The 121,896-nt window shown below is 43.7% G+C and overlaps 1 protein-coding gene across 3 annotated transcripts; it reads right to left on the reverse strand.

Moving 5' to 3' along the window:
• Nucleotides 1–26,374: 26,374 nt before the first annotated feature.
• Nucleotides 26,375–121,488, reverse strand: CDHR5 (cadherin related family member 5). Of its 3 annotated transcripts, none has more exons than XM_033928631.1 (15): nt 121,271–121,488; nt 120,999–121,174; nt 114,173–114,229; nt 105,353–105,445; nt 95,608–95,697; nt 88,857–88,967; nt 81,289–81,462; nt 74,105–74,195; nt 67,198–67,295; nt 63,248–63,454; nt 58,734–58,850; nt 52,515–52,587; nt 42,439–42,897; nt 29,483–29,619; nt 26,375–27,518 (listed from the first exon to the last, which is right to left on the reverse strand). In XM_033928631.1, exons 1-15 carry the CDS (start codon nt 121,377–121,379, stop codon nt 27,030–27,032), a joined length of 2,481 nt encoding a protein of 826 aa, XP_033784522.1. In that variant the 5' UTR covers nt 121,380–121,488; the 3' UTR covers nt 26,375–27,029. The 3 variants fall into 3 exon arrangements, with proteins under 3 accessions (XP_033784522.1, XP_033784521.1, XP_033784520.1); XM_033928630.1 differs by having other exon boundaries at nt 42,316–42,897; XM_033928629.1 differs by having other exon boundaries at nt 42,073–42,897.
• Nucleotides 121,489–121,896: the final 408 nt, after the last annotated feature.

Raw genomic sequence — 121,896 nt, forward strand, 5'->3', positions numbered from 1 at the left:
CACAGTAAAAGAATTGATTTTTTCAACAATTTCCTCATCTAAGAGTAAGGTGTTATTCAGTCGCCAAGAGGGGGATTCTTTACGTGGGGCAGATATGGATATATATAAAGAGATGGCAGCGTGATCTGTGAGAGAGATTGGATGTATAATAGTATTGGTAAGATCTTGAATAAGAGAAGAGGACAAGAGAAAGAAATCAATTCTTGTGTACGTGTTATGTGGAGGTGAAAAATGTGTGTATTCTCTGCCTTTCGGGTGAAGCAAGCGCCAAGGATCTACAAGGGAGAAGGCATCATTTAAAGCATGAAGAGCTGTGAAAGACCTGGATTTGGAGGGTTTGCAAGAAGATGATCTATCAATATATAAGTCTTGAATTTGATTAAAATCCCCTCCTAATATCATAGAACAAGAATCAAATTCAACCAACGCCAGCTGCAGCTCTTTGAAGAAATCTGGGTGATCTTGGACCGGGGCGTATATATTAAGAAAAACAAAATTTACTGAGTGCACCGCAGCATACACCAGACACCATCTTCCTTCCGTGTCTGTTTTAAAAGAGTGAACTACAGGAGAAAGTTTATCATTGAGAAATATTGACACACCATTTTTCTTTCGGCGAGTTGCAGAGGAGTATAAATGAGTGGAGAATCCCTTTAATTGGAATTTCGAGGCATCAGCGGGCGGGAGGTGGGTTTCTTGCAAATAAACTACATCAGAATGTTTGTTGGACACATAGTTAGCTATCTTTTTCCTTTTAATGGGATGGTTCAAACCATTCACATTAAAGGAAAGAACATGTAAATTAGCCATAGTCTATGATATGCAGTAATAAAACATAATATATATCCCCACTGTCTAGAGAAAATAACTGATGTAACCGTAAGGCCAGGCAGACACTCCTGTCTGAGAAGAGAAATAAAGAAAACATGAGAATAAGAGAAATGGAATCAGTAATGTCAGCATAATGTATGGTTAGAAAGGAAATGGACCACACTATCATGTACATTTTAAAACAATTTAAGGGTGCTCTTGTGAGCACGGAGAAATTACACATATGGAACAACTAGCAAAATCCACACCACTCAATAACAGAAAACATGAGATTAGTGTGCTTAACCTAGTAGAGCATACAACATAATATTGTGATAAGCAGACTATGCCTGCTAGGAGTGTCCCTAGCACAGATTCCAGTGCAAATCCAGACACTGTCCATAATCTGCCTTATTCCCCATTTTCTGCCTCTCAGTCTGAATTTTCTTCTAGGGCCTGTAGAGGGAGTAAGAGAGCGGCAGTGCTAGGTTCCCATCCCCTTCTGGATCACAAGGTGAATCACCGGAAATCCTTTCCACCTGAGGGTTGGGGGCGGGGCTGCAAGCTGTTCTCCCTGAAGACTAGGCTCCTAGAGAATCAGAAGAGAGAGGAACAGCAGAAGGAAAGGTCACAAGGCTCAGGGCTGAGAGCTCCTGATAGCAGTCAAGCTCCAGAGGACATGGAGTTTGCAGAGGCTGGAGGAAAATCACCTTCCAGTCTGAGTGAGGAACCATTGGCCGTGGAGTTAGAAACAAGCCCTGAAGCCAGTGTTGGGCTGACTCCTGATAATGCTCCTATGGAGGTTTGCCTCACAAAAGCAAGTATTATTTGAATATTGCTGAAGTTTATTGCAAGTTTGTTTTGGACTAACTTTTCTCAGACTGAATTAATCTAACTCATGTTAAAGAGTGGATTTGTACTAGGCTGAATTAAGCAAGGATTTTTTTTTTTTGGAAGTTTTGTTTTTCCATTTTTGAAAACTTAATTGTGCTTTTCCTTTTTGAGTTAAGCATACTTGATGTGCTAAGACAGTGGGGTTAGCCCCGTGTTACGTGGTGGGTTAGTGGGCCTAATTTCTGGCAATTCAAGACCACACGGTGCACACTGTCTTTCCAGCCTTGAGTCGCTGAAGAAGCCAGTATTTTTACACTGTCTTGTAACTTTGTTTTGGTGGAAAAGTTTTTTTTTTCTTTCCTTTTGGTAATGAACTCCACCTGGACTATGATTTAAATGAGAGTTTTGTTTAAGTTTGGACTCTTTTTGGTTTCTCAACCAGAGACTGTTTATTGAACATTGTGTTTAACTTGTATGGGAAGCCCGTTGACTTGGCCATTGTAATTCTGACAAGCAAGTTACTGTGTTTTTTTTTTTGTTTTGAACAATTAAATGCAACTCTTTATTCAACATTGAACTTATTGTTTGGATGGTGTCCCTTTCACTGAACGTTGAAATAACTTATCCTTGTGAGACACGCAGCGACTCACAAGAGTTTGATTGTGGCCAGTATTCCCAGGCCCTCTGCCTGGAGCGTGCCGGCTACAATATGTATTTAATTGCATAGCCTCATAAGAGAAACAGACAAAGCAAACAATACTTTTTTGACAGCATATCAGTATGCCTGAGCCGGCATAGGCGGTTGAGGGTGGAAGGTTGTGGTCGGAGTTGCTAGGCTGCAGCGGATGTGTGAGTTGCGAGTGTGGGGCCTGCAGCGGCGCGAGGTGGAGACGGAGAGCAGGCTGTGGTGACGTTGTAGGCGCGCATGCGCACTCGTATTTTCCCGACGGACCAGGGAACACGTTTTTTTTAGTGCGCATGCGCGGCCTATCATTTTATTATATTAGATAATGTTGAGTTTTTATGATCATAGGCAACTTAAGCAAAATAAGTAAATAATTCAACAAAATGGATTTAAATTATAGTAACATAGTAACATAGTAGATGACGGCAGATAAAGACCCGAATGGTCCATCCAGTCTGCCCAACCTGATTCAATTAAAATTTTTTAATTTTTTCTTCTTAGCTATTTCTGAGCAAGAATCCAAAGCTTTACCCGGTACTGTGCTTGGGTTCCAACTGCCAAAATCTCTGTTAAGACTTACTCCAGCCCATCTACACCCTCCCAGCCACTGAAGCCCTCCCCAGCCCATCCTTCACCAAACGGCCATATACAGACACAGACCGTGCAAGTCTGCCCAGTACTGGCCTTAGTTCAGTATTTAATCTTATTTTCTGATTACAAGGAATCAATGAATACTTACATAACTTTGTAAGGCAGGTGACTTTCTTTTCCTAGAAATGATAAGAGGCAATTAATATTGCTGTCTCTCCTCTGTATTGCTTGCCATAAGCTAACACCATAAGTTAACTTTACCTCAAAATTTGTAGTTAAACTTTGGAGAAAACATGATCTGTTCCTTCCCTTTATCTTCAGTGCACAGAAAGAGCTATTCAAGGCCTGTCCAACAGGTGAATAATGTCCCTACAGTGGGCTGAACAACCCATTTTGTGCATTCCCTTCTTCCTCCTCCTGTCTGATGCCTACTCTGAGATCAGTGAAAAGGATCTAAGTCTCAAAAGTCCTCTTTCTCAAGGTTCATCTGCCCTCATGGTCTACTCAACTATCCAATGAAATGCAGCATTAGGGGCAGGAGAGACCACCCCTCCCCAACTGTCTCTTCCCTGCTTGTTCCATTGAAGAAAATGCATAGATGGAGTTTATATTCTTCTTTGCCCTGTGCACATCAGCAGTAATTTATATTTTATAATGCAATTTGATATTTCAAAAATTTCTCTTCCTGATATTAAGATCAGAAATGCTGCCACCTACTCAGAGCATGTTTCTTTTTGTGAATAATTAACTTAATATGTTAAAATATGGTACTTGTTACATATGTACCCTGAACCTTGGAAACTAGACATTGCATTGTATCTATCACTAATACCATAATGTATATTCAAACCATGAGGTTCTTTATTTTCAAGGTGAAAATCCATTTCTGCTCGTGGAATCAAAATGGCCAATCAGGGACTTCCTTAGGCTTCTCCCTGAGGAAGTTCCTGATTGGCTCAGGTGTCTCAGGCCCCTCCCAAGGCCCATATTGCACCCCTCATTCTCCCAACTTAAAGGGAGGGGGAGGGGAGTGGGCATCCTTCCTGCTGTTTATTTTTTTGGGGGGGGGGAGGAGAGGGGCCGATGGCAGGAGGGAGTGGGCATCCCTCCGGCCATATTTGTAAGTGCGGGTGTTTGGTGGGTGGGGTGTGGTGTTTGGCCAGCTGCGCAGGTGGGGGCCGATGGCAGGAGGGGACCAGACATCCCTCCTGCCATAAGTTCGGTGGGCAGGCGACAGAAGCCCTGACAGCAGTGACAGGAGGCTGCTCTGTCACTGCACTGATTCAATTACTCATTTGAGTCAGGGAGTTTGCATGCAAATGATTTGAACCTCCAAGCAAATGATTTGCATGCAAAAAAGATAGTGAATCAATCGCTATTTCAAAATCGGCCAGAGAATCGGCCAACAATGAATGAATTGCTATCTTTAGTGAATCTGGGTCTAAGTGGCAAAGGTTGAAGTGTCTGTGATTAACTGACACAGGATTAACTGTTTGAATCCAAAAACCTGGTTTGTTCATCCTTCAACAGGGCATAAATTTTGGCTCAAACACAGTCCATTTGCTTGACAGACTATATAGTTTGTCATCATTTTCCCGTGTTGGAAATGAATGTTGGTCAAACTTCATATCAATTATGAATAAGGACTGGTAAACAAAAGAGCTGTATGAACCGCAGAAGAATTGTGGCTCACTATGATGAATGACAGCATACTTTTGACTCTTTGACCATATCCCTGCTCTCAAATTCAGTGTTGACCAGAAGAGAATTCTGATCCTTTGTGATCTGGAATGGATTTTTTTGCCTTGATACTAAAGAACCCCATGGTTTGAATGCCAGATTAGAATGGCAATATTTTTATTAACTCTTGTCATATGGTTCATTCCCTTTTATAACAAAAATTTGGGGGGTGAGCAGGGCAAGAAATAAAGCACTAAAGGTGTAGCTCAAAGCTCAAAGTGTGAGTGCATGAACATGGCTAGATGAGACAAGGTCAAAATGCTGAGGTAAGCTAAATTACATATCAGGACAATGGCCGCACAATGGATAAAAACAAATGTGGATGGTAAAATTATGTCATAAACCTGAACCTACTGGGATAAAGCAATAAAAATATAATATTGATTATTGTAGTTTTCTTATTTTTTTTTTTCTTAGACTATGTAAATTACTTAGTTGGTTTTTAGACTGTAAGCCACCCAGATGGCTATGACTCTTGGTGCGGGATAGAAAATTTTAGTAAAACTTGGATAATAATTAATTTTTTTTAAAAAATTACTAAAAATACAAAATAAAACATCTAAAATGTATTATGAACCATTTGAATGTTAAATCCAGAGTATGGAACCAAAATTAAATAAACAATATTAAAAGAATGGCAATAGTTTCAAGTTTATTAAAAGTTTGATATAAACGCAGTGTCAAATATTTTCAATGCATATAACAGTAAAAAAAAAAAAATATAGAAGGAAGTGACGTCATCGCCACGGATGGGAGCTTGAATTGAGAGCTCCTGTTCGGGCCGGCGAAATAACTATCATATCGGTGTGAAAACGGCGCAAATTTTTGTTCCCGGGGGCTGGTGAGGTGTGTGAAGTCGCAGCGATCACTATGGCAACGCGAAAAAAGTTGCCCGGCGACAAACCCGGCCAGCGCACGATGGAACAAGCGCTGAGCCGGGCTACACGTGGCAGCATGGGCCCTGAGATGTGCAGCGGGGAGGCGGCGAAATTGAGCGGGGCCCTGGCGGCTGTGGCTGACATGGTGGCGGACCCGGTACCAGAGAGCTCACCGATGGACCCGCTTACTAAAGCGGATATGCAGCGATGGATCGCAGAGGTAAAATCTGAAATCTCTGCGGTGGCGGTGCAGGTTCGGGAGGCGGTGCAGGAGTTGCGCACTGACCTGGTGGAGGTGGGCACGAGGGTCGAGGTGGTGGAGATGCGCATGGATAGCTGTGAGGACAGTGTAACCGGAATGCAGAGATCACTGGAGACGGTGTCTGCGGATTACCAACTTCTTCAGGATAAGGTCGAGGACCTGGAGAACCGCACCCGGCGTAACAATTTGAGGGTGCGGGGCCTGCCAGACCTGCCTGAATTTACGGATGTTCGTGCTACTACAATCAAGCTGCTCAGGTGGCTCCTGCAAGACGACACATTGGAGCCGGGACTGGAGCGGGCTCATCGTGCGCTGGGACCCCGGACACTGGATCAACCGAAAGATATAGTGTTGTGTCTTCAGAGCTTTGTCCTCAAAGAGCGGATTTTCCGCAGAGCCCGGGAGATGGGCACGGTCACCTGGGAGGGTCACCGGCTGGAGTTCTATCAGGATTTAGCTGCTGGCACGCTCCAGAAACGGCGGGCGTTCAGGGAAGTGACCAAGGCTTTGCAGCGCAGCAATTTGCGCTATCGTTGGACTTACCCTTTTGGAGTTGTTATTACTATCAATGGAGTTCACACCAGAGTTACCACAGTTCGAGAGGCTCGTGGGTTGCTACAACAAGCGGGTATTGAGATCCCTGAGGAGGCTGCTCCGGCGGGAGGTGTGGTGCCTGGCCAGGGTGGGCGTCCTTCTACCTCCCGCTGGCAACGAGTGGAAAATGGATCCCGGAGCGGGAGGGGTGGCCGAGGGGGTGGACCCCCTCTTCGGGCCACCGCTTCGTCCTCAAGTGCTCCCCCCTGAGAGTTGACTGAATGTACTTGCTTTTTCCTGTTCCCACTGCCAGTTTCATGTCTCGGCGGGGGGTCTTTAAACTCCCCTCCGGGGGAATGGACAGTTGAGTCTTACACCTTGGGAGAGTGTTGTATGGGGGTTATACACTACCTGGTTTGAGATGAGAGGGGAGGGGGAAGTTGAAGGTTTTAGGTTTGTGTTATATGGGGGGTAGTGCAGTGTGGGGGAGGGGAGAGTGTAAATGGTGACATGGGAGCTTGAGGAATTGGGGGGTTGGGTGTGGGGGATTCTTGTACACACCGTTTTTTGATAGTTGATGTTTGAGTGTGGGATGTGTGTAAGGGGCCATGGAGATGGTTCACTTCTTTGTATGTGGGTGGGAGATCTGAGGACTCTCACTGTGGGGGAGGGATGGGGGGGAGAGGGGGGAAGGGGGGACATATCTGTTGGGGTTGGGTTTGCATTGTCATTATTTTATTTGGAATATGGGGGCGTTTAAACTGGTCTGTTATAATATTAGGGGTCTCAATTCTCCCAACAAGAGAAGGGCCTTTTATAGGGAATTGCTCCGTTTGAGGGCTGATGTCTGCTTTGTCCAGGAAACACATTTATTGCAGTCCCATGAATCCTTGGCTGGAGATCACAGGTTCCCGCAGGCCTTCTGGGCTTCCCGGGTGGGCACTTCTAAGAGGGGTGGGGTGGGAATTCTTATTCGTAAGGGGATCCGGTGTGAGGTACGTAGGGTGGTGCGAGATCCTCAGGGCAGATACATAATGTTGGAGGCTCTGATTGAGGGGGTCTTATACTCCCTGGTAAATATCTATGCCCCTAATGAGGGTCAGGGGACCTTCTTTCGTGAGTTGGTCCCTCGGATTCTCAAGTTCAAGGGGGGAGCCCTGGTTTTTGGTGGGCATTTCAATCTTACAGTGACCCCTCATTTGGATAACTCAGGGAGGGCGGATCATTATGGGAGAAGGGATCGTAAACTGTTGCGGGAGGCATTGGCCAATCTGAATGTAGTGGACTGCTGGAGGTGGCTACATCCTTCGGTTAAGGACTATACTTACTTTTCGGGAATACACTCCTCATATTCTAGAATTGATTATGTTTTTGTGGAGCGGGGACTACTCCGGAGGGTGGAGTCCGCGGGGATTGAGTCACTTACGTGGTCGGACCATGCCCCGGTGTGGTTGCGATTCCAGGGGGTGGGTGGAGGCTCGGGACGGAAATTTTGGCGTTTTAATGATAGTCTCTTAGATGACCCAGAGGTGGGAACACAGATCGAAGGGTGGATACAAAAATATCTTGATGTAAATGTGGAGTGTGGAGCTTCATTGGAAGTGGTTTGGGAGGGGTTAAAGGCTACCCTTAGGGGCAGATTAATAGCCCTGGCATCAGCCCGACAGCGCAAGCGGAGGGAGGATGCAGCGGGCCTGTTGACTGTGATTGGTAGGTTGGAGAGTTTGCATAAGCGTTCTCCTTGGAATGTGGAATTGCGGGAGCGCTTGTTTCAGGCCCGTAGGGATCTCCAGGCTTTAGACTTGGACAGATTACACCATAACTTACAGCTCCTCCAACAGAGATATTTTGAGTTCTCTAATAAAGCTAGTCGACTGGTTGCACATCGTCTTAGGGTGCGACAGACGCGCAACCAGATCTTTTCACTCCGGGCGGCTTCTGGGGAAGTGTTACAGACTGAAGATGCTATCCGTGCCCGTTTTGTGGAATATTATTCCCAACTTTATACCCCGGAAGATCCAGGGCCCTCACGGGACCAGGATGCTTATTTAACTTCAGCAGAGTTGCCCCAGATTACACAGGCGGCTGGGGCGCGGTTGGACCGCCCTCTTACATTGCTTGAGGCTCGTAGCGCGCTGCGCTCTATGAAGCTTGGTAAATCGCCTGGGTTGGACGGTTTTACTGTTCGGTACTACAAACGTTTTCAAGATCTGCTACTACCTCCTTTATTGCGTTTTCTTAACTCTTTACAAGGGAATAGTACCCTCCCTTACTTCATGCGCTTGGCGGGAGTGACAGTGTTAGCTAAGGAGGGGAAGGATCCCCTCCAATGTGCTTCCTACAGGCCGATATCCTTGCTGGGGGTTGATACTAAGATCTTCACGCAAATTTTGGCGGACCGATTGATGAGTTGGATCCCTCGGCTGATCCATCCAGATCAGTCGGGCTTTGTGGCAGGCAGACAGGTAGGTGATAATATTCGTAGGGTCTATAACTTATATGATAGGGCTAGGGGGGGGGCGAGAAACGGTGTTTTTATCTATCGATGCTGAGAAGGCATTCGATAGGGTAGCTTGGCCCTTTTTATTTCAGGTTCTAGAGTCGGTGGGGTTGGGCCCACGAATGCGGGACTGGATTCGGGTCCTGTATAGTGGACCTTTGAGCTGCATCAAGGTGAATGGTGGTTATTCGGAGACTTTCTCTCTGGCAAGGGGCACACGTCAGGGGTGCCCGCTTTCCCCGCTCCTTTTTGCTTTGACGGTAGAACCCCTGGCGCAGCGAGTGCGGATGAATCAAGATATTAAGGGGGTTACGGTGCCGGGAGGGGATTTTAAGCTGGCCTTGTTTGCGGATGATATTCTGTTCACGGTAGAAGAACCCGCGACCTCCTTGCCAGCTATATTGCGGGAGTTGGATATTTATGGTGGGGTGTCGAGCTTTCGGGTCAATGTTGGTAAATCTGAGCTCCTCAACATCAACCTGCCTGCGGACCGGGAGTCCTATCTCCGAGACCGATATCCGTTTCGGTGGGTTCAGCGTTCATTGCGATATCTCGGTGTTTATTTTGGACCGCCGGGAGTGGATTTATATGACCTTAACTTTCCCCCGCTCTTTCGTCGTATTCGCCAGGATTTGCTTAATTGGAAAGATCTGTATTTTTCTTGGTTGGGCCGGGTGGCCATCGTGAAGATGATGATTTTGCCTCGTTTGTTGTTCTTATTCCAAGTATTGCCTCTCTGGGTGGGTAGAAAAACGCTAGAGGGGGTTCAAAGGCATATCTTTAATTTTATTTGGGCTGGTAGGCGGCCAAGGGTGAGTAGGAAGGTTCTATGTATGGGGAGAGGGGATGGGGGGCTGGGGGTCCCAGATGTGGTGAAATATTATCAGGCCGCTCAGCTTCGCGCCCTTTTAGAATGGCAGACTTAGACGCCGAAACCATGGGTGGAAATTGAGCAAAATTTAAGTGAGGGGGTGCCTTTGTTACATAGGCCGTGGGTGCCTGGTAGGGCGCGACTGGTAGGGGGGGTATCCTCAGTAGTGACTTCCTTGAGGGTATGGAATCAGACCCGAGCTTGTTTACTGGGAAGTAGGCGACATTCATGGTATACTCCGTTGAGATTCAACCCTGACTTTCCACCGGGAAGGGATGGGGGAGTGTTTGCAGACTGGGAGTCACGGGGTTTGGTGTGTGTGGGACAGTTGTGGGACCCGGTCCGGGGAGGTGTTAGACCCTTTGCTGAACTCAGGGGTAAGTTTGGGTTTGGAATAAGGGATCTGTTCCCCTACCTACAGGTTTTACATTATATTAGGACCTCGGGTCTTCTGGGAGACTTGAGGGGTGGTAAGATGCCCTTTGAGCTGCTATTGGGTCCAGTGCTTCGGAGGGGAGCTCTATCTGCAATATATAGGTGCCTTAACGGTAGGGGGGCTACCCTTCCCTACATGAGGGCCTGGGAAGATGATTGTGGTTCGGCTATTTCCTGGGATACTTGGGGTGACATATGGTCGGAGATCTCCTCGGCGGGGATTGCTGCTTTGCTGATCGAGAATGGCTACAAGGTCCTCTTTCGGTGGTACTATACCCCTCAGGTTGTGGCTCGTTGGCGGGGAGGTGCGAGTGTTCTATGTTGGAGGGGCTGTGGGGAAGTGGGTACCTATTTCCATATGTGGTGGCAGTGTGAGCAAGTGTGTGGATTCTGGACTGAGGTCTTTGATCGGGTGTCCCGGATCTTAGATGTCCAGATACCGGCCGATTGGCGACATGCCTTGTTGTTTTGGCATCAATTGGAACTGGCTGGGGGTGACTCTTTGTTTTGTAGGTTGGCATTCACTGCTGCTCGATTGGCCATTGCCTCTTTGTGGAATCAGGCGCTCTCTCCCACGTGGGCCCTGGTGGAGCAACGTTTGCTTAATTGGCAGAACCTTTATTACTTAACGGCCTTGCGGCATGGTAAATTACATGGCTATGCTCATGTGTGGCGCCATTTTCGGGCTTCTGTGGGGGTCTGTGGTAGGGGTGGTCAGGGGCTTTGAGTTGGCCTTGGGGTTGGAATAGATGGGTGATGATTGGGGGGATCCCATAACCATATTCCTTTTCAATTTTTGGTATCTGTTTGGAATTGACTATCTCTCAACCATATTGTGAGCTGTGGGTATTGTGTTTTGTCCCTGGGGGGGATATTGGCTGTGTTTTGGTGGGCATTCTAGATTGTTCTTATTAGTTTGTAGGACTTGCACATGTCTATGCTGTTGATTTTACTTCTGTGTGTTATTTTGGAGGGTGGTATTCAGCTCTATGTATTTTTGTTCTTGCATCTCATGTGCAATTGTTCTGTACTGTTTGGAGTGTTTTTCAATAAAAGCTTGTCAATTAAAAAAAAAAAAAATATATATATATATATTTTTTTTTTTTGGGGGGGGACAAAGTAAAACAATTTATACAAGTAAACATACAATCTATGTATACAATTAATTAGCGAAACATAAGGGAAGAGGGGTGAACTACAATTTTTTAAAGAAAGTAGAAGAACATTTAAGGAAAAAACATCATCAGGAGGGTAATTGAAAATGTTTTACAAATAAGGCTAGGCCTAAAAGTGAAATGGAAAAGTTATGACCTATATAGATCTTGTTAAATTTAAGTATTTGAGCCCAAGATTGTTGATAAAAGAATTAACCTGTCTGTGACTCAAATGCATCTTTAAATAGGTAGCTTTTTAACCCTTTCAGGACCAAGGGACATATTTGTCCCATAACTTTAAAATCCTATAAATTTTGATTGGGATAGTCTACAGTTCTAAATTTGATATGTACGGATTCCATATGATACTGCCTTTATGTAAACAAACTGGTTCCGACATTCATTCATTAGCGTCGTTGCCAGATTGACGAGAAGATTCACTTGCCACACTGTCCATAAGCCAGAAGTTTGATTTTAAAAAAAAAAAATAATGATATTTCACAAAAAAAATCAATTTTTTGGCATCTGCAAGCCCTTTTTACCATAAAAATGTCGTCAAAACCACAAAAATTGGCCTACGATCCTTATGGTCCTGAAAGGATTAATGTGCTTTTAAATTTTTCTAGAGAGGTTTTACCATGCAGATAAATTGGTAACTTGTAGCTCTTCTGGTGCCTATTATTTTTAAAGAAGGGAAACTTAGCAAATGCTGTTTTGTTGATCTTAAAGATCTGGTTGAGGAGTATGGTATCAAATAACGATTTAGAAATATTGGAAGACCCTGTGCCTGTGAAGGACAGAACAAAAACACCTGTTCCTAGCATCAGACAAAGGAAAATAAAACCCCTAAATGAAATAACATTACCAACACTTCAGCCCAGAACTAAAAACAGCAAGAGGAATTCTAACAGTGAGCAACTTAATACACATTTGCATTCTCCTAGAATTGGGTTAGGGGGTGAGGAGCAAAAAGCTACGGAAACCAGTACAGCTGTGGATACTGTTCCTAGTGGGAACAGTTATCAGGTGACTCACAACAATCGTGGGGGACCCAGTTTGAGGCAACACTGGGAACATTCTATTCACCACATTAGCAGGGAACAGGGCATACCTGTCCCTTCTCTAGCACTTTGACTTTTTACTTGTCTCTTAATAACATTTGTTGTCTAACAAATTGTCTTAAAATTGTTTTAAAATTTGTTTGTTTTCCTATATTTTGTTTTAATATTGTTCATCGCTTAGAATGTTTTTAATAGGCGATTTATCAAATAAATTTGAACTTGAACTTGAACTCCTTCCACCCCACTTCCATCTAGCATCTGCTTTCCTCTCTCCCTCCATCCATATATCTGCCCCTTCACTGCTGCTGCTTTCCAGCAACAATGACAGTAAACTGAAATCCAGCCATTGTGGGACCTTCCTGCCCTATCCACTGCTAATGGCTCTGCTTTGAAACAAGGAAGTTACATCAGAGATGGTGGACCAGCAGATGCAGATAGGAGCAGAAATGTCCTATGATAGCTGGATTTCAGTTTGCTGCTGCTGGTTTGGGAAGGTAGCAGTGGCAGCTGAATAGGGTGGGAGGTCCTAGAGTGTCGACTGCGCAATGGGGCTGTGTGGTTGCGTGGCCTCCACTGTTGTAAATAAGAAAATGTAACTAATTACTGTATTTAAGAAAAATTTTTGATTACATTTATTAATTTATATTCCGCCATATCTTTCAGTTCTAGGCAGAGTACACAATACAAGAAGCTGAACAACATCAGGAATTACAAAATTAGAAAATATCAAAAAACATACTTCATCTTTAAGCCTTTGACAGTATTCCACACAGGCTTCTAATAAACAAACTGAGTGCCCTTGGTATGGGCAGGCACTGGTTGAGTGGAAGGCGACAAGAGGGTAGTGGTCAATGGAGATTGCTCTGAGGAAAGCAGGTTACCAGTGGTGTGCCTCAAGATTTTTGTAAGCAATATTGCTGAAGAGCTTTCGGGTAAGATTTGCCTCTTTGTGGATGATACCAAGATAATTTAAAGAAATAAAACAAAGGAAATAAGGTAATGCTTTTTTTATTGGATTAACTCAGTTCCTTTTATGATGAGCTTTTGAAGGTAACCCTTCTTCAGATCAGAAATAAGCAAATGTTGACAAATATAAGAAAAATATGAAAGCATTTTAGGGATAGGAAGAGGGAGGGGTGGGTGGGTGGGCAGGAGTCAGAGGTGGCAGAGCAGTTTTAAATGTCTTTGTAGTGGGAAAGGAAATCAAGATCTTAAGTCCTGTTTGATAGGTTTCAAAATATTTTATCAATTTGATTTCAAAGATTTTACAGATGATACCGTAATCTGCAATAGAGTAAACACCTCTGATGGTGTGAATAACATGAGGAAGGACCTAGAGAAGCTTGAATGGTCTGAAATTTGACAGCTAAGATTTAATGCAAAAACCTGAGGGAATGGTACAGTTTAAATCTTTCCAAAAATACTAGGACTAAAGGGTCATGCGATTAAGTTACTACTTAATAGATTTACAGCAAACCAGAGAAAATATCTCTTTACCCATTGTGTAATTAAAATCTGGAATTCATTGCTGGAGAATGTGGTGAAATTAGTTAGCTTAGCAGGGTTTAAAAAAGGTTTGGATAATTTCCTAAAAGAGAAGTGCATTGGACATTATTGAGATGGCTTAGGGAGGATAAGCAGCAAAATTGTTTTACTGCTTGGGATCTATCTAGGTGGTTGGGGCCTGGGTTGGCCACTGTTGGAAACAGGATACTGAGCTTTATGGACTGTCCCAATATGGCAATTCTTATGTTCTTGTGTTATGTGCACGACTTGGGTGTGACATATGTGATGATCTTAAGGTGGCCAAACAGATTAAAAAGGCAACAATGAAAGCTAGAAGGATGATAGGATGCATAGGGAGAGGTATGGCCAGTAGGAAAAAGTAGGTATTGATGCCCCTGTATAAGACTGGCGAGATCTCATTTAGAATATTGTGTACAATTCTGGAGACTTCATCTTCAAAAAGATATAAACAGGATGGAGTTGATTCAGAGGAAGGCTACAAAAATGGTCAGTGATATTTGTAATAAAGTGTTTGGTGACAGGTCTTCCTCAGGAGCTGTTTCTTTAGTATAGCCCTGTTTGGCTGAAACACCATCGCACTAATTAGGCATAGTTTCTGACTAAATTTTGCACACCTGTAACTATTGAACTTCTCCACTGTTCTTGTTTCATTTAAATGCCAGCGTCAACAATTTAATTAATACAGTGTTATGGTGGTGGAATTTTGGTCTCAAACTTTTTAAAACAGAAAGGTTGTCTCAATACAGATTCTTTATTTGATTCAAATACAAAAGAAACTAGCAGTATACTCTGAATCCTTTCTTCCTCAGTTGATCTCTCCAAGAAAACAGACTCGTAATTCCGTTTTTTGACACATATGGGTAGTTTAATGAGTTCAACCAAGAATCTCTTAAACAATTCCTTTGGACAGATTGCAGACATCTGAGGAAAATTAAAGAAGCTTAAAAGCAAATGCATCCCTCTGTTCTCTGTCCAAATAAAGAAAAATTCCTACCTGGTATAAAAATCAGGGATCCTCAGAACAAAAGCTTTAAACACTAAATACTAGATGTATGAGAATTCAGCAAGCTTCAAAACTGTCAATCATAACTTTGAGATTTTCTTGTATGGACAATAACCTTAAAGGATGGTGAATGCCTGCAATGTGGAATGATAGAATTCAAAAAGCAGATTTCATAAATAACTGGAAAATGGAATGTAATGAATTAGGATCTCCAGAACTCTGCCTTCTGTGTTGACATTCTGGAGCCTGTGCTCCTAAGTTTGAATCCACTTTACACTATGAGGCAATGGAAGCGGGACTTTCTCCAAACTGTATGAAAGTTCAAAGGGTATTGTAACCAGAATCCTGTACAATATTTTCTTTCTGACCAGAGGCTATGGATTGCGTTCCACCCACAGCCAGCTAAGCTCAGAACAGCTATAAGAGATCAGGGGAGGTGGTGGTAACTAACTGAAAGGAGGCAAAAAGTGAACAACTTAGAGCCGAGGAAACACTGTGCTGAAGTGCATTTGATCGGCCTCTCAGGTGCTTCCCTCACCTCCTAGTCATGGAGTATTCTTTAGATATTTTGCCAACTATATTCATACTTGTGCATTGGGGAATGAGAGCAAGTCCCAGTATCCATTATTCATATCTCCACCTAGGGAATATCCACCTCCGTGACTTGGAGGGATGGAAGGATGACATTTTATTGTCCAGAGCACTAATGGCGATGAAAGAGGCATCCAGTCTAGGGATTTTTAATTCTATATTCTACTTTTAGTCTTTGGTATTTGATGGATTTCTACTTCAGTTTGGAGGTCACCAAAAAAGGTGTTTTATTTGATGCTTACTTGTCTTTTTGTGACTTTGAGCTTAGCCTCTTCCTATCTTCTAGGAACCTTTATTTCACTCTAGGTGCACTAGGTTTATGGTTTTCTACTTCTCATCACCCCTGTAGATCTCTTTTGTGTAGGACCTCCAGAGCTACTCCTACCCCCTGGTGAGATGCTGGCTACACAAGTTTTGAGCACTTTAATACAAAGTAGCAATGAATTGACTTTTGCATTTCCTAAGGAGGGGAGAAACAGAGAGAGTAACCTGCAAGGAGCATCAGTTTCAGCTATAAAGATATATAGAGAGGTAGTTACCACCACATAAAAAAGCATTGAAGGATAACCTGCACAAAGCTTAAACATAAGCATGGGTTTAACTTGTATGGAGTGGTAGTTACATCCATAAAGGTATTTTTTTTTTTTTGGGGGGGGGGGAGAGAATTTAACCTGCAGGAGCCACTTTATTGGGCAAACTGAATTGACCATTTTGGTCTTTATCTGACATTATCTTCTACATTACTAAGTCATTGTGAACCATACCAGGTCTGTTCTTCAAAGAGGAATAGCTGTAGAACATCAGGTGCCTCAACCTACCTGAACAGACTCAGGTGTAGCCAAGGCTCTGTCAGTCCCTTCCATCTCAATATGAGCAAAGCTACTAACTTCAAGACCAATACACTGAGTCTCTATGGAAACGCCACATCTCCTGCAAGCTGTCCTGTGACAGTGACACCATTGTGACATCATCATTCTGTTCTTGCTGTGGTTTAAAGTGGACAGCTTCTAAATCCATTTACTAGTGACACTTAATCCCACAGTCTGACTTTTACCAGGGTAATGCTTTGTCATGAATGGGCAGGAATGATATAATAACTTTATGTGGCCAATTTTCAAATAGCAAGATAGAGCGGGAACCAGAGGACAAGTCACAGAAAGAAAATCATAAAGGGCCAGATTCTATAAACGGCCATTGATCACGCATCAGTCATACATTTCCAGCGCCTACCTTTCATGAGAATCTCTTACGGAAGTGCCTAATGATGCCTAATGCCACTTCTGATGTTAACCACACCAACAGTGGTGATAGACATCATAAGGCGCCTCTGTTGGTGGAATAATGGCCTTTTTGGAAGCACCCTTAGCACCTATGTTTTTTTACATTGCATTTTAATTGAGTTTTAATCAACACAGCCAATTAGTGTGCTGATTATAACAAGATAGGTAGCACTAGGGCACCATTTACAGAACATGGGCCAAAGGGCCTTCAAGTCCAGGCAATCAAACTTAATTTATTAACACTCGAAATGGGCCATGTTTAGGCAAATCCTTCTGTGTCAGTGGTCAATTACTGGATGCCCAACTACACAAACAGCTAATCAAATGCAAGTACTGAAATGGAGCCAACAGTAATCCTGAAGCCAAACCGCTATTTCATCATGTCAATTGGAAGCACACATGTGCTAAAGTTTGGCACAATGAAATAGTGGTTTGGCTTCAGGATTACTGTTGGCTCTTTTGAGTACTTGTGGTGGAGCCCGACTTCGATTAGCTGTTTCTGTGTATTTGATTGTGTATCCAGTAATTGACCGCTGATGCAGGTGGATTTGCCGAAACATGGCTTGTTTTGGGTCCTAATAAATTAAGGTCGATTGTCCGGACTTGAAGGCGCTGTTGTTGGTGTCCGCTGTTTGCATGTCAATTACGCAATGGTGCCATTTCTAGAATTGCCGCTTCGTGAAAGGGTTTTAAAGGCCTACATTTCCAGCACCTATCATTCACGAGAATTGCGGCTATGGGGGCACTTTGCAACACCTAACGCCACTTCTGGGGTTAGCTAGGCTTACAGTGGTATTAGGCAACATAAAGTGCTTCTGTAGATGAGAGAACAGCAGCCACATTGGAGGTGCCCATAGGTGCATCCATTTGTTTAAAAATCAGTTGTTAATTGGTTTAAAGACATGATCAATTATCACCAATTAACTAAGTTACAATTATCACCAATTAACTAAGTTACTTGAATCAGGGCCTTTGTACTTTTCTTTTTTCTTAATTTTCAAATAGCCCACATAGTTTAGAAAGGATATAGATATTTTCATTGCACGGAACATACACAGGTAGGGCTAGACTCAGTTGGGGCACTGGTCTTTGACCTAGGGGCCGCCGCAGGAGTGGACTGCTGGGCACGATGGACCTGACCCAGCAGCGGCAATTCTTATGTTCTTATGATGGATTTCAGCTTTGGTGGAGGTGAGACCAGTATGAGGCCCAGATGCACTAAAATCAGCAATCGACTAACAATCATTGACTGGTTTAGTGACAATTGGATTTGGTGACCCAATGCACAGAACAGCTCACTGCGTGCTTATGTACACAATCTCTCATTCTCCGATCTGGCCATGCAATAAGATCATTAATATTGAAATGCCACGTAAACTAGTAGAGCGATTGATGCTCTAATATGGGTTCCCGATGCACAAAAAAAAAGTGATCGCTTTTAGCGATCCAAAAAAACATGACTGATCAAAACCAATAACTTACCCATAGTTCAACCTTGAAATTAATATAGTTATAACATGCCATACCTTTCTTTTTAAATGGGCACAGATGCTATGTGTGTTACACATGCACAATGTCTGCTTCATTAATTAAAAATTAAAAAAGCGGGAGCTGAGCTGCTGCACTCCCCAAATTATGAGCCACCGTACCTCCCCAACGACAACTGCAGGTCTCTGAACCTGCCAATGATGATAGTCACCCCTGTTACAGTGACATACCCAGAGAGACAGGAAGGATGCCCACTCCCTCTTGCCACTGGATGCCCCCATGCCAGGACCCTCCTGAGCTGTTCTCTCCCCAAGTTAGCAGAGGAACAACCTGGCTATGGTGGTGGGAAAGAGGCTGGTGCACATGGTCAAGATCAAAAGGTGCAGGTACTCCCAATCACCAGAGAGGATTTCCAGAGGTGGTTAGGAGACCTCACAGAGTAGCTAGTGTTAATGAAGGCTGAAATTGTGATTATGACAACAAGACTAAAGGAGAAGGTGGGACTTGCATTGGAGAGTGGAGGAGGTAGAGAATAAAATGGAGGAACATGGAGAAAATTTAGGAGCAGTGCAAGCTGCACTGGAGGCAATAGGTTATTGAATGTAAAAATTGAAGGAGAAAGGAATGGGGACTTGTATACCGCCTTTTTGTGGCTTTGGCATTTAAAGCTGACATTCAAAGTTGTGGGCACTGAAAGATTGAGTGACTTGCCCAGGAACACGAGCATCGCCTTCAAACGGGTAATGGACTCAAGTAGCAGGCGCATTCAAACCTGCTTTCCCAGGATCCAATATGCATGGAGAACCTGGATCACTTTGCTCTTATGGCATGGCTATGAACCATGAAGCGTTAGTGTGTACAGGTTACTCAGATGTAGTCCTTGTCACTCTTCTCAAGTCTAAGAAGTCAACCACAGTTTCTGCCTATGCTAAGGCATGGAGAACCTTCCAGCATTGCTGTATTCAAGAGCATGTGGAGCCATTTTCAGCTCTGGTTTCAGTGGTATTAGCCTTTCTCCGGGCGGCCCTTTTGCTTCAGGTGCAGGTCACCAGGTGCTCTTGTTTCAGGGCCCTGGACCGTAGACCAACCCTAGTTGGTCCAGACATTGCCAGATTTCTAAGGGGTGTTGTCCGCGTTAGACCACCAATCAAGTTACCATTTCCTTCTTGGGATCTTAACATGGTTCTCAGAGGCCTCTCCGAAGCACCATTTGAGCCTCTGGTTGAAGCATCCCTCTTGGACTTGATGCCCCAAGCAGTGTTTCTGGTTACAGTGACCTCAGTATGTCAAGTTTCAGAACTCCAGGCTCTTTCTGATAGTGAGCCTTTCCTCAGAATTTTGGAGACGAGTTTCCTTGCACACGGTTCTTTCTTTTCTGCCGAAGGTAGTTTCAGCACTTCATGTAAATCATTTGCCTGTGTCTACAGCTCCAGGTTCTAGGTAGCAGGACTGCATTTTGATGATGCTGGACATTGGAAGAGTGCTTCTTCACTATCTAGAGGTCATCAATAAGTTTAGACTCTGATCATCTGTTTGTGCTTATTCATTTTTCCCAGCGTGGCATGCCTGCTTCCAGGGCCATGGTTCCCAGATGGATCTGTTGGGCCATTTCCTCGGCCTAGATTGTCTGTGGGGAACAGTCCCCAGTTTTCTGTCAAGGCACTAAAGGACTAAAACAAGGCTTTGTAGTTTTTACCCTCACCTATTGTTTTTTCCTTTTTTGTGCTCTTTTCTCCAAAGATTGTAGTTCTTGCCCTCTTTTTCCCATTTGTTTGAAGTAAGTTTATATGTCATGTCATGTATTCTACTAATATACACTGGTATTGTTTAGTATCTCTAATCTTTAATTTGTTTTTTTGATATTTTTTATTGTACACCGCCTAGAAGTTTGATTAAGCGGTATATTTTAAATAAACTTGAAACTTGACCAAAAGTGTAGCTTCATCCTAGGCCAAGGCTCAAACAGTCTCTCCAGAGATCTGTAGAGCAGCAGCTTGGTTCATGCTGTGCACCTTTGCCAAGGTTTGCAGGGTGGACGTTGCGGCACGTGAGGACTCTGCCTTTGGTTCCTCCATGCTGCAGGCCAGCACAGTCAGCCTGCCCTGGATTTCTAGGACTGTTTTTGTATGTCCAGCTTGTCTAGAATGACACACCTATTGCACTGGAAAAAGAGATTGTCCTCACCTTGATAATATCTTTTCTAGTAGATAGGTGTGTCATTCTAGACTCCTGTCCTGTCCTTCCTGCACCTGCCTATTCGTTCATTATGTTAGTGCTTCTCCAGGTTGTGTCTTGGATGCCAATCAGCCTGTTGGGCCTTGAAAAATACTCTATAATATGTTTAGCGTCTCAAGGGGTAGTACCTGAGCTCCTTTGATGCTTCTATTGGCTATTGCTAGCTCATTCCATGTTACAGTGTTTTATGCTAAAATAAAACAGTTGTATTTTATTGTTGGGGTGTCCCCTCTTTGTCCTTACTTCACATATCCGATTGGTGCTCTAGCATTACTGGGTACTAACTGCAGGTGGCAGTAGAGCTCACAATGAAGTAGGAGGGACAGAAAAAAATCTGGAGTAGATTCCCTCAGTAATGGCTCGTGGTCATGGGAAGATAACCCGCTTGCCTAGTTTGGCACACTTATCTACTGGAAAAGATATTATCAACATAAGGACATAATCTCTTTATACTTGTGTTGTAAGCTATTAAATGCAATAAAAAGTAATGAGAGATGAGAAGAAAAATAAAAAAGGATACTTTGAGAGGGAAATAAGATGAAAGAGAAAAAAAAAAGAAAAAGTAGAAAACCTAAGAAGTGAAATGATGAAAGACAATAAAACCAAATTATTGAACTTCTACAATAAGTGTTAGAAAACTAACTTTATTTTCTTTAGGGAAAATATGTGAAACTTCATTTTAAATAAATGATTACGTTTCTGTGCACATTCTGCTTTTTACTTGGTTATTTTAGAAACCCTATTCACAATTTGGATTTGTAAAAACTGGCATTTATCTACGACATTTGATTTATCACTCTTCTAGGTTCAGCTGAAATATAGATAACAAAGGTAAAAGTACGGTACATAAAAAGGCTTATGGATGTGACCAGCACCTTTCTGAGGTACAACTAAAGCAGTTTACATATATTATGTGCAGATTCTCATATCCAATAACCCCAACAGATCAGTAAGATACAAAGAAGCTTAAGTCATTTTTCCTACCTTTGTTGTCTGGTGATTTTATTTTTCTACTCATCTATTCCCAGTCTCTTGTTTGTGCTCTTAACTCTCTTTTCAAGGCCTTCCTGCTCATTTGCTGGTTTTCTCTCCTTCACTTTCTGCCATACATCCATCTTTATAGAACAAAACACCCCACTCTTAAATACTGGGCTAGTCTCCCCAAAATAGTGTCACCAGTTTCACTTAAAGACTTTTTAAATGTTACATGTGCTCCAAAGCTCTTCAGCAAGGCGCCACAGCAGTGATACGATGTCGCTGGAAAAGTGCTGGGATTTCAATCATCAAGCCCAACCGAAGTAAAGAAACAATGGTCCAACTGTCTGCAGTGAAAAACAATCCAGAGCAAACAAAACAAAATACTGCAGACTTTGTACACGATGCAGGCAGACTTTATTTATGACGAATAAAACATTTAAAAACCTTTTACCAGGCAAGGGACCCAACACGGTCCGTGTTTCGTATAATCTTCATCAGGGGTCCAATAAGTGACGTGCTGAGGAAATCTGAAACGCTGGTGACACGTGTCACCAGCGTTTCAGATTTCCTCAGCACGTCACTTATTGGACCCCTGATGAAGATTATACGAAACACGGACCGTGTTGGGTCCCTTGCCTGGTAAAAGGTTTTTAAATGTTTTATTCGTCATAAATAAAGTCTGCCTGCATCGTGTACAAAGTCTGCAGTATTTTGTTTTGTTTGCTCGGGATTTCAATCATAACACATTAAATGGAGCAAAAAACTTGCTTCCGCTGGTGTGGCAAAACATATAACTCTACAAAAATTTTGAAAGTAGACCACTTATCTGACAAGGTCAGTCCATGGCTCCAACAGAATCTGTGTTTTGCGGTACTTAGACAAAAGCGCACGAGACAAAAACGCGCCAACAATGCCACCAGACAATCGCGCACAGGATGTCAGCGCGCTGGATTTAAGGTGAGTAAGCACCAAATCCTACCTGGGGTGGGGGGGAAGAATCGCATGAGGAGGGTAATAGATGCTGGATCGCGGGAATGGGGAGGAAAGGGAGACACCCGAAGAGTGTAAGAGCATTGCTGCCTGGAATGAGAACGGGGTGGGGGAGGGGGGGGAGGAAGAGAACTCCAGAAGATCTCTGCAAGCCACTATTGGCTCGCAGGTCTTGCGTTGAAGACCACTGCCTTAATCCCACCAGTGACCAGCAGCTCAATTAGAGTACCTTTTTGTATTCTAGATGTGTAAAGTGTCCTTTTCAGACTTGTTTTTTTACTGTTTACTTATTGCTGTTGGCATCCTGATATTGGGTCCTCCCTAGTTTCACACAAAACCTGGCACCTGCAGTGTTGGACAAGTGGAGGAGTGGCCTAATGGTTAGAGCAGCTGTCTCAGCACCTTGAGGTTCTGAATAGAGAGCTACATGGGAATGAGGACGACAGGCATCACACAGGTTTGAGTCGCAGGAATCCTGTGGAGACGCCCCCTTGGGTCGCTGGGATCCTGCGGGGTTGGAAGCAACTCAAGCCTAGAGGCTTATCTTCTTTTTTTCCAGCCTGCAGCACGCCACACATATCTGACCCAGAAGTCTTCCTCTGACATTGGAGGAAAGGCTTCGCGTCGGTCACATGCAGCATGCAGGGCCGAATGTCGATTCTGCTAAGCTCTGTGACTTGGCGGACCTGCACAGCTTTTCTCTCAACGTAGCAGTTGAAAGTTCCGGCAGCAGGTAAAAAAGGCAGGGAATAAACCCCAACCCTCCCCCCACCCCCCATAGAAATGCATCGATCAGAATAGCATGTGATGCGGTGGGAGGTTCTCTATGAAAGAAAACACATGAAAAGCCCTCTGCCGTGCAGGTTTTTAATGTCACTTCCTTCGTGGAGTCAGCTGCTACTACTACTAGAAAAGGGGGCATAGACATTGAGAGAGCCTTCAAATGAATATTTTCCGATTTCACAAGACTTGTACAAGGCAAACCCGGCTAATTGCCCAGGGCCACCTATCTTTCAATTCTGTTGCATTGAGTGGGTGGAGTTTTATGCTCGAGGAGAGGGCAAAGTGCTAGTACAGAGAAGGAGTGCTCCACCTCCTCAAATCTACCTTTCTGCTCTCTCCTTCAGTATGAAATTCTAACCACTCAATGCTTCTCCATTTGGGGTTGAGTAGAATTTCTATACATCAAGAACCAAATAAATAAGTTACTGATATCTGTGCTGTGCATTGATTGCACAGTTTTAGAATATGGTCTGACCCAGAAAAAGTTTTTGAAGTTTCATCTTTGGTGGTCTCAAGTTTCGCTGCACATGACTGATGCGAAGTCTTCCCTCAGACATCAGCTCTGACGTCGGGGGAAGGCTTCCGGATCAGCTACATGTGCCTTGCTGCAGGCAGGAAAAGAAGACGAGCCTCTCGGCTCGAGCTGCCTCCAACCCCTGCTGTTATCAGGACTCGAATGTGAGAGGCCAACAAGGGACACAGAAGGGAGGGGATGAAGGGGGAGTGCATTTTTGGACACAGAAGTCATGAACTTGGGAGGAAGAGAGAGAAAGAGATGCTGAGGTGGGGGAGGGAATAGAAAGGGAGAATTGGGAATGGATGTGTCAGTGAGAGGGAAAGAAATGATCGTGTACACGGGGAATGGAAGAAAGAGGAAAGTTTAGGGTCATAGGGAATGAGTGAGGTACAGATTATAGGGAAGAGAAAGTTGAAAGGGATAGATGTTTGGAAAGGGAACGGTGGGACAGATTGAAAGGGATGCAAGAGGGAGGAATATTGGACATAGTGGTGAAGGGAATGGAGGGAGAGATGTGGCATGGTGCTGGAGAGGGGTGAAAGAACAGAAGGAGAAATGTTGGGCATGGGGCTGGTGGGCAGGGGCGAAAGATGATAAAGGGATAAATGCTGGACCATGGTAGGAGTAACCAATGGACAGCAACAAAAGAATTTGCAGAAGACGGGAAAGTGGAAAAAAGAAACTGGGACCAACTTGATGGAAAAATAAGTCTCCAGACAACAAAGGTAAAAAATAGTATTGACTAAAATATGTTAGCTTTGGGAAATGTATATTGCAGATGTCTTTGTATTGTGTTCAAAAGAAAAAGAAATGCATTTCTGGTTTTATTTCTACAGTGTTGAAGTACTTGCTGACCCTTGCTGTGACTGGTGGGGATCCCCAAGCACCGCCAGCAGAGGACCTCCTCTAGAGACGGCCAGAACTCCCCTCCACCAAGCACAGCAGTCGCTGGCAACATCCATGAGCCACTGAGGTGCCAGCATGTGTGACTCAGGGACGCTACTGCTGCCTGCCAAGCTTGGCAAAAGGGACCCCCAGCCAACTACAAAGGAAGTCCTCGGCTGACAGCTTGGGGGTTCTCATCAGCTGAGTATTTATATTTTATATTTACATTAGAGGCTCTGGTAGAAACCCGTTTACAAAGTATGTATTCTTCCCAATTAATATTTCCAAATTAATAAAGTGTGTTTGCTTATTTGTAAATGGGTCTCTACCAGAGCCTTTAATTCAGTAGCATAATTAAATGAAATAACTACTTCTGAAGTTTATAGGGATGGATTTGATTCCAGCGGGGATGAGTGGGAAAGGGTTTGATTTCTGTCCCTGTGCAACTCTCTAGTTGTGAGTTCAATTCCCACTGCTGCTTCTTGTGACTCTGGGTAAGTCACCTAACAATTTGTTGCCCCACGTAAACTGCTTTGTGTAAACCTCACAGAAAAAGCAGTATATCAAATCCCATACCCCTTTGATGTCCTTTTTCTGCTTTTGCAAAATCAGGATTTGCAGGATATTCATTTGAGCATTTTGAGACATCCATTTGCTTCAAAAATATGCACCACATGTTATTTGAGGGGCCACTGAAAAGTTCTCAGCCCTACCAAGAAAAGAATGATGTGGAGTCATGAAATTTACAAGTAATTCCACACTTTTCTTGACACTTTCTACAGTGAAAAACAACATACACGTGTGCTGATACTCACTATTGTACAAGTGATATACGTGTACAGGTCAGTTTTAAAACTATGATCTAGAGACAGAGCTAAACAGGCTTTACAACTGTGTGTTTGTTAAATAAAACAAAGCAGCTTAAAATTTGACTTTCATTGAATGTTTGTATAAAATGCATTTGATTTAATAAATGAGTAAATCTAAATGTTTAATTTGTCTCTATTTGATGGCACTCTCAAAGCAAATATTAAAGCAAAATTGGTTAAAAAGAGAAAGTATACCATTTAGAGCAATGGTCTCAAACTCAAGCCCTTTGCAGGGCCACATTTAGGATTTGTAGGCACTTGAAGGGCCTAAGAAATGACAATTTTGCATGAGGTAAAATCTTTCCTTTTGGCTAAGTCTTAATAATAATATTGTCATTCATAGCTAAAGAGACATATGATCAAGAAACAGGCCTTTTACTTTTGTGATTAGGATAAACATACCGAGGGCCTCAAAATAGTACCTGGCGGGCCGCAGGTTTGAGATCACTGATTTAGAGTGTAAGGCCCAAGGATCTTCTCTTGGGTTTCACAAGAGTTTGTGATGATGAAGCTGAAAAGAAACACTTAACAGAAATAGCTAATGTATCTGTGATTGGCTTCTGTCTCTAACTGCTTGCCCAGATCGCTCTATAGCGATCCCAGCGCATGTGCTGGACCTCTGGGCCCAGCAGAGATTTTTTTAAAAACTTTTTTGGAGCCCGTGGTTTTAACCCGCTTAAGCCTGCAGGTTAAAACCACGGGCTTGCACTGCGGGGAATGGTGGGAGAGTTGGGCAGCGCGAGAGTTGGGGCTGCAGGAGATCAGGGCTGACAAGACAGAGAGCAGGGTGGCAGAAGGCAGGGCAGTCGGAAAAGGCTTGAGTGACTGGTCCTCTGCAGTCGCTTGTTTGTGATCCGCCAGCCCAGTCGGTGTTGCAGGGTTTTGGTTAGTGAATTGCGTCCCTGCCTACTTTGCATGCCGTTGCCTTCATTTGCATGTGCAGATCGAAGGATAGTCGGCAGAGAGGTAAGTGAATCAGGCCGGAGGGAAATCTGGTGGCAAAGGGGTCACAATCCAATCTGTGCATGATTGGTTTGCTTTGTGAATCTAGCCCTTAAGCCCTTATCTAAATAAAAGAGAACTCATTTTTTGTTTTTGGTTGCATACATTGGCTACAGCCTAATGATTAGGGTACAGAATCACTGCAGTTGTCCATTGTATAACTCAGCTCTCCATCTCTCCTGTGCTCAGACTTCAAAATCTAAGCAGGGACATTGCAACTCCAAGTTATCTCAAACAATGTTGTATACACTGATGGCGCTATTTAAAATTCTCATCATTGTTATTATTATTGAGATTTATATGTTTTGATTTAGCTCATGCCTTTTTATTGGGAGCTCAAGACAAAGTTATCTTCAAGTACAGCAAGTACAAAACGCCAACTATCAAGGTGTTTATCTTTGATATCACTGTATTCTGTTAGGGTCCCCATTTGAAGTGTTTCAGGCTTATTTCATACACTGACAGACACAAATCTCTGAGTACTGGCAGAACATTGTCATAGCAGATTTGAAAATTGACAGCTTGGCTACATCAAAGTATTCTCATTCCTATCGGTGTCAGTGTCGGTAACAGTCTGTGTGCTGAAGTTCACTAGGAGCTCATGATCTTCCCAGGCTGTATCATAACTATCATCCTGCTCATCTTCTTCCTCTGCCTCCTCAACCCTTACCCCTTCATCATCTTCCCCATCCTCTTCCTCTCTGGTCTCAGGCTTAATGTCTTCTTGAAACCATACTGCCTTGTAGCCCTCATCTGTCCTCCTTTCCTTGGTAAGGATGGATTTCATGTTCTTCTCACTATCTGTGTCTAGCTCCTCCTGGGACTCCTGGTAGGACAGTGTGGCCTCAGAACTTCCCTTCTCTTCCAGCTCTGGTTGGGAGGACACATTTAGCACTTCTTCCTTTGTACTAAACTCCACGTCCTCAAATGCCAAGTTCAGACCTGCAACACCATTGTGATCAGATTCTTCATCATCAGTGTCAAAGTTCCCTTTTTCGTTTGTATTCCAGCTCCTCTGAAAAAACAAACACAAAACCAAAAATAAACCCTCGCAGAATAACAGTCAACCAGTGCATAACTCTGCAAAGAAATATGCTGGGCAGTTTGCTTTCTATTACTGCTTTATTAATATTAATAGCAATTCTTTTAATTAATTCAAGATTGCATGCCATTTTTGGATTTTGTATCTTTTCTGCTACTAATCCCCACAGCAATTCCTTGTAACGTTGCTTCATACGAAGCATTTTCTCCAGAGTGTTAGTATTTTGCTCTACAACAATATAGCTTTGGTTTGAATTTCTGGTAGAGTAGGGTTCTGGTGTATAGAATGGTGGTATACGCAGGTTTCTAATGGAAAAGAATGCCATGGCCTCAAAATGAACATAAGATTAGCTTTACTGGGTCAGACCAATGGTCCATCAAGCCCAGTAGCCCATTCTCATGGTGGCCAATCAAGGTCCCTAGTACCTGGCCAAAACCCAAGGAGTAGCAATATTTCATGCTACCAATGTTGAGGGCCTCAGTTTCAGAATTGAAACCTCTTCCAGCTTGCAAACAGCAAGGGAGCAAGAAGTCACCCAAAGCTGCTTATAAAAAGGATGTTTTGGAAGTCATTTTTTCCCCATGGATATAAAAATACTATATATATTCTAATATAAACAGATTTTGGGGCCAAAAAAATTAGTAAAAAATGAGGGTCTTGGTTTATATTCGAGCCACCACCTGACCATTGGCCTGATTGTTTTCCTTCACTCAACCCCAGACCCTGCTTCCATGATAAACACCAGGGCGGCTGTCCACCATACACTAAGGGAACTCACAGCAGCTATTTCCTATTGTCGATCTGCATGGGGCAGGAGCATAGGAAGATCGCTGCTGCCCCGAAAGCCCGCTAGACCAGCAGGTAAGGCCAGGATGCCGGGGGAAGGCAGGAGGGAGGCGGGGGTGGGTCAGAGCCGGACCAGAAGATATTCGCGGTATTTCACCATTCGCGGTCCGGCTCTGCCCCTATCCCCCACGAATCCGGAGGGAGAAATGTAATATGGTTCTCGTATCCCACCAAATCCCAACAAATGAAGGTTTAAAGTACTTAACAAAAGAAAAAAAAATAAAAGAATGTATTACGTAAGATTTCCTAAATAGAAAATCTTTTAGATTCTTGCAGAAAGTAACAGAAGATAATAATGAGTGTAGATCAAGAGGAAGGGATAACCAAAATAGCTTAAAGAATTACACAGGGTTTTGGGGTTAAAAAAAAACTTATTCCTGAAAAAGAAGGGAAAAAATCCATAAGAGAATCTCTGGTCCTGGATCCTCTTCAATTAGAAAGAAATGACAGTAGACCTAATAGCTATTCATGAGTAGATCTTTCAAACATCTTGTATATTATGCATGCTAATTTTAGGAAAATATATAAAATCTGCATTTGCACTACTGTCGTTTTCTGTTATCAATGTAATAATGTACACATGAGGGGCCACTGAAAAGTTCAGCCCAATTAACAAAGTTGGGGCAGCCTCCATCGAGGGCTATACATCCAGCGAGTTTCCACTTTTTTTTCATTCTGTAATTTTCCAATGGAATGAAAATTGCTGAACTAAGTGTACTATATAGCCCTTGATGGAGAGACTGCCCCAGTTTTGTTGGCTGGATTGAGAACTTTTCAGCAGCCCCTCATAACCAGATCCAAATTAATATGTTAACATAGAAATGAATTCTTCTTACTCATTCTTTTTATTTATTTAAAAACTGTTTTCCCCAGCTATTCCTAGGAGGCTTACATAGTAAAATATACATATATAAAGTTACAACCCCCCCCCAACAAATTATTAACCACATAGTTTACAGAATAACACTCTAAATGAATAAGCTTTTTTGCTAAAATTAAAAAATAAAAAAAAAGCCTATCATTTTCCAATCAGAAGTTGCTTTAATACAATTAACAAGGGCCGGCAGTTGGGACAGAGGCTATTTTCTTACATTGTCTGTGCCTGTTGCCTTGGGCTTTCCGTAGAGTTTGAAGGTCAGGAAAGCTACGATGATGACGCAAATGAAAAGTAGAACTGCCAGCGATGACCCCAATGCTGCCATATCCATTGCGGTGTACTCAAATTGCACTGCAAGGGAACACACACACAAAACCATCAGAGAACATTCAAGAGACCACTTTTGCTTCGGAAATAGTGATGATATTCAAGTTTTTCCTGGATGTGGAGCAAGTACTAGAAGAGAAAGCAGGAAGCTCATTCATAAAAGCATAAAGCTCCAAACAGTGCACAGGGGAAGATAAATGGATATGCAGGGCCAAAGATTCAATCCTCTTCCCTCACTGTCCCCACATTTTCATCCCCATTCCCTCTTCATCTCACAGTGAAGCACATTTTTCATCCCCATCCCTGCAGTCTTAATTTTCGTTCCTACATCTCCCCCTCAAAGCAGAAAGATGAGAGAAGTTGAGAAGCTTTTAAACTAGGAAGAAGGGGAAAGCCAACAGTCGACCGAGAGAGTCGATGGTTCGGGAACCGGTATACCCGGAGGATACCGTACAGGAAGATAGAGGGGAAGATTCACCGGATCGCAGGCAAAACAGATCGAAAGGGACACAAGAGGAAAGGACATGCAAAAAGGGAATAGACTGCAAACTCAAGTGTGGTAGGGAAGAAAATTAAAAAGAGGATGAACACTGTAAAAACGCTAGAGCAAGCTTGGTCCCTTTTTAAGGATATGGTCACCGAGGCACAAAATCTATATATACCGCGTATCAACAAGGGATCAAAGAAGAAAAAGAACAAAGAACTGGCATGGCTCACTGTAGAGGTAAAGGAAGCGATCAGAGATAAAAAAAAAAAACTTTGTTTAAGGAATGGAAAAGGTTAAAAACTGATGAAAACTGGAATAAGCCCAAAACAACATCAATGCAGGTGCCATAAGACGGTAAAAGGGGAGAGTGTAGCGCAGTGGTTAAAGCTACAGCCTCAGTACCCTGAGGTTGTGGGTTCAAACCTACACTGCTCCTTCTGATCCTGGGTAAGTCACTTAATCCTCCCATTGCCCCAGGTACGTTAGATAGATTGTGAGCCTGCCAGGACAGAGAGGGAAAACTGCTTGACTACTTGAATAAATGCATGTAAAACCGTTCTGAACTCCCCTGGGAGAACAGTATAGAAAATTTGAATGAATAAATAAATAAAAGAGGCCAAAAGAGACAATGAGGAAAAAATAGCTAAGGAGGCGAAAAACTTCAAGCCGTTATTTTAATATATTAAGAGGAAACGACCCAAGAAAGAAGTGGTGGGACCGTTGGATGGCCAAGGAATAAAGGGAGCGCTTCAACATCTTTATAAACGATCTGGAAATAGGTACGACGAGTGAGATGATTAAATTTGCAGACGATACGAAGTTATTCAGAGTAGTGAAGACACAGGGGGATTGCGAAGATCTGCAACATGACATAATCAGGCTCGAGGAATGGGCATCAACAGAGGATGTCCGGGGCGGTCCTTGGAGAGACCTCCCAGGAAAGAGACTTGGGAGTTCTGATCGACAAGTCGATGAAGCTGTCCACGCTATGTGTGCTGGCGGCGAAAAAGGCAAACAGAATGCTAAGAATGATAAAGAAGGGGATCACAAAGAGATCGGAGAAGGTTATCATGCCGCTGTACCAGGCCATGGTGCGCCCTCACCTGGAGTACTGCATCCAGCACTGGTCACCGTACATGAAGAAGAACACGATACTACTCGAAAGAGTCCAGAGAAGAGCGACTAAGATGGTTAAGGGGCTGGAAGAATTGCCATACAGCGAAAACTGGGCCTTTTCTCCCTCAAATAGAGATTGAGAGAGGGGACATGGTCAAAACATTCAAGATACTGAAGGGAATAGATTTAATAGATAAGGAGAGGTTGGTCACCCTCTCCAAGATAGGGCAAATGAGAGGGCACTTTCTATAATTAAAAAGGGATAGATTCCGTACAAACATAAGGCAGTTCTTCTTCACCCATAGAATGGTAGAAAACTGGAACGCTCTTCCGGAGTCTGTTATAGGGGAAAACACCCTCCAGGGATTCAAGACAAAGTTAGACAAGTTCTTGCAGAACCAGAACGTACGCAGGTAGGGCTGGTCTCGGTTAGGGCACTGGTCTTTGACCAGAGGACCGCCGTGTGAGCGGACTGCTGGGCATGATGGACCATTGGTCTAACCCAGCAGCGGCAATTCTTATGTTCTTATGATTTTATGTAATTTTATTGGCTAAGGAATTGCAAATAAACATTTTAAGCCTATAGTGTGTGTGTGTGTGGGGGGAAGCGGTTCTAATTTTTATTCATAGAACATCAATAAAAGTACAACTTGTGAGGCATGCTGGGTTCTTAATTGTGCACAGAAAGCCAAACATCAGCTCTCATACTAGTGATATTTTAGTCCAGACAATAATTTTAGTTCTAATTATTTATGCACAAAACATATCACCAACAGCCTCAGAATATCACACACAAATAACTTGGTGCTTTTTATCCATTGTAAAAGCAAACCAATAGCACATGGCTTGGTGCTTTTCTCAGTGTGAAGGCAAACCAAACAACACAAACAATGTCTATTTCCGTGCAACAAAACAAAGCTAGCAAAAATTCAATCAAGTACAGCTCTCAGACTATCACATGTAAATAACTAAGGCCCCTTTTTATCAAGCTGTGTTAGGATTTTTTATCGCTGGCTGCTGTGGTAAGAGCTCTGTCGGAGCTTTTACTGCCATGGCTGGTGATGGAAAAAACTCTAATGCAGCTTGATTAAAGGGGGCCTTTCTCTCAGTCATTTCAGGTCTATGACAATTCATAAGAAGACAGTTCAAAGGAAAGAGAATTCAATAAAGCATTTGTGAGTATTTTCACCCTGTTGTCAAATATCATGAACTGCTTTTAAAACGAATGAACTTGTGGTGTCCGGTGGTGTGATGAAATTCAGCATATTAATACCGGACAAGACTGAAACACAGTAAAAAAAATAAAGTGTGTTAACTAAAGAAAAAAGAAAAACATTAAAAGACATTTTTTAATCATCCTAGCAAATCATAAGTAGCAGAACCACTAAATTAAACTACACAAAGCAAACATTGTGCTTTACTGAATAGTCTTTACCATAGATTGTCCTCAGGTTTTGTACTAAAAAAAGGAAGTACTCCTCTGAATGGCCAAGCACTAAATAACTCACTCTGAGTTATACTGGCAATTGTATAAAGCTCCTATTCAGTTAACCCTTCTGTAATCTTAGCGTTATCAGCCAGACTCTGTAGTTCTTGAACAACTTTATTTAATAACATGAAGTAAAGAATAAACGCTTACAATTGATGATTTCAAGGTAGTTTAACCTTTACAGAATCTTCTCACTCTATCAGCATATTTTATTCAAAGGGAAGCTGGGGATGTATCCACACACCTTTTGGAAAATAACACTATGCTGCAGACTTAGGGCTAGATTCACTAAGCAAACCGATCATGTATTGATCGGTTTACGATCACTTTGCGACCAGATTTTCCTCCTGCAGTAGTCACTAACTTGTATAGCGATTTGATTACAAACTGCGCATGCAAATGAGGGGAACTGCATCTAAAGTAGGCAGGGACACGATTCACTAAACAAATTTTGCGATTCGACTGGGCTTTCCGCTCATCCTGAAAAGCAACTGTTGGGGACCAGTCGAAAACGTCTTTCCAACTCTCCAGCTCTGCTCTGCCCCATGTTTCCTGCCTGCTTGCCCCGATCTTGCAGCTCTGTCCCAAAAATGAAACCTGCGGCACCTGTCCCTGCTCTCTGCCCCGATCTTCCAGCCCTGCTTTCTGCCCCAAGCTCCTACTCTCTGCCGCCTTCCCTGTAGTGCGAGCCCGCAGATTTAAAGCGGGGCTGCATGCTGCAGTGCAGCCCTGCTTTAAACCCGTAGGCTCACACTGCAGGGAAGGCGACAGAGAGCAGGAGAGTCGGGCGTCAAGAGCAGGGCTTGGAAGGGGAGAGCAGGAGGGCGCATGCAGAAAAGTTTTTTAAAAACCCACAACGATCTCGGCTGAAAGAATAGACAAATGTCTTCCTACTTGGGGCCTTGATACCAATAACACTTCTTAACCTTCATTCTTACCAGAATACCTAGTCTTGGTCACACATTCAGAACACAGATAAACCCTAGGGGGCTCATAATAATTTTTAAAAAAACGTTCAAAAAGTGGCCTAAATCGGTACTTGGATGATCAAAAAGCCAGATCGTCCAAGTACCAATAATCAAAGTTGGTTTTAGATGTATCTAAAACCAGCTTAGGCCTTTACCCTGCCTCTAAATGTCTAAAGCGAAAAGAGGTGTTTTTAGAGGAGGGAAAAGGGCGAGAGGTTGCCCGACCAAGACTTAGGGAAAGCTCGGAAGACCCGTTTCGAAATTTCGAATATACGCCAGCAGTGTCTATGATGAGCTATCAAGACTCAAGGTGAACAAAGCTATGGGACCAGACAAACTACACCCTAGGGTGCTCAGGGAGTTGAGTGATGTCCTGGCGGAACCGTTATCCGCGCTCTTCAATCTTTCCCTAAGTACAGGAAGAGTCCCGTTGGATTGGAAGACGACTAACGTCATTCCACTCCACAAAAAGGGATGCAGGACGGAGGCTGCGAATTATAGACCGGTGAGTCTCACATCGATAGCGAGTAAACTTATGGAAACACTAATCAAACGCCAATTGGATACGATCCTGAACGAGGAGAATTTGCGAGATCCCCATCAACATGGTTTTACGAAGGGAAGGTCCTGCCAATCAAATCTGATCAGCTTCTTTGACTAGGTAACAAGAAAGCTGGATATAGGGAAGTCCCTGGATGTCGTGTACTTGGACTTCAGCAAAGCATTTGATAGCGTCCCACACCGTAGGTTATTGAGCAAGATGGGTTCGATGGGACTGGGTGAAACATTAACCGCATGGGTTAGGGACTGGCTTAGAGGTAGACTTCAGAGGGTGGTGGTAAAGGTACCCTCTCCGATACGACGGAGGTAATCAGCGGAGTGCCGCAGGGCTTGGTCTTGGGCCCAATCCTATTTAAAATTACATTATTCGCCGATGATGCCAAACTCATCTCACGTATGAAGAAAGGTTAAAAAAACTGCGGATGTACTCACTGGAGGAGCGAAGAGAGAGGGGGGACATGATTGAGACCTTTAAATATATCACGGGGCGTATAGAGGTGAAAGATGATATCTTCAGTCTTACAGGGCCCTCGGTAACTCGCTGAAAATCAGGGGAGGGAAATTTCAAGGTGATGCTAGGAAGTACTTCTTCACCGAACGGGTGGTCGATCATTGGAACGAGCTGCCTCAGCAGGTGATTGAGGCCAACAGCGTGTCAGATTTTAAGAAGAAATGGGATATTCATGTGGGATCTATAGGGGAGTAAGAATCAGGGAGTGGGTCATTGGTATGGGCAGACTCGATGGGCTATGACCCTTTTCTGCCATCAATTTCTATGTTTCTATGTTTCTATGATCGCTGGAATAATCTTCCACAACAGGTAATTGAGACCAGCAGCGTGCTAGATTTTAAGAAAAGATGGGATTGGCATGTGGAATCTCTTCATGGAGGTAGTTAGGGGGTGGGTCATTAGTGGGCAGACTAGGCCCTTTTCTGCTGTCATTTTCTATGTTTCTTTGTAAAAACTTTAACAGTTTGCCCATTCAGAACTTATACCAAGTCAAAACAGGTATAACTTCCGAATAATGGCCGCTGAGCTGATCGCAGCTGCTACGATCAACTCGGCAGCCCCCGCAACCTGCCCCCCCCACCGCACCTATCGCGGCAGGAAAGATGGCTCAACTCCCCTGTCACAATCACGATCCCCCCGAACTGCCATGAACTGCGGCAGGAGAGATGCCCAATCTCTCCTGCCACGATCCACCCCTGAACCCCTCCTATGGAGGTGACCCCCCTACCCCCTTCAAATACGGGCAGGAGGGATCCCAGGCCCTCCTGCCCATGGCGACCACCCCCGCGACCACTCCCGGATCTCCGATTGCCCCCCAAACCCCCGATCGCCCCCTGAACCCCCTGTGACCCCCCGACATCCCCCCGAACTTACATTAAGTTGTACGGACGGGTCCCAAGCCCATTTGCCCAGCAAGCCTGCCATCCTCTGAATGGCAGGCCTAGGGCCTGATTGGGCCAGGCACCTGGGCCAACTGAAATTGACTCAGTTGCCTTAGGCCAGTGGTCTCAAACTCAAACCCTTTGCAGGGCCACATTTTGGATTTGTAGGTATTTGGAGAGCCTCAGAAAAAAAGAGTTAATGTCTTATTTAAAAAATGACAATTTTGCATGAGGTAAAACTCTTTATAGTTTATAAATCTTTCCTTTTGGCTATGTCTTAATAATAATATTGTCATTTAAAGCTAAAGAGACATATGATCAAGAAACTGTTTAATTTTACTTTTGTGATTAAGATAAACATACTGAGGGCCTCAAAATAGTACCTGGCGGGCCGCATGTTTGAGACCACTGCCTTAGGCCCTTCCTGTGGGCGGGGCCTTAGGCACATTTGCTGGGGTGTCACAGGGGTTCAGGGGGCGATCGGGGGTTAGGGAGGGGCATCATGGGCAGGAGGGCTTGGGATCCCTTCTGCCCGTATTTGAGGGGACGGTGGGGGGTCACCTCTGCAGGAGTTGGGCTCCCTCCTGCCAGTATTGTATGGAGGGGTGGGGGGGGGGGGTTCGCCTCAACCAGTTAGAGCACAGACAAGCTGTAACATAGTATTCTAAGCCTGTTTGCAGTCCAGCCAAAACATTGGAATCTAAAAGGCTGTATGTCCCGGTAAGGCAGAGAACCAGCAGGAAGCTGACATTAGAGGGAGCTTTCTCCCTTCCCCCTCTCCAGGTTGGGGTGGTGTGACTTGGAGTGAGAGGCACAGTGGAGGAAGGGCAAAGAGAGCTGCAGGGAGAGCCTTAGAGAAAGCAGTGCTTGTCTCCCCAGCTGAACTCTGACGAGGAGAGCAGTGGCGTACCTAGGGGGGGGCGGGGGGGGCGGGCCGCCCCAGGTACCAGCCCTAAGGGGGTGTTCCCGGCCTTGCCGTTCAGTCCCCCGCCACCCCCGAAGGACCGCTCGCCCCACTGACCTTCCTGCACCACCTGTGAAGCAGCCCGCAGCAGGATCGCGAAGTCAGCGTCAGCATCCCTGCGCTGCTTCCTGCGCCGCGATCCCGCCCCTCCTCTGACGTCAGAGGAGGGGCGGGACCGTGGCGCAGGAAGCAGCGCAGGGATCGCTGACGCTGACTTCGCGATCCTGCTGCGGCTGCTTCATAGGTGGTGCGGGGAGGCCAGGGGGGCGAGCGGTCCTTCGGGGTGGGTCGGGGCATCAGGCCTTCAGGGTGGGGCGGGCGGGCAGGCAAGCAGGCTTTCAAGGGGGAGGGGGTGACAGGCAGGCAGGCAGGCCTTCAAGGGGGGACAGGCCTTCGGGGGGGGTGCAGACCTTCAAGGGGTGCAGGCCTTCAAGGGGGGCAGGCAGGCCTTCAGGGGGGTGCAGGCCTTCGGGGGGGGGGGGTGTAGGCCTTTGGGGGGGTGCAGACCTTCAAGGGGGTGCAGGCCTTCAAGGGGGGGAACAGGCCTTCAAGGGGGGAAAGGCAGGCAGGCCTTCAAGGGGGGGACAGGCCTACAAGGGGGGGGACAGGCCTACAAGGGGGGGGGACAGGCCTACAAGGGGGGGGACAGGCCTTCAAGGGGGGGACAGGCCTTCGGGGGGGTGCAGACCTTCAAGGGAGTGCAGGCCTTCGGGGGGGGGTGCAGTCCTTCAAGGGGGTGCAGGCCTTCAAGGGGGCGAAAGGCAGGCAGGCAGGCCTTCAAGGGGGGGACAGGCCTACAAGGGGGGGAGAAGCTACAAGGGGGTGGTACAAGCCTTCAAGTGGGGGACAGGCCTTCGGGGGGGGGGGTGCAGACCTTCAAGGGAGTGCAGGCCTTCGAGGGGGGTGGTGCAGGCCTTCAAGGGGGTGCAGGCCTTCAAGGGGGGACAGGCCTTCAAGGGGGGAAAGGCAGGCAGGCAGGCCTTCAAGGGGGGACAGGCCTACAAGGGGGGGGAGAAGCTACAAGGGGGTGGGACAGGCCTTCAAGTGGGGGACAGGCCTTCGGGGGGGTGCAGGCCTTTGGGGGGTGCAGACCTTCAAGGGGGGGACAGGCAGGCAGGCCTTCAAGGGGGGGGGACAGGCCTACAAGGGGGTGGGACAGGCCTTCAAGGGGGGTGCAGGCCTTCAAGGGGGTCAGGCAGACCTTTAAGGGGGGACAGGCCTTTGGGGGGGACCCTGGTTTAGAAGTACACGGAGGGAAGGGGGTGTTCAAAGAGACGTGCATATGCCAAACTTTGGGGGGGATGAAGAAATAATGGGTCTGAAAATAGAGGAGAGGGAGAGAAATGATGGACCATGAGATTTAGGGAGGGAAGGAACTGAAAGGGAGAGAAATTGGACACAAGGGATGGTGTGGAGGAGGGATAGAGATACTGGATAGGAGGGTAATTGGGAAAAGAAAGGAAGAGATGGTGGACTCTGGGGTGGTGGGGAAGGAGGGAGAGATGCCGGATGAAAGGGTAGTTAAGAAAAGGTGGATCTGTGGAGGGAGATGAAAAAAAGGAAAGATACCAGACTTCCTGGGGAGGGAAGGGAAATGGAAAGGGAGGACAGAGTTGGCAGATGGATGGTTAGCACGCAGAAAGAAGAAAGAAGGAGACCCTGGCAAGCAAGTTATCAGAAGAAAACCAGAGCCTTGGACCAACAAGATTTGAAATATAACCAGACAACAAAAGGTAGAAAAATTAATTTTATTTTCTGTTTTGTGATTATAACATGTCAGATTTGAAATGTGTATCCTGCCAGAGCTGGTGTTGGACTGCAAACGTGAGCTAGGATTTAACAGAAAGAGGAAAAGTCCTTTTTGTTTCTTTATTTTATTTACACCACAGCGCCAGTGTGGTTAGGAGAAGCCAAAGGGGGTGAAAAAGTATAAAACCCACCAGGAGTTTTGAAAAAAATCACCCAACTGGGCAGGAAAATCGAATTGAAAAACCAATTCAATAGGGCTGAATCGAATCAAAATTTTTTTTTCCTGTATCTGGCAGCATTAGTTTGCGCTACTGTCTTAGACTTTAGGACCTGGGATTGGGGAGAGATGGCATCCTCAGTACTTTATAATGCAAGTGAAACGAGGATTTGGTCAGACTTTTGAAGGGTCTGCAGAAAAAAAATATTGTATAGGCCGGGGACATGAGACAGCAGGAAATGGGAACTTTTCTTCCTTCTATTTTTGTGAATGGAAAGGCTGAGGATGTCAGAGAGGTCAGTTAAAATATGTGCTTTATAAGAAAATATAATAATGTGTTTTATAAAGTTTATAGCATAGCTGGCCTACCCAGTGAGGTGTTCCTAGTGGTGATGGTGGCAGCGTGTCAATGTGTTGAGAGGAAGAGGTGGTCTGGGAAATTCTGCTGAGCAAACTCCGGGCCCATTTCCACCCCCCAGTTAGTCCACTCCACTCAACTGATTCACACACTGAGTGGGTCTTTGGGTGTTGTTTTGGGATCTCTTCCAGTGGTTTATCTCCTTCTGGTCCAAGGAAGGAAACTTTGTTATCCTTAGCATTGACCTACAGAATATGTTTGTAACAGTGCTGCTTGTGTGGCATTAGGCTATGTAGTGATCGAAAGAAAAAAACAGACCTTTGCACATTTTTGCACTATATGGTGGGTGTATGAGGAGATTCACATTTCCTGCACAGCTAAGTCCATGTGAAGTTACCTTGTGCTGTATTTGACATCTAGCAAGGTCTCTGTTTGAAAGGAAAGATCTAAACTTAAAAATGAAGTGGCCAGAAGTTATGGTAAAAGCAGATAGTGTAGCTGGTTTTAAGAAAGATTTGGACAAATTCCTGGAGGAAAAGTCCATAATCTGTTATTAAGACATGGGGGAAGTGTCTGCTTGCCCTGGATCGGTAGCATGGAATGTTGCTACTCTTTGGGTTTTGACCAGGTATTAGTGTCCTGGATTGGCTACCATGAGAATGGGCTACTGGGCATGATGGACCATTGGTCTGACCCAGTTAGGCTATTCTTATGTTATGTTCTCATCTGTAGGGGCCTTTGTTTTCACTTCTTATTTTAATGTATTTTTTTTCTGGGAACTTATCAGTGTTTTTTATAATGGGAACAAAAATGGAAGAGAATTAATGTGTGTGGAATGGGGGGTAACTAATTTCTTCAGCTAAATAATTCTATCCACTTCAAACAGACATAGGAGAACTTGTGCACCATTCACACACCCTCCAACCAAAAACGTCAAAAGAAAAAAACTGTTCGACAACCTCCTAGCCATTCGAGCTGCAACACTCGACCCCCAACTCTACAACCAATTGATATCAACCACAGACTGCAAAACCTTCAAAAAGAAATAAAAACCCTTCTATTCAAAAAACACATAAAACCGAACTAACACAATCAGAACTGTCCCAAGCATCACCTGCAACTACTCCATATGTACTTCTGATGTCATGACAATTTAGACATAATTTATGTTATGTTATGTTTGGAATAATGGTTACATATATGAGGTTCAATAAAAGAAAATTTTCACTGCCTGTTTCTATTCTGACCATTTATTCCATTTCATGGTTATTGCAAAAAAAAAAAAAAAAAATTTTTTAAATGGGGGGGGGGGGGGGGTGTCAAAAAATGATGGGCCCCGGGTGCCACATACCCTAGGTACGCCACTGGAGGAGAGAGACTTCAAAGGTGCCTTCCACTACAGCAGAGAGGAAGTTAGAAAGCTTTGAAGCAATGGATATTTGTGAGCTGTTTGTTCCAGAAGTGAGAGTGGAAGCCATGGACACAAGCTAAGGAAAGTTGTGAGTTTTTCTGTTTTTTGATTCTTACCTTTTGCCAGGAAGTTTTTGGCTCTGCTTTGTTTTTGTATCCTGGTTTGTTTGACTTCCAAAGCTGGACTCTGAAGAGTTAAATTGCATGTACTTAAGTCTTGAACTCATTAGCATTTCAAAATAAGTTTGCTCTGCTAAGATCAGCTTTTCATCCCAGCAGGAGGTTTCTCAGCCAGTGATAAGCAAATGCAGGCTGAACTAGGAAAAGTAATGAATGACCTGTGGATTCCGTTTGAATGTGCTTCCTACTGTATGCATTCCTTGTGATTGGATTCAGAGTTTTAATGAACTAACTTGCCTACAAGGGAGATTCTGTCTAGAAGGTTCTGGAGAAGAGTCCTTTTGTCTTGTGAAAACTTTATTTTTCTACAGCAGGTATTTGTTTGCTCTTTTGTAATATGAGAGTAATGCCATTGCTGTGCTGGTGAAGAGAACTGGAAAAGTCCAGATAATGTTTTATAGTTTTGCTTTTGAACTAGAACCAGACTGTATAGTTGGTGAAGCCAGTGTGGCCAGGTTGGCTCAGAGCTTTATTTTTTCTGTTTGAGAATGTATTGAATTTGCGGGAAGGGAGCGATGGGGTGTACAGCGGATGCAATTGGTCAGGCAAGCCGCCGCTTAGATGTGACGGTTCTGAAAAGTGTGGAGGCACATGCCCCCTTCCCTCCCCCGGTCATCTTTGAACTGGAATTTGCGGGAAGGGAGAGATGGGGTACACACTCACGAGAACTGATGGCAGCAGCACGGGACCGAGGAGGGGTATTCGCTCCATAAGACGCACCCTTATTTCCACTCACTTTTTTGGGGAAAAAGTGCATCTTATGGAGCGAAAAATACGATAGGTGCCGAAAACCTGGCTGTGTTGAGTCAGTTGTTTGTTTTTTGCAATAAAGTCCCAATTGACACATCTCTTCCAACTCTTCTCATTGGTAAAGTTTCATTACAACCAGAGCCTTATAAGTGGCAGATTCTTAAACAAACAAACCCTCCCCCATAAATTTAATTCTGAACATGTAACTAAAAACAGCAGAAAATGAAACCAAGTTGTTCAAATGTCATGAATGAGTCACATTTGTAGATTATGGCAGCAATTAAACTTTTGATTTTATCCTAAAATTAAGTATTAGGGAAAGGGGATGGCATCTGATATCACCAAAGCGCTACTTGTATATTATAGACAGGTACTTATTTTGTACCTGAAGCAGTAGAGGGTTAAGTGACTTGCCCAGGGTAACCCAGGTCCGCCTAGTTCCGCCTGTCACGCCCCGTTCTGTCCCCCAGCCCCGCCCCCAGACAGCAGCCGTGCATGCACAGATGTCACCTTGTTGCATGTCCCTTCTCGACATGATTTTGATGGGAAACTTTTCAAAACCCGAACAAAGTGCCAGGTTCTGAAAAGCCGTACGGACCCCCGGACATGGTCATGAAAAGGAGAACATATCCAGGGAAAACCGGATGTTTGGTAACCCTACTCAAGAAGCTGCAGTGGGAACTGAACCCAGGTTCTCAGGCCACTGCACTAACCATTAAGTTACTCCTAGTGGTTAAATATTTAACTTTATAGTGTCCAAAGAAGATAATCGCCTGCTCTGATGGACACATGAGACATATAAAGGAGTCCTGATTTTATATCTTGTTTAAGTTTACCTGGCTGTGGATTGGTAGGAAATAGGCCTTCAGGGTTGGTTGTGTGCCACAGAGTAGGCCCTCCAGACCCAGCACTCCCTGAAGTCTTCCCTGTAAAGCCTGCTGTAATCAGAGAGTTGGTGATCCCAGAGCCTAATGGTCCAGTAGTGGCAGAAGTGGTTCCTAAAGGTTTTGCTGTACTGATGGAAGATTGAGGAGGAAGAGGAACACGGGTTGTAGTGCCCAAAGAACCTGAGGAAATACCTGTAGCAGGCTTTCCTGTGTCGATGGTGGTTTGTTTAGTTCCTGAGCCTTTAGTTGTACTGATGAAAGATACAGGAGGAGGAGGAACATGAGTTGTAGTGACCAAAGAGCCTGAAGGAATACCTGTAGCAGGCTTTCCTGTGTTGATGGTTGATGGTGGTTTCGTTCCTGAGAGTTTTGTTGTACTTATTGAAGATACAGGAGGAGGAGGAACACGACTGGTAGTGGTCAAGGAACTAGATGAAATACCTGTAGCAGGCTTTCCTGTGTTGGTGGTTGTCTGTTTCGTTCCTGAGAGTTTTGTTGTACTTATTGAAGATACAGGAGGGGGAGGAACACGACTGGTAGTGGTCAAGGAACCAGATGAAATACCTGTAGCAGGCTTTCCTGTGTTAGTGGAAGTCCATGTAGTTCTTTGAGGTTTTAGTGTTGACCCAGTTGAATTGTTATTAGTTTCAGAAGTTTTGGTAGTCGTATCAGAGGGGTTTCTGGTAGTCTTGCTTAATGTACCTGGTAGCAAAGTTGAAGATATTGAATCAGGGGCTTGCTTAGTGGTGGCAATAGTAGTTGATGCATCAGGACCTGGACAGGACATAAAATTATACACGTTTAGTTAGAATTTGCTCTATATATGTTAATATGCACATTAAAGACTTTCTTGGCCTATTTACCTTTTACTTTGGTCAAAATAAAATTATCTATTTAACCCCCTAGTGAAGGCTGGTGTGCTTGAATGCTCTGCACTTCTCCTGATACTCATAGGAACTCTATGAGCATCAGAGGCAGCACAAAGCATTCGGCATGCCAGCCGGTGCCAAAAACCACTTTTGCGGTTTTGTAAAAGGGGGAGGGGAGGGAAGTCAGCCAGATGCGGGTAAGTGGATGTTGAGCCACAGAAAGTATGTGGGTACTCGCAAAATGTGCCTAGTGACAACTGCAGATCCAAAATGTTGAGAGTGGCTGATTTACTTATCAAAGGTCTAAAACTGAGTTAAGAATAAAAGCATTCTGATTCCAACAATGGCCAGTCACAAGAACCTGGCAAAATCCCAAGAGTAAAACAGACTTTATGCTACTTATCCCAGAAATATGTAGCGGATTTCTCCAAGACAATCTTAATAATGGCTTATGGCCTTTTCTAGTAGAAATTTGTCCAAATCTTTTTTAAACCGTGCTTAGCTAACTGCTTTTATCACATTCTCTGGCAAAAGAATTTCAAAGTTTAATCATATGTTGCGAGAAGAAATAGTTCCTCCAATTTGTTGTAAATTTACCACTGAGAACTCCTTTTATCAAGCTGCGCTAGCGGGGTTAACACGCGCCACTTTTCATCATGCGCTAACCCCCGCGCTGACCTAAAAACTACCGTCTGCTCAAGAAGAGGCGGTAGCAGCTAGCGCGGACGGCGGTTTAACGCACGCTATTACGCGTGTTAAACCGCTAGCGCAGTGGAGTTCTCTAGCCAGTCAGATTTTCTTTTTTTTATTTATTTATAAATTTCAACTGACATCAAGCATACTAACTTGTACAGCAAGAAATCTAACCTAGATCATATTCAAAAAGAAAATACAATTGGCTATAAGCCATCAAATATAAGGCAATTAACATGAAGGTTCAATTAACTCAAGTCCACATAGATCCAAGATTTACAATTGGCGAGAAATTAAGAAAATACAATAGAAACAAGAGCTTGAAGCTGAGAGCAAAATGTAATACATACTTTCTTTCTAACGAGCTTAAGATTTTAAGATTTGAGGCTCCCAGGCTCCAGTCTATCCCCGGAAAGTTGAAGTCTCCCATGATCGTTACGTTACTTGTTCTACATTCATGGTTGATTTCCTTTATCATTTCTGTGTCTGCTTCTTCCGTCTGTGCTGGGGGGTCAATAGTAGAGGCCAATTTTAACATCTCTTTCATTCTGTCTAGGAATCTTTATCCATAGGGACTCCAGTTTCTCTTTTCCTTCCATCTTCCCTTCCATTCTACTCCTTCTTGTACATACAGGCCAATACCTCCCCCTTTTTTCCTTTCTATCCTTTCTGTATAGTTTGTACTCCTGCAGTACTGTGTCCCATTCATTTTCCTCGTTCCACCGTGTTTCTGTTATTCCAATGACATCTAGTTCCTCTCGTCTTGCTAGTGCTTCCAGTTCCCCCATTTTGTTTTTCAAACTCCTGGCATTTGTGTACATACATTTGAGCTCCCTTTGTACTACCTTCTTGGACTTTTTTAGTTTTCACAACCCTTTTTGTATCTATTTGCACTCTTTCTCTGTCACCTTCGATTACAACATGCTGTTCCCCTTTTTCTGAGCAGTTGTTTGTAATTCCTTCTTTTGGATCTCCCGATGCCCGGGCCATTGACTGGTTGTCGACTTTCGGCTCTCCCCTGTTCCTTAGTTTAAAGCCTTCTCAATGGTCTTCTTCATGTTTTCAGCCAAGACTCTTGCTCCTTGCTTGGTGAGGTGAAGGCCGTCTTTTCTGTAGTATTTGCTTCTTCCCCAGAATGCCGTCCAGTTGCGCACGAAGTCGAAGCCCTCCTCTTCGCACCATTGTCTCATCCAGGCATTGATTCCATATTGAAGACTTCAGGTTTACGTAGGGGCAAAAATTCAGTTCTGATTTCCCATGATAAAGCAATAGTACTTGCATTTGATCCAGAAACATCAGGAACACTTTTGTCTGGTCCTTTTCTCCTCACGACTGCAAAGCTGACACTGCACACTCCTCCTGCTTCCTCTCAGCTCTGGTTCCCTTGCCGGGCAAGCAAGAGGGCATCCCGGACCTTACTCGGCGTTGGCCACTCCTCTCCTACTCCTGCTCCTTCCGCTCCCGACACCTCAGGATGAACTGGAGGACTCCATTCTTCCGGAGACAAGCTGACACCCTCAAAGGAGAGCACACGTGCTTCAGCTTGCACGTTCAATCCAGCCGAGGCATTATCTTCCGGCTGCTGCGCTCTTGTGCCTTGCTGCACAAACTCATCCATCGGGCCAGTCCAAGGTAACTGCTCTCCTGGTAAACCCGGGCGTTTAGATTTCCTTTTCACCATGGCAAGGTAGAAATATTTCAAAGGACCGCCATGACGTCCCGGTGCAGCTTTGAACCGCCATCCTGTCAAGCTCCGTCCCCGAGATGAGTTGCCAGTCAGGTTTTCAAGATATCCAAAGTGATTATTTAAGAGAGAGTTTGTCTTACTTTTACTGTGAATGTAATCTTGTAATTAGTTCTGGGCTTCTTTGGGAGGATGGGCTAAATAAATGAATAAATAAGATTTGCAATGAATATTTATGAAGGCAGTGCATGCAAATATCTCCCAAGAATATTGATTATGGAATAGAAATCTTCCAATCCCAGAAGACCAAGATGGCGGATTGAAGGTCTGGCTGAGAACTTCGATTCAGAAAGCTTGCTAACATTTTTTACTTCTACATAAAAATTACCTTTATTGATGCCGAAGTGGAGAGGGTGTAGTGCCACTGGAGCCTCGTGGTGTCCAGACCCAGTTGCTTTCAGCAGTATCGACCGGCTTCTGCGCCGAATGCAGGACATCGCTGGAGCGTCGGATCGCCTGCTGGAGATGCACTGGGGCGAGGCGGAAGCGATCTCCTTGGGCCCGGAAACCACCTTGAGCCCCGACACTGGAGTGCCTCCCTCTCTTCCCCAGGGCGCAAGTTCCCAGCGGGTTGAGGAACCATCGGGAGTGGATGTGGGACTGTTCCCGGAGGCCGATGGCAACGTACAAGGGGACCATGGGGTGGGACTCTCTGCATTTGCAGAGTTTCCCTTTAGAACCTGGGGACTTACCAGCGCCACATTTGATTTGTGAGCAGGAGACCAGCAGCCACAAAGGAACCTTAGCTGGTGAGGAAATTGTTTCTTCTAAAAAAATTCTTCTTTACATTGGAAAAACCCCAAGAGGTAACTCTTGAGGCTATTTGGAACCTTGTGGCGAATCTGGCTAAATCTATTAATCCTCAGCTCTCTCAGTTGGAGCATAAAGTTAATGCCCAAGAAAAGGAAATTAAGAATATTAAAGTTGACTTACAAGATTTTAAAAATTCAACTTTGAATTCTTCCCAAGAAGTGAAAGCTTCTAAACAAATTACAGAAACACTTGTGAGAGAGAATATTAATTTAAGGAGAAAACTGGAGTCTTTAGAAAATTTATCTCGTAATAATAATCTTAGATTAATTAATTTTCCCAGAGTAGCGGCAGTAACTCCTAGAGATATGTTGAAACGCTATATGAAAGAGATACTAGAACTTTCTGAGGAATTGCTTCCGCCAATTACCCAAGTGTATTATTTACCAATGAAAAGGGAAGAAAAATTAAAAGAAGAAGATGTTCAACGAGAACTTAATGTTTCTACAATTTTGGAACTTTCAGAACTTGCAAAGCCGGCAACACTTCTTCTTTGACACCAGACAACAATTGGCTATTAACACTTTTCTCAAAGAACAAACAGAAAGAATTTTTAGGGTATAAAATACAAATGTATCCAGATTTGTCACGAGATACACAAAAACGTCGACTTGAATTTTTGTTGTTAAAGCTGGGAGTTATTGCTCTTGGGGCGACTTATTTTCTTCGTCACCCATGTAAATGTGTGATAATGTATCAATCGCAAAAATATGTTTTCTTTGATCCTAGTCAACTAACAACCTTCTTGTCAGCTGCTCTCCTGAAAAAAAGGAGTGAATATCTGAAGCACTCATAGATTTTGATTTCTACATCTACATCTGGTTTCTACATCTTGGTTTTAAATTGAGGACTTGAGTTAAAGTTAAGCTATATTTAGTTTTCTTGGATTAGTGGGCCAATAGGATATAATTTATATTGTATTTTATTTGTTGCTTAACTTTACCTTTCTGTACAAGTGTTAACTTGATTGTAATTGAAAATTAAAAAAAAAAAAAAAAAGAATATTGATTATGGATACCCTGAAAACCTGACTTACTAGGGAGGCCCCAGGACAGGTTTGGGAACCATTGACTTAGTAGACAAAAATTAAACTGAACCCTTAAGAAGCTTGGCAAACAATGTAACACCACAGAAAGAGAAAAAGTGTTGTCAGTAGGAAAAAAAAGTGTCAATTTGAAAAGTGGGCATATTACAAATTAAATATAAATAAAAAATGGAAAATAGCTTTCTATTGGACTAAGCTAATACATGTTTTTTAGGTAGCTTTCAGAGGCCAAAACCACCTTTTTCTGGTTAGGAGAGTATACTATATGAGTATTTAGGGATTCTACTACGGTACTACTCGAAAGGGTCCAGAGAAGGGCGACTAAAATGGTTAAAGGGCTGGAGGAGTTGCCGTACAGCGAGAGATTAGAGAAACTAGGCTTCTTCTCCCTCGAAAAGAGGAGGCTGAGAGGGAACATGATCGAAACATTCAAAATAATGAAGGGAATAGACTTAGTAGATAGAGACAGGTTGTTCACCCTCTCCAAGGTAGGGAGAACAAGAGGATAAAGTTAAAGTTAAAAGGGGATAGATTCCGTACAAATGTAAAGAAGTTCTTCTTCACCCAGAGAGTGATGGAGAGCTGGAACACCCTCCAGGGATTCAAGACTAAGCTGGACAAGTTCATGCTAAACTGGTGAGACTGGACTCATTTGGAGCACTGGTCTTGACCGTGGGGCCGCCGCATGAGTGGACTGCTGGGCAGGATGGACCATTGGTCAGACCTAGCAGCGGCAGTTCTTATGTTTTACTAAGTAATGCTAATGGATTTGTGCACTAAATGCTAAGAAGCTCATAGGTATAAATCATTAGCCTGCGCTAAATTCATTAGCACACCTTAGTAAAAGAACCCTTTAATTTGTGATGTAGTATTTGGAATATATTATACAGTATTTTGAAATTATATCATTACAACACGGAAACCTAAAGGAATGTCAGCTTTTATTGCCAGGGTGATGCTCTTTGGTACGAAAGCTATTTTGACTAACTGGTTGTCCGATGAACCACCGACTTATGCCCAAAGGAGATCACTGATGATTGTACATGCCTCCCTGGAGCGCAGGCAAATTCGTAACCTAGATTCCAATCTAGGACGTCGCTTTTGCTCTATTTGGGAACACTTTTGAATGGACCTTACTCCTCATGCCCGTAGTAGACTTTTGAACTTATGATTTTCCTCTTCTCTCTTTTTTGATGCTCATGACATGCAGATGGTGTGTGGGTTTGTGGGACTGGGGAGGAGGAGGTTAGGGTAAAGGTATATCTTGTGCACAATTATGAGAACTCTCTTAGTAGTTTCCGTTCTGTTTGCTGGCACATTATTGAAAACTTTAATAAATATATTTAAATATACAGTATTTTGAAATTTACACCTGCTAACTTTGCACTGTATAAGGGAACACACTACTGTTTCTCCAGGGTTGTATTGTGTTCAAAGTCTGGCTTCTTGGGAGTTCAGTTTAATTTTTATCTACAAACAATATTTCTATTTTTAGTTTGTAGTTACTTATTATACATTGGGTGAGAGTCTATCCATGTTTTCGGTGTGTGGAAGAGACCAGGTATTCTGCTTGCAAGGAATGTCTGTGCACGATGAATCTGCACTAATCTGACTTGTTTAGTTTTCCAATACAATCAAATCTCGGTTTGCGAGTGTTTTGCAAGACAAGCAAAACATTCTCTCAAATCTTGTCTCACAAACCAAGCGTTGACGCAATCTGCGAGCCCCCACCCCGAGAACTGGCATCACTCCCCCCCCCCCCCGCCGTCTGCCCAAACACTTACCTTGATCGGGCACCGCATCTCTTTATACAGCCCAGCATCCTTCTGGCAGCAGCCACCGCCTTGTCGCACTGTTTTTGTGCCTTTAGATCTTCAGACTATCACCCCAAGGTCCCTCTCCCCATCCATGCATATCAGCCTCTCAGCTCCCAGCATATACAGCTCCTTCCGATTATTAATCCCCCAAATGCATTACTCTGCATTTCTTTGCATTGAACTTTAGTTGCCAGATATTAGACCCTTCCTCTAACTTTTGCAGATCCTTTTTCATATTTTCCACTCCCTCTTCGGTGTCTACTCTGTTATAAATCTTGGAATCATCTGCAAAAAGGCAAACTTTTCCTTCTAACCCTTCAGCAATGTCACTCACAAACATATTGAACAGGATCGGCCCCAGCACCGAATCATGAGGGACTCCACTACTCACCTTTCCTTCCTCCGAGCGACTTCCATTAACCACCACCCTCTGGTGTCTGTCCGTCAACCAGTTTCTAATCCAGTTCTCCACTTTGGGTCCTAACTTCAGCCCCTTCAAGTTTGTTCAAGCTCCTCCTATGAGGAACCGTATCAAAGGCTTTGCTGAAATCTAAGTAAATTACATCTAGCATGTATCCTCGATCTAGTTCTCTGGTCACCCAATCAAAAAATTCAATCGGGTTCATTTGACAAGATTTACCTTTAGTAAAGCCATGTTGCCTTGGATCCTGTAACCTATTAGATTCTAGGAAGTTCACTATCCTTTTTTTCAGCAACATTTCCATTATTTTTCCAACAACCAAAGTAAGGATTACCAGTCTATAGTTTCCTGCTTCATCCCTGTGACTACTTTTGTGAATAGGGACCACATCCGCTCTTCTTCAGTCCCCAGGAACCACTCCAGTCTCCAGAGATTTGTTGAATAAGTCTTTAATAGGACCCGCCAGAACCTCTCTGAGCTCCCTCAGTATCCTGGGATGGATCCCTTCTGGTCTCATTTCTTTGTCCACCGGCAGTTTCTAAAGTTGTTCATAAACACTTTCCTCCATGAACAGTGCAGAATCTATTCCATTTTCTCATGTTACTTTGCCAAGATTTTCTTCCGTGAACACAGAGCAGAAGTATTTGTTTAACACGTTTGTTTTTTCTTCATCACTCTCCACAAATCGGTTCCCAGCATCTTTTAGTTTAGCAATTCCATTTTTTATCTTCCTCCTTTCACTGATATATCAGAAAAAAATTTTGTCTCCCTTTTTTACATTTTTAGCCATTTGCTCTTCCGCCATTCAATTATCCTTGCAGAACAACTAAGTCTAGGTTGGCCCTCATCCCACCCACATACTGTCTTTTAGGTCATCCAAGTGCTGACGTGGGTGGATTTTTAGATTTGTATAAGTTTTGATTATGAGCCGCATAGCTCATATGTTACTTAGACTTACCATGGAAAAACTGAAGGCAGGAATTTTTGATGGTCCACAGATCAGACAACTTAGAAATGACCCACATTTCATAGCATCAGTGAATGAAACTGAATCATGTGCCTGGTCTTCATTTGTTCTTGTAGTGAAAAACTTTCTTGGCAACAAGAAGGCAGACAACTTCACACAATTTAGTAGAGGATATGCTCTTTCATTGGCTGTAACATGAGTGTTAAAATCCAGGCACTTAGATCGCTTTCTTGAGAACCTTGGTGGCTTAAGCGAAGAGCAAGGTGAAAGATTTCACCAAGACATAAACACAATGGAAGCCAGATACCAAGGAAGATGGGATGTACACACGATGGCAGACTATTGTTGGAATCTTATGTGGGATTGTTCTGGCAGATCCCACTCTTAGAAGTCTTACAAAAGGAGTTTCTTGTGTGTCGAATGTCTGGAAAGTTTGCATCATAAACTTGTGCTTTTGGTATGAAATAAGTAGATTTTCATTTTGTACACTCTTTCTTTAATTTTTAATATGTTTCCTTCATGCTTAAAAGATATTAATTTAAACACTACATTAAATATTCTGATTTTTTTAAATGGATGAGCAGATTGAAGATTGGTATAATGGCACATGTTCTGTATCTCAAAAACTAGATCTGATAGGAGAAAATTGGTGCCATTTTTGGAATCAGCAGGTCAAAAAGACCTAGAAACAGGTCTAACATTTGAGGCCCAAAAATTAGTGATAGCCACTGTTATTCAACCTTTGCCTGTATTTAAATTCAGTTCTCTGTCTCCACTCGTTCTTGTTTTTTTCTCTGTCCTCGGAGTCCTTCTCTTGCACTCTTCCTCCCATATCATCAGTTCTCTTTCCTCCATGTATGTTTGCTTTTCCATGGTTTCTCTCTACAGCTTCTCCCATATCACGTTTTTTCTAGTCTTTCCTCACGTTCATCTCTGTTCTCTCCACGATGACACCCTCTTTTTCCAGTCCCACACAATGACTCTCCACCTCTTTCAGCTCCTCTTTCAGTATGTAGCTTGTGTCCCCTCTGCTTACTCTTCTTCCTCTCTCCCAGATCATCTTTCTCCTACACAGTCCTTGCCCCCTCTGGACTCCTCACAGCCTGTTTTTACTCTTCTCCCACAGTTCCATTATCAGTCCCTGTCCCCATCACCCAACCTCTCTTTCCTGTACAACTCCTTTCTACCTCTTCCAGCCATTCAGGGCAGCATTGTCTCTCCTAACCAGTGATCCTTTTCCATTCCCTTCACCCCTTTATTCCTCTGCCTATTTTTATCTTAACTGCTTTAGGTGTTACTTTGGCAACATAGGTAAATAAATGTATCTGAATCTGTCTCTTCTTTTGTCAGCATCTGGTCTAGACTCTACTTATCTTCCCCACTGAAAGCTGATAGGCTACAATTCCTCCTCCCCCTGCAGTCTATTGGACAGACACAGCCAGTGAACAGGCTGCAGGCAGAGGCGGGAGCAGTAGCTAGCATATAAAAGCACTTTCTCCTGTGGTTTCCTATAGTTTTTAGCATGGAGCTTGCTGTCTCAGATCAACAGTCTTACAGGAAAAAATATTGGGGGTGATCAGGTAGAGTTACCGGTCATCTGGGAAAACCTTGACATATGTCCTCTTTTTAGAGGACTGTCTAGGTTCCCAGACAGACTTTCCAAAACCCAGCAGTCTGATCATGTTTTGGAAAACCCCCGATGAGCTCCTGCCGCATCTGGACGGCCTCTGAGTTTGCGCGGAAGACATCACACACACATCCGCACATGTTCGAGGCCCTCCAGATGCGGGTAGAGCTGGAGGCAGAACAAGGTGGGGATAGGGCAGGCCATGCGTCCGAGCTTGTGAGGCTCCTAATATGGTAACCCTATGCTTAGGTACCCACAGATTTGGCAAATTAGCATCTGTGCAATGTTCAACACTTGTGTATAACTCCAGGGTAATAACTTTCATCCATAATATCTGAACTGTAAAACAGCCTACAAAATCCCTTGCTCAGAAATGGTACAAGGATAACTGAACTTACTTGTGAAAGGTGTGACCGCCACAGAAACATTGGTAGTTGCCTCTTGTGCATTTTTTTCATCAACAGCTTTGACCTACAGGAACAAAGCAATGCCATTAGAAGTCAAACACAAGAGAGGCTCTTTCTTCCCCCCCAATTCTAGGATATTTGTATTCATTGTATGAAAGGTCTGAGAAAAATCATGCTTTGTTATTTGTCAGCACATTGTGACCAGCTCAACTAAAATTAGGTCAGCAGGTTGGTCAATCTTATATTTTCTGTTATATCTCCACACAGTGAAGTGAAGTGAAGTACTCCACACAGTGAAGTACAGTACTTGAATGTAAACCACTTGATAGGCGGTAATATAAATACCTTAAATAAAAAAATAGGTTTGTCACTTGTAGAGACATGTCTTGGGTTTGGACAAGAGCCTGGGCTCTTTGCACTCGCTCCTTCATCATTCTCTTCTGGATACTCTCAAACTATTTCTCCAACCTCCTTCTGGTGTTCGGTAACCACATAGTCCAACTCTTTCAAAATCTCTCCCCTGGAAATTTTCATCTGGGTCACGTCCAGTTGGCTTTGAGCCAACTGGACATGTAGCGTCTGTATTGTACTTTCTAGTACTGTCATCTTTTCATGGTGCTCCTTTACCCTGCCTCCAAGTTGGATGTCATCCGCATATGCAAATTGGATTTTCCTCATTTGCATATGCGGATGACATCCAACTTCTGTACCCTTTAAACTCAGCAGACCCAAAAGAGATAATAACTATAAATAACAAGTTAAAACAAATAAGCCAATGGCTTAAAGACAATATGTTGGTCTTAAACGCAACAAAATCTTCTGTAATGTTCTTCCCATGGAAAAAGGATCTTAAATTTTCATCACAGATACTCCTAAATAACAAGCCTCTCCAAATAGTAACTACAACAAAAATATTGGGAGTTACATTAGATCAGGAACTTTCTAATCAAAACCAAATTAGTTCAAAATTGCTTTTATAAGTTACGTCTCATCAGATCATTATCAAAAGTTTTAAAACCTGAAGCTCTCAACATTTTAATCCACTCATTAATCATTTCTAGGCTAGATTATTGCAATGCTTTATACCATGGCATAACCAATAAAGAAATAAGAAGGCTTCACATAATACAAAATACAGCAATAAAAATTATTACAAATTCAAAAAAATATGACCACGTTACACCACTTTTACAAGCTGCACATTGGCTCCCAATCACACATAGAATAACTTTTAAAATCATACTGTTAACTTTTAAAATTCAACAATCACATGCGCCGATATTTTTGGATTTTCGTTTGATACCGTATTCTCCATTTAGGGCACTCAGATCAACACAACAACATTTATTAACTATTCCTTCTCTAAATATAATAGGGACCAGGAGATCCACTATTTTCTCGGTCATAGCACCCCATCTTTGGAACAATTTACCATTATATCTACGTAATGAACCTTCCTTAGAAAAATTCAAGCGCTCCTTAAAAAGCTTTCTGTACAAAGACGCATTCAAAACATAGACAGCATAACTTACCAAGTACTAAATCTTTAGACCTTAATGAATCTTATGAGTAGGTCGCAAAATTATTCTTTATTTTCTTTTTATGTGCTCCCACTATGTGTGTTCTTCCCTAAATGTTTCTTTTTCTTTCTTTAAAAATTGTAGTTCATCCCCCTTGCCTTTTATACCAGTTTGTATCTAATATAATAAAACGGTAAGCCACGCATGCGCACTTCCTAAGCGTGCGTCCATTTTCCGTGAGCTGTAGGCACACATAGGAAGTGCGCATGCTCAGCTTACAGACCGGCCTCACGCGAGGCAAGACAAGTGCCATGCGCGCCCTTCCCTGCTCTCCACCGCTGCCGGCCGCTAGCACCCCCTGCCCTCTCCGTCGCCTCCCGGCTCCAGCGGCGTAGGCAGCACTATAAACACGCTGCTTCGCGCCCTTCTCTGCCAATTTCCTCTGCCGCGTCTCTGATGATATCATCGGAGACAGATGCGGCAGAGGAAATCGCCAGTATAAGGCCGCGAAGCAGCGTGTTTAAAGTGCTGCCTACGCGGCTGGAGTCCCGAGGTTTGTCGGCGGTGGGAGGGTCAGGAGCAGGCCGGATCGACAACGGCAATGAAAGAAAGGGGAGGGGCCGAATGGAGCAGGGAACATAAGGTAAGAAAAGGGAAAGGGGGAGTGGGGGAAAATGCTGCTACTGCTTCTACACAGGAAAGGGGGGGGGATAGGAGGGAAATGCTATTGCTGCTGCATAGGGAAATGGGGAAAATGACAGACAGACAGAGGGAGGGAGGGAGACAGAAAGAAAGAAAGACACAGGGCCAGGGAGAGGGACAGAAAGACAGACAGAGAAAGGGGGCCAGAGAGAGAGAGTCTGCGGGAGAGGGAAAGGGGGCTGCTTTGGGGGGAGGGGTGTGCTTGGGGCAAACAGCTTTGCTCTGGGGGGGAAGACAGAAGGGGCCATGGAGAGACAGGGAGAGGGATAGGGGGCTGCTTTGGGGGAGGGGTGTGCTGGGGGGGAGACAGAAGGGGCCATGGAGAGATAGGGAAAGGGGACAGACAGCTTTGCTCTGGGGAGGAAGACAGAAGAGGGCCATGGAGAGACATTTGGGAGGGAGGTGGGTGCTGGGGGCAGACAGCTTTGCTCGGGGGGGAGGAGGAGACAGAAGGACACAGACAGCGGCCAAGGAGAGAGAGATAAAGAAACACAGACAGAAAGACACATCTATTCTAGCACCCGTTAATGTAACAGGCTTAAAGACTAGTTAGAACATATATAATTAGTATACAATGTCTTGTTTTGTCCTCCCCCCCCTTTTTTTTTTAATTTTTTAAAAAAATTGTTATACGCATTGAAATATATGATATTGCGTAGATAACAAATCTTAATAAACTTGAAACTCTTGCAGATTTGTCAGCTGGGCTACATTTTCTTTTTAAAGGCCCCCTCTTTCTGGAGGCACAACCCTGAAGCCTGGCATTCAGGTTTTCTAAAACCCACGTCTTTGCTTCCAGTGCTTCACAGAACTCCCAGATTTGGGAACAGCATGGAGATTTCTGTGGTGTGGGAAATTCTTCCCTGCATGCAGCTATCCAGTTGTGGTTTACTGGGGCACATTTCTGCTGAATGTACTAGCTTTCCTGTACAATTTCTTAGCACTGACTATATAACAAAGCAGTTAATTTTTGTAATTGGGTCACATTCTTACAGCTCACTCTATCTAGTGCTGTCACTGTGAAAACGTAATTGCCATATTGTACATAGTTGGATCAAGCACTGGCTATCAGGTAGACTACAGAGGGTCGGAGTAAAGGGCCAATATTCTGACTGTCGGGGAGTCACGAGCGGTGTGCCGCAGGGATCGGTGCTGGGGCCGCTACTCTTCAACATATTTATCAATGACCTGGAAACGGAGGCAAAGTGTGAGGTTATAAAATTTGCAGACGATACCAAACTCTGCGCCAGAGTTAGGACCAGGGAGGAGTGTGAGGAACTGCAAAGGGACCTCGATAAGCTGGAGGACTGGGCAAACAAATGGCAAATGCGCTTTAACGTAGATAAATGCAAGGTCATGCACATAGGGAAAAAGAACCCGTTGTTCAAGTATAAAATGGGGGGGGGGGGATTGCTGGGAGACACCGGACTTGAGAGAGACTTGGGTGTGCTAGTGGATCCATCCATGAAACCATCCACACTGTGTGCAGCAGCCTCGAAGAAAGCCAACAGGATGCTGGGCATCATCAAGAGGGGCATAACAACCAGGACGCGGGAAGTCATCATGCTGCTGTATCGAGTGATGATGTGCCCACATCTGGAATACTGCGTTCAATATTGGTCGCCGCACATCAAGAAGGACAAGGCAATTCTTGAGAGAGTCCAAAGGAGGGCAACGAAACTGGTAAGAGGGCTGGAAAACTGCCCATATGCCGAGAGGCTGGATAAACTGGGGCTCTTCTCTCTGGAAAAGAGGAGGCTCAGGGGGGATATGATAGAGACCTTCAAAATACTTAGGGGTATAGAGAGGGTGGACAGGGTCAGGTTCTTCAGACTAAAAGGGACGACGGGTACGAGGGGGCAGTTAGAGAAACTGAAGGGGGATAGGTTCAAATCAAATGCAAGGAAGTTTTTCTTCACCCAAAGGGTCGTGGACACATGGAATGCGCTCCCGGAGGAAGTGATCCGGCAGAGTACAGTACAGGGATTCAAACAGGGATTGGACGGATTCCTGAGGGAAAAGGGGATCGTGGGGTACTGAGGGAGGTGCTGGGGTGATGCATAAATATAGACAGCTCACCAGGTCGTGCAGGTGCAAGGCCGGAGGGTTAGGACTTTGATGGGAAGATAGGACTTCGATGACAAATCTAGGGGACAAAGGGGGCCCCTCCTGGTGATTAAGGCAGGTCATGACCTGTTGGGCCGCCGCGGGGGCGGACTGCTGGGCGGGATGGACCTGTGGTCTGACCCGGCAGAGGCACTGCTTATGTTCTTATGCCCCATATACGAGGGCCGTTCAAAAAGTATCAGACTTTTATTCATAAAAAAATACTCATATTCAGAAACATAACATAACATAAAAACTGGTCTGTTGCATTCTGCATGATGTCTTCTCTTGATTGAAATCTGGTCCCTTTCGGGGCATTTTCAGCTTGGGGAAAAGCCAGAAGTCACACGGAGCTATGTCGGAAGAGTAGGGAGCCTGAGGAATCACAGGTGTGTTGATTTTGGCCAGGAAACTCCATATCAAATGTGAAGAATGGGCAGGTGTGTTATCGTGATGGAGCTGCCAATTGCCCGCTGCCCACAGATCCAGCTGTTTGCATCTCACAGCATTATGAAGGTGACGCAGAACCTCTTGTTAGTACCCCTTGGTGATGGTTGTGCCGTGTGGTGCGTACTCATGATGAACCACACCACTAGAGTCAAAGAAGACTTTGAAATTGCTGCAGATCTGCCTTGGGTTTTTTTGGCCTCAGGGATGTTGAATGCTTCCATTGTGATGACATCAACCTGGTTTCTGGGTCATACCCATAAACCCAGGACTCATCGCTAGTGATCACTGTGCTGAGGAAATTGGGATCACTCTTCACAGTCTCCAGCAAGTCCTGTGCAATCTCCAAACGGAGTTGCTTCTGCTCGATTGTTAGCAGCTTTGGCACGAACTTCGCTGAAATTCTCCTGAAGCCCAAATCCTCAGTCAAAATGGAATGAATGGATCCAACACTGATGCTCACCTCGACTGCAAGTTCTCTGATTGTGATTCGATGATCCTGCATCACCAGGGTCCTTACTTGGTCAATGACAATCTCATTTCTGGATGTTGAGGGCCTACCAGAACGTGCTTCATTCTCCACTGATTCGCAGCACACTCTTTTATTTGTGTGGTGCCCATTGCTTTGTTCCCGAAGGCCTGTTGATTCTTGCAGATCATTTCCACTTGGGAATCGGCAAGCTTTACACAAAACTTAATTCAGTAGCATTGTTCAACTTTTTCTGTCATTTTGTCAAAAACGAAAATCTGACAGCGTTCACTTACACTTCCTCACTCATCGGCGGTCTGCCGGCGACTGACAGCTTCTGTAGGCGGGAAAAAATTCAAGCATGCACATTAGAGTCGCCTATATACACCCACTAAACCATGCCTTTGTAGCTTTATTTGTTTATGCAAGAAAAATGAAGGTCTGATACTTTTTGAACGGCCCTCGTATAGGCCATGGCCTATACATGGGGTTTACAAACCCGTGTATGGGGCGTGGCCTAGTTAAATGGGGTGGCCTATATACAAATTTTAAGTAACCTCCCCCCACCCTCTGTACCTTTTTCGGAGCCACTTCGCTGGTGCATGGCTCAGGTCTACAGTGGTGCAGGGCAACGAGAACTGATATTGGCCATTCGGTGGGCGGTGCGGGGGCAGGCCAGATGCCGAAGACATCGCGGTTGCCCTGCACCGCTGAAGACCCAAGACGCACGCCGGCGATGGAGCTCTGAAAAAGGTACTGGGGGTGGGGGGGATGAATGAGGTACTGGAAGATAAGCCACCCCATGGTATTAACCACGGCTTATCTTCCGGTTTTTAAACATAAGCCGCCCTTTTCTGCGGCCTATACATGGGTGCGGCCTATATGCGGGGAAATATGGTAGTTACAGAAAAGCTTGTTCCTTTCTAGCCCATTAACATTTTCCCAAAAGAGAGAGAGCTGCTATACCAAGAAAGCAATGGTGGTTGCTGAGTTCAGCATTGCATTGGTCAGAACAAATCCATCCCGGGTGATTCGGAACTCACTGCTGTCCTGAACATTGTATGTGATGGCAGGATTCAGCTTCTGTTAAAAGAAACACATTTCCTGGTTATCTCTTGGACTGGAAGAAAAAAGCAAGCATACCTCATAAGCAGATCAACATGGCAGTACAACTGAAACGTTGGCTCTCTTCCTATTTAGTGAGAGCCAACTGCTCATTCTAGTCACCTCACCTTGAAATTAAAGGGACCTCTGAGACCCCCCCCCAACTCATTTCCTACCGACTCATTCTAATTTTTTTTTTTTTCCTGTGTCGTCTTTATTCCAGGAGCCACCTGAACAAATTTAGAGGCTGTTCAGGGTCATAAGTAAGGTTTAATGGTTGGATCAGAGATCTGTGAGCACAGAGACACTGGATCCGTTCCTCTTTATCAGTTCCCAGTTCTCATTATTAGCAGAGTGAGGCCAATATTCAGCGGTCATATCTGGTTAAGTTGCTGAGTATTACCAGCTAAAGTTAACACTGAGGCCACTACTTGAGCTGTTTGACTACGTTTATCTGGAAGGGGACATTAGAGCACTGAAGAAACTCACTTATATTCATGCAGGGTGAGAGGAGGGGACTGGGCAGCATGACCACATTTTTTAAAGGATATCGGCAGCAAAGAAGATGGAGTAAATTGATTTTTTTTTTTTTTTTTTAAATTTCTGGGGCTTAACCATTAATGCTGACTATAAAATTTAAGCTTCTTGAATCATGGTATGATTTTTCAACAGCTAACCTCCCAAAGAGAGCTTTAAACTAAAAACATGGGGATGGGGAAGGGGGTAATTAAAACCTATTAGGTAAGTAAAATATTAAATACTCCTATAGAAATGGGAAAAACAGACAATATCTGGAAAGCTGTGCATACCAATGCCCATAGCATGGAAAACAAGATTCTGGACCAAGAGGTTGTGATGGGAGTGGCTGATTAGATTCGGCTGTGGTCACAAAGATTTGGATCTTGGAATATAGCTATACCAGGTTATAATTTATTCTGGGAGAGGTGTTCTATGTTAAACATAATATTGCAGGACTTACAGGATAAGGAAGAGGCACTATGGGTTAATTTGAAAAGAGAGAATGGAAAATCTGTTTACATTGGTGCGATATAAAGGCCTTCTTTGCAGGCAGAAGAGGTAGACAGAAATTGAATTGAAGAAATTCACAGTATAGTTATGAAAAGGGAAGTACTACTACCGTGTTTCCACAAAAATAAGACAGTGTCCTATATTAATTTTGGGTCCAAAAAATGCACAACAATCATCTCTCCCTTCCTCTCCTCCACCCCAATTCTTCCTCTTTCCATACTCCCCCTCTCCCCCCTTGTGCAGCATCTTTCCTCCCTTCTCACCCATCCCCATGTGCTGCATCTTTCTATCCCATCCCCCTGTGCAGCATAACCCCACCGAGCTTCCCACCATGAGACTAACATACCTCCGCTCCGAGGCCTCCAAAAACAGCAGCAGCGGTGGCAGCGCTCTGAATGGGCTTCTTTGCGGCCTTCCTCGCCGGGGTCTTCCCTCTGCCTCATCACTGATGATGTGATCAGTGACACGGCAAAAGGAAGGTTCCGCTGGGGAAGGCCATGAAGCAGCCCATTCAGAGCACTGCCGCCGCTGCTGCTTTAGGAGGCCTCTGAGCAGAGATATGTCAGGTCTCACTGGGGTGGGGGTCGCTGAATTGACGAGTCAGATTTTTTTTTTTTCCTCAGCAAATCAGACAGCACTAGTGTCAGGGATGGAGTTGTGGAGTGCTGTGGATATTTAGGGGGGCTTTAGGGGTTGATCTTAACTAGGGCTTATTTTTAGGGTATTGCTTATATTAGGAACATCTTTAAAAATCATGCTAGGGCTTATTTTCGAGATAGGTACTAGTCACCGTACATGAAGAAGGACACGGTACTTCTCGAAAGGGTCCAGAGAAGAGTGACTAAGATCGTTGAGGGGTTGGAGGAGCTGCCGTACAGCGATAGATTAGAGAAACTGGGCCTCTTCTCCCTCGAACAGAGGAGATTGAGAGGGGACATGTTTGAAACATTCAAGGTACTGAAGGGGATAGACTTAGTAGATAAGGACAGGTTGTTCACCCTCTCCAAGGTAGGGAGAACAAGAGGGCACTCTCTAAAGTTGAAAGGGGATAGATTCCGTACAAACGTAAGAAAGTTCTTCTTCACCCAGAGAATGGTAGAAAGCTGGAACGCTCTTCCAGAGGCTGTTATAGGGGAAAACACCCTCCAGAGATTCAAGACAAAGATAGACAAGTTCCTGCTGAACAAGAACGTGCGCTGGTAGGGCTAGTCTGGGTTAGGGTGCTGGTCTTTGACCAGAGGGCCGCCGCATGAGCGGACTGATGGGCATGATGGACCACTGGTCTGACCCAGCAGTGGCAATTCTTATGTTCTTAGGTTTTATTTTCAGGGAAACAGGGTAATAGATGATTTCAATATGCAAATATTGATTGGGGTATCCCTGTTGCGGGGACTTTGAGAAGTTGGGAGTTCCAGAATTCTCTACAGGGGGAACTGTTCCAGCAGTTGGGAATGGAGCCATTATGGATCTGGTGCTTACAAAAGAGGAGAGTGCTTCTGGTGTTATATGTGGTGGGTGACCATATGGCATTCAGTGATCATCAGATGGTGTGATTTAATATTAAAATACCGTCTTCTTGGCAAACCGATTGCCATTCAAGATTGTGAACAATACAATGTTGGTTTATTCAGAATTTGATATACCACTCCCGCATTTTCATGACCTAAGCGGTTTACAATGTAACAGTTAAAAGCAGAAAGGAACTCCATTGAACATATTCAGATAGAAAAGGTAGAGATAGAGAAAGATACCAGATATATACATATCCTAACAAGTAATCATTACAGATGGAAACAAAAACAAAAATTACTTTAAAAATAAAGTACATTTAAGCATAAGCTAAAGTGAAATAAAGGTCCAATTAAATAAAGGCAGGTGGGTCTCAAAATTCAGTATAAAAATTCAGTATAAATTAGCAAGATAATAAAATAAAAACATTCAAATTAAAAAAAAAATCAAATTAAAATAAAAAATCAAATTAAAAAAAATCAAATTAAAATATAATGAAATAAAAGTACATAAATAAAACACTTGGAGAGACATTTTCGATATGATGTCCAAATCCATTTTTAGACATTTTGTAAAAAACATCCAAAAATCCAGTGCTAAATCCAGTAGGAGCGCACTTTGGCGTTGCTGCTAAGTGGCTTTCTGAAGGGCTCCCATGACAATAAACTTATCCTCCAGGAACATGTCTGGGGGCCACACAAACATCCTAGCAGAACAGTGGGGCGGCCTAGGTGGCACTGCATGGACTTCACATCATACTCCCCTTATATTAACATTTACTCATGTATTGTAATGCCATTACTGAAGCTCCCGCACACCGCATTGAATAGACTCCCCAGTCAGTCTAGAAGCTTCCAATAAACATAAACATGTATTGTATGGTGAGCTCTCCAGGATTAGCAAAAAAATATACTGTACCCAACTGTATACCAGTATAATAGTCCTTTTCTCTGCAGATATCAGCAGGTATTTTGTGGTTTTTGGGGTGCTCACACTTTCAACCAAAAGTATACCAGTTAGAGTGGGATACGGGACTGGGTCCCCTTCTGGTCTAAGAGGAGTGGCCATTAAATCTGCAGCTCTCACTTTTACCTCTCAGGAGGGTGGGAGGGAGTTAGTGATCACTGGGGGATGAAGGGGGGGTCATGCCTTTATCCCTCCAATGTCCTCTGGTCAGTTTTGGCACTCAGTTTGTATTAAACATATTTTTGGCTAGATTTTTTTTATTCAATTTTTTTAGCCCATCCTCCCAAAGGAGCTCAGAATGGATTACAAATCAGGTACTCAGGCATTTTCCCTAAGTCAGTGGAGGATTAAGTGACTAGCCCAGGGTCACAAAGAGCAGTGCAGGGTTTGAACCCACAACTAGAGAATGACATGGGGACAAATTTTTCCCCATCCCCAGGGGAACTCATTTTCCTGTCCCCATGAGTTTTGTCACTGTCCCTGCCCCGTTCCTGCAAGCTCCATCCTCATCTGCACAAGCCTCAAACACTTTATAGTCACAAGTATTCGAGGCTTCTGCGGTGTACAGGAATGGGGCAGGGACAGTGACAAAACTCATTGGGACGGGATGGGGAAATTGAGGTCCTGCGGAGGCAGGGACAAATTTGTCCCCATGTCATTCTCTACCCACAACCTCAGGATGCTGAGGCTGTAGCTCTAACCACTACACCACCCTCACATCCTATTTTTTTTTGCACTGAATGTTCATAAATAATGAGAGGAAGCTGTGAGATTTTTTTTTTTAAAGTGTCTTTATGTTAAACTGAATCTGAAACTCTACTAAAAAACTGTCATTGAAGTTGAGGCGACTGTGTAAAATCATTAATACGTACATCAGGGAAATCATCATCCATTGCAAACACACGCAGAGGCTTGCTGGAGCTGCCGTATTCCATAACTAGGCTGCCGCTTTCCGCAAGCACAGGCACCATCCCCTGGTAATGGCTGCTTTGAAAGTGTGGTGGGAAATTGCTTTGCTCTATGACATGTATTTGAACTGATGTAAGTGCATATTTCAGGGGGTCATTGACTTGTGATGCCTAGGGAAAAACCAGAAATCACATCAGATACTCAAATTTAACAACGGAATTCATCTTGTGATGAAAGCAGTTTCCAATCCGTAGTAGAGACACTGGCAAAGTGTTCTTGATAACATCAGGATTCTATCTCAGTGTTAGTGTTGCTTCCAGAGATTGATTACTACCAGTCCATTATTTGGAAATCCTCATTGTCCCTCTGCCAAGCAGACTGTCATGCTTCAAATGAAAAATTACATTTAAAAATAATTAAAGATCATGGGGCAATAATCAGCCAGTGGCGGTCAGCATTATTTTAAACACTGAGGCCCTGATTCTATAAAAGGCGTCTACAGTTAGATGCTTAGATTGGCCCGCCTATCTGATCTGGGCATCTTAGATTTTTTAAATTGGTGCTGATAATTGAAACCACCATTAAAAACAATTTTTAAAAATTGAATTAGCCAATAGGTGCCTAACTTGAAAGTCAGATTGTAGAGGATTAAGAGTCTGTTGAGATGAAAGAAAGTAAAGACAATGACAGAAGACAAGACACTCAAGTAGCTTGGATAGGAACGGAAGAAGGGAGACAGGGCGATAGCTGGAGGGGCAGGTAGAGTCCCGCATGTTTGAAGGCATCAGATACTGTTGCAGTAGAAATGGATAGGTTGAGGATCTGACAGATAGCAGAGATATCAGTATATTAGATGGAGTCAAGAATAGGGTCAGAGGGGCATGTAGTAGGCTTGGCTGAGGACAGAAGTTGTGCAGTTTCTTCCTCCATGATTTCAGAGAAGGAAGAAAAGTCAGAAGGGTTGAAAGAGGGTCAAGATGGTGGGACCAGGCAAGGGGAGATGGATCAGGAGAGGGAATATGTGTGGATTCCTCCTGAGTTGCTTGGGCGAAGGAAGAAGGGATGGTGGGAGCTGGAAGGTCAGGAGAATGGATGGTGGAAAGGGGAGAAGGATGTGGGTTTGCAGCAAATTCAAGGGCAATCTTGTGAATCTTGTCATGGAAGAATTCAGGCTTCACCTGGAGAGAGAGAAGGAGGGGTCAGAAGAGGGGGCACTTTGAAAAGGAAGTTCAGCGTGGCAAAGAGACAGCTGAGGTTGGAAGAAAGGGAGTTAACTGGAAGTAATAGCCTTGCTTGGTCAGCATGAGAGCAGTATGAATTTAAAGTGAAGGAAGTTGGCATGTGTGCAAGATTTAAGCCAAAAGTACTCAGCAGAGCAGGTGCAGGAACGTAAGTATTGGATACTGAGAGTGGGCCAAGGCTAAGGTTTGATACACCTGACAAGAGCAGAGAACAGGGGAAGCAAAGGTGTTTAGTGCAGAGAAGAGAACAGAGTAGCACAGTGAGACAGCCTGGATGACATAGTGGAGGTGAGGAGAGTGTGGAAGGATTGAGGACATGAAGATTTTGAAACTTGTGGTGATGACTGCATGGTTGGGGGGAAGGTGAGTAATTGTGAAGATTATAAGATCATAGTACAATCTCTAATCCTAGGTCTTCTAGACCAGTGCTTGTCAACCTTTTTACACCCGTAGACCAGCAGAAATAAAAGAATTTGTGGACCGGCAAACTACTAAGACTGAAATTTAAAAAACACAATTTCGCCCCGTCTCCACAAGCTCAGTCTCCGCAAACCATCTGATCCCATCCGCACAAGCCTCAGTTATGATTTTATAATGAATGTATTCCAGTACCTCCCCTCTTTTCCCCATCTTAATCCAGCAGATACCTTCCATCACCCCACTCCCTCCATTCCTTATTCAGCATCTTCTCCTTGTCTCCCTATTCCCCCTTCACCATGTCCAGCATATCCCCTCTGTCTCCCTACTCCTTCTACCCATGTCCAACATCTTACTTCTGTCTTCATACTCCACCCTCCTGTTCAGCATTTTCCATGTCTCTCTACCCCCTGCAAGGTCTAGCATCTGTCTTTGTGTCCGTCCCTATTCTTCCAACTCCCAATAACTATCCTCCCCCAAGGGGATCCACCATCTCCCTTCTGTCACACCAATCCCCCCTCCTGGGTCTACCATCCCCTTCCCACAATACCTATATCACATTTTTCCCTCTCCTCATAATCCAGCATCTCTTATTTCCTCCCTTGGTTGCTGGCCCCGATCCACTCTTCCAGCAATCGATTGCTATCAGCCCTGCCTTCGACTCTGATCCTGCTAAACTTGGCAGCAATAACAAAGGCAAAATCTACCCTACCTTCAATTGTGGTCCCGCTAAATCAGATGGCTAGAATGAAGACAGAAGCCGCGGGACCTTTCCTCTTGCCTGCATTGTTATTTGCTACAAGTTCTGCCGGTCTCAATCCTGCCCCTCAAAAACAGGAAGTCACTTCAGAGGGGGGCGGGATCAAGATCGGCAGAACCTATAGCGATACAGGCAAGAGGAAAAGTCCCGTGGCTTCTGTCTTTCTTTTTGCAGTCCGTTTGTAGCCGTACCGCAGCCGATCCTAACGCCGGCCCTGGAAGAGAAAGGGGAACAGATGCCCGACAGGAAATTTAATTTGTAGATCTCGCCGGCCCTGCGTGGACCGGCAGAAATTTTCTGCGGATCGGCACTGGTCCGCGGACCTGTGGTTGAAGAACAGTGTTCTAAACTATTGCAACATCCTCTATCTCCCCTGCCCTGCAACAATGACAAAACAATTACAAACAATTCAAAACACAGCCCTAAGACTCATCTACTCATTGATGAAACACGATCATATTACAGAGGCATACCTCAACTCACGCTGGATTCCAATTCCAGAGAGAATACTATTTAAATTCTACTGTATACTATTCAAAACTAAAAACGGAGACAGCCCAACCTACCTGAACAACTGCCTCATCCAAACTACCTTAACCAGGCATAGGAAAACTCGCACCCCATTCACACACCCTCCAATCAAAAAAGTTAAAATGGAAAAAATTATATAACGGCCTCCTAGCCACTCAAGCAGCAAAACTAGACAATCAAATCTCCAATCTACTGATAACAACCCCAAACTACAAGACGTTCAGAAAAGAATTAAAGACTATACTCTTCAAGAAATCCCTGAAAAAGTCTTAACACCACGAGTACCTTCCTTCCTCCCATCTTCTTCCCGACCCCCTGAATCAACCTGATCTACTCTTTACCATCTCTGGAAATGACCAAAAATCCTCTTATGTAACCCACCTTCTATAATTCTTCTGTAATCCGCCTTGAACTGCAAGGTAATGGCGGAATAGAAATCTCTAATGTAATGTAATAAGATGATGACCAGAGATGGGGAGCAATGAGGTAGAAAAGTTAGAGAGGAAGCAGTTGGAGAAGACAAGATGAAGCCAGTGGCCATGCTAGTGAGTAGAGGTAGAGGACTATAAATGGAGATCAAATTAGGAGGTTGAGGTAAGCAACTTGAGGCAGCCAAGCAACATCCCCCTCATCAGCGGGAGAGATGCTGCAGGCTCAAAATGTAATAAAAACAGGCCCTATATGGCTTTGACTGAGGAAAACCAGCAGAGGAGGAAACAGCAGGTAAGAAATGTTGCTCAAGGACTGGAGGACAGTACACTAGAATAGACCTGTGCGGGCAGCTGTGGCTCTGGTCCCTCCTCCCCATTCCTTTTCTGTTGGCAGCTGATTACAAGGGCCAAAACCTGCTTTGAGTCAGTCAATTAACATATGTGATAGAGACCCCTGCCCCTAAAATTGGGACCTAGGCATGTGCTTGTTTTGCCTATTTCTTAATCCTACTCTATAGTCTAGTAATACTCACCATGACCTGTAAAATGATTGTCCCCAAAGTAAATGCTGCTTTCCTCATGGTTATATTCCCACTCACATTATCAATGGAAAATATGTCCTTCTGGTTTCCTGGGGCAAAAAAACAATGTGGCAACTGTTAGTCCACTTGAATTCAAACTGAAAGACTTCTCAGACCCTTACTACTACTACTTATCATTTCTATAGTGCTGAGAGACGTACGCAGCACTGTACATTTAACATTCCATAGACGGTCCCTGCTCAGAAGAGCTTACAATCTAATTTGGACAGGCAGACAAGACATCTCAGGGTTGGCATGTTTCTAGCAGATGCAATGATACAATGGGTAAAAGTAACTGACAATGAGTGAGTTAAGAGTTATTTTTATTTATTCAGTTGTCTATACCATTCTCCCAGGAGAGCTCAGAATGGTTTATATGAGTTTATTCAGGTACTCAAGCATTTTTCCCTATCTGTCCTTTTGGGCTCACAGTCTATCAAATGTACCTGGGGGATTAGGTGACTTGCCCAGGGTCACAAAGAGCAGCGTGGATTTGAACCCACAACCCCAGGGTGCTGAGACTGTAGCTTTAACCACTACGCCATACTTTCCCCCAGTTGAAAGCAGTTTAAAAAAAAAGGGCTTTTAGCTTAGTTTTGAATACTGTTAGAGACAGAGCATGATGTATTGACTCTGGCAGCATATTCCAGGCATACTGCGCGACAAGAAAGAAGGGACAGGGTCTTGAGTTGGCGATGGGAGGAGAAGGGTAGATAAGAGGGACTTATCCAATGAATGGAGTTTACAGGAGGGAGCATAGGGGGAGATAACTGAGGAGAGATATTGAAAGTCTACAGAGTGATGCATTGTAAGTCAGTTTGAACTGTATTCAGAAATGGAGTGACTTGAGGAGGGGGTAATATGAGCATGGCAGCAGCATTTTGAAAGATTGAAGGGGAGAGAGATGGTTGTGCAGCAGACCTGAGAGAAGTACATTGCAGTAGTCTAAGCGAGAGGTGATGAGAGTGTGAATAAGGGTTTTGGTAGTGTGCTCAAGGAGGAGAGGTCTGATTTTGGTAATATTAAAGAGGAGGAAGCAACAGGTTTTAGCGGTTTGTTGGATATGAACAGTGAAGGAGATAGAGAAGTCCAATATTACCCCGAGGTTGCGAGCAGACAAGACAGGGAGGATGAGAGTGTTATCCACAGAAATAGAGAATGGCAGGAGGGGGAGGTGAGTTTAGGCAGAAAGATAATGAGTTTGGTTTTACCCATATTCAGTTTTAGATGGTGGTGAGACATCCAGCGTCGAACAGGCAGGCTGAGACTCTGGCCTGAATTCCTGTAGAGATATTTGGTGTGGAAAGGTCGATCTGGGAGTTATCAGCATAGAGGTGATATTGAAAACCATGGGAGATCAGTGTACTGAGATAGCGGGTATATTGTGACCAGTCAGACACAAGGCCCGCCAAGGTCCCAGTTAGGGCAGAGAGAAAAGTAAAAGGGAAAACCCGGAAGGGAAATTCCAAGATCTCCCAGGGCCATGATTCTGTTAATAATGCCTTTGACCAGCAGGGGGAGTCTGAATTGTCTGAGGAGGAGTTAGGAGATCTGTGCACAAGTTGCCACTGGGGGAGCCCAAGAGCCCCAGGCAGGTCTGCTGACTCACCCAGAATAGGGCACGCCCCCTAGAGTATGTAAGCCTGTAGTTGAAATCAGTCAGAGAGGCCGGCTAGGGAGGAAGTTCAGACCTTGCCTCCCTGAGGAACCACCTGGGCCAAACAGGAGCAATAGACCCTCACCTATGGAGCTAACAGAGGCTGGACAAGCTGAAGACTTGCCATTCCTGGATGTAGAGCCCATGGACTTTCAAGAGGCTTGTGCAGTGTGTGAAACTGATTATCCTGAGCCCATGCAGGTGGACTGGGTCTCAAGCTGCAAACAGTAAGTGTGAATTTTTGACTGTTTGCTGTTTGGACTATTTTGGTGGTTTATCTTTTGGAAAGCTAGGAGTGTGATTGGGGAGAGGTTTTGCTGTCACCTTGGGTGGGATTTTGAAGGCCCTTGCAGTGGCTTTTGTTTTTGGCAAAACCTGTGACACTCTCCTTACCTGGCACAAGTACAATGCTGCCAGAGGCTTTATTTTGTATATTTTTTTTTCCTTTTCAACTGTGAGGCATTTCTGAAGCCAGTTTCCTGAACTATAACTGTGTGAATTGAGCAAGCTGCTTGGGAGCAGGCTTGCACTAGCTCTAGGAAGAGCTGGAAAACTCAGCTTCCTGGGTGAACTTGATTTTGGGAGATATTTTTGTTTGCCTACCTGTTTTGAAGTTTGTTGCTGCATTATTGATGGCTATTCTGACAAATGTTGCAAATGTATGATGAACTGCTTACCTACATTAAGGAATAAATAAACTGAACTATTTTTCTAACAACCTCAATTGTTGGGACTTTATTTTGTTTTCATTTTGAGTTCCTTCCTAATTGCAGTCCATTCCTGTAGGGTGACTCCATTTCGGGTCACACGTTAGTGCTATTTTGTTGGTAACCACTGGAGGAGCTGTGGAGTCTCAGTTGGACCACAGTCTTGGTTACAATATATGGAGAAGAGAAAAGGGCCCAAGACAGAGCCTTGAGGTACACCAATAGTGGAATAGCAGCAGAGGAGGATTCACTGTTACATACACTGAAAGTACAATGGGAGAGATCAGAAGAAAGCCAGAAGAGAACAGAACCCTGGAATCCCAGTGAAGACAGTGTATCAAGAAGTAGATGGAGAACAATAGTAACAAAGGCAGCAGACAGATCGAGAAGGATGAGGATAGAGTAGAGGCCATTGGATCTGGCCAGTAACAGGTTATTAGAGACTTTAGCAAGGGCAGTTTCTGTAGAATGGAGAGGGTGAAAGAAGTGGGTCAAGAATATCTTGAAAAGAAAGGAAGTCCAGGCAACGGTGGTGAACTGCACGTTTGAGTAGCTTGGTTAGGAAGGGGAGGAGGGAGATGGGACGATTGTTGGAGGGGGATGCAGGGTCTAGTGAGGGTTTTTTGAGGAGAGATGTAAGTATGGCATGTTTGAAGACATCAGGAATTGTTGCAGTGGAGAGTGATAGGTTGAGGATGACAGTAGGAGTGATAGCTCCGAGTAGGCAGGTAGGAATCAGATCAGAGGAATGAGTGGTGGGTTTGGAGGAGGAGAAAAGGTAAGCAATTTCCTCTTCAGTTACTTCAGAAGAGGAAGAAAGGTTGGCAGAGTGGATAGCTAGAAGGGTTGGTGGGGGAGGTGACATGGTTGAGAATTCAAGGTGGATCTTGTGAATTTTGTCATAGAAGAACTCTGCCATCTGGGGAGAAAGTGAGGAGGGGTTAGGAGGTCGGAGTACTTTAAGTAGATAGGGTTTTCATTAAGAGATTTAGTTAAATAGTTGTAGTATTCTTGTTTGGCAAGCAAAAGGGTAGATTGGAAACACATCAGCATGAATTTGAAGTGTATGAAGTTGGCATGTATGCATAATTTAAGCCAAAGACTTTCAGCAGCTCAGGCACAGGAGTGCAGGTAATGGATGCTGAGGGTCAGGCAGTGCTGGGGTTTGGCCCGTCTTACAAGGTGTGAAATGGGAGGGGCAAGAAGAGAAATGGAGTTATAAGAGAGGACAGCTTCATCGACAGACTTGTGTGACATAGTAATTGAAAGGAGGAATGAGACAGTGATAGAGAAGAGAGCGTGTCAGGGTCAATAGCCTGAAGGTTCCTCAATGAATGGGTTGTGATCAGCCGGGTTTGAAGGGGGGTTGGGTGATGAGTTGTGAAGGTTAGCAAAACAAAATGCCATGGGCTCTCTGATCAAGTTAAAAATCATTGAGGAGCTACCACCTGGCATTCTCATTATATAGCGGCATTGCTCATGCAATCAGAATAATTGCATGTATAAAATTTGTAGGGATTCAGCCCTTTTGAACACTATGGCTAGCAGCTGAGATCTCATTTTGTGAAGCTAAGTACTTCTGTTCTTGAAACTTCAGCCAATTTGTGAAACAATTTTCCTTTGAATCTCTATAAGGGGAATATTTCTGCTGCATTTTGGAAAGTGTCAGACCAGCTATGGGGGTCTAGAAGAATCCAAAGCACAGGATACCAAGCCAAATGAAGAATGCACAATGGGCTTCCAAGGATGGGTTGGCATCAAAAGTTTATACTTACTGATCTTTGCACTAGATGTCAGCCTATCCTTGGAGGCTCATTGTGCTTTTTGCATTTGGCTTGGTATCCTGTGCTTTGGATTCATTCTCTTCTATTCAACTTTGGGAGTCAGTCATGGTTAACATTCCCACCTGTTGAGCTGCTAAATCATAGCTTTTACACAATTTACCCAGATAAAAAGGGGCCGTACTGAGAGCATTCCAGAAGCGCAGTTTAATCTGGCCATTTTACGCAGGTAAATCTAGTCAAACAAATAGCTAGCCAAAGGACAATGCCAGCCCCTATTTACACACCCAGTCCTGGGTTCTGCCCACCCAGTAGGGATGGACAGCTCAAAAATTCTCATTTCATTCCATTTCCCATGTTTTCAGCATTGTTCTCTTTGTTTTGGTTAGAAGGATGCTGGGCTGTATAAAGAGAGGCGTAGTCAATAGAAGGAAGAAGGTGTTGATGCCCCTGTACAAGTCATTGGTAAGGCCCCACTTGGAGTATTGTGTTCAGTTTTGGAGACCGTATCTGGCGAAGGAAGTAAGAAGACTTGAGGCGGTCCAGAGGAGGATGACAAAAATGACAGGAGGCTTGCGCCAGAAGACGTATGAGGAGAGATTGGAAGCCCTGAATATGTATACCCTAGAGCAGTGGTCTCTTTTGGATTTGTAGGTACTTGGAGAGCCTCAGAAATAAATAGATAATGTCTTATTAAGGAAATTAACAATTTTGCATGAGGTAAAACGCTTTATAGTTTATAAATCTTTTCTTTTGGCTAAGTCTTAATAATAATCTGATAAGTTTTCTCTCAGTGAAACGTCTTGAGAAGGGAATAACTGCGCCTAAGGAAGATTAGCTCTCCGTACTGCAGTAGACATGGCTTTCCTGATAACTTTATTTGACTTATTTTGTTCTACTCTTTAAATCTTGGATCCAATTATTGTGAATTATTGAGGAGTAGTGTGCGATCAAATTAGATTATCTTCACTTTATGTATTTTTATTTTTAAATTTAATTGTGTATTACTGTACATTTCATATTTCAATTTTGGACTCGGGAAAGGAGAGACAGGGGAGATATGATTCAGACGTTCAAATACTTGAAAGGTATTAACGTAGAACAAAATCTTTTCCAGAGAAAGGAAAATGGTAAAACCAGAGGACATAATTTGAGGTTGAGGGGTAGTAGATTCAGGGGCAATGTTAGGAAATTCTACTTTACGGAGAGGGTAGTGGATGCCTGGAATGCGCTCCCGAGAGAGGTGGTGGAGAGTAAAACTGTGACTGAGTTCAAAGAAGCGTGGGATGAACACAGAAGATTTAGAATCAGAAAATAATATTAAACATTGAACTAAGGCCAGTACTGGGCAGACTTGCACGGTCTGTGTATGGCCGTTTGGTGGAGGATGGGCTGGGGAGGGTTTCAATGGCTGGGAGGGTGTAGATGGGCTGGAGTAAGTCTTAACAGAGATTTTGGCAGTTGGAACCCAAGCACAGTACCGGGTAAAGCTTTGGATTCTTGCCCAGAAATAGCTAAGAAGAAAAAATTTAAAAAATTTAAATTGAATCAGGTTGGGCAGACTGGATGGACCATTCGGGTCTTTATCTGCCGTCATCTACTATGTTACTATGTTCATTTTCTTTGGGGGGCAGTCATTAAGCATGTGCTTTCTTTTGAAACAGTGCTCACTCTTTGCATACAGAGTGGACTATTATCGGTTAACAAATAAACATAAAATGTCATTTTTTGCTGCTTATTTTCATTTGTTAATGAATTGCAATGGCAGCCCATCTCTACCATCCAGAATCCTGCGTAAATATAGAGGACCGGGTTGAACAGTTGAGAAGGAGCCTCTACAGATTGCAATTAATTCAAAATACTGCTGCAAAATCGATTTTTTGGGGAAATGTAAATTTGATCACGTGTTGTCGTTGCTTCAGAGTCTTCATTGGCTCCCAGTTTGTTTTAGAGTTCAATTCAAGTGTGCCTGTGTTGTTTTTAAAATTTTACATGGTATTTTTACTCCTCTCCTTGCTAATGTTTATAGATTTTCTTTTGCAAGAAGTGATCAACAATTCAAATGATCTCTTCCTTCCCAAAAAGGGATTAAGGGAGTTCAGTTTTTCAGTCACTCTCTGATTTTTAAGCTCTCTCAACTGTGGAATGACCTTCCACGTCTTTTAAGGAGTTCTGGCTCACTTCACCCTTTTTGCAAATCCTTAAAAACTAATTTATTTGCTAAACACTTTGAAAATTAACTTTACCAAACTTAGTCTTCTTCTTTTCTGGGGTTTTATTCGATAACTTAAACTATTGTAAACCGAGTCGAGCTTTCCTTGAATGATGACTTGGTATGTAAAGTCAAGCATTAGATTAGATTAGATAAAATGTTTATGCTCAGTTTTCAAAGCGGTAGAGTGTCAAAGAACAAGAAAACTGGCCCTTATCTATGACCCACTTTCTGTGTTAAAAGAGAAATTCCACAGTGTCAAGGAGGAATAAGGAAAGGTGAGGGATTTCACCGAGGGAGACACTCAAGGAGATAGGAAGCTCATGTAAGAGAGAATCCACAAGCTCATGGAGAGGCAGCCTGCTAAAAAGAGTGGTATGAGGAAGATAGGAGAGGGGAAATCGCATGTGTGAGATTCTGGATACTTGAGAAGAGAAAATGTGTTATAGTGCAAAAAATGCTAAGAGGAACAGGGAATCTGGGGCCATGAAAGTTAACTTACCATTAATGATTTCATATATGATTGCTTCATTAATGCCAGTGTCCCCATCAATTGCAAGCAGAGGTCCAGGCTGCAGAACCAGAGCACCACTCTATGAGAACATGGGATAAGTATTAATGGACCCGATCAGAGCAGAACATTTCTGAATGCACCAGACAGCCCGAGTTTAGATTGCAGTGACTTTAAGTGAAATAAAGCGGGGGGGGGGGGGGGTAGGGGGGGGGATTGGGGAAGAGGAAAAGAGCGCCTCTTATTACTCCGTTAGCTAAATATATCATTTGGTACACATGCAAATATGGAGGAGACTGAGCTAAAATGTTTTAAAATATTGGAATTGATATTCAAAAGATTTGTCTAGGTAACTTTGGGAGTTATTTAGCCCTTTTCAGCGACAGCCACGGCGGTAACAGCTCAGACACTGATAGGAATTCTATGAACGTTGGAGCTGTTACCACCGCGGCCGGCGCTAAAAGACCGTGCTATGGTTTTGTAAAAGGGGGGTGGAAGTTGTTGTTTATAATTTATTTGGAATTTGCTATACCAGCTTCTTTTGGCAAGGAGGTCAAAGTGGTTTTCAGAAGACAATAAAAGCAATTCTGTAAAGGGCAGCTGTAGCATGCACAGATTTATAGAATACTAGTATGATTGGTATCAATAATTGACTAATCAAAATGATTTAAGCCCACTTAAATCTCACCCTGTGGGCCAGCTGCTGATATTCAGTGGCACTTAACGAGGCATAAGAATATAATACTAGAAGCAGAAACACAAGGCCGCATTGAAGCCGAGGAGTTCAGAGTGGTTGGGAGCCAGCACATCCTGAAGCAGCCGCGTCGATGTGTTACTTGCTCTTTGTACCTACCATCGTGTGGGATAAGTATACAAAACTTTTTTCTTCATGATTATTTGAATGAGGATTATAAGCAGCTGAGAGTGCTTTGAGTGTTTAAGTTGTGTTTTCCCTGCCTTGCTTAAGGCTTATAACATCTCCCAATGTGAAAGGTTTTTATTGACGAGATTTACCCCCAGAGAATTTTCCCACACCTCTTTTACATAAGAAGGTGTGTGTGTGAGGGGGGCTCTGAGGCTTTTTCCTTTATATTCCTTCACATTGGTTTGGCCAAGATGTTTGTGAAGCTTTTGCATTGACGGGGAATTCAGCATTTATTTCTATTCTATCCTCTTCTCCTTTGGAGTGTGTGTCTTTAGAGTAGAAGAAGGGACTTGTATTTAATATCATAAGAATATAATAGTCATACTGGGTCAGACCAATGGTCCATCTAGCCCAGTTTCCTGTTTCCAACATTGGCCAATCCAGGTCAGAAATACCCAGCAATTCCAAGTTATTGATCCCAAGGCTTCCCTCATTTCTGTCTCAGCAGCAGACTTTTCCTCCAGCAACTTGCCCAAATCTTTTTAAACCCAGCTACGCTAACCGTGTTACCTCATCCTCTGGCAACGAGTCCCAGAGCTCAACTATTCTTTGAGAATTGGCTGTGACCCCCCCCCACCCCATTTTAGAAGTGGCAAGAGGGGGACGTTTTGAGGATGGCATCAGGGAGGAGCTTGCAATATTAAGTGCCGGTGTCATCATAGTTAAGTGACCAAATAGGACCACATAAATAGCAGTCTGTTGTCAGCACTGGATATCAGCCTGCACCCACATAATTTCTGATGAATTTCTATTTAAATCTGGCGTAAACGATTTTAAAGAGACAAAATTTTAATGGCTCTTCAAAATAGCCGCCATGACACGCATATCGCCCAGCAATGCCGGGGAGCAGAGAGTGAAGGTGCCGAACACAGCCTGGATTGCCCTGACACAGCTTCAGCGAAACGCTGTCTGGCCATCGTTGGCTTCGGCTGAACAGACTGACTTTCAGGAACTGTCTATTTAGAAGCTGAGAGATAGTGATCCTAATAGTTCTGTAATGTGAACATTGTTAGAAGCAACTGAATTTTGAGACGGCTCAAACTTTCACAGGAGCACACGATTGGAACATATAAGGCTACATTCACGAACCTGCTCGATCGGGCCTGATCCGGGCAGGTCCGACGAATTCTACAAAGAAAAATATGCAGATGGGGGCAATCAGAAGAACGCCCAGATCGCTCGATAGCGATCCCAGCGCATGTGCAGACCATCTGTAGATGGTCTGCACATGCGCTGGACCTCCGGGCCCGGCATAGATTTTTTTTTTGTCTTCTAGACAACTCTCTGATTCAGGAGCTGGGAATGTGGATGCGCGCCGACTCTCCTGCTCTCCCCTTCCAATCTTGCCGCCCGGACTCTCCTGCTCTTGGCTGCCTTCCCGGCAGTGCAAACCCATGGGTTTAAAGCAGGACTGCACTGTGGCGTGCAGCCCCACTTTAAACCTGCGGGCTCACACTTCCTGCCTTTTCTTTAGTCTGAGCATTTGTGCTGGGCGCAGAGGGTTTCATAAAGAGAGAACTTTTGAGCTAAGGTCTAATCTTTCCCTGCATCCTTTTATTTGTTAGAAATCGGCTCCAAAGCAGAGCTCAGGGCAGAGAGCAGAGCAGGGAAAGCAGTCGCACGATTCCCCCGGTGCCTGAAACCTCTTCCTACACAGCAAGATCGGGGCAGAGAACAGTAGAGTCGGCAGAGACCTGTGCGACTGGTCCCAAGCAGTCACTTCTATGCTTGATCGGCCAGCCCAATCGGTGTCCCAAATTTGTGTTGTGAATCACGTCCCTGCCTACTTTGCATGCGTTTCTTCTTATTTGCATGCACGGATTCAAAGCGGATCGCTGGAGAAGTTAGTGAATGGGGCCCGAGGGAAATCTGGTCGCAAACCGATCAGTACACGATGGGTTTGCTTTGTGACTCTAGCCTTTCCAGACATTTGAGTAGTTCACAGCTGAAGAAACTGTATTGTTTACATGTATAAAATGCAGATAACAGTGTTTGGTTAGGAGGAGGTTCTTTATGCCAATGAGGTATCTAAGAACATAAGAAGTTGCCTCCACCGGGATCAGACCAGAGGTCCATCGCACCCAGCGGTCCGCACCCGCGGCGGCCCATCAGGTCCATGACCTGTCAAAGTGTTCCCTGCCCTAAAAAAACCTATCCTTACTTCTATCTGTATCTCTCTATGTTTTGCTTGTTCGAGTGCTAGCGGCAGGCTTGGGTCTGAGGCTTTTTCCTCCTTCTTTAAAAACAAACCTAGTTAATAGTGAGCCAAATGTGTTAAATGTAATCCTTTAAGCAGAAAGGTTTGTATATTAAACAGGGGTTGTTGAAAGTTGACTATGTGGATCCCTTGTAATTTTTCACTTGCAATTGCCATAGTTCCCAGTCTAAACCAAGAAGAGAATGACATGGATATATATCAATCAATGGTCTGAAACAATGTCAAAATGTAGAATTTCTTTCATGCAAAGTGGCACTTAAGGAAACAAGATAACTCTTTCAGCTACAATGGCAAAATAATGCTCAGAATTTAGGAAGTTGATTGGTTGGGCGGAGGACTTTTCAGCCCCCCCCTCGTAGGAGTGTGCAGGTATTGGATATGATGCACAAAATATTAGCAATATTTCTTATGTTGTTTCATGTCATTATCTAAATGAAACGGAAAAAACAAAACCTCTATTGCCTTTCTGTCATTTCAGCCATTTTTAGATCTGCTTTTTGCAAACTGCATATGTTAAAGCGTTTTAGTGTGCACTTTCTATAAACAGCATTCTAGAACAAAATAAAATGGAATAAAACACAAACAAATTAAAAAGAAATAAAAGAAAGTGCTTTTTTTTTTTTTTCATTTTTGCCACTAGTAGTAACAGAACTCATGGAGGGTAATTTTGTTCTAAAACAAAAAGCAGAAGTGCATTTTTCTCTGTAGTGTGTTGAAGACACGATCACTTACACCAGTCCTGAACCTGCAGTAATGTTTGCCCCCTAAATGTTAGCCAGAATGCGCATATCCCATAATTTACATGCGTATTTGCATGTTCTGCCCACTGGTGAACCATACGCCATCAATGCCACTCACTGATTTATGCTCATTAACTGGGAAATGTAACATAATCCACTAAAATTAGATGCCTATATTGGCATGCCTAGCTGATGGAGGCACCTAATTTAATTAATAGGCTTAACTGGCACAATTAACTGACATGTAACACCTCATAATTGGCATTGATACAATTCTATAAAAAGTAGGCACCTAGGCCAAGCCCAGGGTTGTTCCTTGTGACCCTGGGCAAGTCACTAAGGGCCTGATTTACTAACCTGCCCGATTGTGACCGATCCTTGTCTGATCCGGGCAGGGCCGATCAATTCAGGAAGCAAGAATGTTCTAATGGAGGTGATCGGAGGCACGCCTCCATCCGCCAACACAGATCGCTAGGTAGCGATCCTGATGCACGCACAGACCATCTACTTTGCGCATGTGTTTGCTGTCTGTTTGGTTTTTTTAAAAAACTCTTTTTTACTGGCCCCAACTCACTTGCTTTCTGCCGCCCTTCCCTGCAGTGTGAGCCTGTGATTTTAACCTGCGGGTTTAAAGTGAGTTAAAACCACGAGTTCGCACTGCAGGAAAAGGGTGACAGAGCAGGAGAGTCGGAGGAGGCAGAGAGCAGGAGAGCCGGGAAGCCACAGAGAGAGTCAGGGGAGGCAGAGAGCAGTAGAGTCGTGGCGAGGCAGAAAGCCAGGGAGCCAGAGAGAGAGAGTCGGGGGAGGCAGAGAGATGGGGAGCCAGAGAGAGAGTGTCAGGGGAGGCAGAGAGCAGGAGAGCTGGGGAGCCAGAGAGAGTCGGGGGGAGGCAGAGAGCAGGAGAGCCGGGGAACCAGAGAGAGATTGTCAGGGGAGGCGGAGAGCCGAGGAGCCAGAGAGAGTCAGGGGGAGGCATAGAGCCGGGGAACCAGAGAGAGATTGTCGGGGGGAGGCAGAGAGCAGGAGAGCCGGGGAGCCAGAGAGAGATTGTTGGTGCGGCAGAGAGCAGGAGAGCTGGGGAGCCTGAGAGAGAGTCGGGGGGAGGTGGAGAGCCGGGGAGCCAGAGAGAGAGTCGGGGCGAGGCAGAGAGCCGGGGAGCCAGAGAGAGATTGTCGGGCGCGGCAGAGAGCAGGAGAGCTGGGGAGCCAGAGAGAGAGTTGGGGAGGCAGAGAGCATTACAGAAGGTTCCTCGAGAGATCCTTCTCTTTTCAGGTGGCCAAACTGAATACATGACTTGCTAACATTGTGTTAGAAGCTTCCTCTTATCTTGATTTTAGAAAACAGATAAAAACACAACTATTTAACAGGCTGGGTTCTTAATGTATCCTACTGTTTAACTTAATACTTTTTATCCTATTTTAAACTGTTTGTATTTTTTCCTATATTGTATGCATTCAACTTGCCGAATCTTAGATGATTTATATTGTATGTATTACACTTGATTGCAGTGAACCGCCTAGAACTTCCGGGTATGGCGGTATATAAAAATAAACTATTATTATTATTATTATTTCAGGGCTGGCAGGACAGTCGGAAAGGACATGAGCGATTGGTCCCCAGCAGTTGCTTCTTGTTGATCAGCCAGCCCAGTCGGTGTTCAAGATTTTTGTTTAGTGAATCGCGTCCCTGCCTACTTTGCATGCTGTTTCCCCTCATTTGCATGCACGGATCAGAATTGGATGAACACAGAGGTTAGTGAATTGGGTCAGAGGAAAATTGGGTCGTAAACCGATCGGTTTGCTTAGTGAATCTAGCCCTAAATCCTCCACTGCCCCAGGTACATTAGGTAGTTTGTGAGCTCATTAGAACAGAGAGGGGAAAATGCTTGCGAATCTAAATATAAAAACCACTTAGACGGCTTCCACTGATAGGTGATATATAAATAGAATAAGTCATAAACTTGTTAAAAGTGGGTGTGGTTAGTGCCTAACCCAGGTGAAGAAAACCTTGGGATAAATTGGATGCTCTTAAAGTTAGAATGCCTAGCGCAGGGGTAGGGAACTCCGGTCCTCGAGAGCCGTATTCCACTCAGGTTTTCAGGATTTCCCCAATAAATATGCATTGAAAGCAGTGCATGCAAATAGATCTCATGCATATTCATTGGGGAAATATGGCTCTTGAGGACCGGAGTTCCCTACCCCTGGCCTAGCGACTTAGGTGGCCCTAAGCAAGATTCTGTCCAGTGCACCTAACTTTTATAGACTTGGCCGGTGCCAATTATTTAGGCGGACTCTATAGAATGGGGCTCTAAGTGGCCACTTCCATGTGTGCGGTCCTGCAGCTTCTTCTACAATTACCCCTTTGAAAGAAATTCTAAAATGTAGGTACCCTGAGGCCACATGGTGGGAGCCTCTTCTGCTGTATAACGCAGCCTTGGCTGAGTTGGCACCAATGCTCCCTCACACTTTTTTTTTCATGTGAGTAACAAGTTCTATAAACCAACAAATTTTTACCCCGATATTAGTAATGCCTTTCTGTATGTAGTACACAAACCCTTCACACTTATGGTAACTGATTTAGTTTAGTTTTGTTTGAAGGTCGGATCAGGTCCATATTTTTGTAAGCGACCATGTATGAGTGATTGCTCACATGCTCCACTTAGAGGGGACCATAGCTTGGTTCTGTTTTGCAATTCTGACCCTAACTTTTAGGCACCTAAATACAGTACAAGTGAAAGTGCCGCCTAGCTCTTCCCCTGAATGCCTCTCTTGTAGATATGCGTTCTGTGAGTTAAGTGGCTATCTGCAGAATCACGCTCTGGTAGATGGCATCATCGGGACCCTTTCAAGCCAAGCGCAGGATAGAGAGACAGCACTGAATCTCCAGCACATCTCCATCTTTGCCATGGACCAGTTGATGAAACTGTCAAACGTTTGCACATCGCTGCATCTACATACATTGCTAAACATGTCTTTTCTTTCACAGCTATACTGTATTTGGTGTCAAAGTGTCTAACACATCCACGCTACCCATGTTGGTGGTGTAAACTGCTATCAAACTGACAATTTTCCGCTTAGTAGTAAGAAACTTAGAGTGAGCCCACTAGGGACAAAGTAGCGCTATAGAAATGAATACTAGGAGTAGTAGGTGCCCTTCTAATACTTTTAGGGTATGTGCACACAAAGGCTAGCCATGCTAAAATGTGGTCACCTAATTTACAGAATGGCCCTTTATGTACTGCATGATAGATCCACCATGCCCTCTCTGTGGTCCCCAAGAGCCCTGTGCTTACCGCTTGCTCAGAGATGTTCACCCAGCTCTCATAGCCGTTATTGATGCAGATTTTGCTGTTGCCATTAGGAAAGGTGCAGGGCTGGAACCAGGGAGGCTTAGTGTCTGCGTCCAGGATGTTCACATGTATTGTGGCCGTTGCTGTATGATTGTTTGCTCCAGGGAGCTCTGTGTCCTATAGGAAATAGAATATCATAGGAAAGCAGACAATAAATATAGACTCTGCTGCTCTTGACTCATCTAGGCATTGATTGTGATAAGAGGACAATGGCGTATCTACATGCGCTCCATACATTGGAGGTCATTTGGGCAGAACAAGGTGTGATGGACACGCAGATTTCATAAAATTAGGGCTAATTTTCATATGTATGTGCCAACGTACACGTACAATGGAAGTCAGATGTGAAAACCCATGCGCGGCTCCCTGCTCTAAATACTGCTAGCGCAGTTTAATAAAAGGAGATCTAAGTTGTAACATTTATGTGCTAACATTTATACCTACCCTTTACAAGAGAAGGGATAAAGGGGATATGAAAGAGATGATTAAATACTTCAAAGAGATTAATAGGCCAATCTTGTTCAGAGACAGAGGTCCATGAGTTGAGTTTTCAGGGTGGGAGACTTTGGAGCAAGGTTAGCAAATAAAAGGGAGGGGCCTGGAATGCCCTGAATTCAAGAATGGGAGGTTTGATAAATACAGAGAAACACTATATAGAAATAACTGGAATTCAATTAAAGAAAAGTTAAATGACCTCACAGCTGGAGTGAATTTTGAAGGCAGCTTCAGAGGTTGGGAAATAAGACCAACGATAGTGTTGTAGGGGATTAACTTTCATTTTCCCATTTCATATTTAGGCATTTTTAACTGAGAATTGGCACCAGAATTGTTTTTGTTTTATTTATACCCCGCCCTTATCCAGGGCGAGTTACACACTCACATAAAAAAATGTCAAATTACATGTAACAGAAAAGTAGGATCAACGACAAACATACCTAGAAAGCAGGTCACAAAATTGTGACTTTGTAGGCTCTTTAGTCCAACTAATGCCACTGTAGGTGTGGCTAATGCCAGAAGTGGCGATAGGCGGCCTAAAGCACCTATGGAGGTGCAATTCATATCATAGGCCCTACCTTTGGTACAGTTCTGTAACAGGCCAACAACAGCACAAGTTAGAGAATCCAGGCCTAAGAGCTGCTGGTCTTAAGTTTTAATATGATATATGTACTACCTTCCCCGACTTCAAGCAAATAGAGAAGCTTCACATCAACCCCACAGATCACCCTAAAGAACAGGTTCCAGCTTCTACAGATAGAACCAGCCAGCGACTTTCAGGATGACTTTGAAGAGGATTTACAGAAGATGACTCGGGCTCCAGGAGCAACGGATCAGCTCCCCACGAAGAAGCGCAGAGTGGTAGTCATTGGGGACTCCCTGCTGCGGGGCACAGAGGGTCCAATATGCAGACCGGATCTACAATCAAGAGAGGTTTGTTGTCTGCCAGGAGCCAGAATCAGGGACGTGACCACAAGCCTAGGGAGACTGATCAAGCCCCAAGACTACTTTCTCATCCACGTCGGGACGAACGACACCACCAGGAACACCCCAGAGAAGATACCCGAAGACTTTAGAGCCCTGGGTGAGAAGCTAAAGCAAATGGGAGCACAAGTGGTCTTCTCCTCCATCCTTCCAGTGAGAGGCAAGGGTAGAACCAGGGAAGATCGCATCCAGAAGACAAACGAATGGCTACACGATTGGTGCAGGGAGATGAACTTCGGCTTCTTGGACCATGGAGAGGCACTACAGGGACTACAGGGATCGGATGGGCTCCACCTAACCAGAAGAGGTCTTCAGTATACGACTGGCTCACCTGCTCCAAAGGGCTTTAAACTAGATGAGTTGGGGGAGGGAACCCATCCTCATCTTGGTGTGGTAAGTAACCATCCCGGTATGGTAAGTAAACACTCCATTACTGAGTCTGAGGTACTTACGCTGCAGTCAGTACCGCAGGGGACAGACCAACTCGAAAGGGACAAACTAACTCAAACAGGGAAATAAAGGGCATACTAAGTCAAGCGGGAAAAACTCCACGCAGACTGGGCATACACGAAGTATGGAAGGCTATGTACATCAACGCCAGCAGTTTAAGCAATAAAATACTGGAATTAGAGACGAAAATGAGGAGTGCTGACCTAGATGTGGTGGCCATATCTGAAACTTGGTTTACGGACTCCCATGGATGGGATATGGCTATACCAGGTTATAACTTACTCCGCCGAGACAGAGAAGGCAAAAATGGAGGAGGGGTAGCACTATATATCAAGGAAGAAATCAAAGTTACCAGAATCACAGGTGTCAAGTATACAGGGGAGTCCCTTTGGGTGAACCTTGCCAGAGGAAGTGGCAAATGTCTGTATCTGGGCATTATATACAAGCCTCCTAAACAACAGGACGAAATAGACAAAGAATTAATTGAAGACACTGAGACCTTCACTCTGTGTGAAGACACTGTACTGTTAGGGGACTTCAACATGCCAGATATAAACTGGAACAAAGTTTCAGCTATGACCAACAGCAGCAGAAGGCTACTAACATCTATACAGGGGGCACGACTCAAAACAGATGGTTTTGGAGCCCACCAGGGATCAGGCGATTCTGGACCTGATACTCACCAATGGAGATAGCATCACAGAGGTTTCGGTAGGTGAGACGTTGGCCTCCAGCGACTACAAAATGGTGTGGCTTCACCTCAGGAAGGGATCCATGAGGTCGAACACGTCAACGAAGGTCCATAACTTTAAGGGCACTGACTTCGAGAACATGGGAAATTTTGTCTATGAGGCGCTGCAAAACCAAGACACAACAGATGATGTGGAGGTAATGTTGTCAGCTCTGAAATCTACCCTACAGGAAGCAACCAACCTCTTTATAAGGACTGTAAGTAAACGGCAGAGAAATAACAAACCCCAATGGTTCTCTGCGGAGATCTCGGAACTCATAAAACAGAAGAAAAAAGCATTTGCATCCTACAAACGATCACAATGACCAGAAGACAAAGAAGCTTATCTAGTGAAATCTAGAACTGTTAAAACAGTGGTCAGATATGCCAAACTCAGGATGGAATTAGATTTAGTTAGGAATATTAAAAAGGGGATAAATCCTTCTTTAGGTATGTTAGTGATAGAAAGAGGAATACAGATGGGATAGTGCGCCTAAGGAAACCCGACGGCAACTTTGCAGAATCGGACTCCGATAAAGCCGAACTACTAAACAAATACTTCTGCTCAGTATTTACCTGTGAGGCACCAGGATCCGGTCCACAGCTGCAAACAAGAGAGAGCCCAGAAGGACCCGTTCAGGAATTTTGAGTTTTCCACCAGCAGCATCTACCAAGAATTATCAAGGCTCAAAGTGTATAAAGCCATGGGACCGGATAAATTGCACCCCAGAGTGCTTAGGGATGTCCTTGCAGAGCCATTAGCCACGCTTTTCAATCTTTCTCTGAGCACGGGAAGAGTTCCATTAGACTGGAAAACAGCTAACGTCATTCCGCTCCACAAAAAGGGATGCAGGTTAGAGACTGCAAATTACAGACCGGTAAGTCTCACATCAATAGTGTGTAAGCTTATGGAAACATTGATTAAACACAAATTAGACATGGTTCTGGACGACGAGAGACTGAGGAATCCGCACCAGCATGGATTTACAAAGGGGAGATCCTGCCAATCCAACCTGATCAGTTTCTTTGACAGGGTAACAAAAGGACTAGATAAAGGAGAGTCCCTAGATATAGTGTATCTGGACTTCAGCAAGTCTTTTGACAGCGTCCCACACCATAGACTCTTGAACAAGATGAGTTCGTTGGAGCTAGGAGAAATACTAACTGCATGGGTTAGGGACTGGCTCAATGGCAGACAACAGAGGGTGGTGGTAAACGGTACACCCTCTGAAAAGTTGGAAGTGCACAGTGGAGTACCACAGGGCTCAGTCCTGGGTCCAATCCTATTTAATATCTTCATACAAGATCTGCCTCAGGGACTTAGGGGTAAAATTGCATTATTTGCTGATGATGCTATATTATGCAACATAGTGGACAGAGGTCCTGCCAATCCAACCTAATTAGCTTCTTCGACTGGGTAACAAGAAAGCTGGATGTGGGGGAGTCCCTAGATGTTGTGTACTTGGACTTCAGTAAAGCTTTTGATAGTGTCCCACACTGCCGGTTATTGAGCAAGATGAAATTGATGGGTTTGGGAGAAACATTAACTGCATGGGTCAATTGGCTAAACGGTAGACTTCAGAGAGAGATGGTAAACGGCACCCTTTCAAAAATGTCGGAAGTGACCAGTGGAGTGCCGCAGGGCTCGGTCTTGGGCCCGATCCTTTTCAACATATTCATAGGAGACCTAACTCAGGGGCTTCAAGGTAAAATCACATTATTCGCCGATGACGCCAAACTATGCAACATAGTAAGTAAAGGCACCGTGCCTGACAGTATGATGCAGGACCTACTTCGATTGGAACATTGGTCCTCGACATGGCAGCTAAGCTTCAATGCTAAAAAATGCAAGGTCATGCACCTTGGCAGCAAAAATCCGTGCAGAACTTACACACTAAATGGTAGACCTTAGCTAGAACTAGGGCAGAACGTGACTTGGGGGTGATCATTAGCAAAGACATGAAAACAGCTAATCAAGTGGAGAAGGCTTCATCGAAGGCAAGACAAATGATAGGTTGTATCCGTAGAAGTTTCGTCAGCTGGAAGCCCGAAGTCATAATGCCGTTGTACAGATCCATGGTGAGACCTCATCTGGAATATTGCGCACAATTCTGGAGACCACATTACCGAAAAGATGTACTGAGAATTGAGTCGGTTCAATGAATGGCCACCAGGATGGTCTCGGGGCTCAAAGATCTCCCGTATGAGGAACGGCTGAAAAGATTACAGCTATACTCACTCGAGGAACGTAGAAAGAGAGGAGACATGATTGAAACGTTTAAATATATCACGGGCCGTATCAAGGTAGAAGAAGATATCTTCTTTCTTAAAGGTCCTTCGGCCACAAGAGGGCATCCGCTGAAAATCAGGGGTGGGAAATTTCATGGCGACACCAGGAAGTATTTCTTCACTGAAAGGGTGGTTGATCATTGGAATGAACTTCCACTTCAGGTGATTGAGGCCAGCAGCATGCCAGACTTTAAAAGGAAATGGGATATACATGTAGGAACTCTAGGGGGGGTAATGTCATGGGGGGGTGGGTCATTAGAGTGGGCAGACTTGATGGGCCATGGCCCCTTTCTGCCATCAACTTCTATGTTTTTATGAAGTACCATGCCCAACGCTATGACACAGGACATAATTTTTCTGGAGCACTGGTCTACTATTTGGCAGCTGAATTTGAATGCCAAGAAGTGTAAAGTTATACACCTTGGTAGCAGAAACCCATGCAGAAACTACACTCTGAATGGTGAGACCTTAACCAGAACTGTGGCAGAACGGGACCTGGGAGTAATCATTAGTGAAGATATGAAGGCAGCCAATCAAGTAGAGAAAGCCTCATCCAAGGCTAGACAAATGCTGGGTTGCATCCGGAGAAGCTTTGTCAGCCGAAAGCCCGAGGTGATAATGCCGCTGTATAGGTCCATGGTTAGTCCACATCTGGAATACTGTGTACAATTATGGAGGCCACACTATTGGAAGGATGTGCTAATAATGGAATCGGTTCAACAATTGGCCACCAAGATGGTCTCAGGGCTCAAGGATATCCCATATGAAGAACGTCTAGGTAAGTTGCACCTTTACTCTCTCGAGGAACGCAGAGTGAGGGATGACATGATAGAGACGTTCAAATACGTTACTGGCCGTATTGAGGTGGAAGAAGACATCTTCTTCCTTACAGGCCCTAGGGCGACAAGAGGGCATCCGCTAAAAATCAGGGGCGGGAAATTCCATAGTGACACTAGGAAGTACTTCTTCACTGAAAGGGTGGTTGACCATTGGAACTCTCTTCCACTTCAGGTAGTTGAGGCCAGTAACGTGACTGACTTTAAGAACAAATAGGATCAACACATGGACTTACTTCAAAGAAGAACTTAGAGGGGAGGGTTATTTGAGTGGGCAGACTTGTTGGGCTGTAGGCCCTTTTCTGCTGTCATATTCTGTTTCTATGTTTTTAATAATTTGTTTAAATACCATTTTTATACTAGCGTTATATTATTTAGGCTCAATGATTGTTTTGCGTTAGAAAAGTTGTTACTATGAAGATTTACACATTGATTTTGGCAGATGATATTGACCTTGTTGTTTTTATAGTAAATGTAGACTTACGAAAGCATGCAGGGCACGTCTGGATTCTGCATATAGTGCTGCTATCGGTGGCTGCCAATCACGCCGTTTGGAGAATCATGGTTTGTTCCTAGATGCTGGAAATGTAGGCATTGCCGGATTCCATGAGAATTGTGTCTTCAGACGCATCTAAGGCCACTTCTGGCATTAACCATTCCTACAGTGGCCATAGGTATCCTTAGGCACCTTTTTAGTCGGGGAAAAAGCGCCATTTTTGGAGGCACCTCCTAATTTTATGATGATGTTTTCATTGGTTTTTAATTGACACAGTCAGTTACTGCAGCAATTGAACTAATTAAACAACTAAGTTTGATGCTGTTTTGGGAATTTGTTCCTAAATGCTGTTCTAAAACTTAGCTCCTAACTGCAAGAAGATGTTGCATTTTGGCCAGGTACTAGTGACCTGGTTTGGCTACCAGGCTTGATGGGCCATTGGTCTGACCCAGTAAAGCTGTTCTTATGTGAAGCATGGGTAGGCCATGACTGTGTCTCCCAGGTACATACATAGTTTATAGAATTAGGTGCGCCAACTTTATGCCTGCCATTGACATGATGTAAGAGGGTGCGTCTAAACACTGGCAAGCCAATGCCGACATTATACTATTATTATATAACAGAATCTTGATACCATATGGCATTGGGATGCCTAAAGTGAAGCACCAATTTATAGATGTGTGACCCATTAGAGTTTTAAATGGGTTTGAAGCCTATAAGATTTGATTAATGCTTAATTGTCCTTTTGTTCTCTACCGAAATAAGGAACAATCTGCATTTATAAATTGTGTAGTTTTGAAATTGTATTCCCATTTATTTTGATATGTTTTTGCTTTAACTATTTTTTAGGGGATGGGACATGATTTACTGATGCCTTTTTGTGATCACAATTAAAGCAGTTTACATAGTATAGTATATACAGGTTCTTATTTTGTACTTGGGGCTATGGAGGGTTAAGTGACTTGACTAGTCAGAAAGAGCTACAGTGGGAATTGAATTGGTTTCCTCTGAAGCAGCCTATGGGAGAAACATGGCTATATTGACATTTTAAGACTGATTGGTACATCTTGAGCTTTCTTATGGCTCCTGGACATCTTGTGCAAATTTGTTCACACCTCTTGTTCGATGCGCTCCTTTAATCTTCTCTTCATTTAACCCATATGACACTCAGCCCTCATGATAACACTCATCTGTATATAAAGCAGAACCTACAGGTACTGGTTTAACTCACCCGTGCATACAGGAGAAGCTGCAGGGACTTAATCTGGTCGTAGTCCAGTGCTTGGCGCACTATGATTGTTGGATTATTAGTACTCATTAATGTAAGATGATTCAATGCTTCCTGAAAAGCAAAAAGAGAAATATTTACAATGTCCAATGTGACACGGACAAGAGGACATGGACTGAAGTTAAGGGGGGGACAAGTTCAGGACAAATATCAGGAAGTTCTGCTTCACGCAACGAGTTTGTGGACACCTGGAATGCTCTCCCAGAAAAGGTAATTGTGGAATCAACCGTTCTAGGATTTAAGGGTAAGTTAGATGTACATCTCCTTATGAGTGGCATAGAGTGACATAGGTAAGGGTAAGCTAGATGCACTTCTCTTTACGAGAAGCTTAGAGTGATATGGGGACAGAAACTATGCCGGGGTACACCTGGCGGGGCCTCCGCGTGTGCGGATCGCCGGACTTGATGGACCTAGGGTCTGATCCGGAGATGGCACTTCTTATGTTCTTATGTTCTCCTAGAACCTAAACGGGTTACAATAATACATACATAAAAACAAATAAAATCAATAATAGAAAAAAAAAAAATCACTATGAATCGCTACATTCCACGTTATCAACCGTACATTCATTGCATGGCTGTCTTCCCAAAAGTTCTTGACACTCCAAGAGTTAATTCAGAAGTTTTCTATCCAACGTAACTTACGGTAACTTTTGCAGGTAAAGGGCATTAGGTTCGACCATGACAGACTATAAGAGAGAGAGGAAGGAGTAGGACAAATCGCATTTTTATTTAAAACATTTACAAGACACCTATGTTTTTGTTCTCAATGATATACAGAAAGAAACTGAATTAAATCTACCGCGGGTTAGAAATATGGGAGTTATGCCTAGATTAGATGTACTTTCAGTGACACTACGCATATAGGGGACAATTCTATAAGTGGCTGCCTGCCTTTAGGTGCCTTGGTTCCATTATAAATTAGTGTAACTGGAAATTGCTGCATCTAACACATAGGTGTCCACACATGGCAGCCATAAAACTGGCATAAGTGAGCATGGCAAGATGCAGCAAGGACACGCGTAGCTTACAATATTTGGTAAGTTAGGTGCACAAGTAGGAGCACGTCCCCCTCGTAAATACAAAATATTTAAGTGGGTATTTGCAGAAGAGCGCTAAGGCAGAATAATGACATTTATGTGTATATGTGCACGCATACCTGTACATGCATATATGTCCTTATTCTAAATATTTATGCACATAACTCACACAAATGTGAGCACTTGATTTATAGTATTGCTGTTATAAGGTTAGTTTTATAAAGCGCACTAAAAGATAGGGGGGGGCTGATATTCAGATATTCAATGCCATTTACAGCGACTGACATGAAATATCTGGGTGTGCCACTATTCGGCGTGTGAAGCTGGAGGCAATGAAGCATCTGAGCCTTGAGCTGTACCACTGAGGTCCTTAGTAAAGTATTAATGAGCATTATATGTGGAAATCTTGAGGCTGAAATTGGATGTTGAAATAAATCTGTATGCACTGTCTCTATTGTATGGAAACGTACGAGTCGTGCATATTCACTGTGGGTATCCTGAAAGCCCAACTGGCTGGGCGTGTCTGGTGGACTGGGTTGAGAACTATTGTTCTGGATGTCTAGGCTCAGATATTGGGTGCCTCAGTTTCTAGCATATAAGTTTGTAAATGCAAGGGAGTGCATTGCACACCTGAGGGAGCATGGGAAGGGATGCCAGTTACTGGATTGTGTAAGTTGGGCACAACCTTGCCATATCTAATTGCCCACAGTAATGTGCGGTCTATGGCTCGTGTAAAATGTAAGGCAGATGAATTGTAATTGATATATTGTTTTGAGCTTCCTAGGCATGGCCTAGTGTTTATTCTATAATCCACAATGAACTAGATAAGTAATTATACAATACAAGTATTTTAATATAATGCAGTGTTATAATAAACCTTGCAAGATGCATTCTCATGCTTCTTAAGAGCATTCAGCTATTAAACTATGGTCTGATGCACCCAGGCAGTACCATAAAAGGCCTTAGCAGACCTCTGCCCCCATCCCCATCTCGAATAGAGAAGCCTCCCATACATTCACCTTCTCAAAAAGCTTCTCCCCCTGAAAAGCTTCCATTCTCCCATACATGGCCCCCCACCAAGAGCTTCTTACAAGCAGCCCCCTTCATCAAAGACATCCCCAGTGGATTATATAGTACCACCAGGTGACTCTTAGAGCTTGCAGTCACCATTTTGAACTCAGAGCTGGCAAGGACAGGAGCGAGTGGGAATTGCTCCTGCCTGCCCTACATGAGCCCACCAGGTGGCATCTTTAGGCAGAGGGCTGCTTAAGAGGGTAAAGCTTTTTGGGGAGTGGGTGATAGAAGCTCTTCTGAGGTGAGTGGAAGCTCTTTGAGGAGGTGAAAGCCCAGGACAATGATCTCCAACATAGGGTCCCTGAAAACCTGCATTGAGGCCCTCAAACTGTTGGCTAAAATGGTCTTCAAATTCTTCAAATGCATTAATTTCAACCTTGCCTCTTGATAGAGTAACTACAAACAATTTCTTAAGTGTATTATTCAGGTGTCTCATTTATGGAATTTGCTACTAATGACAACCCAAAATAAAGCAGGTTTTTAAATTATATCCTTGAAGTAACATAGAAACATAGAAGATGACGGCAGAAAAGGGCTACAGCCCATGAAGTCTGCCCACTCTGTTACCCACCCCCTGTCTATGTCCTAATGACCCAATTTCCTTAGCTTGACCCTCGTAGGGATCCCACATGGGTATCCCATTTATTCTTTAAGTCTGGCACGCTGTCTGCCTCGATCACCTGCACTGGAAGCTTGTTCCAATGATCAACCACTCTCTCTGTGAAGAAATACTTTCTGGTGTCGCCATGAAATTTTCCGCCCCTGAGTTTGAGCGGGTGCCCTCTTGTGGCAGAGGGTCCCTTGAGAAAGAAAATATCATCTTCCACTTCAACACGTCCCGTGAGGTACTTAAATGTTTCGATCATGTCTCCCCTCTCCCTACGTTCCTCGAGAGTGTAGAGCTGCAATTTGTTCAGTCTCTCTTCGTATGAGAGACCCTTGAGCCCCGAGATTATCCTGGTGGCCGTCCGCTGAACCGATTCAATTCTGCGCACATCTTTACTGTAATGTGGCCTCCAGAATTGCACACAGTACTCCAGATGAGGTCTCACCATGGCCCTGTACAATGGCATTATGACTTCAGGCTTTCGGCTGATGAAACTTCTATTGATACAACCCAATATCAATAGAAGTTTCGTCATCCGAAAGCCTGAAGTCATAATGCCGTTGTACAGGGCCATGGTGAGACCTCATCTGGAGTACTGTGTGCAATTCTGGAGGCCACATTACAGTAAAGATGTGCGCAGAATTGAATCGGTTCAGCGGACGGCCACCAGGATGATCTCGGGGCTCAAGGGTCTCTCGTATGAAGAGAGACTGAAGTTTAACAAGGGTTATGGATAGGAGAATAGGCTTTGGGGGGGCTTTGTTTCAAGATTGTAATAAGGTGGTGCATCCCTTTGGGAGAGAAGGGGGCGTTATAAGAGTCCAGACTCCCACTCCTAGGCTTCAGGCAGGGAAGAAGGTTGTTGGCTCCATAGCAGGGGATTGGGTTTTGGGTGAGGAAAAGCTTTTGGGACTGGAGGGGCTTGCCAAGATTCACAGATTCTTTGCTATTTTATCATGTGCAAGTTTACACTTAAAATTTATCCTTGAAATAAAAAGAGAAACATGATGGCAGATAAAGGCCGAATGGCCCATCCAGTCTGCCTATCTTCACCATTCACTATCTCTTCCACTCTCTAAGAGATCCCACATGCCTGTCCCATTCTATTTTAAATTCAGATACAGTCTTCATCTCTACCGGGAAACTATTCCAAGCATCTACCACCCTTTCTGTAAAGTATTTCCTTAGATTATTCCAGAGTCTATGACTTCTTAACTTCATCCTATATCCTCTCCTTTCAAAGTTTTCCTTCCTAAAATTAATATTAGTATTCATTTTTAATGTTTAATGCCCAGTCTGAACAAGCAGGTCAAAGCGGTTTACAAAATTAGAAGTATGTGTAAGCTTGAAATCTTTAGGTGGCCCTACACTTTTTCATATCCATACTGCAAACCTTTACAAGAAAAAAGTTGGAGACCATTGGTCTAGGAGGCCCCTCTATTTGGAGAGAAAATTTTGGTGAGAGGGGGAAACAGGGACCTGCTAAGGCCCTTTTAAGGTGGTGCCTGGGAGCATCAGGCCACAGCTTAGCGGCCCGATACTCCCAGTATGAGAAAAATAATACTAGCTATAAAGAAAAATGCATTATTTCATGTAGAATCAAAACAGGAGAGGGAATAGACAACCAAAAATCTAGTGAAGAATGAAGAAAGATCAAGGGGATGTATGGGATGGACAAGGAGAAGATCTGAGTGAACTGCATTATGGGTAAGAGTTATGAGTTTGAAATGTATCCTTAATTTAACAGGCAAAAATGATAAGCAAAGAATGATGTGACTTAATGAAATTTTCTGCCAGCATATGGCATGAAAAGTAATATTTTGGACATTTTAGCGATGTTTGAGCAGTGAATTGATAATGCCAACATATACTGAGTTACAGTAATCAAAGCTGTGGTGGAAAATGTTCATACAGGAATGACAGCTGGATCATTCTGAGGCTAATTCTATTCAATAAATTTATGAATGATATTGCCAAGGAATGGATCTGCAAAAATTATAAGTTTGGACTAATGCTTGGCATTTAAACTTTAATGTGAAGAAATATAGGCTTATGCATTTGGGATACAGAAATCCCAAAGAACAGTATGCAATAGGAAGTGAAATGCTAATGTGCATGGACCAGGAAAGAGACCTCAGGGTTAGAGTGGTTGATTATCTCAAGGTGGTGAAACATTGAGACAAGGAAGTGGACAATGCCTGGAGCTCTAGGTTTGTATACTTCAAGATTAACTTTAAAAAAGTTATTGTAAGGGCATTTTAAGACGCATGAGAGCAGGAAGGCACATGGAGAGGAGGGTTGCTGCTCTATATTAAGGATATGAAGTTATTGTGATGTCTTGTTTATTTTTATGGATAAATGTTTGTTATGTATATTTCTTATTGTAAACCGCATATGATTTATGCAGAATAAAAATTTTAAAATAAATTAAGGATATTTGGCTGTACCAAGGAAGGGTAGAACTAGCAGAAAAAAAGGAGGTGATAATGCCCCTTTACAAATTATTGGTGAGACCACATTTGGGCCCGGATTCTGTATAGGGCGCCTGGTCTCGGAAGCCGATGGGTGTCCTATACAGAATAATGTCTAAGGCCACCTAAAAAGAACCCGATTCTCTAATCGACGTCCATGTTGCAGACACCGGTTAGAGAATCGGGTTGCCGCTGAGCTTATCACAGCAAGAGATCTCCTTGCCGCGATAAGTTTAGCGGCAACTCATATCCACCCCCCGCAAAGACTGCCCAATCCCTCCTGCCGGAACCCCCCAGTAGATCTTGAGGCAGGAGGGATGCACATGGGCCAACCTAAGATTCTGGTTAGCCCAGGTGCCTTAAGGCCCCTGGACCAATCAGGCCTTAGGCCCCTCCCCGGTGCATCCCACAATGCACCAGGAAGGGGCAAGCCCACTATTTAGACAGTAATGAGTTGACACGTGAATTACAAGACAAATGAAATCTTTTGAGCTTGGTGTGGTGTCACTGAGGATCTGGGTTTGTATAGATTTTGTTGCTTTTGAAATTTTCTCATTTCAGTTATAATGTGCCACAAAATCCACTGGCTTTGTTTAGTGTGCCAAAACTGAAACACCATTTGCGAGACAGACAAGCAGGATGGGGGAATGATTCATCTGCTGGCTAGGGTGGTGTCTACTATCCAATAGCCAGCCCAATATGTTTCCTTTCTATGTAAATCAAAATATGCACATTACTTTTGTAAAATCATTGTTATACATATTTTGCCAGTTGCACATGTACCTAATCTTTTTTTCATGTACATCCAGTGCCCAAGGTTTATTAAATTACCCCCTAAAAGGGTATTGAAGAAGGTGAGTAGGTACTTTTATAAAGTCAAGTAAATGCCTATTTGGAGGTGCCTGGATTGGATAAGTAGATGTGTCGCTCAGCAGAGTTTATTTGCACATACGCTCCTGTACATCTCTACTGTCAGAGTATGGTATTTACATTACATTACATTACATAAGTGATTTCTATTCCGCTTGTGCCTTGCGGTTCTAAGCGGATTACATGTTAGAAGACTGGACATTTCCAGTAGCATTGCAGTACATATAAACAAGAATGCGTTAAGTTACAATTGTTGTTCTGGACTTTTCCAGGATAAATTGGTAGTAGATAGTAGATAGTGATAGGTTGTTTAGACGAATAGAGATAATATTGTCCGGATTCTGTTGTTTAGACGAGTAGAGATAATACTGTTCGGATTTGGGTGTTGCTGGTGGTGGTGTTTGGGTAGTCATGAGAGCATTATCTTAAACTTTTGTGAGGTTATGATGATGGGAAGTGTTTTTTGAAGAGATGAGTTTTTAATGTATACAAATCAGAGCTTCACCTTGAAAAAGGTTTATAAAAACGACCCTTCAGTTGCATAATGCCAGATTTTTCATGTTTTGAGTCCCAATTATGCGTCTGAAAATTGAGCTCTTTAACTGCTTCTAGCACACAGAAAATTGTACTTACCACACTCCCGTTAACTACATAAAAGATGACATTTTTATCAGGATCCTCAGCATATATAGGGAGACCTATGGAACTGTTCACTTTTGTGTCCTGAAAGCAAATCAGCATCTTGTCATTCTCATCAGTAAAATTGTCACATCAGCAACATTAAGTTCTATCATGTTTATTTGCTTAAGACATTATACAGTTATTCATAAAAACAAAAAGGCCACTATTTTAGAAATATGTCCATGTGTAGAAATCAGCATTTTGTAGGGGTGTGGTTTGGGTAGGGCCTGGATAGGACTAAACTCTAGATGAGTATTGCCCATTTTACATGTACAGGAAAAAATGCCCAGGTTGGGTTTTATACCACTTGCAATTTGTATAGATTTTTTAAAAGTGCTACTTTGGACCAGAATTTTAAATGAGACATTAAGGAGGTAATTTTCCTTAATCTCAGCTAAATAAAACCAAATTAAGATTGTGGCTTTGCTATTTAATTGGCAGCAGTTACACGTATAGAAGAAGAGTGGAATGAGAACCGAGTTCAATTCCCACGGCAGCTGCTTGTGACTCTGGGCAGCTCATTTAACCCTTCACTGCCCAAGATGCAAAATAAAGTACCTCATATAATGTGCAAATTGCTTTGATTGCAACCACAGAAAGGCAATACTGTATATCAAATCTCACCCTCTCTCTTTTTTCTACATATGGGACACCTGCATGCGAGGGGGGAGCAGCATAGTCAGCATTGATGCGTCAGGATTACATTGATCCAAGATCTGTGTCAAGTCCTCCTGCATAAGGTCCCAAAGCTGCTCCTTGGAGGCAAGGTCGGTTTGGGTACAGGGACAGCCTGCAAAGACTGGAAGGCCGATCCTGGTATTGAGGCACATCAGTACAGACTGAACAGAGGGGGAAGTGGTCCTCTTGGCACTGTCATTCCTCAGGTACTGGTGGTGCCAATGGCCCAATGTTCCTGACATCATGTTTTGAACAGGACTGATGGTGCTCTTTTGCTAGATGCATATCAATATCATATCCTGCCATGCCCTTGGTGTCATGTCCAATGCTGGTTCTTCTGACAGGTCTCTATTGACACCCAATGTCAAGGCAGAGGAAGACCTCCTCAATACCAGAATGCCCCAGCATCAGATGTAGCTCTGCCAGCCATGGGAATTTTTTTTTTGTAATTCTTTATTTAAATTTTCAAATAAACAACAATTGTGCTTAACAGGCAATATACGGTATTAATACATCCAATATTTCTTTTGATAGTCATAATAATTCAAAAAAAATAATACAAAAATAAATCAATTTTCATTATTGGATCAATATATTAACAAAAAAGAGGTAACCCATACTTTTTAACATAGTCCTCAATTAAAGGAAGAAGGAGACAAAGAGAAAGAAATTCTTCCAGGAAAGATCACATATTAAGAATTTAAAGGAAATTGAGTAAAAACTGATGGTTTAATAATAATGATAGACTTGAGTTATACCGAAAATCACTATGGTGCAAATGAAACTCCTTTTCCCTCTAGAAAGAAACGTAGCTGCTGTGAATCATAAAAAATATATCTATTGTTTTGAAATACAACAAAACATTTACAAGGAAATCTTAACTGAAAAGAAGCTCCTAGTGATAGAACTTTTTCCCGATATGTAAGAAATTCTTTCCTTCTGGTCTGAGTCCATTTTGAAACATCTGGATATATATATATTCTTTCTCCCAAAAAAAAAACTTGTTTTAAACCGTAATACAATTTCAAAATCATTTCTTTATCCTGATGAAATACCAGGGATACTATCAATGTAGCTCGTCCGGACAATTCAAGATTTGATGATTCCAGGAAAGTTGTTAAATCTTGTTCGGTAGTTGTATCAGGCTCTTTTATTGTCCTTTTTAGATAATAAATCTTTTGCAAAGGTGGTATGTTCATTTCCACAATTTTTAATATGGAAACCAGGAAATCCTTAAATAATTCCCTAGGAGTTTTAAATTTAGACATAGGAGAATTTAAAATCCTCAAATTTAAACTCCTATTTTGATTTTCCAAGTTTTCAATTTTACAAAGAAGAAAAACTTTATCCTTTGCATGCTGGTTATTTAAAGTTTTAATCTCAATTATAGATTTTTCAATATCTCCTACTTGTTTCACTTGCTCACTAGAAACTGTTTCCAGTTTGTTAACTTTAGTAGAAACTTCAGCCATCAAGGAAATAAATCCAATACATATGTTTGAAGATTTTCAATTGCTCCCCACAGTGAATCCAGTGTAACCACCGCCGGTTTCACAAGCGGCTTGAGATGAGGTAACCCGGGTTCCCGCTCTCCTTCCCGGGTTTCACCTCCCCCACTCTCACCACCGCTTGCCTGCAGTGCTCCTCCTCCTTCTCCGGTTCTTCTCTCCGAGTTTGCCTGCAACAGGGTTGTCTCCTGAGTCGGCTGTTGCCGATATCCCTCTACAGGAAATAACATCTCCGTTGCGCTGCTCGGGGGAGGAGGGGGGTCAGGTCCCAGAGGGCTCAGCGACGCGTCGCCGTCCAAGCTGAGCTGCTCCTGGAGCTCGGCTGCGGATCCGCCCAATGCCATCGGAACTGCGTATGCTGTAATCGCAGTTTGACGCGGAGTCGAAGTCGCGGCTAGGGGAAGAGGGATATCCCTCTGCCGTCCCCTTCTCTTAGGCATCAAAGTGAACTGAGGAAAATGTTACAGCAGGTAAAATGTTAATGCTGGAGCGGGAGCTTAGACTCGCACGTCCACTCCCGTCGCCATCTTGTCTCCCATATCATCAAATGACCGCCAGCCATGGGAATTGATGCCTCCGATGCCAACATTGTTGGACTGGACTTAGAAAGCCTCTCATTTTATTTATTTATTTATGTCACCATTTACCATATATCCTGCTTTAAACCAAAGCAGATCACAATAAAACATAAATAAAATTTCTCCAACAGAAGATACAACTTTTCCTTATCTGTTCTGGCAGGCTCTCAATCGACCTAATGTACCTGGGGCAGCTCTCTCTACCTATCTAACTAGGTAGTTAATTTCCTTGTAACTTTTTCATATTACTTGTGATCAGGTAGTCACTATCTTACGCTTATCTTTACTTTTATTTTACTTATTCTTTCTGTATCCTCCCCTCTTGTTCCTATCCTGCTTGTTTTTTTTCCCTTAACATATTATACACTTCTCCCTCCATATCCATGGGGGCTAGGTGCAGAGCCGGACCATGAAGTGTGAAAAACCGCAAATAACTTTTCAGCCGGCTCTGACCCACCCCACCTGCATCCCCGGAACCTTACCTGGTAGTCTAGCGGTGAAGCGGGGCAGGAGCAATTTTACTATGCTCCTGCCCTATGCAGAGCCATCACCAAAATGGCTGCTGTGAGTTCCCGTTGTAGGCTCAGATGGCTAAAAAATAGCCTATAAAAGAAAATTCTTTGGAAAAAAAAATCACGAATAACCAAATCCGCAGATTCTGAAACTGCGGATTTGGAGGGAGAAGTGTATACCTTTCCTGTCCTTTTGTGTCTAATTTGGTTAATTTGTTCGTTTACTTTCCCCCTTGTTATGTTTTTATTTTAAATATTGCCCACAGTTTTGATTAATTGTACACCGCTTTGATTTGACTTTTTGTTAAATGGTGGTATATCAAATAAAATAACTATATCTCCCTTTTCCTTCCAGCCTCCAGGTCCAACTCTTTCCCTCTTTCCCCATCTCCATCTCACCAGCCCCTGGATCCTCCTCCCCCCCCCCCTCCCTGCTTTCCCTTTCACCCTCTCTGCTGGACACAATGTGGCTGACTTTCCTTCCCCTCCCCATCCCTGGGAGCCAATGTTACTGCTCACCTCTCCCTTCCCTCCCCCATATGGACCCAACACTAATCGGCCTACCTTTAAATGCAGCCTTTGGCCCTGCAGGTCAATGTTAGCCCTACAGAAGGGCCGCCTGTGTCCTGCACCAGGCCTTTCCCTCTGACCCAGAGCCCCTTCTGATGCAATTTCCTGTTTTCAGAAGAGGCTCCAGCAGATTGGACCAACTGGTAGTATTAACTTCATGAACCTGGATTCTAGTAAGTGCATCTGGCTGTAATTATTCGTGTAACTGGTGCCATAAATTGACAGTTCTGCATGTAAGTGCTAAATGCTATTAAACTTGGTGCCTATGTGACTTAGCATATAACTGCAAGTCAGCCATCCATAGAGTATGACGGCAGAAAAGGGCTGACGGCCTAACAAGTCTGCCCACTCAAGAACCCTCCCTCCCACTCAAGAACTGTCCCTCCCAACTAGTCTGCCTACTCAAGAACCCTTCCTCCCTGGAGTATCTATCGTTTGAGCAAAACTCTGTAGTACTCCCACCTGTTTGTCCTATTGACTCTTGAAGTCGAGCATGCTACTGGCCTCGACCACCTGGCATGGAAGATCATTCCATTGATCAATTACCCGTTTGGTGAAGAAGTATTTCCTGGTGTCACCATGAAATCTTCCTCCCTTAAGTTTTAGTGGATGCCCTCTTGTCACCGTGGGACCCTTTAGAAAAAAGATTTCCTCCTCCACTTTGATGTGATCCGTGATGTATTTGAATGTTTCTATCATGTCCCCCCTTTCTCTGCGCTCCTCGAGAGAATATAAGTGCAGTCAGATCAGACGTTCTTCATATGGGATGTGTTTAAATCCTGAGACCATCCTAGTGGCCATTCTCTGTATCGACTCCATTCTCTTCGCATCCTTTTGATAATGTGGCCTCCAAAATTGGGCACAGTACTCCAGGTGAGGTCTCACCATGGATCTGTATAACAGTAGTATGACTTCTGGCTTTCGGTTGATAAATCTCCTTCTGATGCAACCCAGCATTTGTCTGGCCTTTGCTGAAGCTTTCTCCGCCTGATTAGCAGCTTTCATATCTTCCTGGATGAGAACTCCCAAGTCCCGTTCTGCAGTAGTTCTTGTTAAGTTTTCACCGTTCAAGGTGTATGTTCTGCATGGATTTCTGCTCCCAAGGTGCATTACTTTACATTTCTTGGCATTAAAGTTTAGTTGCCAAGTACTGGACCATTTTTCAAATACAAGCAGGTCCTGCTCCATAGTGTTGGGCCTGGTTGCGCTGTAAGGTTCTGTTGCCCTGCCCACAATGTTGCATAGTTTAGTGTCATCGGCAAATAATGTAATTTTGCCTCGAAGTCCCTGAGTCAGATCCCCTACAAAGATATTAAATAGCATCGGGCCCAAGACCGAGCCCTGTGGTATTCCACTGGTCACTTTCGACGTATTTGAGGGGATACCATTTACCATTACTCTTTGAAGCCTGCCGCTAAGCCAGTCTTGTACCCATGCTGTCAGTGTTTCTCCTAGTCCTAACGAGTTCATCTTGTTTAATAACCTACGGTGTGGAACACTATCAAAAGCCTTACTGAAGTCCAAATACACTATGTCCAGGGACTCACCCCCCATCCAGTTTTTTTGTTATCCAGTCAAAGAAGCTTATCAGATTGGATTGACAAGACCTTCCCTTTGTAAAACCATGCTGGTGGGGATCGCTTAATCTTTCATCATCCAGAAACGTGTCTAATCTGTTCTTAATCAACTTTTCCATGAGTTTACTCACTATTGATGTGAGACTCACCGGTCTATAATTTTCAGCCTCTGACCTACCTCCCTTTTTGTGGAGCGGGATAACGTTGGCAGTTTTCCAGTCCAGGGGTACTTTTCCCTTGCTTAGGGAAAGATTGAAGAGCACGACCAATGGCTCTGCCAGGACATCACTCAATTCTCGAAGTACTCTAGGGTGTAGATTGTCCAGGCCCATAGCTTTGTTTACTTTTATTTTTGATAGCTCATGGTAGGCTTCGCTTGCAGTAAATTCCATGTCCCGGAATGGGTCTTCCAAACCCCCCCTTGTCTTTAGCTGAGGACCGGATCCTGGCGCTTTGCAGGTGAAGACTGAGCAGAAGTAGTTATTGAGTATTTCTGCTTTGTCTGCGTCGGAGTCTGTAGAGTTGCCATCAGGTTTCTTTAGGTGTCCAATACCACTTGTGTTCTTCTTCCTGGCGCTCTGTCTCACTGTGCTTACAACTGATCATTTCTAAAGCAGTACTGATTATGCAGCGCTGGACACTGTATATCCAGATACTTTCTTTGTCTCGAGTGGGCTCACAATCTAAGGTTTCTTTTTTTTTGGCACCTGGGCAATGGAGAGTTAAGTGACTTGCTCAGGGTCAGAAAGAGCTGCTTGAACTCTGTTCTCCAGGATCTCAGTCTACTGCACTAACCATTAGGCTACTCATGCGTTCCTTAATAATAATAATAATAACTTTATTCTTCTATACCACCACAATCTTGCGACTTCTAGGCGGTTTACAATCAAGAGTGCTGGACATTCAGTGAAATACAATAAGTAGATATTCAGAGGAAATACAGAGATCAGAGACCTCAGGAGGCAATAGTATAGAAATACAATTTGCTAAGTGAAAATGTAATATGTACATTTTAATAGGTATTGTCCGACAGGACCTGTTGGGGATAAATAGCAATGTAAAGTTACGATAAGATGAAGATAACAGATTATATTTATAACAGTGCTGTAAGTTCAGGTGGAATAGGGAAGGGGGAGGGAGAGGGAGAGCGGGTCAATTGTTTAGGTATAAGAGAATACTATCGGTTGTGCTCAGTGCACGATGCACACAGACATGTCAACTTACCGGCATAAGAAGCCGTACCTAAAGTTCAACAAACCAAATCGAATTTAAGCTAGTATTCTAGAACTGGTTAAGTATGCCCTAACACTGGTATAGAATTAATGCTAAGCATGCCCTTTTGTGGCACTTTAAGTTAGCTGTCTAGATGACAAAAATTCTTACCTGCTAATTTTCTTTCCTTTAGTCCCTCTAGACTGGCACAGATGATTGGGTTATGCACCTCTACTAGCAGGTGGAGACTAAGAACCACTTCTAAGTAACCTCTATGTGGGTTGTGCAATCCCCCTAGAGATAGTCATGATATAGCTAAGCAGCCTGAAAACTGCACACACTCTATGAGTAATTCATCTTCTCATTGCTAATAGTTCCCCAGCTACTACTATGAATTATTTCTATAGCGCTACCGACATACGCAGCGCTGTACAGTCACAAAGAAGACAGTCCCTGCTCGAAAGAGCTTACAATCTAAACATGTAAGACAGACAAACAGGATGTCATGGATACAGTTAAGGGGAATGGTTAATCTGCTGGCTGGGTTGGAGGGCAGAGGAGTAGGGTTAAGGATTGAAGGCTATATCAAAAAGGTGGGTTTTCAGTCTGCTTTTAAACAAAGGAAAGGGGCTTAGTGGACAAACTCGGGTAATTTATTCCAGGTATAGGTGGCAGCTAGATGAAAGGAACAAAGTCTGGACTTGGCAGTGGAGGAGAAGGGCACAGCTAAGAGCAGCTGATCTGAGGAACAGAGTTCTCTGGGAGGGGTATAGGGAGAGAGAGGAGAGATATTGAGGGGCAGCAAAATGAACACGCTTGTAGGTCAGCAATAGGAGCTTGAATTGTATATGAAGATGGATAGGGAGCCGGTGAAGTGATTTAAGGAGAAGGGTGACATGAGTGTAGCGAAGTTGGTAGAAGATGATAATAATAATTATTTAGTTTCTTATATACCGCCCCACCAACGGTTCTGGGCGGTTCACAACAAGAATAAAACTGAGCAGTTCAGCGAAAAATATACAATTCCACAATGGTAATACATTATAAGCAATTAATACAGCAATGGCTAATATTCAATTTAAAATATCCTAAAATCTAATGAAAAGATGCATAATATAAAAAAGCAACCTGTAGCAAATTCTACTAAAAACTGGATCAACTCCAGTTGAAATACAATTTTAAAAGATTTTAAAATTAGAATGTAAAGAAAAAATAATGATTAAACACAGCGCAATTAAAATCATCATTCTGGTTTATCGAATAAATTCGTTTTTAAGGATTTCCTAAATGTAAAATAAGAATAAGTTTGAGCGATCAGCAGGTGTAACCAGGAATTCAACTTCCCGGCCTGATACTCCAATGTCCTTTCTAGAAAAGTTTTATAACGGCAGGACCTTGGGGCAGGGAAGATGAAAATACCTGAATTTCCGGTATCTTTTGCTGAACAAGACAATTTCAGGTAAGGAACCAAATAGGAGGGCAATAGTCCAAAAAGTGCCTTATAACATATACACCCAAACTTGAAGAACACTCTAGCCCCAAATGGCAACCAGTGCAATTTAGCATAGAAAGGGCTAACATGCAGAGTTTTGAACAGATTGTAGGGGGGAGAGGCGGCACTGCAGAAGACCAGTTAGACATATGAGTAGATTGCACTAATCTAAGCGTGAGGTTATGAGTGTGGACAAGGGTCTGGGTAGTGTACACAGAGAGGAAGAGGTGAATTTTGGTGGTGACGTAGAGATAGAAATGGCATGCCTTAGCAGTTTGTTGGATGTGGAAAAAAAGTGAGAGGTCAGAATCGAAGACAACTCCAAGGTTGCGAGCAGAGGAGACTGGAACGATGACAGTTTTTGCCGAGATGGAGAATGCAGGAGGAAGAACAGAGGGTTTAGGAGGAAAGAGGAGCAGCTCAGTCTTGGACATGTTTAGTTTCAGATGATGACAAGACATCTAGGCAGCAATGTCAGCCAAACAGGAAGACTTTTTCTTGGACTTTAGGTAAAATTTTGGATGTAGAGAGGTAGATCTGGCAGTCATCGGCATATAAGTGTTACTGGAAGCCCTGGGAGGAGATCAGGGCACCAAGGGAAGAGGTGTAGAGAGAGAAGAGGTCCTAAGACAGAACCCTGGGGTATGCCAACCGTTAACGGGGTAGCAGCAGCTAACCTAGAGGACCAAATGCTACAATCCCCCTATATTCCACTTGCACTATGGAACTAACAGTGTAAAATTCTTTAAAATCTTACCCCCCACACTTTAACTAAGCTGTGGTAAAGATCTTCCAATGCTCCAACGCTGCTTCGATGCTCATAAAATTCCAGTGTGGAGCATTTTGGGCTCCGGGCCACGGTAGAAACTTCTATCGCAACTTAGCAAAAGAGAACCTTAATTTTTTTTTTCATACTTTAATCTGCCATTATCAAAAGACTCCATAGCCTCAACCGCAAAACACTGTGATTACAGCACAACACTCGCACCAAACTTCCAAACCTGGGAGGATCCTGTGCCTGTCAGGAGGGACTAAGAAAGAAAATTAGCAAGTAAGCACTAATTTCACCCTCTATAGCAGTCCACTCTCTCCTTTCTTTCCTCATTCCAGGTAGTAATATGCACATATATACCCACTCTCCGCCAGCTACTGTTTCACTTCCACCCTGATTTTCTAGTCTCTTTTCACACCCATCATCCTCAGTCCCTCTGTCCTGCAGACCTCCTTTACTTCCTCTGAATGTCTGTTCTCCTCATGTGCCAATCAGGCTAGCAGGAAGAGGAGACAGCGACATCAACTCAGCTTGTGCTGTCTTCCTCTGCCTCCTGTATCTTAATTACTGATTTGACCCATATGGGACACTGTACTGTCACACTTTCAGAGCCGAGGAGGAGGTGCTAATCCTGGCGAAGTAACCTAGACCCCCAGCTGATGCCTTCCTTTCCTTCTATGTTTATTCCATGACTTCTTGAGGTAAAATCCAGCTGTAATAGGTCTATGTAGAAAAGTTCTTGCCTCTTCCATCTCCTATTACCCAGAAAAGAACATCAAACACTAGAAAGAAACTCACCTCAGAGACATTGCGAATAATTTCTGTCTGGCTAAACCGTGGGACTTCATCATTCACGTCCATAATTTCCACTATAATAATAATAGTTTTTACCTAGTGGTAAGAGAAGAAATCCAAGAAAAAAAAAACTGAGAATAATCTCATGGTTTGTACAATAACATATCCTTAGCAGGTACCTGATGCAAAGACGTCAAGGCAGGGGTGATAAAATTGGACAGATTTGTCCCTATTATTAAACTGGTCACAATGCATATTTTGCACTAATTGTATCTGCTATAACTGATTTAGACTATGCATCATGGTGTAAAATCGTCCTTCTCGTAAATAGGAAAAATGCTCTTCAACAAATTCCAACTGGTAAAGCAAACTTGAACAAAAACTGAAATGTGCTTATATATTCAATTTTCATAACAAATAACATCCCAAACTCCAAATAAATGAATTAATTTGAAAAGGAATGCCAGCACAGTAGGTTGGACCCCCCTTCCCCCCAAGATATTATCTTTTGGCAAACTCTATATATTCTGAATTACCTGCTGGTCTTTCAACTCAATTAACATGGCACTACAGTAGGGTTTGTTGGAAAAACTGTGCAAAATGAATTTTTTTCCCCCAAAACAAGCATGGATTCAATTCAAACTATACTATCTATTATTTATTTATTTTTATTTTTTATTTATAATTATACAGTCTTATTTTACAAGAATTAATTCTTGTTACATTGAATACAGGGAAGAAAATTTTAACACAATAATACTTTTACAACAATCATCATAGTGATAAACCCCTTCTTAGACCACAATAAACAGGGGGTGACCAAAACTAAAATTAGAGAGAAATTTAGAGGAATAGTACTATCTATTATTTAAAGCTTTAAATGGCACTGCCCCCACTTACCTAACCAACCGCCTAAATCAGAATCTCACTACTACATAGAAACATAGAAATAGACGGCAGATAAGGGCCACGGCCCATCTAGTCTGCCCACCCTAATGACCCTCCCCTACCTTTGCCTAGTGAATAGAGCCCACGTGTCGATCCCATTTGGCCTTAAAATCAGGCACGCTGCTGGCCTCAATCACCTGCAGTGGAAGATTATTCCAGCGATCAACCACCCTTTCAGTGAAAAAGAATTTCCTGGTGTCACCTCGTAGTTTCCCGCCTCTGATTTTCCACGGATGCCCTCTTGTTGCCGTGGGTCCCTTGAAAAAGAAGATATCTTCTTCCGCTACGATGCGGCCCGTGAGATACTTGAACGTCTCGATCATGTCCCCCCTCTCTCTGCGCTCCTCAAGCGAGTATAGCTGCAGTTTGTCTAACCTTTCTTCGTACGGGAGATCTTTGAGTCCCGAGACCATCCGGGTGGCCATTCTCTGAACCGACTCCAATCTCAGCACATCTTTGCGATAATGTGGTCTCCAGAATTGCACACAGTATTCCAGGTGGGGCCTCACCATGGATCTATACAATGGCATAATGACTTCCGGCTTACGGCTGACGAAACCCCTGCGTATGCAACCTAGGATCTGTCTTGCCTTGGATGAGGCCTGCTCTACCTGACTGGCAGCCTTCATGTCCTCACTGACGATCACCCCCAAGTCCCGTTCTGCTACCGTTCTTGTTAGGATCTCACTATTAAGAGTATAAGTCTTGTATGGATTATGGTTGCCTAGGTGCATGACTTTGCATTTTTTGGCATTGAAGCTGAGTTGTAGGACCAGCGCTCCAGTAGGAGTAGGTCGTGCATCATGTTGTCGTGCATTGAATCTTCGTCCGTTGTGCATTTTCCCACTACATTACTTAGTTTGGCGTCATCGGCGAATAAGGCTATTTTACCTCGAAGCCCTTCTGCCAAGTCTCTTATAAAGATGTTGAATAGGGTCGGTCCCAAGACCGAACCCTGTGGCACTCCACTGATCACCTCCGTCATTTCTGAGGGGGTGCCGTTCACCACTACCCTTTGAAGCCTACCACCAAGCCAGTTCCTAACCCATTTCGTCAATTTGTCACCTAATCCTATAGAACTCATCTTGTTCAGCAACCTGCGGTGTGGTACGCTATCGAATGCTTTGCTAAAGTCCAGGTACACGATGTCCAGGGACTCCCCAACATCCAGCTTCCCCGTCACCCAGTCAAAGAAGCTGATCAGGTTGAATTGACATGATCTCCCCTTAGTAAATCCATGTTGACGGGGGTCCCGTAGATTTTCCTCATCCAGGATCTTATCCAATTGTCGTTTGATCAGAGTTTCCATAAGTTTGCTCACTATAGATGGTAGACTCACCGGTCTGTAGTTTGCTGTCTCCATCTTTGAGCCTTTCTTGTGGAGTGGAATGACGTTAGCCGTCCTCCAGTCCAACGGGACGCTTCCCGTACTAAGGGAGAGGTTGAAGAGTGCCGACAGTGGCTCTGCCAAGACATCACTCAACTCCCTAAGCACCCTGGGGTGTAGGTTGTCAGGCCCCATTGCCTTGTTAACCTTGAGTTTTGACAGCTCATCGTAGACACTGCTGGGCGTGAATTCGAAGTTACTAAATGGGTCAACTGAGTCTGCCCTTGTCTGTAGTTGAGGGCCAAGCCCCGGCGCTTCACGGGTGAAGACTGAGCTGAAGTATTCATTTAATAGCTGGGCTTTTTCGGAATCCTTTTCCACATAGTCTCCGTTTGGTTTCCTAAGACGTACAATCCCGCCAGAGTTTTTTACTTCTATCACTGATATACCTGAAGAAGGATTTATCTCTCTTCTGGATGTTCTTTGCCAGAGACTCCTCCATGTGAAATTTAGCCTCCCTGACTGCTGTTTTGACTGCTTTTGACTTGGTCAGGTAGTCTGCCCTAGAGTCTTGTTTCCCTGATTGTTTGTAAGAGATGAATGCTTTTTTCTTTTCCTACTAGGCAAAGAAGAATTCAGACCCCATTTACTTACCCCCCATTCAAAGGTACCCGGTACAAGAAGATGTTTGACAACCTACTAGCGACGCAGGCAGCAAAACTTGACCACTCCATCTCCAACTTACTGACAACAACGAGCGACTTCAAATCATTTTGAAAAGGAATCAAAACTCTGCTATTCAAAAAATTTATCCAGACATCCTAACTGTTCCCCTTGTCCTTTCTCCTCCCTTGTAAACCCCCCCCCCCCAAACAGCCTCACCCTCTTGTAATTTTTTTCTCTCCAAAGTATCAACTATGTATACCACTACCTAACTTTCAAATCTTCTGGAAATGTCCAGTTAGCTTCTTTGTAATCCGCCTAGAACTGCACGGTAAGAGCGGAATAGAAGTCACTAATGTAATGTAATCGTGCTTGATCAGAAAATAATTTTTAATAAATTTTAAAGCCCATCCTGGAGTCACTCAAAGCTACTGATTGCCTAAAGCTCTATTTTTCTTAAAATTTGCTTTTGTCTTTGCTTAATGGAGCAAATTTCTTGGTATTACAGCTATAACTTTTATGTTTTCACACTCAACAATGATACATTGATAAAAAGACATTTTATACAAAAATTCTAGCAGTATTTTATTAAGGCCCCCTTTTATCAAGGGTTTGTTTTTTTTAATTGTAGAACATTGGTAAAAGTTCCAGCACTCATAGGAATTCTATGAGCGTTGGAGCTTTTACTGCAGCAGTTTGCGATAAAATTCCTTACGCAGTTTGATAGAAGGGGGCCTAAATGAACCTTTAATATCTGCACTTTATTGTGTAAAATAACAGAAATTCAACAAACTTTGCTAATAGCTAAACACTCGTATATTTTGGTGTAGTTATCTACCAATCTAGCATTCAATATGTTCCGCAGGGCTCAGTGCTCGGGCCGCTGCTATTTAATATATTCATAAATGATCTAGAAACAGGCACGAAGTGTGAGATAATAAAACTTGCGGACGATACAAAACTATTTAGTGGAGCTGGGACTAAAGAGGAATGCGAAGAATTGCAAAGGGACTTGAACAAATTGGGGGAATGGGCGGCGAGATGGCAGATGAAGTTCAACGTTGAGAAATGTAAAGTATTGCATGTTGGAAACAGAAACCCGAGGTACAACTATACGATGGGAGGGATATTATTGAATGAGAGCAACCAAGAAAGGGACTTGGGGGTAATGGTGGACATGACAATGAAGCCGACGGCACAGTGCACAACAGCCGCTAAGAAAGCAAATAGAATGCTAGGCATAATCAAGAAGGGTATTACAATAAGGACAAAAGAAGTTATCCTGCCATTGTATCGGGCGATGGTGCGCCCGCATCTGGAATTCTGCGTCCAATATTGGTCTCCGTACCTTAGGAAGGATATGGCGTTACTCGAGAGGGTTCAGAGGAGAGCGACACGCTTGATAAAAGGGATGGAAAACCTCTCATACGCTGAGAGATTGGAGAAACTGGGTCTCTTTTTTCCTGGAGAAGAGGAGACTTAGAGGGGATATGATAGAGACTTATAAGATCATGAAGGGCATAGAGAGAGTAGAGAAGGACAGAGTCTTCAAACTTTCGAAAAATAAAAGAACAAGAGGACACTTGGAAAAGTTGAAAGGGGACAGATTTAAAACGAATGCTAGGAAGTTCTTCTTTACCCAACGAGTGGTGGACACCTGGAATGCGCTTCCAGAGGGCGTAATAGGGCAGAGTACAGTACAGGGGTTTAAGAAAGGATTGGACAATTTCCTGCTGGAAAAGGGGATAGAGGGGTATAAATTGAGGATTACTGCACAGGTCCTGGACCTGTTGGGCCGCCGCGTGAGCTGACTGCTGGGCATGATGGACCTCAGGTCTGACCCAGCAGAGGCATTGCTTATGTTCTTGAGATAGTCAGGAGAAAGCCAGCAATGCGGGGGAAATAATGCTCAGTCAGGTCACTAGTACCTGGTGTCCCCATGTCTTTCTCAATAACAGACTATGGACTTTTCCTACAGGAACTGGTCCAAACCTTTCTTAAAACCAGCTATGCTATCCGTTCTTACCACATCCTCTGGCAACGCGTTCCAGAGCTTAACTATTTCTCTGAGTGGAAAAAATAACCTCCTATTGTTTTAAAAGTATTTCCCTGTAACTTCATCGAATGTCTCCTAGTCTTTGTAATTTTTGACGGAGTGAAAAATCGATCCACTTGTACCCGTTCAACTCCACTCAGGATTTTGTAGACTTCAGTCATGTCTCCCCTCAGCCGTCTCTTTTCCAAGCTGAAGAGCCCTAACCGTTTTATTCTTTCCTTTTATTTGGTAAAAGAGATTTGATGTTCTGATTTTGGTCCTTTCATAGTCCTGCCTAAAACATGTCCCTTTGCTATTTGGACATCTTCAGTGCCCTTGCATAATTGGGATTTAGAAGTTTCAAGCACATGAACATCCATTTGGCCATTCTGAGACTACCATATACTTTGAAAATAAGTTCCATAGTGCCTTGTTGAGGCATCAAGAAATGTAGAAGGGGGAGAGTAAAACCCCTCTGGAGAGAGGTTTTGAATGAGGTAGGATTTATTTTCCTGAAGGCAAACTGAAAAGTGGGCTAATTCACTGACAGGCTGGGAAAATATTCCATTCCATTCTAATACAGCCATATGCAAATTATTGAATGCATTGTGGGAAAATAGATCATTAATTAATAATTTGTACATATAAAATTCTTTGTTTATTGGCATTTGGCATTAACTACAGAGAGGCACATGTTGCATATGGGTAATAGAAGCATTTTTGGTGGCAAGACAAAACACTTCACCCTGACAGAGCAGTTAAGGTGATCCCAGGGGATCTGTTAGGCTTCTGGATTGAAGGAAAAAGAGGAGAAGGGCGTTGGCTTTGATTATATTTATTACAAGAGTGGATTTCAGATTGAAAAGGAAAAATAGGGGCAGAGTTTAGCTGAAAGGCTCCAATTAAAAGGAGCTAAGATGGAGAAAAATTCTTCATTTGTAGCTACCTAAGAGGAGAGGGATTTCCTCAGGACTGAAAAAGCAGCAGTAGCATAGCAAGGGTAGGAGGTAGTGCTGCCCGATTCAGGAAAAAGAATTCGATATCGATTCAGCCTATTGAATTGATTTTTTTGATTTGATTTTTTCTGCCCAATTGGGTGTTTTTTTCAAACAACATAGCTTTCTCACCCCCTTTGCCTTCTCCTAACCACACTGGCGCTGTAGTGTAAACAAAATAAACAAAAAAGACTTTTCCTCTCTCTCTTAAATCCTAGCTCACGTTTGCGGTCTAACAAAAGCTCTGGCAGGATACACTTTTCAAATTTGACATATTATAATCACAAACAGAAAATAAAATTATTTTTTTCTACCTTTTTGTTGTCTGGTCAATATTTAAATCTTGTTGGTCCATGTTGGTCTGGTTGTCTTCTGACCAGGCTCTCCTTCTTACTTCTTTCTCCGTGCTAACCATCCATCTTCTATCTCTCTCCTCCCCTTCCATTTCCCTTTCCTCCCCCGGAGTCTGGCATCTTTCCTTTTTTTTCGTCTCCATCCCAGATCCATCTTTTCTCAACCACCTTTTCATCCAGCATCTCTCCCTTTCTTTTCCCAACAACCCTCCTATCCAGTATCTCTATCTCCCCTCCACACCATCCCTTGTGTCCAACTTCTCTCCCTTTCTGTTCCTTCCCTCCCTAAATCCCATTGTCTACCATCTCTTTCCCTCTCCTCTGTATTTAGACCCATTATTTCTTTCCCCCTCCAAAGTCCAGCATATGCATGTCTCTTTGAACCCCCCTTCCCTCCCTCCGTGTACTTCTACACCAGGGCCCCCACCCCCTGAAGGTCTGCACCCCACCCCTGAAGGCCTGCACCCCACCCCTGAAGGCCTGCCTATACCCCCTGAAGGCCTGTGCCACCACCCTTGAAGGCCTGCACCCCCCCCCTCGAAGGCCTGTCCCCCCTGAAGGCCTGTTCCACCCCCTGAAGGATTGCACCCCCCCATGAAGGACCGCACACCCTCCCTCCGGAAGGCCTGCGTGTTTCCCCTGGCCTCCCGCACACCATTTACCTAATATCAGCAGCCTGCAGAGAAGATCGCCATGCTAGCAATCTTTGCAAGCTGCCATAGGTCTTTGGAGCTGTTTCCTCTGCTGCGATCCTGCCTCTGATGTCAGAGGAGGGGCGGGACCGCGGTAGAGGAAACAGCTCCGAAGACCTATGGCAGCTTGCAAAGATTGCTAGCACCGGCGATCTTCTCTGCAGGCTGCTGATATTAGGTAAATGGTGAGCGGAAGGCCAGGAGGGAAGCCGGACACAAGCACTTCCCGACTGACCCTCCCCCCTCGCCCTCTAAAGCAGGTACAGCAGTGGCCGGCCAACAAGAGGCAGCACTGCTGCTACTGCTTTAGGGGGCGAGGGGGGAAGGTTCAGTTACCAAATCGGGAGGCCAATTTTTTTTTTTTTGTTCGAACTGATTCACCAATTCAAATCGTGAATCAGGCAGCCCTAGTAGGTGGTGCATCCAAGCTCTCCTGAAGACGAAGTTCCAACAGTTATATGGGAACTCAGCTGTCCTGTACACTCGACAAGGATGATCCCTGTTTTGCTCATCAGCTGCGTCAGGGGTTTGGGCAAATTTCCTTCTGAAATCAGCAGGATCCAAACAATCCAAAGGCTTAGAAATGGTCATAGCAGAGAGATTAAAAACTCATACAAATCTCTGTAACACTGGGTGATGTAATGGGTCAAATTGACAAACTGAACAGTAGCAAATCGCCTGGACTGGAGGTGGTATACATCCCAGAGTGCTGATAGAATTGAAAAATGAACATGCAGAGATATTAATAGTCATTTGTAATTTTCTAAAATCAAGCATAAATGCCGGAAGACTGGAGGGTGGCCATCGTGATGCCGATTTTAAAAAGGGTTCCAGAGGTGATCTGGGGATTATGTGACCATACTCAGGCCCCCTCTACTACAAAGTTTGGATGAGCTGAATCCTTTGACTTTTCATTGTGAGAATTCCAGCAACAGCACATCAAAATAATTCAGTCTTGCTGCAAGAGTTATGTGAATAATTTAGCAATGATGGCATGATCAAATACAAGTTGCAGCTGTTGGGGCACCAAAAATCCTCATTTCACTAAGGGAGAGACATTGGATTGCAGGGGAAAGCAAGGAATAGAGAGGGGAGAGGAAGGAACATAGAGAAAATGCTGGGCATGGAGGGAGAATGGGAACAATACCAATCACAGTCAGAGCCTTAGGCCCCTCTCCGGTGCATCCCAGGATGCAATGAGGAGGGGAAGGCCCGCCATTTTGAAGAGGCAGGTCTGCTGGCCAGGGGGTATAGGCATCCCTCTGGCTGGCCTTCATAAACAAGGTAAGGTGTGGGGATATCAGAGGCCCTGGGGAGTGTCAGGGGGGGTTGCTTGGCAGCGGGAGAGAGTGTGCATCTATTCTGCTGTAAGGGGGGTGTTGGGAGGGGAGTGCTGCTTTGCGGCGGGAAGGGGTGTCAGAGGGAGTGGCCAATATTTAGCTGCTGGCTAAGGCTAGCGGTTTCATAGACCTTAAAAAGCAGGTCTATCTTTGGCTGCTAGGCCTTAGCTGGACAGCCACTGAATATTGGTATGGCCAGCTATGTTTGCACCAGTGAACTTTGACTGGATCTTCAATGCTGGTGGCTGAATACAGCCCCGGCGCTGAATATGCGGGCTCACAGCAGACCATGGGAGGTAGCCAAGCTGCCTCCCACAATCTCAGTATCAGGCACTGGGTGTCCAAGACAGTTGATGAAGAAGAACCAGGATATCAATGGTAAGCAAGGGGTTTGGAATACAAACAAACCATCAGTGTGTACGCTTTCTGTGCCTTTCAAAGGTCTTTAGAGAGGGAGAATGTGAGCTTACCGTGATGCTGCCTCTGGTGCACTGCAAGTCTACCAATAAGACCTTATCAACCAGCGCCTTAAAAAACAAATAAGATTGTAATGAAACTGCTGTCATAACAACTTCAAGCACAGAAAGCCTGATTTTACTTGTTTTCTAAGTAGGGATATTCAAAATGTACGATTGTTTTAAAAAGAAGCACATGAATAACTGATGCCAGTTGTGCTCTGGTAAACTATGAGCACAAACATCAAACAAAATGTAATTGAATAAAAGAAACTCATCATATTACTAACCTGTGTCTTTCTATACATAAGAACATAAGCATCGCCTCTGCCTGGTCAGACCATGTGTCCATCATGCCCAGCAGTCCACTCCCGTGGGGGCCCCCCAGGTCCATGACCTGTAAGTGATCTTTTACTTAAAACATGTTATTCCCTAATCCACAGGTGTCAAAGTCGGTCCTCGAGGGCCAGAATCCAGTCGGGTTTTCAGGATTTCCCCAATGAATCTGCATGAGATCTATTTTGCATGCACTGCTTTCAATGCATATTCATTGGGGAAATCCAGAAAACCCGACTGGATTCCGGCCCTCGAGGAGGGACTTTGACACCCCTGCAATCGTTTAATATCCTGTATAGTAACCCTCTAACTATACCCTTCAATCTCCTTTTCCTTCAGGAAATCATCTAATCCCTTTTTGAAACCCAAAATCGTACTCTGCCTACGATTCCAGGTGTCCACCACCCTCTGGGTGAAGAAGAACTTCCTAGCATTTGTTCTGAATCGGTCTCCTTCCAATTTTTCTGAATGCCCTCTTGTTTTTGTTGCCCCCATCTGAAGAATCTGTCCCTCTCTACCTTCTCTATGCCTTTCATGATCTTATAAGTTTCTATCATGTCCCCTCTAAGTCTCCGCTTTTCCAGGGAAAAGAGCCCCAGCTTTTCCAGCCTTTCAGCATATGAAAGATTTTCCATGCCTTTTATCATTCTTGTTGCTCTTCTCTGGACCCTCTCGAGTATCGCCATATCCTTCTTAAGGTACAGCGACCAGTATTGAACGCAGTATTCCAGATGCGGGCACACCATCGCTCGATACAGTGGCAGGATAACCTCCTTCGTTCTGGTAGTGATACCTTTTTTGATAATGCCCAACATTCTGTTCGCCGCCTTTGAGGCCGCTGCGCATTGTGCCGCCGGCTTCATTGTTATATCCACCAAAATCCCCAAGTCCTTTTCTAGTTTGCCTTCCCCCAGTACCATCACCCCACTCACCCCCCCCCCCCCCCCCCCCCCCCCATCGTGTAGTTATACATCGGATTTCCATTCCCTATGTGCAAGACTTTACATTTCTCTACATTGAAGCTCATCTGCCATTTTTTTGCCCACTCACTCAATTTGTTCAGGTCCCTTTGTAGTTCTTTGTATTCCTCCACAGTTCTAACCCTACTGGAGAGTTTTGTGTTGTCCGCAAATTTTATAACTTCGCACTTCATCCCTGACTCCAGGTCATTAATGAATATATTGAACAGCAGCGGTCCCAGCACTGACCCCTGTGGGATGCCACTCATGACCCCTTTCCAGTCAGAGTAGTGTCCCTTAACTCCTACCCTTTGTTTCCTGTCTGCCAACCAATTTCTGATCCATCTGTGCACTTCCCCTTCCACTCTATGGTTCCACAGTTTCCTTAGTAGGCGCTCATGGGGTACTTTGTCGAAGGCTTTTTGGAAATCCAGATATATGATGTCTATGGGGTCACCTTTGTCCAATTGTTCGCTTATCCCCTCAAAGAAGTGCAGTAGAGTATCATTTAAGCCCCTAATTTTTTAAACTGTTTTATTAAAGTCAGAGATGAATAAGATATACACATTAAAGCAATAATACATAAATAACTAATAGAAATAGTAATTGTCTGCTCCCCTTCTTCTGTGAGGAGCTCATTCATATACCTGGAGAAACCCCGCCCTGGAATGGGCCAAGGCTCTCTACGGTTCCCCTTCTGGCTAGCCAGAAAACTGCTGCTATTTCTGTTTAAGGGGAAATAAGCCTGTGCTTTCCCTGGCACTCTGGAAGGTGTTGTGTGATATACTGTATTCCTAGCCTGGCATACCTAAACACGGATGCGCAGTTACTGCTAAGTAACAGCCAAAGCCATCTCCGAAAATGAGTAGAGAGCATTATTTAGCATTGCTGAGTCAGTGGCCCAAAGGTTTTCCTTTGATGTAGTGTAAATTGGAAAAAGTCTGCATACATTTTAATTTATTCCCCCTGAAAGGATATATCCTCCAGGTTTCTAAGGGAAGACATCAGCCTTTGCTTGTTCTCAAGATAGTGGAAGCATGCCACAATGGGGCACTCTCTCAGGCACAAAGTGATGATCTTCAACGGGTTTTCATCTTTCTTTTCCAATCTTGCATTGCCTTTGCCTGTTCTCTACGTCACCTTGTCAGTTGTGTTGCTCTACAGTACTATTTCTAATAGGCACAGTTTGGTCTTTAACAATGCACTGACATCTATTCGCTAATGTTGGTCCCATTCTGGGTAAAGTCTATCATCCAGAATGTTTACTTCCTCTTTGAGTTCAGATATAGCTTTGGTAAAGTCTGCTCTGAGGAGCTTCATCTGATTCAGGATTTGCAAGATATCCTGTTTGGTGATGGTGGCACCCAGAAAAGGCTGCAATGATAAATTATTTAAAGCATCTGAAAAAACCTATGTTGGATGCCACAGTTACAGAGCCTAAAGAAAACCCGAACAATGGGAGCTAATAAAACTAGGAAAAAGCAAATCTCCCAAGCCCCAAAAAAGGAAAACTGTGATCAGGGGGAGAGACTGCCCACAGAGACGATTGAAGTAGAAGACTACTTCCTTTAACCACTACTAAAGAACAACTTAACTCAAAATAATTTATAGAGAGCCCTCAGTCACACAGCCAACCTCCGAACTCCGGAGTTACAGAGCTGCAGCTGATATTAATGTTTTATAGGGTGTGACTAGCAACTCCAAATAACAGCTTCTTTGACATATAATTAAACAAGTCACCTGTAGAATATCTGCTGCTAAATGGCCCAAGGTAGGGTTACTTTATGGCTCCAGAGAAAGGAGGAATGATTACATTACATTAGAGATTTCTATTCCACCGTTGCCATGCGGTTCAAGGCGGATTACAAAAGAATTACAGAAAACGTATTACAAGAAGTTATCTGGTAATTTCTAGAGGAGATAAAGAGTAGATGAGGTTGCTTTGGGGAATCGGGAAGGTATTGGGATGTGGCAAGGAGCTAGTGGTATTAAGTTGTTTGCAGGAATTTCTTTAAAGTAGCAACTTTACTTCTTTTCTGAATGTTTTGTAGTTTGGGGTCATAAGTAGTAGATTGAGACAAAGAGAACAAAGATGGATTTATGCCTTCAATTCAGTGATGCCTGCTAGTGGGTTAAATCGCTTTATTGAGTGGAAGTTTTCTGGTAAGCAGGGTTTGTACTCTAATGTCACGAAGAAAAGATTAAAAAGGCGCCAATGCTATTTTTTTTCTCACACGCTGATGTTTGATGCATCTCTCACTTGGTGATTCCCCTGATAATGCGAGTGGCAAAACAGGGTCTCTCATAGGGAAGTTTCATGACTGCACTTTTGTTAAGACTACAAGAAATAATTGGGAGATAAGTACAATGCTATTTTGGTTCTAGCTATGTCTTGGAATTAGTGAGAGTAGGAATTTTCTTGTATAGGTCTTACCCTGCTGCTATTAGTGTTCCAAGTAAAACATTTTTGTGGAGGTTTTTTTCTGTGAGTCCTATGATGACTTTGCATGCTTGATAACAGCTGAGGCTGAAGCTGTAGCATTGCTATAGGATTAGTATTGAGGTCTCTTTTTTTCTTCACGTTTCTATATGCTTGAGCACTATAGTAAAGAGAATGGATACTACTGTGAATTTAAAATTGATTAAATTACCCCAACATTGAATGGTTAAATGTTACATTGGGGAGTGCTAGGGAGATAAAATTCCTAGACGTCATAAATGACTGCTTCTTGGAGCAACTGATCCGGGAATTGACAAGAGGGGGAACTATTTTAGATTTGGTCCTTAGTGGGATGCAAGACATAGTACAGGAGTTAACGGTGTTGGGTCCACTGGGAAACAGTGATCATAACCTGATCAAATTTGAGCTGATACCTGTAGTGATGTCGCAAAATAAATCTACTGTAGAGGCATTTCATTTTCGAAAGGACGACTATGATAAAATGAGGAAAATGGTTAAAAAGAAGTTAAAAGAATCAGGTGCAAAGGTTAGGACTGTAAACTAGACGTGGATGTTATTTAAAAATACCATCGTAGAAGCCCAGACCAGATGCATTCCACGTATCAGCAAAGGTGGAAAGAAGAGGAAACGAGAGCCGGCATGGTTAAAAGGTGAAGTGAAAGAGGCTATTAGAGCCAAAAACAAATCCTTTAAAGAATGGAAACAGGATCCGAATGAAGAAAATAAGAAGAGACACAAGCACTGGCAAGTTAGATGCAAAGCATTGATAAATAAAGCTAAGAATGAATATGAAGAAAAACTTGCAAAAGAGGCAAAAACTCATAACAATTTTTATAGGTACATCAGAAGCACAAAACCTGTGAGGGAATCAGTGGGACCGTTGGATGATCAAGGAACAAAAGGGGTGCTTAGGGAGGATAAGGCCATAGCAGAGAGACTGAATGAATTATTTGCTTTGGTCTTTACGGAAATGGTTTTCAAGAGTGATGATGTGGAGGAACTGAAAGAAATTTCAGGGAATCTGGAAGATGTACTAAGCACCATAAACTATTAGATACTGCACAATCGGGTTTCAGAAAACACTATAGCACTGAAATACTACTCAGTGCCCTGACATTCGAGATTAGAACACACATGAGCACTGAATAACAAGTCCTTGTACTACAATTAAACTTAGCGCTTTTGATGTGGCGGACTATCAACTCCATAAGAACATAAGAAGTTGCCTCCACTGAGTCAGACCAGAGGTCCATCTCGCCTAGCGGTCCGCTCTCGCGGCGGCCCATCAGGCCCACTGCCTGAACAGTGGTCTCTGACTAATTTTACAAATTGCCTCTAATCCTATCCCTATAACCTTACCTCTACTCTTATCTGTACCCCTCAATCCCTTTGTCCTCCAGGTACCTGTCCAGACCTTCTTTGAAGCCCTGTAGCGTGCTTCTGCTTATCACATCCTCCGGTAGCGCGTTCCATGTATCCACCACCCTCTGGGTGAAAAAGAACTTCCTGGCATTTGTTCTAAACCTTTCCCCTCTCAATTTCTCCGAGTGCCCCCTTGTATTTGTCATTCCCCATAGTTTGAAAAATCTGTCCCTGTCCACTTTTTCTATGCCCTTCATGATCTTGAAGGTTTCTATCATGTCTCTTCTAAGTCGTCGCTTTTCCAGCGAGAAAAGCCCCAGCTTTTTCAGTCTGTCAGTATATGAGAGGTCCCCCATACCCTTTATTAGCTTAGTTGCTCTTCTCTGGACTCTCTCAAGTACCGCCATATCCTTCTTGAGTATGGCGACCAGTACTAGGACACAGTACTCCAGGTGTGGGCGCACCATTGCACGATACAGTGGCAGGATGACTGCTTCGTCCTGGGTGTGCTGATACCTTAGCTTAATGATACCCAACATTCTGTTCGCTTTCCTTGAGGCTGTGGCGCACTGCGCCGACGCCTTCAATGTTGTGTCCCACCATCACTCCCAGGTCTCTTTCAAGGTTGCTCACCCCTAGCGGTGATCCCCCCACTGTAAGTGAACATCGGGTGCTTCCTTCCCAACATGCATGACTCTGCATTTCCCTATGTTGAAGCTCATTTGCCAGCTTTTTGGCCCACTCTTCCAGCGTTGTCAGATCTTTTTGGAGGTCTTCGCAGTTCTCCATGGTTTTGACCCTGCTGTATAGTTTAGTGTCATCCGCAAATTTAATAACCTCACATTTTGTTCCCCCCTCCAGGTCGTTAATAAATATATTGAACAGAAGCGGTCCCAGCACCGACCCCTGCAGAACTCCGCTCGTGACCCATTTCCAATCCGAGTAATGGCCCTTTATTCCAACCCTCTGTTTCCTGTCCGCCAGCCAGTTTTGTTTTTTTACTGATTCTAAACTTTCTAGGGATAAGTGGTAAAATATACACTTGGCTAGAAGGATTTCTAACAAACAGAACATATAGCTTAAAAAAATGAATAGAGAAGGATCAGAAGAATGTCAACACTGGGGTACTTCTTAAACAAGAAAGACCTCACTTCTCCTATGCTAATGATATTATATGCATTCCTTTCTATAAGAAAGAAAACAAATCAGGAGAGGAAGTATGTCATCTTCTGATGCTGTGTAGGCGTGCGCCAGTTCTGAATGGCTGCCTCAGTTCTCACGAGAATTGAGGTAGCCATTCAGAAGTGGCATGCGCCCATGCAGTAGCACGTTTGTGTACTACTGGCCCCGACATAATCAGCAGGCACACAATTTAAAGGTACTGCCGGGGGAGGGTTGTAGTGGTATATTCTCTTCATAAGGGGGGCTGGGACGGAATTTAAAGGTGCTGGGGGAGTATGTAAAAGTGATGATTGATTGGGGGTGGGCTGGAATGGAATTTAAAGGTGCCAGGTATATATTAGTATACAATTTGGTTCAGAATGTTTTTTTTTTTCTTGTTTTCCTCCTCTAAATCTGGGGTGTGTCTTTTATGGAGCAAAAAATACGGTAATCATGTACTTTTAATGAGAGTAACTAATGGGTAGACTAGATGAACTGTTCAGGTCTTTATCTGCCGTTATTTACTGTTACTATGTTACATGTATTGGGAGGTTCTTCTTACCTCATAATCCAATGACTCTGTCAAAATCAGATTTGGCCAATTGATCGCAAATTCTTTGGAATGGTCCCCAAGAGAAATGGAAAGGTTGTAGCCTGGATTGGTGTGAAGAGTGGTAACCACATATCCTGGTGGGTTATTTTCCTCTATTTTTACATCTGCGTTATTTGCCCAGCAATCTTGCAAAAGAGATAAAGAGGAGACAGTACTCTATAGACGAGGGGGAGAGAGACAGACAGTCATTGAATACATGTTGTGTCTGTGACACTGAGTACCTGTGCCAGGCTGTGCCAGAGCTGGAGCGATGGTGAGCAGAAGAAGGAGGAACATGGCTGGATGAGCAGAAATAGCCACCATGGTGTGAGTATGCAAAGTACGCGACATCCCGTCTGTGCTGGAAGGTGGATCCCACTGATATCTGTGCCCTTTCTGTTCCTTGGCTCTGCAGCAGAGCGCTTTGAGGAACCTGAACCTGTCATGCACAAACTGCAGATCTCTGCTTCAACCTTTGATTCCTTGATTCATACATTAATCATTTAATGGTCTCAATAACCAACAACCTAACTTGATAAACAGCTAAATTGTAGGCTCGGGATCTTCCAGACTGTTTATTTTAAAGATACAACAGCAGAAAGTTAATTTTCAACTGGTGACATAAATTATTCAGGCAAGAATTAGAAGCTATATGGTTTGAAGAGAACTTGAAAATACTACATAGGAGACAACTCTGTGGAGGCTGAACACACCTATTTTTTGCTGCATCCAGAGAGAGATAATCTGTGTGGTGTTGCACCTCCAAGTGTTTTAAAATGTGGGTGCCTATGGAAATACAAATTATTACAGAAGAGAGTAGTCAAGAATAAAACCTAAAAAAGGATGGAGTCGGTCCAGAAGAAGGCTA

The sequence above is a fragment of the Geotrypetes seraphini genome, chromosome 19 (assembly GCF_902459505.1).
Source record: "Geotrypetes seraphini chromosome 19, aGeoSer1.1, whole genome shotgun sequence".
Lineage (NCBI taxonomy): Eukaryota > Metazoa > Chordata > Amphibia > Gymnophiona > Dermophiidae > Geotrypetes > Geotrypetes seraphini.

Coding starts and splice junctions, on each gene's coding strand:
- CDHR5 (XM_033928629.1), bottom strand. CDS start 121,379: ATGTCGCGTACTTTGCATACTCACACCATGGTGGCTATTTCTGCTCAT. Junction 58,851..63,247: donor TGGATGATGATTTCCCTGAT/GTACGTATTAAT, acceptor TTCTTTTAACAG/AAGCTGAATCCTGCCATCAC. Junction 42,898..52,514: donor GGCGGTCACACCTTTCACAA/GTAAGTTCAGTT, acceptor TGTCCTGTCCAG/GTCCTGATGCATCAACTACT.